The 144179-nt window shown below is 36.5% G+C and overlaps 4 protein-coding genes and 1 long non-coding RNA gene across 10 annotated transcripts in view; 3 read left to right on the top strand and 2 right to left on the bottom strand.

Annotated features, from left to right (window-relative positions):
* The window catches only part of tnni3k.L (TNNI3 interacting kinase L homeolog), a 134634-nt gene extending 109727 nt beyond the window's left edge, over positions 1–24907 (top strand). The window contains exons 22-25 of the mRNA XM_041590350.1: positions 5675–5734; positions 8105–8274; positions 17681–17754; positions 24352–24907. Coding sequence (XP_041446284.1) covers positions 5675–5734; positions 8105–8274; positions 17681–17754; positions 24352–24428 — 381 coding nt within the window. The 3' untranslated portion in view covers positions 24429–24907. The remainder of the gene's footprint in view (positions 1–5674; positions 5735–8104; positions 8275–17680; positions 17755–24351) is intronic.
* A 13936-nt stretch (positions 24908–38843) lies between these two features.
* On the bottom strand, positions 38844–97667 carry erich3.L (glutamate rich 3 L homeolog). 4 transcript variants are annotated; one of them, XM_041590347.1, is made up of 15 exons: positions 97510–97667; positions 84332–84425; positions 83634–83759; positions 77505–77576; positions 73799–73927; positions 70304–70465; positions 68396–68608; positions 67573–67753; positions 66706–66892; positions 63652–63983; positions 62482–62718; positions 57073–57555; positions 44253–44378; positions 40779–44037; positions 38844–38937 (listed from the first exon to the last, which is right to left on the bottom strand). In XM_041590347.1, exons 1-14 carry the CDS (start codon positions 97527–97529, stop codon positions 40805–40807), a joined length of 5595 nt encoding a protein of 1864 aa, XP_041446281.1. In that variant the 5' UTR covers positions 97530–97667; the 3' UTR covers positions 38844–38937; positions 40779–40804. The 4 variants fall into 4 exon arrangements, with proteins under 4 accessions (XP_041446281.1, XP_018113680.2, XP_041446282.1 ...); XM_018258191.2 differs by having other exon boundaries at positions 40783–44037; XM_041590348.1 differs by having other exon boundaries at positions 40783–44034.
* A 117-nt stretch (positions 97668–97784) lies between these two features.
* On the top strand, positions 97785–98442 carry LOC121403040. Its single transcript, XR_005966999.1, has 2 exons — positions 97785–98001; positions 98256–98442. It is a non-coding gene; the product is annotated as an uncharacterized LOC121403040 (long non-coding RNA).
* A 4708-nt stretch (positions 98443–103150) lies between these two features.
* On the bottom strand, positions 103151–112491 carry cryz.L (crystallin zeta L homeolog). 3 transcript variants are annotated; one of them, NM_001092961.1, is given in 9 exon segments: positions 103151–103920; positions 105420–105515; positions 105596–105697; positions 105974–106123; positions 106948–106999; positions 108440–108603; positions 109937–110089; positions 110838–110954; positions 112392–112491. In NM_001092961.1, coding segments are annotated over 8 exon segments (990 nt in total). In that variant the 5' UTR covers positions 110949–110954; positions 112392–112491; the 3' UTR covers positions 103151–103758.
* A 115-nt stretch (positions 112492–112606) lies between these two features.
* Positions 112607–122456, top strand: tyw3.L (tRNA-yW synthesizing protein 3 homolog L homeolog). Its single transcript, NM_001094384.2, has 6 exons — positions 112607–112873; positions 113094–113174; positions 113855–113953; positions 116481–116552; positions 120296–120429; positions 122141–122456. The coding sequence occupies exons 1-6, from the start codon at positions 112700–112702 to the stop codon at positions 122334–122336; spliced, it is 756 nt and encodes a 251-aa protein (NP_001087853.2). The 5' UTR covers positions 112607–112699; the 3' UTR covers positions 122337–122456.
* The last annotated feature ends 21723 nt before the right edge of the window (positions 122457–144179 follow it).

The raw sequence follows: 144179 nt of genomic DNA, 5'->3' as shown, positions 1-144179 counted from the left end.
ACCTGGATGAATGAAAAAATTCATAGTCTTGTTGTTTAAAGTTGATCAAAACATATTTAGCCAGTCAAGTTTACCTCCTGGGGTTTTCTTTTTAGTATTCACGGAAAAACAGTTCAAGACTCTATAGTCTTATGACTTCTGTCTGCTCATTATTGGCAGTTGCTTCAGAAATGAGTAGTATTGGCTTTGACCTAGACATTTGTCCACTTTATAAGATGCTTGTATTTGTGAGTATTATTTACCAATACTTTCATCAATATTATCATTTAATTTGATGTCTAATGACTTCTGCATTTAATTATTTATCCTATCTTTTTAATTATCTCAGTGTAGCTCCCCAATTTCTATTAAAATTAGAAAAAAAGATCCATACTTTTAGGAACCTGAAACATTCCCCTATTCACAGAGGGGAAACAAAACATATTGTGAATAAACTGCAAAAATCCATAAAATGAACAGTGTTTTGATTTAGAATTCTGGGAGATTATTAAAATAGTTGATGATACTACTGTATATAATGTTAAATATATGTGCTTATATTTCTGATCATTTCAATACAATATAAATATACCTGTATATGAACCAGTCTAAAATGTGAATGTATACCATTGTTTAGGAAGACACCCAGGTCTATGCAAAATAGACTACAATGTTTGGACCAAATTACTAAAAGTACCTGCCATGCCATACATTTATTTGTTTGTAATGTACACTTCTCAATTAAATGTTAATGGGCAGTTTGAGAAATGTACATTTTACATATCAGAACGCATTATATGATCATCACATGCCTTAAATGTCTCAGAGAAATATGATGCCACCTTGATTATAAAAATCTATTTTAATTCTGAATTGCAATGTTTACATAAAGTCTATTGATATCTATGTAACAAAAGAATGAAAAACTACAGTTGCTTTTGATTTCTTCATAGTACTAGAGAGATTGAAGACCTAATATTTGGATTCCTTTGAGCTATGTGAGTAAATACTGCGCATTTTCAGCTGGTAGCATGGGTCAAACTGAGTGCAACGGCAGATATAAAATTAAGGCTTCATCATCAGCTTTGTAAATACACCCCAGAGATATAACACAGCACAATTACACATAAACTGAATTACCTGCAAGGCATAAGACAGCTATTAAGACAAAATCCCTTAGGGAAAATGTTTTGCCTTTGTCCTTTAATATAAGTGTGATATTGTGGGGAGCAGATAAACAGTTTCTTTCTGTTAGTTGCAGCACTGTATGAACAGCTGGGTTACTTGAATAACTGCAGTGCAGGTTATTTTCATTTTCCAGAATTCGTGTTGCAGAAGATGTATAGTTTTGTAAAAAATCAGACAGTTGTTCAAGTTCACAAGTGCAGTTCCACTGATTATGGCTGAGATTAAGAAGGATAAGATGGGAGAGCAAAGAGAATGTGTCTGGAACAGTTGTTAATCTGTTCTTGGAAAGATCCAGTTCCCTCAGCTGATGAAGTGCTTGGAATGCATATTCCTCAATAACGCTTATAAAATTGATAGATAAATCCAAATGCCTAAGGCAACCCAGTGACTTGGTTCCGAAACTATTATTTGTTAGTTTTGTAATATGATTCCCATTTAATTCTAATCTAAGAAGTTTATTGGTGCTCTTAAACCAAGATCCATAAATATTGCTGAGCACATTATTGTTTAACTTTAAGATTTCAAGATTTTGAAGAGGAAATAATGTTTTCTCTGTAATGGAGGCAACAGATATATCATTGTTGTCCAGTATTAAAGTCTTCAGTTTAGCTAGATTATTAAAAGCTTCTTCGTGGATTCTTGCAATGTTGCTGTTAATTAGGGTAAGATGAGTTAGATCTGCCAAATTTGAAAAGTTGGAGATGCTGATTAGGGATATATTTCCATCTGTGATAATTAAGGATTTGGTTTTTTTAGGAACAGCTGCAAAAGAAAAAGAATAAGCATTGAAAGGGGTGCAAACTTCTAAGAATAAACAGCTCATCTGTGTAAAGTGAATGGCTCCACCTTATTAATTACTGCTGTTATTTGACGCATAACTCAAAAAGTTCTTAAGTTCTAAAGCCAAAATATTTTTTTTTTAAAAAAAAACACATTTTTGTGCCTGCAGGTTATAGTTGTCCCATGGAAGTTAATCCCATCTCAACTGTGGATCTCTCCAGCTACTTTGTCGTTACCATATTGCTTATAGGCCTTTTTTAAGCAGAGTTGCACTTGGGCCATATCCTTTTTATTTTGTAATAAGGGATTTCAGAATTTGGGCAGTATTTTCATAACCCAACGAGGAGAGATACTTCTCCTGAACTTTTCCCTAACGTTGGTTTTATAGCTCCTCGATTTATATGATGTTGTTTGTTTAGATATATTCTTTAACAACCTCTGGGGCCTCTCATTAATAGGTGTACAGTATTTATTTTGTAATTTTATTTATGTAACACTTAGGGGGTAATTGACTAAAATCCAAATTTATTTTATATTTATTAAAAACACCACAACCAAATGCTCAGTTTCACCTTATTTATTAATAAAATAATCCTAATTAATCGGATCATGGAAAAAATAAAAAAATCTAGCGAAAACCTGAATTGCTCAAATTTTTATAGTTTTTTGCCCAAAAACCCTGAAAAAGTCAGATTTTTGGGCTAAACACAGCAGAGACCATGAAAACTTAAAATTGATCGGTGCCTCTCCCATTGACTTATACAGGACTTCAACAGGTCTGAGATGGCGGATTTTTAGATTTGGGCTTTTTGCAGCATCAGGGTATAATACATCTTGAAAAATTCAAGTTTTTTTTTTCCTAGAAAAAGGTTTTGCCCCAAAAAGCCAGACCAGATAAATTTGAGGTTTAGTAAATTTTCCATTCAACTAAGTATGTGAGTACATGAAGGCATTTGGCTACAATGGAGCATATTTAAGAGGTTTACTCTTGCACATTTTTGCACTTTGCAACCTGCCTTCTACCTTTGGTGAACTGTGCTGTCCCAAGAATGCAGAGCTAACTGCATTCAGTAGCACATTACATAGCATTTGACCACTTTTACCTAAATATAGCCCATTGACTTTAAAGGCTTATACCATGTCATTAGGTATGTAAAATAAAGGTGTCACTCTCCAAAAGTGAAAAAAAATCTTTATTAGTTTCCATAGCTCAAGTTCAAATATAGCAGATTTACAAGAAAATGTTCTACAGTTTTCTCATGAAAATTATATGGTATGAATATATTTGCTAAGCAAACTGCAGATATAGATTAGTATCTTTCTTTCTAGAGTGGTAAAGAGTTTCTAATCAGCAAATCAAATGAAGTCACAAACAACAAATGTAGTATACGTACATCTCCATTGTGGTGCTTCTGTCTAATGACAAACATTTTCACTTTCAGAAAGACAAAACCATATCAACCTAAAATGATTTCCCCATCTGCTTTTTACAGTATCATCAGTACTTTATAATCAACAATGGAACATGTGGCAATTAAGTTTCACACAGTATTACAATAATATTGTTGCAGGAACTACTAAGAATCTGATTTTTTTCTTGAATTCTTGATAATATAGAATAACTCCAGAAATTAAATTAAGAACAACATACAGAAGAGGTTCTGTTCCTCTCTCCTTGTCCACCCCCCTCCTGTAAAGTAACATTGTGATTCAGTGCTATTCCCATCATTAGCTCAGCCCTTTTATTTCAGTTTTGGAAAGGATACATTTCTGGACTGAGTTAATGTTTAAGCCTGTCCAGACAGATCCTAACCTGATCTTGTCAAGGTTCTCACAATTAATCTTAAAAGTAAAATTACCCTTTTAAAAGAATCCTAAAATATGTACTGGATCTACATAGACCAACAATATTGTTTGCTTTCACCAAAACTATGGGTTAAAACAACTTTAAAGGAACAGTTCAGTGTAAAAATAAAAATTGGTTAAGTTGATAGTATGGGCAAAAAAAAAATGTTTCTGGAGTGACTGGATGTCTAATGTAACAGAACAGAACACTTCTTCTTGCTTTTCAACTCTCTAACTCTGAGTTAGTCAGCAACTTTAAGGGGGGCCAAATGGGACATAACTGTTCAATTAATTTGCAATAGATCCTCAGCATGCAGGTCAGATTCAAAAGCAACAGTTATGACCCAGGTGGCCCCCCATCAAGTCACTGATTGGTTACTGTCTGGTAACCAATCAGTGGTAACCAAGAGAGCTGCAAATCAGGAAGTAGTGTTCTGGCTATTATGTTAGACATCCAGTCACTCCAGCTTTTACACATTATATTTTTGGCTAACTAACTATATTAGAAACATTTTTTATTTTGTACATATCTATTCAACCAGTTTTTATTTTTACACTGAACAATTCCTTTAATAACTGTACAACTGTATGAACGTATATTTATGTACTTTGGAAATCTACTTTCTGTTCTTTTTCTTGCTGAAAAAAAAGTACAGTATGATTTATTGAATCTAATATATTTGTGTGAATAAATGACCCAACAATTCATCAATGCATTTCTGCTTAACAAAAGTAACTTTTTTAATTCTTACCTGTTATATGTGCCAGTCCTTGACATACTGTTTCATCTTCTGAACACACTATACAAGAGGAAGGACAGCCTGTTACCGAGTTCAGTGATGTACTAAGCAAGATGATGATACCTAAAATAAATTAAAATCAATTTAAATTTGCTGCAAAACCAAATGATGTTATATAATTTATTTAATTTCTGATATTTACAGAAAGCAAGTGGTTTTTCAAACACAATTATTGGCTTGAAAATCTGCAGGTCAATAGCGAACAGAGAGAATCTGTGAATTATTCAACTGGAATATGTGAGAGAACCGGATGCTTGACTATGGGAAACAGACAAAAGAAACTGAGTAATGTGTTTCGTGTTGGGGTGGTCTCAGAAATGCTGTTTATCTGTTGTCTCTGGCATATTCGACTCTTACCCTATATACTACCAAGCCCCACACACCATGAAGAAGTGCAAGAGATATTATGAGATGAGTCCAGATCAGATAATCATCAATAAATGTCCTGAATGCCACTTCTTTATAGTTTCCATATGCATGCCATGGATGTAGGAGTTGCTGGAGAAAGCTTTTTGTGGTGATACTCTTTGGGATATCTGACCTATTTCCTCGATGGTTGAATGGACAGATACAACATGAGTGGCCATACATAGTATGGGCACCTTTTTACTGTCAACAGACTGATTGATGGAACAGCAGGAAGTAAAAAGGAGTTGGGGGTCATCTTAATTTCATAAACTGATATAATCTCATATTCCTGAGCCTAACTTGAGTCTCTATACTGGTGGGTGACACAGCAGGGTACTAACCCTCATTGTTGGAGCCTCTGGTTGCTCTACTAACTACACTGATCTCACTCCTGAAGGGAGCAATTAAAGGTCTTTCCTTACACAGTTTTCTCCTACTGATCACTAGATCAGTAGAAATACTATGTACTAGTGCAAAAATTCAAATATAATTTCAATGATTTATAAAGACCGATTTTTACAGCAACAATTTACCCCAATGTGAATTCTAACCTTTATATTTTTATGGAATTTACCATTTATACTCATATATATTTTAATAATCATTATGAGAAACATTATTATACACATTATAGTTCATTCATATAGTTTCAGACATGTTATTTTTGTCTGCAGGGACGCCCAGAATTTTCCGAGGTTGTGTCAAAGCTAGAAGAGTGTCTCAGCAACATAGAGGTAACTTGCTTTAAATTTTCTTTAGATATGAGTTATCTATTGGAACTGCTGCCATATTGCTTTAAAATATCCTCAATAAATATCACCCAGCTAAGTGAAGCCAAAAATTAATATTTAACTTCATTGAAATGAACAATACACATTCATTTCCATAACAGTGACAAACAAGTCTGTTTTTTTTCACAGTGGTTTACTAACTGGTATTGAAATAGGAGTTTTAAGAGCACAAGTGGTTGTAAGTGATTTTAAAGGAAGCCTATGGGGGCTGGTTCATGTCACATGGACTCATTTGATAATACCATTCCTAACAATTCTCTTTATTGTGCGGAATTGTTAGTTTTCTGGACTGTGGACAGTGATAGATGGAATCTCTGTCATCAGTAGTAGATACAGCAATTATAGTGTAGTATTTTTGCACCTACTGTATCACTTCATGTATGGGCTCTAGCGTGTAACTAGGTATATGTACGCTCAGAGCTGTCAACAGGCTTCAGCAGACAAACGTTTTTATATAACACTGCTATCTCTAATGTTCTGTGTGCTGATATAAGCAAATATGATTTTTTTCTTTGAGTGTTTGGATTCATTGTTCCTTCTCGCCTTTCATAGGCTTTTTATCTTAATCTCATTACAAGAAGCTAAACAGGGCATAGCCTATCACTCAGAGCCCAGGTATAGTCACTAGGGGTGTGGTCTGAACTGGACATTAAGGGGGTAATTTATCAAAGGTTGAGTTGTTTTCCACTAAAAAATTTGAGTTTTCAAAGGTATTTTTCAGTCACAAGTTTTTGGGGTTAAAACAACTCAAGAAATCTACTTTAAAAAAAACTAAAATTTTTGGAGATTTATTATACCCTGTTGATGGAAATAGCTTGAATCCCATCTAAAACCTGTCAAGGTCATGTAGAAGTCTATGGCAGAGGTCCCTTGAAGCTTTTTAATAGCCTTCACGATGCACGATTTTTTTTCAGTGGGTTTCAATTGAAAACTCTATCGATTTGGACGATTCAATGTTTTTTTCGCCAAAACATCGATCAGTTCTACTTCTTAAATTAGAAAACATTGAAATTGTGATTTCATTCAAGGTCTAAAAAAAGCTCACAAAGCTCTAAAATTTGACCTTTGATAAATAACCGCCTAAATATACATTATATTTACCAAAGCAGGGGCAGCTCACCAAGAGAAGCTATACATCTATGACACTATAAAATGGTGATTGTAATAAGCACAGTATAAGGGCAGAGTAATCCTTCAAATATCAGTATTTTTGTTTGTTTCATTCTGTGCTTTGTATTTTCATTCGAAAAAGTATAATTTTGATAAATGCAAAGTATAGTGCCAGCCGAAAAAAGTTCTGTAATAGTTTAAACTGCAGATTTAAGAAGAATATGTTTAAATCTTACATGAAAAAATACATTATTCATAAACACAGTCCTTGCAGCAGAACTGTATGCGCTAGAATCGAAAAGAAAAAAATGCCTGTCAGAAAAATTTAGGTGATAGACAGATACATCAAGATACATTATTGCAAGAAGGTATAATTTATAACACTCGCGGCACAATGTCCCTGAGTTTGAACAGGTGAATGATGCTTGGCCATAAAATGAATAGTCCTTTCGATCATGAAGTTTGGCAACAATGAGGCCAATGATGTTAAATTAAGGAGCGTTGTAAGAGCTCCCGGGCATATTAGGCGGTATGGAATTATCTGTAACTTTTTGTAACCATATTTATTTCTTAGAGTATTTTCTATATAACTTTCAGTTCTTTAGTTCTCTCCTTTTCCCATTTATTATCAGTGTTGGAAAAGCCTTCCATAAAGATTATTTGCCTTTCTGAAATAACATTATTGATTCATTTCTACTTGAAATTGGCAGTCAATGAATATTTGTTGAAATAGGGCACTAGAAAAAATTTCTAAGCAATTCGATTTATTAAGTGCCTTTCTTGACATGTATTGTAAAGGGCTAAATGTGTGAATAACTGTGCTATATTAAACTGTAGTACGTTCATCTCCAGCAGGCTTCCCGGTTTCTTTAAAGCAGACCTAACAAGTGTTCAATTTCAACATTTTTGTGGTAGAACTACCAGACCATTGCTCCATGTGGGGGCCCTTCAGGAGGCAGTGTTAATGGACCTTTTGTTAGTTTACAAACATAGTTCCTTTTTTTCCAAATGAATTGTGAAAGGCACAAAAAAGTGACTGGAAGAGTTCTTACAAATAATCACTCTTCTATTTCAAGTACATAAAAACATATGAGCCTATAAAGAGAGGGTTGGTAGTATTAAATGTATGTTAAAGTTACCAACACCTGTAATGTGCACTCAATACTAAAACACTTATGAGAACCAATTTCTTTCTAATTGCAGCTGATGTCTCCAGCATCTAGTAACAGCAGTGGTTCACTCTCCCCATCTGCCTCTTCAGACTGTCTATTAGGTCGCAGCAGTCCTGGTCGAAGCCACGTTGCTGCACTTCGTACTCGCTTTGAGTTAGAGTATGCTTTAAATTCAAGATCATACTCATTCTGGTCTCAGAGGTGAGTCAGCTGTTTCTTTGGATAATATTTATTAATAAATTCTACATGCTGCCACTAGGCGTAGCATTCAGTTAACGCCATCTTCTCCCACGTGCGTCTTCTTTCTGCTCTGACCGGCGTCTTCTGGCGCATGCGCAGTAGGAACAGTTACCGGTACAGCTCTACTGCGCATGCGCCGAATGTCACGTGACATTTCGTGACATTCGGCGCATGCACAGTAGAGCCGTACCGGTAACTGTTCCTACTGCGCATGCGCCAGTAGACGCCAGTCAGAGCAGGAAGAAGACGCGCGTGGGAGAAGATGGCGACTGTGAACTCCGTGGACAGGACCTGTGCAGAGGGGTGAGTAACAAGTTAGCGGCATTTGCCCAGGGGGACAGGTAGGCCAGGGGAGGAGGGAGGGGGGCAACACAGGGGAGGGCTTTTGCGCCCAGGGGGTTTCCTTCTCCTTTAATAATTGAAAAACCATAAAAAAAAATTAAGACCCATTGCAAATTGTCTCAGAATATCACCATCTACATCATCCTAAAAAATCATTTAAAAGTGAACTACCCCTTTACGGTCAATATCTGACCTAATGGAATCCAGGGCAGAAGAAAGCAGAGGAGAAGCCTAGCTGTCGAGTTTGTAGACATTTGGGCTACAGTAAGGATGCACTGGCAAGCTTATACCCTCTCCTCCAAAAAAAAAGTATAGTTATTTGTTATATATGTATATACTTTTTTCATAAAATATAGCTAATGCTTACAATATTTAAATAAAAAAAGTGTCCTCTTAAAAAAAAAAAACTCACCCATGATTATAGGTATGCTTACAGGCCCTTTTTAGAACGGCTTCTATGAAATCTATGCATATCTGCTGTCATTACACATGAATTACCTTATAGCTGAACCTGAATTACCTATTATATATTACTTTGGTTGTTTTTTTTAAACAGGAGTACCAAATAGTCAGTCTTAATGCAATGAATCTTTATTAATGTATGGTAAATATGTTTTCTAGTGAAGCAATAGTGAATACAGAACGTGTAATGGAATTGCGAGAAAAGTTAATATTTTACTTAAACTGGTTGATCTTTTATTTGAGCATTAAATCATGATAATAGTGTAGAGAGTTGTTCAAATTGAGAGATATTTAAATACTGCGAAATGCAGAACATAAAAATCAGAACTGGGCTTTTTTTGTGGCATTGATAGTCTATGTATCCTCTCAACAATACTCTTATTCAAGCTTGAAAATTCAGTGCATAGATATTTGCATAGTAATAACAGAGATCTTTAAAAGCCTATGGGAATTATAAAGTGTCTTTCTTCCATATCTGACATTATAAAAACCCATCTTGAATTTACTGAACTGCTCAGTATTGTTTTGTTGAAAAGAAAATATTTGGTATATGAAGATCTAAATCCTACAGTTTTGCTTTGTGGATATTACTTCTTGTTTTCTGGTGAAAGCCCTTCTGTCAGCATAACTTAATGAATACTGTGTGTCTAGGAGTAGGATAAACTACAGTAAGTATAGTTAGTGGGAAGCTACTGAACTTTTTTTATATTTTACAGTGATTTGCAGTACAAACGTTTAGCAGGCCATAGCTAGTTATAGGGCAGATTTATCAAAGGTCGAATTTTGAATTTATGTGAATTTTTTTTACTCTAATAAATTTGAATTCACTCAAAACCTAAGGGGCAGATTCACTAAGGGTCGAATTTCGAAGTTAAAAATACTTCGAAATTCGACCCTCGAATTGAAATCCTTCGACTTCGAATATCGAAGTCGAAGGATTTAGCGCTAAACGTTCGTTCGTTCGATCGAAGGATTTTTCGTTCGAACGATTCGAAGGATTTTAATCCAACGATCGAAGGAAAATCCTTCGATCAAAAAAAGTTTAGCAAGCCTATGGGGACCTTCCCCATAGGCTAACATTGACTTCGGTAGGTTTTATCTGCCGAAGTAGGGGGTCGAAGTTTTTTTTAAAGGGAAAGTACTTCGACTATCGAATGGTCGAATAGTCGAACGATTTTTACTTCGATTCGTTCGATTTCGTTCGTATTCGAACGAATTTAACCAATTCGATGGTCGAAGTACCCAAAAAATACTTCGAAATTCGAATTTTTTTCATTCGAATCCTTCACTCGAGCTTAGTGAATCGGCCCCTTAATGTTATGTTATTGAATAAAAAACTTCCAATGAATGTTACTGACCAGAAAACTCAAAAACTCAAGTTGAATTTGAATGAAACTCGATTCGAAAAACTCAAATGTCAGGAAGTCTATTAACATATTCAAATGGGTCAACTGACCTCTACCAATGACTTGTAAATTAATTTGTCAGGTTTTAGGTGGCGAATATTCAAATTAGAACTGTTTCCATGGTCCAATTTACATTCAAGTTGGTGCTTTGAAATTTGAATTTGTGAGTTTTGCCACACAAAAAATTGGAATTTACCATTCGAACCTTAATAAATCTGCCCCTTACTGTTATGTTATGGCTTGCTAATATTGCTAATATTTTGCAATCAAAGTGAATCACAGCAAGTTACTTCCCGTTTACATTGATTATCACCTGAAAAAAACTGATCAGAATGCCGAATGTGCCAGTTGGGACCACTACGTATGGTTTCACTCATAGATTATGCATAGTTATATACCTTATATACCTGGGAAAATTTGGGATTTTTTGTGTATTTCACTCCATCATTTTTGATCTGCTTCCCTTTGTTTTGAGAACAGCAGATGTGTACATCCCCTTTTCTGCAAGTCAGATAGGTGTCCTATGTATGTACGATATGGGTAGATATCAGAGACACTTATACGAGTTAAGTTGACAATTATGCTCTACAAAATGCATCTACTACAGGTTTAGAAATTGACAAAAGGAATTTTCTAGAGACATTAATAGTCTACCTACAAACTGATGTCTACATACTGTATGTTAACTGCACTATTACCTATACCAGTAACTAGTAATGAGTGAAAAATGTTGCCATGTATAGATTTGCCACAAACGTCTGTGTTTCGCTGGCGGCAAAGATTTTTGCAAAACTTCCCTAAAAAATTTGCCAAGCAGCTCATTTCGCTTTATGCAACAAAAAGGACATGCAACAAAAAAAAGTTGTGAGCAACAACCGTATCTGTAATTTTATCCTTCTCCTTCCACATCAACCAAAGGGATCTGAGCAGTCCCACTGTCTATATAAGGACATACACATAAATATATGTTTTATTCATTTTATTGTGGGATACAAAGCACCCAGATATTATCTGTTGGTGGACAAATTATTATTAGTTGTGCCTGTGCTTGTAAGCTAGTAGTAATATATAAACTATAGGAGGTACTTTTTGCTTAAACGGCAACATAGTGAAGTAACTGGAGGGGGGCGGGCCCTGGTGCGGGACGTGAAGCTGGGCCCCCCTCCGTACAAGATTATCTGGGTGGAAATCGGCCACCGCGGGTGGGAATCGCCAGTGCACGAGCTGCCGGGGAGCCCTGAGGGGGTGCGGGTCCTGGCCCAATCGCATCCCCTGCTCCCCTGGTAGTTCCGCCACTGGTTTTAAGAAATTGACAACATGGGAGCAGTTTTTCCATTGAAAAAGCAGTTGTAGCCTAATGAATAGTAGGTTCTCTAACAATGTAGGGCATGTGTGTAGTAGTATACTCAGTGAAAAATGTATGTGATATTTGCCTTCCCAGTTTTTATTGGTAGCCCCAAAGCAGAAACAAAGTGCCACGAAAAAATGCTCATAGATAGGGATCGGCGAATTTTTTCGCCTTGTTTTTGGTGAAACAAAACCGCTCAGATTCGCCCATCTCTACTCATTGACACGTTGCTGCAAAAATGATACGCAACAAAATATTGTGTTTTGTGAATTTTTCACCATTTTGAAAAATTTTCATTGAAGCGAAACAGGACAGATTCGTTCATCATTACCAGTAACTAAGACTTAAAATAGCATTCCCCAACAAAGCCTACAAACTTCTTAAATTACTGCACTCAGATTACACTATTCTATCCAGCTCTGCCAATAAACAAGTAATAATTAAAACCCTTGGCACTTTCTGTGCTGGCTTTTTTTGCTGTACTTTCCTAATGTTTCACACTTTGATACATCTCTAATCAATGTTTCAGTTGATGTTCAGCTGAGCTCTAAAGAAGGGAAACAACTGAAATTATCTGTAAGTACAAATGAAATCTATTAATGTCTAGACAGTCACATGATTGTTATACAGGCATGGGACCTGTTATCCAGAATGCTCAGGACCTGAGGTTTTTCAGATAATAGATATTTCTGTAAATTGGATCTACTACACCCTCCTTGTATGTAGCATGCTTAGAGCACAATCATTAAAGCAAGTGTTGTAATTTGAAAAACACATTATGGAAATATATTTCAGCTTCCTAAGGTGGTCAATATAAAAATGATTTAGTATGCATTGTGTTGATGTAATGCATGGTCAGTTAGTCGATTGTATATTTAAATGTCTTTTGTCTCTGGGCGTTAAATTGTGGCACATTTTTTCTGCTTTGGGGCTACCAGTAACCAGTTTTTTTCTTACTTTCAAGTCTTGTTGACTGTGTTGAGCAAATCCATGTTTTGCTTTGTGTCAATATTCCCAAAGTGGTATCAAAGTTCACTGTATTGCATTGCAGTCAATGAGAATACAAAATCACATGCATTTTTCACTCAGTATACTGTGACACACATGCACAATATTGTAAAAGACCTCCTATCCACTATGCTGCAACTGATTTTTCAATTGAAAAAAAGCTTCCATGTTGTCAACTTTTTAAAAACATCTGTGATTTTTTACAATACCTCTGGTTATTTCACAATGGTATCTACTACTTCACCTAGAGGTCGAGTTGCGTTTTTCCTGAGAAATTCAAGTTTTTGAGGGTAGTTTCAAATGTTTCGAGATTTATTATGCCCCTAAACTGCAAAAAGCTTGAATCCAAAAATAATTCAGCTAAAACCTGTCGAGGTCAAGTAGAAGTCAATGGCAGCGGTCCCTTAAAACATTTGATGTTTTTAACCTTCGTGATTTCCGGGGGGGGGGGTTTCGGTGGTTTGCCCTCGAAAACCACTGAAACCACATTCAAGTTTTTTCATAAATAAGCAAATATTCCAGTTGTGAGTTTATTTGAGGTTGAAAAAACCTCACAAACGTCACAAATGCGACCTTTGATAAATAAAATAAAGTAACTATGCTGCTGTGTAACCATGTATAGTGTATATATTACTATTTTATAATCTCAGGCACAATTAATAAATCCAACCACCGACAGATAACATCTGGGTGCTAAGATCTCATTTGATCAAATCCCAGTGGTTAATATGGAAGGAGTGGGGAAGATAGCCTTTTTTTGTCTACCCAGCGAAACATTTCACCGGTGAATTTTTAGCACTGTTTCATAAAACTTTTTGCCGTTGGCGAAACTCATAAATTCACAGCAAATTCATACGTGGCAAAAAAAATTCACTCATCGCTAATAATAGACAAGGAACACCATTTGTGCTTTATAAAGAAATCTTACGGCAGGGGATGAGAAATATATTTTTGTGGTTTCCCTTTTATACATAGGATTAAGATCATTTTTATCTGCTATGCGTAACTACACCTGCAGTACTTTTTTTTTAGATGAGAAAGAAGAAAATTGTCTGTGTTTCCTAAACATCCATGGCTACAATATGCACAATAAAAGCATCCCCAGGAAATCTTCCACCTTGATAAGCAAAAGAGCAGTATAGCACTGCATTCCCAGATAAATGTACAATTTCATGTTAAATTAAAAACAATTAACTATAACCATTTCTGCACCAAATGTATTAACACCATTAAAAGGAATCACTTCAAAAAGTATTGAAGCAGTATGGACTGGGAACAAACATTATTTTTCTATGTTTATTTTACAGCAAAATGTGTTCTTCTAAACCTGCTTTAAATAGCAATTTATCCATTCAGCCAGTTGAGCATGACGTTCTTTGTATTCCTTTATTATAACAACAAACAATTTGCTGAATGCCAGATGTGAGCTCTCTGATTTTGGCAATACTGCTACATGTAGCCAGATTGTGGCCCAGTTTCCAGTAATGACTCCTCTTGATAAAACATACGGCTTTTGCCCAGGAGTAGGGCACTGTTCCTATGGCATGGATACTTTCATAAATCAACTTTTATGAGCTGGTTAGTTAAAATAAATGTTAATTATAATAGTTTATGCCGGGTCTCATTCTCTTTATATTGGCGTTTACTTTTTTTTCCAATTGGAACTGAACAGTAAATTATTGTACGCTTATCTCAGATTTCAAAGATATTAGGGTTGAACTTAAAAAAATTCTTGAAAGCTTTGCCCAGACATCAGCTCAATTATGAGCATTAACCAATGTAAGCAATGTGTAAGTTGTATGTCAAAATTCATACCAGGTCTAGTAACCTGTAACAACCAAATGTTTGCATTCAGATAGGTGACTAGTAAATAGTATTTTTCTCACCCTGGACTCAGCATTAAATATACAAAAATGTACACGTGAGGCTCACTGAACAGAATCGGGCACATCCCCATATCTCATAACCTAAAGATGAATCCAGGGAATATTTACTCTTAAAATATAGAAATTATTAGTCCTAATATTTTGGAGCTACACAGTGCTCCTTGCTCAGAGCTTGAGTGCCTTGAAGTCTTTATAGTCAGCATCTGAAACCACTGAATATAAGTTGCTTCTAGTCATGCCTATTTGCCAACATGCAGATTCAAAAATGGAATATTAAATCCTCATACTTTAACATTTAATTGTAGGATTTGTTATTTAGTAAAATAAGAGAACTGGCCAAGAGTCGAAATATTCCAGAAGAATTCAAATGTATAGAGGTGCTTGGTCTATCTGGTATGCTGCAGTACAGATATTATGTGCAATACTGCATTGTTATGTATTGTGCTGTAGAGCTCCTTATTGTGGTGTTTGTAGCTGTGCAGGCTGCAATGTCATGTGGTAAGAAGCAGCTGCAGTATTGTGGCTATGAAATTACTCTTTCTGGGGCTGCTTATATTTTTAACCGTTCTGTTTATTAGACTAGCTTTTTATTAAAATTAGAAATGAATATAAGGGCAGTAAGCCCATGCCTAATGATATTTCATTCAAAAGCGCCACAAGGTTAATGTAAGCAATATTGGGAAAGGCAAACATGTAAAGGAGCTTCACAAGCACAATAGTCACATCAGCTTTATGGAGCATTTAAAGTCAATAGCCCTTGGTATCTATCCCAACACAAAGCATTGTCAATGGTCTGATGAATGTGTCCTAAGAATATATTTCTTTTGCCACTGAGAATTTGGTTTTATAAAATCAACTTCATATGTATAGTAGGTTTCTTCTTGCATTTGACATTGCAAAACACTGAGGCAGGGACAAGGGCAATGGCTTTAAAGCTGGATTTTTCTTCTCCTCTACATTTGGTTTCGCTTAGCAAAACTCTATTTTATCCATGTTGAAAAGAACAGCCAAATAAATATTTCTGAAAAACATTTTCATCCCTGCATTTTAACCTCTGTTCCTATCAGGTGGCTTCTACTAAATTATAGCATTCAATATAATATTTAAGTAGAAATGTGCAAAAGCTGCAACAGTTTTATCATGGCTTGTTTCCAAGCTAACACTTTATACTCTAGCTTTATTCATATGATGTACAGAGGTGTGATGTGCTTTGAAGCCTTTTTGTACAGCCTTATAATTGTCCTTTAAAATGTGCAAGGAGGTCTGTGGCCAATTAAAGGCGCAAGCCCTGTAGTTATAGACCTAAGACTGGAACTTCTAATTTAATGAAAGAAAAGCAAAAGCTGCAATTGCAATGGGTTACTACTTTTAAAGTAAACAATATCAAGTAATTTGTAATCTGTCTACCATGTTTAGTTTAGTTTAAAGGCCAGTAAGAATACAAATAAATAAGAATAAAAATTCATAGAATAAAAATAATTTGCTAGGGTGTTAAAATATACAGGTGTGGGAACCATTATCCGGGAAACCTGTTATCCAGAAAGCTCTGTATTATGGGAAGGCAATATCCCACAGACTCTATTTTAATCAAATAATACACATTTTTAAAAATGATTTCCTTTTCTCTGTAAAAATAAAAAAGTGCCTTAAACTTGATCCCAGCAATATAATTAATCCTTAATGGAGGTGAAACAACCATATTGGGTTTATTTAATGTTTACATGATTTTAAGCAGACTTGAGGTCTGGTGTTCCAAATTACAGAAAGATTATCTGGAAAACCCCAGTTCCTGAGCATTCTGGATAACAGGTTCCAAACCAGTACATTATGTGTTGTACAGAAATGTCTGAAAATATTCCGCAATACAGAAATTGAAAAATAAGCCAGCATGGACATGAGTTTTTAAAGTTATACTATATTCCTACCTATTATTCAAAATGTAAACTTTTGAGGTTAGAAATATCATAATTATGTTAAACATAATGATAGAGCAAAGCAAGCCTGATTTCCGAAACACACACTTTACTTACCTGCCATGTGCACTCAGACGTTATCTGGGCCTGACAGCTTCTATGCACCCCATGCAAGTTAGCATCCTTCTTTATCTGGTAGTGTATGTTTAAAGGAACTTCTCCCACACCCCACCTAATTTCCATACTGTTTTGTAGAGGTTAAATGCTAGGAAAGGATACAGTTCTTATATGAAATGCATAGAATACAATTTGTTATCTGAGAAGGCCTTTCAGAATCAAGCTTTGGGGTGTCCTTACCTGAAAACTGCTGATAAGCCTAATAAGGCAGAGAAAGAGCTGTGTGGCAAGCCAGGTTGCAAGTGGGAACTGTCACAGCATCTCTATCTTGAGAACATGATAGTGTACATGGTGATAAAATATTTATAGGCAAAGGACAATGGATAGGAGAATAGATCTGCTCTTACATTTTTAAACAGCGCTCCAGACAGTTGAAGAATAAATAAAAACAATTCATTTGCTACAGATGCTTCGTTAAATAAATAGTTTAAAGTGTATTGGGCTGCAAATGTTTCCATATCTGAGCAGGACTTTTTTTATTTTTTCGAGCACTAAATTGGATATCACAGTACGTGAAAGCTCACCTCTGCTTGTTTACTTCTTTTATCCCTGACTGAAGAGAACATTGATGGCTGAATGAAGTGACTTAGCGCTGTGATGCCATAATCAAAATGTTCCAGCTCTGCCCCCTTATTGATATTAGTTTGGTAGGGTTCGTTTTACCATTTGTACCATTTGCTCATAAATACTGAAAAATATAATGGTGCTGAATGTGAATGTGTGTGAATGCTTTTTTTCCAGTCTTTACTGTAACTTTTAAATAAAGTGTAGATGTAATGTAAATAGATGTTTTGCTTATGCTGCCTTTTCTATGGTTTTTCCCAGCTCTGATTCAGCACGTGGCTTGCCCTTTGAAGAAATAAGAAAAAGTTTCCAGTACCCACCAATAGACAAAAATGGTGAGTATGAGTATAGATGATGATGATGAAATTGCCCCTGTGTTTCTAATGAGGTACACACACAGCCAATCATGGCACCAAAACTGTGCTGAAAGAGATTTTAATATGATGAAGTTTTAGTACTGTTTTTTTTTCTTTTTAGAAAACATAGAAAATCGCTGAAAACACAATTGCACCTAAAAATAAAATTTTTGCCCCAATTTTCCTGAATTGTGGCAAAACATGATGCTGAAAATAAATAAATTAGTCCTTAAAATATTTTTGTTATTTTTGCCTCTTGCTTGTTCTTGCTCTTCCTCGTAATTAGGGATGTAGCGAACGTCGGAAAAAAAGTTCGCGAACATATTCGCGAACTTGCGCAAAAACGCGAGCGGTTCGCGAACGGTTCGCGAACCCCATAGACTTCAATGGGAAGGCGAACTTTAACATCTAGAAAAGACATTTCTGGCCAGAAAAATGATTTTAAAGTTGTTTAAAGGGTGCAACGACCTGGACAGTGGCATGCCAGAGGGGGATCAAGGGCAAAAATGTATCTGAAAAATCTGCCTGTGTGTGCTTGGAAGAGATAGTGTAGGGGGAGAGCTGTTAGTGATTTCAGGGACAGATGATAGTAAGTTTGCTGGCTAGTAATCTGCTTGATACTGCTCTGTATTGGAGGGACAGAAGTCTGCAGGGATTTGAGGGACATTTTAGCTTAGGTAGCTTTGCTGGCTAGTAATCTACTGTTCTCTTTAAACAACTGCCATACGTTGACCTTGTAGGCATTGTTTGCCCAGTTTTTTTGGACGCAGCCACTGAAGCACAGTTGCCATAAAAAATATGCCATATAAATGCTGAAAATAGTCATTTTTCGCCATACGTTGACCTTGTAGACATTGTTTGCCCAGTTTTTTTGGTTGCAGCCACTGAAGCACAGTTGCCAGAAAAAATATGCCATATAAATGCTGAAAATAGTCATTTTTTGCCATACGTTGACCTTGTAGGCATTGTTTGCCCAGTTTTTTTGGTCGCAGCCACTGAAGCACAGTTGCCAGAAAAAATATGCCATATAAATGCTGAAAATAGTCATTTTTTGCCATATACGTTGAGTCAACGTATGGCAAAAAATTACTATTTTCAGCATTTATATGGCATATTTTTTCTGGCCTCTGTGCTTCAGTGGCTGCGGCCAAAAAAACTGGGCAAACAATGCCTACAAGGTCAACGTATACACTACTACAGCGGTGGATACGGATTACGTAAAATATATTATGGCTGCTTGAAAAAAGTCACTCCGGTGTTTTTTCTGGAGACGGTAATATTATGGATATTTAGACAGAATGTGAACAAGGTCACACAGCTAGATGGCGGGTTGAAGAAAACAGTGTGCAAATAATGCCTACAAGGTCAACGTATACACTACTACAGCGGTGGATACGGATTACGTAAAATATATGAATGCTGCTTGAAAAAAAGTAACTCAAGTGGTTTTTCTAGAGACGATAATATTATCAATATTTAGACAAAATGTGAACAAGCTCACACAGCTAGATGGCGGGTTGAAGAAAACACTGTGCAAATAATGCCTACAAGGTCAACGTATACACTACTACAGCGGTGGATACGGATTACGTAAAATATATTATGGCTGCTTGAAAAAAGTCACTCCGGTGTTTTTTCTGGAGACGGTAATATTATGGATATTTAGACAGAATGTGAACAAGGTCACACAGCTAGATGGCGGGTTGAAGAAAACAGTGTGCAAATAATGCCTACAGGGCAAATAATGCCTAAAAGGTCAACTTATACACTACTACAGCGGTAGTAAAATAAAAAAAAGTAAAATAAAAAAAAAATGAATATTAAAAAAAAAAAATTAAAGTTGGTGCTGCTGAACTACTAGGAGCAGCAGATTAGCACACCAGTCCCACTCCCCAACACTGCTAGACTAATAGCACTGGGCTCTTATAGTAGTAGTAGTAGTAGTAGTAAAACAACAAAAAAATAAATAAAAGCAGTCCTTACAAGGACTACTGTTATTGCAGCAGTCAGCAGATGAGATCAGAAGCAGGACAGCTGCCCACTGCAGCTACATACAGAGCACTGCAGTAGAAGGTAGATTACTAGCCAGCAAAGCTACCTAAGCTTAAATGTCCCTCAAACCCCTGCAGACTTCTGTCCCTCCAATAACAGAGCAGTATCAAAATGATTACTAGCCAGCAAACTTTCAACTGTCCCTGAAATCACTAACAGGCAGCAGCTCTCTCCCTACACTATCTCTTCAGCACACACAGGCAGAGTGAAAAAACGCTGCAGGGCTTCGGTTTTTATAGGGAAGGGGAGTGGTCCAGGGGAGAGCTTCCTGATTGGCTGCCATGTACCTGCTGGTCTGGGGTGAGAGGGCAAAAAAAAGCGCCAACAATGGCGAACCCAAAATGGCGAACGTCGCGCGACGTTCGCGAACTTCCGGCGAGCGCGAACACCCGATGTTCGCGCGAACAAGTTCGCCGGCGAACAGTTCGCGACATCTCTACTCGTAATTACTAATATTGTAAAGGTAAAAAGAACTCTACTTAGCACCAATCCCCCCCCCCAACTATTATGACTCTAACTTTGTCATGCATGTAGAATGCATAGCACTTGAATGAAGCACTGCCCTGGCTATACATACATCTACACAGCACTCTAACCTGTATCTGAGGGAAGATATGTTACCATTATGAATTAGGCAAAGAGGGGGGAAGGCAAAGAGCAGAAATTTAACAAAACTATTCCCTTCATCTGCTCATAAAAAATGAAAACCATTTGTAAATTGTCTTAAAATATCACTCTCTACATCATACAAAATTTTAACTCAAAAGTGCACAACCCTGTTTAAATTTCATTTACTTAATTTGCCTTAGGGCACAGTTTCTTGTGGTGCATTCTGCTCCAGGCTCTCCAGCAACATATACCCTATAAATCGTCTCAAGCTCAAAGATGAGGCACCATGTGCTCCCTCCCAATATATTAAACTATAGACAGGGACAGGCCATAATATCCCTGGGCCAGTTGGGGAACTATTCTCCCAGATGCATAGGCTACAGCAGCAGAAACTTCCTAAACCATTAGGGGATTTCATGCAGCTGCTCTATATTCATATAAAACATCTGCCTGCAAGTGGGCCTGATCCATCATCCTTATGTGTCCATGATAGTTACATAGTTAAATCGGGTTGAAAAAAGACAAAGTCCATCAAGTTCAACCCCTCCAAATGAAAATCCAGCATCCATACACACACCCCTTCATACCTTTACATAAATTCTATATACCCATATCTATACTAACTACAGAGTTTAGTATCACAATAGCATTTGATATTATGTCTGTCCAAGAAATCATCCAAGCCACTCTTAAAAGCATTACCAGAATCAGCCATCACAACATCACCCGGCAGTGCATTCCCCAACCTCACTGTCCTGACTGTGAAGAACCCCCTACGCTGCTTCAAATGAAAGTTCTTTTCTTCTATTCTGAAGGGGTGGCCTCTGGTACGGTGATCATGTTTATGGGTAAAAAGGTCCCCTGCTTTTTGTCTATAATGTCCTCTAATGTACTTGTAAAGTATAATAATGTCCCCTCGCAAGTGACTTGTTTTCCAGAGAAAACAACCAGAACTTTGACAGTCTTCCATCCCTCTAACCAGTTTAGTTGCACGCCTCTGCAATCTCTCCAGCTCATTTATATCCCTCTTAAGGACTGGAGTCCAAAACTGCTCATACTCAAGGTGAGGCCTTACCAGGGACCTATAAAGAGGCATAATTATGTTTTCATCCCTTGAGTTAATGCTCTTTTTTATGCAAGACAGAACTTCATTTGCTTTATTAGCCACAGAATGACACTGCACAGAATTAGACAACGTGTTATCTACAAGGACCAGTAACATCAAATAATTTAATTGTTTTAAAGTAATAAAAATATAATGCAGTGTTGCCCTGCACTAGTAAAACTGCTGTGTTTGCTTCAGAAACACTACTATTGTTTATATAAATAAGATGCTGTGTAGCCATGGGGGCAGCTATTCAAAGGAGAAAAGGCTCAAGTTACACAGCAGATAACAGATAAGCTCTGTAGAACATAATGCTATCTGTTATCCATTATTTATCCTGTGCCATATAGCCGTTTTTCAATTTCCGCCATTGCTACTCAGCAGCTTGTTTATATAGTAGTGTTTCTAAAATAAACAGATCAGTTTTACCAGTGCACGGCAACACTACATGATATTTTCATTACTTTAAAACACCTTCAGTTTTTGGTGTTACTGTTCCTTTAAGAAAGTTCTATATCCAGGTACAAATACTATTCCTTAATTTAACCAGTAACCTTCTGTGTGAAACTGTATCAAATGGTTTAGCAAAGTCTAAGTAAATCACATCCACTACCATCCCAGAATCAAGGTCCCTGCTCACCTTCTCATAAAAAGAAATTAAGTTGGTCTGGCAAGATCTATTACGCATAAAACTATGCTGGCACAAACTCATAGTATTATGATTTGCTGTGAAGTCCAGTATCTTATCCTTTATTAACCCTTCAAAAGCTTTCTTACCACAACGTCAGACTAACTATAGTTTTGAGGCTGAGAATGGGATCCCTTTTTTAATACCGGCACCACATTAGCAATTTGCCAGTCTCTCGGCACCATGGCAGACATCAATGAATCCTGAAAAGTAAAGAGGTTTGGCAATCACAGAGCTAAGCTCGCTAAGTACCCTGGGATAAATACCATCTGGCCCCGGACCTTTGTTTATCTTAACATGTTCTAGCCTCTTTTGAATTTCCTCATGTGCGAACCATGCATCATAAGTTGTATTACTAGAATTGGGACTATTAAGAAGGAAACCTTCATTAACTGGCTCCTCATTTGTGTAGACAGATGAAAAATGTGAGTTCAGAATCTCAGCTTTTTTTGTTCTCATCAACCAGCTGACCCCCCTCTCATTAAGGGTCCCATACCTTCCTGCTTTATTTTTTTACTATTAACATATTTAAAAAATATTTTGGATTCTTCTTACTGCTTGCTGCAATATCGTTTTTCCATATCAATTTTAGCTTACCTGTCAAAGTTTGCACATATGGAATTGTGTTTTAGTTACTCCCTTAAAGAATTGTCTCTGCAACATAATCTCAAAGGAGACCATGTAATGATCACTATTCCCTTAATGCTCATCCACACAAATGCTAGAGATGAATTCAGTATTATTAGTTAATACAAGCTCCAAAAGAGAGTTATTCCTAGTAGGTTCTTGAATGAGCTGGAATAAAAAGTTGTTATTCAGCATATTTACAAACCTACTAACTTTTTCTGTCTTGGCAACCCCATTACCCCAGTCAATGTCTGAATAACTGAAGTCACCCTTAGTAATAACCTGACCTAGTTGTGAAGCAACTTCTATTTGTAAGAGTAGCTGGGCTTCATACTCGTTACTTATTCGAGGTGGTTTATAGCATACACCAATGATAATTTTCTTTGCAACCTTTTGCCCAGTCCAAATCTCTACCAAGAGGGATTCCACACTCTCACCAGTGCCAGCTATTGTTATTTCTTTAGTGCATGGTTTTAATTCAGGCTTTACATACAAACACACTCCTCCACCCTTTTAATCCCTCTGTCCCTCCTAAAAAGGGTGTAACCATTAAATTCACAATCTAGTCACATGTTTCATCCCACCAGGTCTCAATGATACCAATTATTTCATATTTTTTAGCGCATGCAATTAATTCTAGGTCTCTCATTTTACCTGACACTTTTGAAATTTGCATTACTTAGTGATGTCTATGTAGCATGAGATTTTTGCATGTCATATGCCAGTTTAAGATTCTATGACAAATATTTGATTTCTCTGGTGTTTCTCACTAATTATGGCAAGTAGCAACAGTTTGGTAACTGCACAACAGAGACATTTAGGGTAGTTACAGTATGCAAGGAAATTAAACCCTATATGACTATAATGGGTCTTTGTTCCATGGAACAGTATGGGAGCTGAACTTTTCAACCCAATGCTTAATATGTACAGTATAATGGTAAAAACATATCAGTAATGTAAGAATGTTGTTAATATACAATACATAAATAATGGCTCAATATATATATATATATATATATATATATATATATATATATATATATATATATTTATATATATATATATATATATATATATATATATATATGCACTAGGAATCACTTTGAAACAGCACCGGTCATGAAAAATTTTACATTTTAAATTCCCTTACAGCATAGAGTGCTTATTTATTCATATAGGTGCTAAATTGCAACCATTCAATAATTCATTTGGATCAGGCTAGTGCAGTTCTAGGTAGATAACAAAAGCAAATACAGAACTGGTTGCTATACCTTACAACATTGCTGAAATGTAACACTTACGTAAGTAAATGAGCTTTTTGGGGTTGACATTTCACAGTGAGCAAATATAATAAAGAGGGAATATAAATGCCTAAAAGTGACTTGAATATGTAATTCAGTAGCCAAGTGGCTTGCATAATTACCTACTTGTTTACATGCTTATTGTTATAGCACAAAAAAAACTATTTTATTCAGCAAGTTGTTTTTTTTTACAGGATACGTGTCCGATCCCATGAGTACAATGCGTTTCAATTCCTGCTGTCGGAACAGCAGCTTTGAAGATAGTAACTGACAGATGGAGCATCATTGGCACAAATGATATGGATGTTAAAGGGCAAATCAATGCACACCCAAGTTCCCCCAAGAGTCACGGGGGTTATAGGAAGCTGGATTTCTGCCTGATAATGCTTCCTTTTTTCTTTAAGCAAAACATTTGCTGCAGAGTTTTGTCAATAATCCCCCTTCCCCCACATACCACCTTAAGAAGATCATGGAGATACAATAACAAACTTTCCCTCATCCAGTATTTTTATCTGGAAATTCCATGCAGCAGCATATTTCTGCCACCAGTATGTCAAAATAGTTTATGCAGAGTTCAGAATGGGCAGCCATGAATTTACTAGGTGTTTTCAAAGTATATGCCTACCTGAAATCCAGAAGTTTTTATTTTTGGTATGGGACCTGTTATCCAAGAATGCTTAGAATCTTTTTTGTCATTTGAATTTCCATAACTTATACAGTATCTACTAATAAAGTTATGTAAACATTAAATAAACCAAACAGGATTTTTTTGCCTCAAATAAGGATTAATTATATCTTAGTTTGGATCAAGTACAAAGTACTGATTTATTATTACAGAGAAAAATGAAATAATTTGAAAAAAATTAAATTATTTGTTAAACTGACTCTATGGGGCAGATTTACTAATGGGCGAAGTGACTAACGTTGGCAATGATTCGCCAGCGTGATGTCATTTTATTACTTCTGCAGTTTACTCATGGGTGCAGGCGTCACTTCGCTAGCAAAGGAGATAAACGATAGCATTGCTTCGCACTCGCTGGCAAACTTTCACTTCAGACCAGGCAAAGTGCAATGGAATGCATAGGACCAGGGCCAGATTTACATAGTGAGCACCCCTAGGCCCACTGCTGTTCATCTACCCTGTCCCCTCCCCTTCATTTGGGAACATGCACAAATTTTCATCATCAGATCGGGAGCACTGGTGATTGTTGCATGGGAAATTTAAAAAACTATTGATCAACCCCAGATCTTCTGAACTAATGTGGGTGTGATTGGGCTTCATGCCGTCCCCTAAAATTCTGCTGCCCTAGGCCGGGTCTTGGTGGCCTTTCCACAAATCCAGGCCCGCATAGGACAAAATTTTTTCGAAATCCCAAAAAACGCTGGTGTGTTTTCATTTTTTCAGAGTGATAGACTGCAAAAGTCCGTATATTTTTTTTATGGGTAACCGGGTTTCTCCCTACATTTTCAAACATATGGAACATAAACTATACACTGGGCTCATGTGTAGGGCATTATAACAACGCTATTTTATTTATTAAAGGGATACTGTCATGGGAAAACATGTTTTTTTCAAAACACATCAGTTAATAGTGCTGCTGCAGCAGCATTCTGCACTGAAATCCATTTTCCATTTTTCAAAAGAGCAACCAGTTTTTGTTATCTTCAATTTTGAAATCTGACTTCACTCATTCTTAACTACTGTACTGCAAGTTGGAGTGATATCACTCCTCCCTCTCCCCCCCCCAGCAGCCTAACAATGGAACAATGGGAAGGTAACCAGATAGCAGCTCCCTAACACAAGATAACAGCTCCCTGGAAGATCTAAGAACAGCACTTAATAGTAAAAGCCAAGTCCCACTGAGTCTGATTCAATTACATTAAGTAGGAGAAATAACAGTCTGCCAGAAAGTAATTCCACCCTAAATTGCAGGCACAAGTCACATGACTGGGGCAGCTGGGAAACTGACAAAATTTCTAGCCCCATGTCAGATTTCAAAATTGAATATAAAAAAATCTGTTTGCTCTTTTGAGAAATGGATTTCAGTGCAGAATTCTGCTGGAGCTGCACTGTTACCTGATGTGTTTTGGAAAAATATTTTCCACGACAATATCCCTTTAAGGTTCCCTGGACTTGTGTAATGTAATGTATTTGCTGCAACATATACATACATGTAACTTTATCATTTCCCATCGTATGCAAATTAGGCAACGTTAGCCATCTTTGCTTTGATTGCCGAAGTAACGCTAGCGAAAATGCGCCATCGTTTGGCGCCCGGGACGGAACTTATCATTTTAGTAAAGCAGTGTTGTCTGAGCGAATTTTTGTCTGGCGAAGTGTAGCGATGGGTGCGAAGTCGTCGCTGGCGAATTTTCGCTGCTTAGTAAATTTACACATATGTGAGATGGCCTTCCCATAATTTTGAGCTTTCTGGAAAACGTATTTCCGGAAAATGGATCCCATATCTGTACAGTACAACATTATGGAGATGAAGCTCTGAAATTCCTTATCCATCTGGAGACATGGCAACTGCACCTACAGTATGTTTGTAAATCATCTTCTGTCACTTTCATAGTGATAATCATCACTTCATAAAATGATTCAATTATAAAACACTTGTCCTGCAAAGTAAATCCTAAGAAATGGTTCTTGTCAATGCTGTTAGTTCTAAATGTTGCTCTAATGTCACTTCTGTATCATGACCACTTAAACTTGTGCATTAAGAGACATAATATACCTCCTACTTAAAATATAAAGATATAAAATTGCCTTAAAGGGGTGGTTCACCTTCAAGTTAACCTTAAGTATGTTATAGAAAGGCCTATTCTAAGCAACTTTTCAATTGGTCTGCATTATTTATTTTTTATTGTTTTTTAATTATTTGCCTCCTTCTTCTGACTTTTTTCAGCTTTTAAATGGGGGTCACTGACCCCATCTAAAAACAAATGCTCAGTAAGGCTACAAATGTAATGTTATTGCTTCATCAGGCTTCTCCTATTCATATTCCAGTCTCTTATTCAAATCAAGGCAAGTTTGTTAGGGTAATTTTGGCACTAGCAACCAGATTGCTGAGACTGCAAACTGGAGAGCTGCTGAATTATAAGATAAATAACTAACAAACTACAAATAATGAAAGCCAATTGCAAATAGTCTCAGAATATCACTCTCTACAGCATATCAAAAGTTAACCCAAAGAGGAACAAACCCTTTAACCTGTGTAAAAGTATTCAGCTTAGACTTAGTGCCTTTTTATGGTCATCAATCTACATGTTACTTCTTTTATCTTTATATTTTACAATACAGTGCAGTAGGGGTACATTATTCCATACTCCACACTGGAATATTTGAAAACATGACTAAATAGTTATCTCTTTGAGTTTGGGACAGTTCGAACCTAACTCAGAAAGCCAAACTTGGATCATGTACAATAATATCCAATGAAACAAGAGTTGCAACATCATTGTGTGTGTGTGTGTGTGTGTGTGTGTTCCTAACATGGTCTGACTGTGAGATCAGAAATACACAACTGTCAGTGACTGAGTGTTATCTTGTTCTCTTATTAATTTCTTGTTTATATTCAGTTATTAATACAACAATTTATTTTATTGCAAGTTATGGCTACTATTGAGCTTGCTTAATGATATAATCCTTACTACAATTTTACTTAAGATGAAAATGATATGATGTGGACTGATTATAGGGCAAGATGCAAAAACAGAATAATATCATCAATGTTTTGCCCACAATGCACATTGCCATACCCAGGTTGTGCCTGCCACACACAGACAAAGCTCTTCCTACTTTCTGAATTGATCTCAATTGATTAATCATCTTTTCAATTGGCCTTTGTTTTTTATTTTTTTATAGTTTTTTAATTATTTGCCTTTTTCTTCTGACTCTTTCCAGCTTTCAAATTGGCGTCACTGATCCCATGTCCATAAGGTTACAAATGCTTTGTAATTGCTACTTTTTATCACTCATCTTTCTATTCAAACCGTCTCTTATTCATATTCCAGTATCTTATTCAAATCAATGCATGGTTGCTGGGGTATTTTGGACTGCTGAAATTGCAAACTGGAGAGCTGCTGAATAAAAAGCCAAATAACTACAAATAATAAAAAAAAATGAAAACCAATTGCAAATTGTGTCAGAATATCTCTCTACATCATACAAAAAGTTAATTTGAAGATGAACAACCCCTGGGTATGTAAATTCAGAGATTTCTTGGACTGTGCTCTGTGCCTTGATGACTAATGTGTTTTTAATGTTGCAACAAGCACACATCTAAATACATTGAGGCAGGTTAATCCTGACAAAGTTGATGATAATATATGCAATTGGGGCAGGAACTGGTGTGAATGATATATGTTCTATAATCCCTGTAAAGTGCTGAGCAATTTATTGGTGCTATACATATACAAACACTATAGTAGTAATGGCAAAGAGCAGGGGTCCTCAACCCCTTTTTTCCCATGAGCCACATTCAATTGTAAAAAGTGTTGGGGAGCAACACAAGCATGAAAAACAGTTCCTAGCTTGCCAAATAAGGGCTTTGATTGTCTATGTTGTAGCCCCTATGTGCACCCTACAGGAGGCAGTGCATCTGGATTTTATGCAACCAAAACTTGCCTCCAAGCCAACAATTCAAAAATAAGCGCCTGCTTTGAGGTGACAGGGAGCATTGTGCTTATGGGCAACATTTTGCTAACATTAGTGTTCCTAGTGCTAGTGCCTGGGGTTATTAAAAGCCCTCAGCTGACTAATTATTAGCAATATGGACAGACTAGGACTACCCAACAAATTTAACTTTTTAAAATATAACAAAACTTGTTAAAAAATATTTATAATTTATAATAAATATGCTCTCAAGCAATCATAACAATCATATACTCTCAATCATAATATAACATCACTCTTCTCCCATTTGTCTGATCCACCTCAACCTTAGGCTGTGAAACTCTTCAATCCTGCAGTCCTTGACCTGTTCAATTTTGCTCACAAACTGACAATGAAGGACTCTTCAGCATTTTACAGATATGTTGGTGATGGCTGCAAGGTACATATTACATAATTTCTTCCAACACTTTACTAAAGGCTTCACATCATGTGTTAACCTTTGTGAAAAATATATTTGAATATATTTAATAAATATGATTCTCATGAGTTGGGGCAGAATAGTAATGCAATTAAAAAATGCAACTCACTGACCATAATAGCTTTCATAAGACTTTCAGCCACATATATTCTACCTGAATGACCTTCATGGACATAAGTGACATTTTGCTTGCATTGTTTATCTTTTTGTTACATCCCTCTTGAGTCTACGTTAAGCGGAGCTTTACATAGATAATGTTTCCTTGATATTTTCTATCTAACTCTCAAAGGGACATTGTAATGTGTTAACAAGGTCTCTTAAGCTAAGGGTGGTGGCACACAGGGTTGCCTCACGAGGAAACTTTGGGAAACTTCGGAATTCCTGAAGCGATACGTATGCCATCCCACCGAAGATTCGCAATCTTGCCGGTGGGAATGTGAGTCACCTGTTACTCACGACAAAAGGGTTTTCAGCCTAAAATGCACATTTCTAGTTTACTAGTGAAATATTCTACAAAAATGGTGGCATTTGCACTGCTAGGCTACCTATCCCAAACTAACCGCTTCTCCTAGATCAGGGGTCCCCAACCTTTTTTTACCCGTGAGCCACATTCAAATGTAAAAAGAGATGGAGAGCAACACAAGCATAAAATAGTCCCATGGGGTGCCAAATAAGGGCTGTGATTGGCTATTTGGTAGCCCCTATGTGGACTGGAAGCCTACAAGAGGCTCTACTTGGTACTATACTTAGTTTTTATGCAATTAAAACTTGCTTCCAAGCCTGGAATTCAAAAATAAGCATCTGCTCTGAGGACACAGAGAGCAACATTCAAGGGGTTGGAGAGCAACATGTTGCTCGCGAGCTACTGGTTGGGGATCACTGTCCTAGATCAACAGCCCTGGATAAGATAAGGGCTGGTGTCAACCCATGACTGTATATGGAATGCACATCCACAAGATCTAGGCAAGTCCCTTTCTAATATAGTCTATTAGGGAAATTAAAAAGGAAGAAGACCAAAATGTCCGCTTTGACAAACGATGGAAGCGCCTGAAATCACAGAAAGTCATTTGGATTCTGATAATTGGGAATATGGCAAGATAGGTAATATTGTAAAGCTCTCATTCACCAGCTTTGGTTGATCATATCATTAACATTGTTTCATGGTTGATTCCCCTGCAGCTTAAAATGTGTCTCATATTTACTACAATTATAAAAAAAATGGATACTGGCCAAAGAATGTCTATTAAATCACATACACTATGTAATACAAAATCAGTAGCAGATGCACAGTGTTTCTAATCATGCATTCCATCCATAGACTTTGGCCTTTTTGTAGATAATAATAAGCAAAAACATATATTAAAATAGTAAGTTAGTTCATTGGTTTTCAATATTTTGATTAATTTGTGTATATATATTAGAAAATATAGCAGTACTTTAAATCCCCAGACCAATAATATCAAAGACATATACAGTAGCAAACCTAGTGGCTTAATTATATGCTGTCTGGAGGAATATACAATTTCCAATGTTAAATGAACAAAGTAACAGTTGTTTCCTCAACAGGTTACTAATTTTATTGCAATGAATAAAAAGACTTGTTCTAGGACTGAATAACTGAGCAGGTCAACGTTTTCTATTTTTGTGAACTGGATTACCATATCAAGTACAAAACTGCCCAATCCAAGCTTAATGCAGGTGTCATTTTAAAATAATGTTTGCCATAAATTGTATCCCAGGTACTCGTAAAAAATCATTACCTTGTTTGCAAGATAAATCTTGGTAGGGAGAATTTCGCTCACAGTTCATAACACACATTCCTCAATTCACAAGTGCCATTTTAAGTTAGGCTAAAGTCACCTTGCAGAAAAAATGCAAATATAGAAAATATTTACAGCTTTCATACTCTTCAAGCAACCTCGTTATCATGTTTGTAAGTAAATGGTCCATTACCAAGAGTATCCTGTATCTCACCCTAGCATTGAAGGAAGCTGGTGTTTATATACATCTGATGGGCACACTACTGAACATTTAAAGGGGGTGTCCAAGGGGAATTTTCAGTGTACATTAATTAATAAAATTTGTAAATGTATTTAAAATTGAAAGTAGGTTCTGCGTCTCTCTTACATATTTCCTTCTTTCCTTTCCCCAACTTTTCCTACCATTGGAACATTGTATTTATATTCAGCTCTCCTCCAACCAACCAGTTACCACAATATTTTGTACATTCTGTCATTGAAAGACTGGAGGAGAAGGAGAATAACAGAGGTGTTATTGTGGGAAGTGGGATCTTATAAGGAGAGTTACATAGTAAATACAGTACATAGTTACTTAGGTTGAAAAAAAAACACACATCCATCAGGTTAAACCTTTTATGTCTAAATGAAACCTGCTTTAATGAAAGTTGATCTAGAGAAAGGCATCCCCCCCCCCAAGCCTCTCCAATTTCCCTTGGGGGGAAATCCTTCCTGACTCCAAAATGGCAACCAGAGAGTCCCTGGATCAACTTTGTTGCATAATAGCCAGCTCGGAATAGATCATCTATTGCTTATTATGTCATCTGTAACAAGTACTAAAGACAATGCAGTTTTAATTATTTATATATATATATATATATATATATATATATATATATATATATATATATATATATATATATATATATATATATATATTTATATAGTTTTTTTTATTCAGGTAGCAATTGAATGACTTGTTAGTTAACTTTATGTTTAAATAGCTATATTTTATTGTATAGTCTTCAGTTGCAAGCAACTGCAAGATTATACATTTGTCACCAACAGATGTGATTTCTTGATATTAATACTGAATGTTACAATATGTTCACCCACTCATCCACCTACTCCCATATGCCATACTATACTGAGTAAAGGTAATTAATCATCTACCTCCAAATTTATGGTGTACATTGTGCTATAAAATCCCACAAAATTAAAAGATTACATATCAAAATGATAACAAAATGTATATTTGACATTTAAATAATCAAGTGCAGATAAACAGCTTAGTTCTGCTGTATAACAATATTATTATAATGAAAGGGTGACATCTAATGTTAACAGTTGTAAAAATATAAATTGTATTATAAGGAACAAGTAACTTCTTTTATCATAGTATAACTATGTTCTATTCAGTGTTTTGTAATTCATGATATTACCCTACATTTTTTTTCAGCATATTCTCCATTTTACCTTCTTATATGTTGGGGCTCTAAAATACTCTGCACCTATTGTCAACCAAGTTGGTTTTATCTACATAACTGAAGCTATGTATACGACATAATTATTAAAAAAAACTATTAATATTGGGTATGTTTAACAGTTTTTAATTTTAAAAAAAGGCTTCCACTACCAGAAAAAACCATAACAAATATAATTTTCTCGCCTGCCCAAAAACACAGAAGCGCAGTAGAAAAGAGGTCATTGCAGGAGAAGAGAAATGGATTGGAGGGATGTGCCTTATGCAAATGCATGTCTGTATGTATTGTATATGTTCTCTTGACTATATAAATGTGCTACAATATGAAAATTGTTGTCTTTATAATAAGTTATTTATATACAGTTCTTTTTACTCCGATACATTCATCCAAACATTTAAAACTGCTGTGTTTCATATTTGGCTTTTTACACCCACGTATTACAAAAAGCACTTTATGGGGCAGATTTATCAAAGACCAAATTGTGTTTTCCCTGAAGAATTCAAGTTTTTGTAGGGTAATTTTCAGTAAAAAAAAAAATCTCAGATGAGATTGATCCATCATTGTCCAGGCTTTTAGAAAGATAAAGTATGAAGTTTTAATCCAACAATTTGGTGCTCCAAGATACACATACTTCTATTGGATACTGGTCATTCTGAGAGGCCCTCATGTTGCAGCATGTGAGAGCTCCCATACAGTAGGCTACAATTAATTTTGTTACAACATTTCTTGCATACTTTATTCCTTATTTTTTAACTACAGTATTAGAACTACAGAGGAAGACACTGATTAAAAAAAAGCATCTCAGTTAGTAATCCTTTAAAATCCATGGGTTGATGCTATCCCATCACATCAGTCTTGTTTAGTTGTATCTGTTCCTTCACTGTTTTGTCATTTGTGCTAAACCCATGTTAAGTATTCATGTTGGTGTCTGTTTTGAAGACACTGTCAGCTAGAGTTTTTAAGTGTCAAGGTTTTCCTTTTCCACATTAATTGTGCTTCCAAGATGAGCGCTTGTTATGATTGCCTTACACTTATTATCAATTAGTCCTTGGTTTTCTCTTTAGCAAATCATCTTTTCCAGCATTGTTGCACTTCTTGCAATTACATAACGTCACTTTTTCAATCATTAATGATATGTGCTCTCCTCAGGCTGATTACAATCAGCCTCACAATCTTGATTTTCACAGATACAGTATCGTTTTCAGTGGCTGTTGCACATACATTTGTACTTGTGATATTTGTTCAGCTGTAACTTATTTCTAGCTGGGTCCAAATTACCCTAGCAACCATGTATTGGTTTGAATAAGAGACTGGAATATGAATCGGAGAGGGCCTAAACACAAAGATGAGTAATAAAAAGAGGCAACAACAATACATTTGTAGCCTTACAGAATATTAGTTGTTTAGATGGGGTCAGCGAGAAGAAGAAGGCAACTACCTGTACTTCAAAAACTATAAAGAAAGAAAAAATGAAGGGCAGTTAAAAAGTTGCTTCGATTTTACCATTCTATAACATACTAGAATTTAATTTGATCTTAAAGGGGGCCTATCACCTAGACATAAAAAGCTGTATAACAAAAGTCCTTTTTAAAGGAAAACTATACCCCCAAAATGAACACTTAAGCAACAGATAGTTCATATCATATTAAGTGGCATATTAAAGAATCTTACCAAACTGGAATATATATTTAAGTAAATATTGCCCTTTTACATCTCTTGGCTTGAGCCACCATTTCGTGATGGTCTGTGTGCTGCCTCAGAGATCACCTGACCAGAAATACTACAACTCTAACTGTAACAGGAAGAAGTGTGGAAGCAAAAGACACAACTCTGTCTGTTAATTGGCTCATGTGACCTAACATGTATGGTTTGTTGGTATGTTTGTGAGTACAGTGAATCCTACGATCCCAGGGGGCGACCCTTATTTTTTAAAATGGCAATTTTCTATTTATGATTACCCAATGGCACATACTACTAGAAAAGTATATTATTATGAAACTGGTTTATTTACATGAGCTGTTTTATGCAATATCTTTTTACAGAGACCTACATTGTTTGGGGGGTATAGTTTTCCTTTAAATGAAACATGAAATCCAAATTCTTTGTTTTAGTAAAGCATTCATAGCTGTTGTAAACTCATTTAAAAAACTCAGCTCTCAATCAAAAAAGTCCTGCTCCTCCTCTATGCCTTAGGCATAGGGGCGGAGCAGACAATTACTTTCACTTTCCATTCAGCCCTTACTAAATGTCACTGCACTCCCTAGATCCCCCCCTTTCTTCACCATTTAATTGTGTAACCAGTGCAGGGGATGGACATCAGGTCCCCCATTCTGGTGCACAAACAAGATTTTGAGATGATGCAAGCCTTGCCTTAATAACAAAATGGTGCCTCCCTGCTTGCTATAATTCTGAATTCACAGACCAAAGTAAAGATTCAAATAATTTATAAAGTGTAATTAGAGTTTATTTTGCTTGACTAACATGATAACATAGGATTTGGCATTATTTTTTAGGGTAACAGGTCCCCTTTAAGATCATTTCAGTTCCATGATAGTTTCAGGTGCAGATGGTTTGAGTGAAGCCCATTAGAATATATGAATGATTTGATAATTGACCATCTAGAACAATTTGAAGTGAGCTTATTGCTTAACCCTGGCAAATATTTGTAATATATATCCATATGCTTATGAATAGATAAGGACAGTTCCTTAAAAAAAATGCCTGCTACATTGTGTGCTACATAGACATTTACAATTTACAAACATATATACAGGTATGGAACAATAAAGCTCCAAATTACGGGAAGGACATCTCCCATAGACTCCATTTAATCAAATAATTCAATTTTTTTAAATTATCTCCTATTTTCTGTAGTAATAAAATAGTACATTATATTTGATCCCAACCAAGATATAATTAATCTGTATTGGAAGCACAACAATCCTATTGGCTTTAATTAATATTTGAATGATTTTTAAGTAGACTAAGTATAAAGCTGAGTTAAATACAAATCCTAAAATCCACCTAAAATGATTAGATTTTTTCAGCCAGGTGCAAGGAAAACAATGAAAGCAAACATCTGATGGTTGCCATGGGCAACTGCCCAGGTGCAAATTTGCCCAGTGTTTATTAATGAGCCCCAATGGCAGAAATCCCTTTTACAATTTGAAGTTATTGTGATCTGAGCTGAGTTTCATCTGATAATCCAAAAAATTCTGAGTTTTTGGGCGATAACCTGGAAAAATTTAGAGATTTAGGCATTGAATCATTTTATTGATAAATAAGATAAAATTGTGGATGGGAGTTTGGTCGAGAATGGTTTAATAAAAATATGAGATAAATTTGAGTTATAGTAATTAACCCCGTCAACGTTTAAAATAAGTCACCTCAGTGTATGTGTTATCTTAACATGGAAAGTCACAGGTAGTTGAGTTCCATGAATATTTACACTTTCATGTGATGAAATTATTTGTTATTTTCAGATTAGCTAATCATTAATCTTACTAATTATGCTCAATTAGCAAGTTCATTGAGATGTGCTATCCATCCATATGGTAAATCTATACTAATAAAAAAACTGGCAAGAAGCTGTTTGTGTTACTTGGAGTCAAATGCATTTTTATATGTTTTGTAAAATATTTGCTTGAACCTCGTACGATGTAGTTTAGATTCTTAGAGAAAATTGAAAAAATGCAGAAAAAGGACAAAGATATTATTCATAGTTTCATAGTACAAGTATAGGATCTGTTATTTGGAATGCTTGGGACCTGGGGGTTTTTTTGTGATTTTTGATAACCATACCTTAAATCTGATAAAAATAACTTATACACTAAATAAGACTAATAGGATTGTTTTTCTACCAATAGGAATTATGTGGCATATTAAGAATCAAGTACAGGTATGGGACCTGTTATCCAGAATGCTTGGAACCTGGGTCACCATACTTTAAGTCTATTAAAAATCAACATTAATTAAACCAGACAGGAAGTTTTTGTCTCCAATAAGGATTAATTATATCTTTGTTGGGATCATCTACATAGTACTGTTTTATTGTTACAGAGAATGGACTGTTGGGAGATGGCCATCACGTAATTTGGAGCTTTCTGGATAACGATCCCATACCCTGTATAGGTTACTGTACTATCCTTACAGAAAAAAAGGAAATACTTTCCTTAGACATAATTAGAAATGTTTGCTTATAATGGATGATATGGGAAATGACACACCATAATTCAGGCCTTTCTGGATAATGTGATTCCCTATAAGGCATCCCATACATGCAACTTTTTCTTAGGTTGAAAAAGAACAAATGGACCCTCTTTCTCTCTCTGCTGTCTGTCTTTGGTAAAATGAAACATTGTTTTCACCACTTCGGTGTGCTGCTGTATTGGAGCTTTCATTCTGCATCTGTTTTAGGCACTTACACCATGCCCCATAATAATAATAATAATAATAATAAATGAGTCATTGTATCTACTATAACGCAACTTCTTGTCCTTCATAAATTCATGTTACTTATAATGCAATTCTTCAGGGCTTAATCATGACTTCCCCACTTCAAATGTCAACCTGGTCTGTGACTACAAGTGCTCTGTTGAAACCATAAACTTTTTTTTCTAAATATTGAAATTGCATCAGTTTATATTTCTATACTTAAGGTAATACATTGAGAACACAGTCAAACATTACTAAACTGCATGCTGCTGGACAACATGTGATCCCCTCAAAAAACTTTTGAGGGGATTGTGGATATATAAATTGTTAAACTATCACGAGCACTTTTATCCTTGATGAAGTCCCCAATGCCGGCCGAAACGTTGGATGCACAATGATGCTTGAATAAAACACTATTGTTTGACTAAATTGGAGTGCTGGTCAATCTTCAACTGTTGTATAATACCCATTTGACCAAGCACCCACAAGGACATTGGAGTGGATAGAGTGCAGGTACCCTTGGACATGTACAGTATATACAATAGTATATGACAGTATACATGTCACAATATAAGGGCTGATTAGTAATTCATACAGATAATTACTACATGGCAGCACAGAAACCAGTGAAACTTGCATCAGAATTTAATAATCAGCCTTCTAGCATCAGCTTGTATTACAGGTCAACCTCATTTTCTGCTTGATAATTTGGGTAGACCCTAAGCTGCTCAGAGCCCCCTGAGCATGTGAGCGACACTTTCCAAGATAGTGACCCCCTGTGACAAGTTTGAAGTTCTGAATCATTGCGGCTGTTGAGAAGCTTAAACTAAGCTGGTTCAATATGTGCAGTATATAAAATATAGCATTCTAGCCATATTCATTTTTCATATTCATATTTAGAAACTTTCTAAATACAATCAGTTAAAAATTCTGTACCATTTCTGAAATAATCAAGTTTATCTTCACTATCTCTCTCTCTCTCTCAGCATCTGTTTCTCTTCATTCTGTCTTCATGCAGCAGTTGGGTGTCAGATACTTATTGACAGTTAGATTCAATATATCTTATAGGGTAGGGCTTCCTTTCATAGCAGATGAATTAGAGCTCACTCTGATTCCTCTCTGATAACTGATTCCAGTACAAACAAAATACACAAACAAAATAACTGCATTTTGCACAAATTCTGCATGTAGAGACAGGATTTCTGGTGATTTTAAGAGTGAGCTCTAATACATCTTCTAGGCAAAAGGTGCAGAAATTTTAATTGATTGTATCTAGAAAGTTTCTTATTTCAGTATGATGACGCCTATATTAAATTTTCAATTTTGAGATAATTTCCTTTGAATAAAAATCTTTGAGTCAATTTTCTCATGTACATAGATGCTTTTGGCCCATGTATTAAAGGAATATTATATAATCATAATCCTAAATATATAAAAATACAACAAACATTTATACTGGCTAAAAGGCAACTGTAAAAATATTCAGTAAAAAATGAAATACATTTTCATTGAATAATGAACCTGAATAAGTACCTCCAGGAAATGAAAGTGCCCTAAAACCATTTACATATAGCATTCACTTCTAAAAATATCTGCACCAGTGATGTTTTTTACTTGAATTATTTTGATTCTGGTAGAGCATTTGAGGACAGTTACTAAATATTTAATATGGCTTAACTCACTAGAGCCAACAAGCTTATAGCACTACAATGAAAAAATACTACACATATAGGATAGAAAAAAATTGAGTCAACTTATTATATAGTTTTATTTACATTTTTACTCATTTCTTGTTTTCACAAATTTTAAATGAAAAACTTTTTTTCTGTCATTATGGCCTTTATTCACTAGAATCTGTTCCAAATGACCGAATGACTAATGCAAGGCTTGCACACAGGATTCTGTCTAAATATGGATAGTAATATAGATATATATATCTGCTTCTTTACCAAAGTCATATAAATATAAACTATATCTTCTTTTCATTTTTCTGAAATCTTGAAAGAATTTTGAAAGAAATCTTGATGAAACTGTAAATAAAAAAAAAGTTAGTGTACATCTCTCAAATACAATAGTGAAAGATCATATTATGAATTGGTAATGAATAAGAATATTTATTATGCATATAGTAATAAAATATTATTAAGCACATTTCTTTCTTTTTTTCTTTTGTATGCACACAAAAGGATAGAATAACTTCTGCTTTATGTTAATTCCATAACAGATATGAGTAATATAATGTAGTATACTGATCAAAAGTTAACGGTTTTTATTTTACTTTTTATTTTATTACTTTCATTTTGCTTGTGGAAAACCCCCTGAGATCAGAAATTGTGTAGTGGAAGATGATTGGTGCATGCAAAGATTATTCACAACACTACATGAATCTCTGTACCAGCCCGTACTATGCCAGCAAAAACTTGATAGTATTTTAAAATGCTCATTGTTTGAACAAGGGACTTTTTATTGTCGGTCATGCTTCTAATTGACCTGACTTAGTTATAAAGCTTTGTTAACTGCTTTTGCTAACATTTATATTAGACATTCTCTTCAATTTCTTTACTGTAGCACTTGGATACGCAATGCATTCTTAATAAAATTAGGTTATCAGAATTTTTGATTTTTAGTTAATATGGTACTGTTTTTCTAACTGCTAATAAATATCTCATAATGTTATAATTGGCAGCTTTTTTGCAAATGCCTTCTTTCTAAATGTATTAGTGTTAAACTTTGCATACTCAGTGCCAAAACAAGCTAGTGAGACTGTTCCATGGATGGTGATATCTTGTACTGTGGGAGCAAGGTTATATTTTTTACTGAATTCTTATGCATGTTTTAAAGAATATTTTTTTTTTGGTAGTAAGGCTTTGATCTTCAAATCATTTAAGCAGGACAGTGACCTCCATTCTTGACTCCCAGTGGATATGTAAATATACACAATTATTATTTTATAAATTTATATATGGCAAGCTATAGGCTTAAAGGTTACAGAGTAGTACTTCCCTATACAACACTCTATTTGATCTCTCTGTAGAAAAGGTCTTTGTTAATTAAAATGTGCAAGTATCACTAATCATGGATCACTACACAGTCTAGTAGAAAAATATTTTAATGTTAAAAAAAATTCAATAGAATTGATTTGCCACCAATATTGATTTATACAGCACAGTTTCATTATTACAGAGAAATAGGAAAAAAAATTTTGAATCATTATTACTGAAACTTGGTAGTATTTTAAAATGCTCACTGTTTGATGATGTATTATTTTCTTTAAAAGTACTCTATGGGAGATAACCATCCCATAATTTGGAGCATTTTGAGTATCAGGTTTTTGGATAAGAAATCACATACTTGTACTTTATTATCATAATGGAGACCAGTAGTGATGAGCATTTTTTTTCAGCACCCATGGATTCGCAGTGATTCCGCATTTCCCCATTTGTAAATTTTTGGTGAAACTGCGTCAAAAATTTGCCGCAACAAAAAAGTCACCAAGACAAAAATGTTGCATAGACAAAAAAAGTTGCCATAAGAAAAAAACACCCAAAATTTTTTAACTCCCATTGACTCCAATGCGTTTCGCTAATTTTTTTCGGCAAAGCAGAATGGACAGATTCGCTCATCACTACAGACCATTGTTAATGTTTTCTATAATTGTTTTTAAGTTCAAAAACTGGTGTCAAATCACTAATATAAATCAATAGCACAGTATCTTCCAATCTCTTTTATAGTTATTATTCAAATACAGACTTGCTAATAATAGATTCAATTGTTAAATTATATAAGTTAAATTGTTTGATCAGTTTTAGGAATGCCTCATTAATTTCATATTTGTAGGATGCAGTATGGAACATCTTGAAAATATAATTACCTACCATCTTCATCTGATGCTCTTTATTATATTGGATCTTTATTTTCTGCTTGAGAAACTTCATTGTCTGCTGTACTATTTACAGTTCCGAATTCTTCTTCACCAGCTGCTGACACATTCAGGACTTCTGCAATTTGGTCATGTGGAGGTGTATTTTCTGACTCATTAAGCCTCATGTCTTGGTCAGTTTCATTTACTTCTCCTTCTTTTTCCCTCATTGTTTTATTAAGTGACTCTTCAATATTTTCTGAACTTTCTGAAAATTCAGTGGCTGGTGTAACTTGCTGTACATATTCTTCTTGTTCAGTGTCAGTTTTTTCATTGTCTGCTATTTTACTCTGAGATATTTCAGACTTGAGTGGTCCAATATTATTGATTTCCTCTTCATCTACAATTTGACTTACATTGTCTTCTTTGGAGTCTGCCTTTTCATCTTGCTCTCTATTTTCTTTATTTGTATTTGAAGATTGGTCATCTGTCTCATGAAGGCTATTAATAGATACATTTTCTGTTGTGTTTTCTGCTTCCATCTCTTCTTTTTGTTTTTCAGAAACATCATTAGGATCAGTACTATCTGCATAAACTGTTTCAGTCTCCTCATTAACACTATTTGATTTCCCCTTTGTTTCTGTTGACTGTTCTACACTATTTTCCTTATCTTGATCTGAAGAAGCAATGTTATTAACTGTATCCTGTTTATTTGAACACATTTCAGCAAGTGTATCTTTATTTTCAAAAGTACTTTCATTTACTATACCATGATGGGTATGCTCATTTTCAGGCATGTTGTTGTCTAGACCCTCATTTAAAATATCTGAAGTGAAGTTTTCCTCTTGACCTATCTGATCTGCATTATCATTACTATCTGTGCCTTCCTCCTCATCCAGCATGTTATGCTCAACTTTGAAACTATCTACATTATCAGATTCATTTTCTGTTTTAGAGCTCATATCCACAGATGCATCATTAACATCTGAAGATTCACCTTGAGTTTCAAGACTGGGAACCTCAGGTGCAGATACCATCTCTTTACTTAAATCATCTGATGAATGTTCTTCAGTGATTGGAGCACTATGTTCTACAACATTATTATTACATGTATTATCACATTCAATTGTCGTTTCATCAGGAAAGGATTCCATTACATTTGCCATATCATCTTCCACAGCCACATCTTGTGATTGCAATTGCCTCTCCTTGCTCACAGATTCTACTTCTTTTTCATATATCACATCTGATACATCCTGATTACAATCATCATGATCACTATGAAGACCAATGTTTTCACTAATTTCTTCAGTAGTGTGTTCTTCCTTAGAATTAGCATCATCTCTGCTAATATCAGATACATCCTGATTACCATCATCCTGATCAGTAGGAACAATATTGTTTTCACTGATTTTTTCAGTAGTTTGTTCCTCATTAGTATCCTCTATTGCCTTGCACTCTTCATTTTTTTCAGGGCTTACAGCTCTAGAAGCAGTCTCTGCACTTATGTCTTCAGAATTGATTTCATTTCCTGTATTCACTGTATCTGAATTATCTACCAGTTCTAATGCATCCCCTTCTTCTAACATGACAGAACTAGTTACATTTTCCATTTCAGTACATGAATCCACTTTGTTACCTGCATCACTTATTTCTGCATGCCACTCTACCTCACTGTCTACAGGTTCTATACACTCCTTGGTCTGATATTCAGAAAGATATTTGCTTTCACTGCTTTCTTCAATAGTTTGTTCTTCTTTAGAATTATCATCCTCTATTGCTATGCACTCTGTGGAATCATGTGGTTTGGGAACATCCTGATTCTGATCACTAGGAACAACATTGTTTTTACTGCTTTCTTCAGGAGTTTGTTCCTCCTTAGTATCTTCTATTGCTATGCACTCTTCATTTGTTTCAGGACTTACAGCTATAGAAGCATTCTCTTCACCTATATCCTCAGAATTAACGTTATTTTCTGCTTTCACAATATCTGAAGTTTCTATCAATTCTCCTTTTTCAATGACAGAACTTGTTACATTTTCCATACCAGTGTATGAATCTACTTCATTGCCTGCATTGTAACTGGTGTCTGTACCCTCAGTATTATTTTCATTTTGTTCCTGTTCAGTAATATTTTCATTTGCATCAGGAAGCTCAGTTTCAGTTCCAGCTATTCCCTGAATACCATCTTCTGTTTGTTTCTTGTCTACATTTTCTTCTGATAATTCATCATGTGTAGCACTATCTGGAGCAATTTCATTTTCAGAAGCATTTTGTTCTGTTTCTTGGACTACTTTATTTTCTGTCTCTTCTACCTCATCAAATGAATCAGATATAACTGCAATGTTTTCTTGCTCAGTTGTTAAAATACCCCGTTTTTCATGTTCCTCAATATGATCTTCACCCTCTTCCCCTTTGGTATCATTACTAAACAGTGTGCCATCATTTTCCATGTTTAATGTAGCAGATGACTGAACTGATACATCATGGTCTTTAAGATCTGAATTATCTTCATTTAGGGTTATGCCATCTTCAAGAGGAATTTCCTCTTCTTTTTTTTCAATTGATTCTTGGACTTCATCTTCCATTGTATCTCCAGATTCTAAAGATGAAAGCAGTGACTTTTCTGTTACAAGAATATTTTGTTCTTCCACATCTTCATCATCAGGTTTTTGTTCTTCAGTGATTGTGGATTCGTCCAAAAATTCAGTATCTGCATTTATGTTTGATGTTTCAAGTGCATCCTCCTCCATTTCTGCTGCATCAGGGGCCCTATTTGTATCACAATTATCACTATTATTTTGTGTTTCCTTATCTCTCTCTATTTCTGGTGTTTCTAACGGAGCCTCTATCTCTTCAATATCTTTTCCATTTTTTGTTAATTCTTTGTGTAATGATTCAAGTTCTGTTTTCTCACAATCTGTTGATACATCAACAGAGATTGTATCATTAATGTTTTCTCCATTATCTATCAACTCATCTGGTTGTTTTGACTCTTCCACTGCATCTTCTAGCTGTTTTAATTTTTCACCTGCTGTTGCATCCTCGTCTTGCATATGTTCGTCAATATTCTGTGATCCAGTCTCTAAATCATTAAATGGTGATTTCAATTCTTCATCTATTGATCTGTCTGGCAAATTAAAAAATTCTGATGCAGTTTCTAGTTTCATGGAATCTGCTCTACTTGTGCTTCTTTCTGCATTATTTTGATCTTTCATGCAATGCTCAATAATTTCATCTGTTTCATTTAGTGAAGTCTGTCCAGATGCTGCTGTGTCAGGTGACGCATAACCATCCAAAACAAAAGAGAAGAAAAAAAGTAGTTATAATAATTATTATTTATAATAAAAAATGTCACTGAAAGATTTTTGTCATTACAAAATCCAGAATTGTTGTGAGTTGTCTATTAAAAACTATATAAATTAATACCACTGGATAAATACTATAAAGCACTCATTCATAAAGACAATATCATAGGTATCTTACATTTGCTTCCATGAAATGCATTCTTAAAGTTGTCCTCCTCATCTGTACTTGAATCACTGGGCTCTGGTTCTGAATTGAAGCATTCATCAATTGCATCTGCTATTTTCTCTTGAACTGATCGACCATCTTTAAAAAATACCATCGCATTATCCAGAAATCAAATTACTCTGCAAGCTTAATATAACTTCTTCACTCCATCCATTCTTAAGCAGAAGCAAATTAGCAGTGCATTGTGGAAGAGTACAATAACTTCAATGCTGATTACAAGGTTGATCTACAAGGAAAATGCATGCAAAAGAAGCACAAGCCAAAACATGCACAAAACATGCAGAGAGAAGCCACCTTTAGATGACCTAGTCTTGTACAGAGTTTTATTTTATTTTATTACTTTAGTCTGGTCAAGTATTAAAAATAGAATTTATATGTATAGCATATGTAATGGTTTGTTAGTTCTGGATGTTAATTGTGACAATTACAAAAAAGTCTTTTCAACAATGTATACTGTACATGCATTTGTGGGTGTTTCTGAGTTAATTAAATTAAATGCCTTTAATTTGGGGACATAGCAATCCATCTCAATTTGGAATTCAAATTAGATGGTTGTTGTGGTACCCCTGCCACTGAAGACCCACTAAAGAAATGCAAAAAAATTGCCCTTATGCCTTAACCATTTCTTTTGCCAATGAATTATAGCATTGCGAAGAAACAGATAAATTGTTTATTAATTTACTTTGGAACTCCCATATTAAGAACATAATAATTCAAACACTCTTGCCTTCACCTGAATTCAGTTCTAAGTGCCTTGACTAATTAAAAAAAATTACATAACCATAGAAAATAATACCATGAAAAGGCAGAAATAATTGGTTGATTTAATTGAAAAGGTTGGTTGGATGGGATTTTATAATCCTTAATGACCATAATCCTACAAAAGGTGGAAAGAGGCTCTATGCAAGTGTTGTATGCAGAAACAGGGTTTTACTCTTATACTCATATCTCCTCTCCACATGAAGAGCATTCAAATAACATGATGCTGAAGTATAAAATGCAGTATTTGATAGCTATTTTAAAATCAATATACAGTAAAAATAGATTTGCAGTAAAATCATTTATTCTACTTCTCCACCCCTCAAATTTGGTACCAGTCTTGGTTTCTGTGTGGTTGGTTCCTGACCCATGCTCTCCTGGGGCTTGTGTGTGACTGTGATAAGCAGGAAGCATTGTTTTAGGTATGAGGTCACCCAATCAGAACAACAATACACCATAAAAACCCATTTTTGAATCAAGAACCGACTGACTCTATAGCTCAAATGCAGTGCCAGTCACCAGAGGTAAGCCCAGAATGTGGTAGAAATAGGTGCAGAAAAAAATCATATATAGAAATATTTAAATATAATTAAATACTGACACATGAGTGGATTGCACCCAAGTCATCAATTCTTAAGCAGTTAATATTGGGTCACGATGTGCATTCAGCTTGGATCATTGTAATTTAAGGAGACACGCTACACAAGATATTGGGTCCTGTTTATTACATATTCCTCTAAAACATATTGTCATATTTATAAATGTTATGTGAGCAAAGGGTTGATAGATGGGTATATTTCATTGTATGTAACTATTTTACACATGCTATATGAACATCTGGGAATCTATAACTTATTAAAAAGATTAAGACAAAAGTATCTAGAATGGTAACTTTATAGTAATATTATATAATGGTTGAATCCCCCAGTAAGAAAGGATCCTGCATTACATACTTTGTAAGTGACGGTATCAAACACCATGATCCAATGTTTCTACCTTTCAGCTAGGACTGCAATAAAATAACCTATAGTTTAGATTACGATGACATGAAAAATGTTACTGTTGTCAGCAAGAAATGAAATACAGCTATCCCATAATCCAAACTGTAGCAATTCCAGTGCTTTTTTATAGATATTAGCTTTGTAAATGGTTTCATGCGCAAATGTATAGGTCTAGCCAAAGAATCACTCATTCAGATAATCCATCAACTGAATCAAATTCATGGCACTAGGAGTGATAATGCTGGGGAGAATTATGTATAATTAGCTATTTATATTAACATTTCATTGTAGCTGTATCATAATTAACATTCAAAATGACAAGTTGTGCTATGCATTTTAACAACGTTTTGGAACATTTTAATTTTCTCATATATAACAATGCAATGGTATGTGAATTTACAATAAAAAAGGATGAAACAACATTTTTCCTCGGCACACAAACTACAAGGAAATGGCACAATGGAAAATAGTTTATTATGTACATGCCTTACTATCTAATACATGCTGAAAGGAAAAACAAGACAAAAGGAGCAAAGAAAGGCAACTAAAACCAATGAAATAACATTATAACGTTCTTACAACACAGCGAGAGACCCATAAAAACCGACTGATTGCAATGCATTAGCATGCCATTTAAAGATTCTGAAAGGACCTCTAAACCTGATTTCAAATACTATGTTTCAATGAATATACAATTTTAAAACCATACTGGACATCGGGTTATTCTTATTCATTCTTTCAGGATGCAATATTAAAAAAGAAAAGAAAGAAAGAAATAGTATTCCTGTCAAAAAATCCTTGAAATGCTGTGATAAATATCATAAGTATGCCTAGTCTTGCAAAGAATACACTGAATTTGCATTAAGAATATTATGTTGTTCTGGGGGAAATTATAATTTCAGACTGAAAGTCATGGATGAATGCAAATTATGTGCGTCTATAAGTAGAATAGCTAAATACAGGCAATGCCGTAAAATTCCACATCACATCATTTAGCACAGATATTGCAGCCTTGGGATTTGGGCCATTGGATTGCCTTAACCCAGTAACGTCCAGTCTGCAGCCCCCCAGCTGTTGTTGCACAACAAACCCAAGTAGACATAGATTGCCAAAGTGAACACAAAGTTTAACAACCGCATATCGTATGAATTATCATTTGTAATTAACGAGATTCTCCTCAGGTCAAATAATAAACATAGCTTATGTATGATTTAATATGGTTCACTGTTTCACTACACAGGGTGAAATTTATAATTGTACATCATCATAATATACATTTAATCTTATGTTTTTAAGATATGGACTTATTACTAAAACAATAAGCAATGCTACAAAAAAAAATTCAAAAAGAATAATATTCTGTGAAAGCATCTGAGCTCATATCTTAGCTAAAAAGAAACTAACACCATGACAACCTGTGTCTCTTAAGATTGCATGTCACAGATATTCTGTACAAATCCAGATCTACAGCCATATGACAATTAAGATACTATAAGATGTTAGATCCCCTAAAGCTACTGTATATTGATAGCTACAATAAAGCTTTAAAACAGAGTAGGGACCTATGATGAAGTTTCTAATAGCATCAGAGTTTAAAACAGACAGAAGGTGGGAAGGTTGGGAGTTAGGGAGGCCAGTAAATAGTGAGCTGATGTTGTCTAGATGGGATAAGATGAGTGACAGCTGTTGCTGTCACAAGAAAGGAACATTTTTTGGTATATTGGAAATAATGACAGATTTTGACCATGGCATTGACTTGGTCAGAGAAGGAGAGAGAAGAGTCAACAAGACTCTAGAGTTAACAAGGTTAGTGAGCATGTCAGTAGTAGTAGTACCTGTATAAGAAAGGTAAGGGTCAGATTAGATGGATTGATGATCAGTCCAGTTTTTGTTAATCAATCTGAGATGACATTAAATCATCCAAGTTGAGACAGCCAGGAGGCAGAGTCTAAAAGGCTCAATTATGAATGCAATCACAAGTGTGGTGCTTTAAAACAGATGCATTGGTATTGGAGTATCTGGAGCAATGGCGTATGCAGCCACAATGATGCTGGAATTCTGAGTGGAAAATGAGCCAGTACACCAAGTACAGGACCTTGGGTCACCCCCCCCCCCCATTAAAGGGAATCTAAACAAAAAATAATGATTGTAATTTACTTCCACATAAACTTCCAAGTAATTTACAACAATCTTCTATTTTTAAAGGTTTTTCTAGCCATTTTAGACTGCTACTTCCAGGCCATATATCCAATGTTCTAATATTGAAAATTATTTTTGCATTTTTATAGATCTGCTCAAAAGGTTACACTCGTTTTTTGGGGGTTTAGATGCCTTTTGCTAGGAACTTGTTGTGAGATTTTGTTAGAATTTTATGATGCTAAAATCTACTATTAGTATAGATATTAGTGTAAATTATAGACAGGTCTTTTTCCAACACAACTTAACTGTGTAACTATGTAACAAAAAAAAGAGAAAATTATATCATACTTACCGTAATTTTCTTTTCCTGGTTAATAGATGGCATCATTTACAAGAGGGTAATCTCCACCCCCTATACCTGACTGGACAGAGCACATTCTTTAGCAATCAAGACTTTTGTCTCTGCCTATATTATCCAGCTCCCTCCTCCTTGCTCTTGTCTGATAATTAAGCTGTTAGGGAGGGTCTTGTAAATGATGCCATCTATTAACCAGGAAAAGAAAATTACGGTAAGTATGATATAATTTTCTCTTTTCCCTGGTCAATATGGCATCATTAACAAGAGGGATATGATAAGCAATTGAGGGAGGGTTTCTATTAATGGTATGAGAAGAAAAAACAACACTCTGTTCTAGCATATAATGAGTCATCTTTATTTTTCCAATGTTTGCACTGCTGACAGAACACTCTGTCCAAACTTTGCTTCTGACGTTGACCTCACGTCTAACTGGTAGTGCCTTAGAAATGTTGAGAAAGAACTCCATGTCGCCGCTTTACATATCTCTTCAGGAGGTATGTGTGCTTCAACAGCCCATGAAGTACTCACTGCTCTGGTGGAGTGTGCCTTGACCCCTTCTGGTATTTGTTTTCCCTTTGCTCGATAAGCTGCCTGGATGGCTGCAATTATCCATCTGCTTATGGTGGAAGTAGCTGCTGCCTGTCCCCTCTTTATTCCTGCCGGAATGACAAACAATTGTTGTGACTTTCTCCAATTAGCGGTTCTCTCCAAATAAATGGATAGACATCTGACCAAATCTAATGTATTCCATCTCTTTTCTTGATCAGAACTTGGTTCTGGAAAATAAGAAGGAAGTACTATCTCTGTGTCCAAATGGAATGACGTTAGAACCTTTGGTAGGAATCTTGGGTTCATCCTTAAAATAACCTTGTCTGAGTGAATGATTGTGAATGGTTCCTGAGCCGATAGTGCTCTCAATTCACTCACTCTTCTTGCTGATGTAACTGCAATAAGAAGAACTGTCTTGTATGTGAGCAGTGTTTCAGATATCTCCCTTAAGGGTTCAAAAGGTTTTTCCATCAAGGCATTTAGAACTAATGGTAAATCCCATGCAGGAGATATATTCTTTCTTGGAGGCTTTAATCTAAAGATGGCTGCCATAAATTGCCTCATAGCTGGCTCCTGTGCCCACGCTTTTCCTGAAAAAGCTGATATGGCTGATACTTGCGCCTTTAAGGTCCGCATACTAAGCCCCTTATCCAAGCCTCTCTGTAGAAAATCCAGAATTTCTGTAATTGTTGCTTTCTCTACTGAAATCTCTTTTTCCTCTAAATATTCCATGAATACCTTCCAGGCTCTTTGATAACTCTTATTTGTAGAATGTCTTCTAGAATTCATCATGGTTTCCACCACTGCTATTGGTAACCCAGAGTCTGCTAATCTTTCCCTCTCAAATGCCATGCCCTGAGGGCTAATGAATGACTCTGTGGGTGTTCCACTGGACCCTGTCTCAGTAGCCATGGAATTAATGGTAATATCATTGGGCTGTCTACTGCCATCTTTCTGAGAAGTGGATACCAAGGTCTCCTGGGCCATTCTGGTACAATTATTATCACTTCCGCTCGATCTTGTCTGATCTTCCTCAAAACTCTCGTAATGAGGGGAATTGGCGGGAAGACGTATAGGAGACCCATACTCCAATTCTGTAGTAGTGCGTCTGTTGCTACCGCCTCTGGTTCGTAAAACCTTGAATAGAACCTCATTACCTTCTTGTTGTTTTGTGTTGCCATGAGATCCAAGCTTGGTTGACCCCATCTGTTCACAATCTGTTTGAACACCCTCTGATTTATCTCCCATTCGTGCCTGTTCACTAGACTTCGACTCAAAAAGTCTGCTATTGTGTTGTCTCTTCCTGGCACATACACTGCTGTCAAATCTCTTAAATTTTGTTGTGCCCATAACATTATTGGTTCCAATTCCTGCATTAACTGTATGCTCTTTGTCCCCCCTTGTTTCTTTAGGTAAGACATTGCTGTTGTGTTGTCTGTCCTTATTAACAGATAACTGTCTATTAAGAAGTGCCCAAACTGTTGCAGGGCCAATCTTACCGCTCTTAATTCCCTGACATTTGCTGGGAGTAGAGATTCTTCTCTTGACCATCTTCCTTGTGTCATCTTCGTTTTCCAAAATGCGCCCCAACCTGTTGCGCTGGCGTCTGTTGTTAGTATTTCCCAAGAAACGTCTCCTAGGTGTCTTCCCTTCGCTAAGTTTTTTCTCTCTAACCACCATTTCAACGTCATCTTTACCTCCTGAGAAATATGTAGGTTCTGATTCCAATCCTGATCCTTTACAAGCCATTGATTGAGAAAATCCCTCTGGATGATTCTGGTATTCCATCTGGCCCATTGCACCATTGGTATTACTGAGGTTAAGAGTCCCAACACGCTCATGTACTGTCTTGCTGTGCATGTTGATCTGGTCCTCATCCATGAAACCTTCTCCGCAATCTTGTGTTTCTTTCCTTCCGGTATTGTGACAATGGCTGTTCTTGTACAAAATCTGGCCCCCAAATATATTAGATCCTGTGAAGGAATCAGTTGACTCTTTTCTGAATTTATTATCCAGCCATGCTGCTGCAGGTATGTGATTACCTGATCTCTGTGATGTTGCAGGGTGTCTGGTTTTCTTGCTAATAGCAGAATGTCGTCCAGATAGTGATAAATACAAATTCCCATGCTCCTCAATTTTGCTATCAATGTAACAAGGATCTTTGAAAAAACTCTTGGTGCCGTCGATAGGCCAAATGGTAGGCAAGTGAACTGGAAGTGCATTTCCGGGCCCACTGTGAAACGAAGAAACCTTTGGTGTGTGGCTGCTATTGGCACATGCAAATAAGCATCCTTCAGATCTATGGAAAGCATCCAGTCTCCTGGCCTGATTTCTGGAATGATCGTGAATAGGGATTCCATCTTGAATGGTTTTTCTATCATGTATTTGTTTAATTTCCTCAGATCCAACACTGGTCTGAAATCGCCCGTCTTTTTCCTGAGCATGAATATTGGCGAATAAAACCCTCTTGTTTTTTGTAGTCTTGGAACTTTCATTATAGCTCCCTGTTTTTGTAAGTTCTCTACGTAATCGTATAATATTGCCTTCTTTTCCTTGTTTTGTGGAATTGAAGATATCACAAAGTGATCTCTCTGCGGTTTTGTTTGAAATTCTAACAAATATCCCCTTCTTATGGAGTCTAAAACCCATTGGTCTGTGATTGACTCTGCCCAGACCCCTAGAAACCTTGATAATCTTCTGGGGATATTTTGGATCTGGGCTGCCATTATTTCAGAAATATTTCCTTGAATTTCTTGTGAAAGAACCCTTTCCTCTTCCAGGTCTCGATGTAGCCGACTGGCCTCTTTTCCAATTCTGAGACTGTGAATATTCTTTCCCCGGTCTGTATGATCTCTGATCTCTAAAGGTCGGTCTGTCACGAAATGACTGCCTTTGCCTTTCCTGGAAATTTTCTGTAGAAAAATTCTGCCTTCGTTCCTGAGGTAAAAAAACGCTTTTACCTCCTGTAACCTTTTTAATGAGATCTTCCAATCTTGAACCAAACAGCATCTCCCCTTCAAAAGGTATTCCACATAAGTTTGATTTGGATGCCTTATCTGCATTCCACGTTCTGAGCCACAATGCTCTTCGTGCTGAAACTGAGAGTGCTAGAGCTCTTGAGGATGTTTTTACCAAGTCTATGGATGCGTCTGCAACAAAATCCGTAGCCAGCTTCAAATCAGATAATGATCTTATGATGCTTTCTCTATCTATTCCCTGCTTAAGGGATTTTTCCACATTATGCAACCATGATTGCATTGCCCGTGAAACTGACGTTAGGGCTATTGCCGGCCTGCATGACGCCGCTGTTGCCAAGTAGTTCTTCTTTAAGATACTCTCCATCTTACGATCCATAGGATTGGTGAATGAGGCAATGTCATCAACTGGTAACACTGTTCTCTTGGATAGTCTGGCCACCGCCGCATCCACCCTTGGTGGTTTCTCCCATACCTTTTCCTGATCTGATGAGAAAGGATATAACCTTTGAATTTTATTCTGGGTTGTGAACCTTGCATCCATCTTCCCCCACTCAGCTGTAATGATCTCCTTGATTACATCATGGAGTGGAAAAGTAGATCTTTCCCTCTTAAGAATTTTAAAAGGGTTACTAGTAGAGGGTTGTGGTTCCTGTATTTCAGCCAGCTTCAACTCCTCTCTTATTGCCTTTATTAATGGCTCCACACATGCAAAGTCAAATGTTGCAAAATGTTCCGACATATCTTCCTCATCCTCCTCAGATAATTCTCCGGCTGAGGATTCTCTCAAGGGAGATTCTTCTCTAATAAAACACTCTCTCTCTGGAATTCTCTTACGTGTCTGATTTGTAACAGACTGTGCTGTCGCCTCCTTTATTCCCTGTGCAACAGCCTCTCTAATCCAGGCCATAACATCCACTGACTGTTCTATTCCTGTGTCACCAGACAGTTTTTTAGAACAGGATGCACAGAATTTTGAATGTCTGATAGGTGGATTGTCACATGCTGCACATCTTAATCTCTCTCTTGCTCTTCCTGGGGAAGACACACTAGTGATAGAGAGAAGAGAGAGAGAGAGAGAGAGAGAGAAACACAAAAAAAAAAAAAAAAATTTTTAAGGCATTTCTCCTTTAATTACACCCTTCATTATTTCAAAAATGAATAATGGCCCACCTCCTATCCTCTCTGCATGCTGCCTCTGGGCTGTGTGAACGTCTTGATTCCATGACCTGTATTTAAATGGAATACTATAGCTTAACCGTTACATGTTGCCTGATAAGCATATATCTTGTGTACTTGCCACTGTTGGAAGCTCCTTGTCTGCACAGAATTCGCCACTCCAAACGGATAGAACGCTTCCCTGTAGGCAAAAGCGTCTCTCTGTTGTTTCCTTAAGGCGCTGCGCGCGTCTGGCTCCGCCCACCTGGTGACGTCAGCGCGCACGTCTCTGTAGCGCCGCGCGCCTCTTACACAGCGTTCCTCTATCACCAGTCACCGGAACTGTGAAATGTTTTGTGAATGCGCATCCCATACCAACAGGTAGGGTGTAGCCGCATTGTGTATATATATATATATATATATCGAAGCTTATTAGCAGGCCACCAGGCAGAACTATAAAGCTCTTCAGTAGGGGTAAAAAGAAGGGTGTAAGAAAAATCCCTTACTGGTATAGTTTGGGTATCCACCAGAATCCCGTGGGCCCTATATTGCTCCGCCAGTCTGTATAGACAGATAGAAAAAAGACAAGAGCAAGGAGGAGGGAGCTGGATAATATAGGCAGAGACAAAAGTCTTGATTGCTAAAGAATGTGCTCTGTCCAGTCAGGTATAGGGGGTGGAGATTACCCTCTTGTTAATGATGCCATATTGACCAGGGAAAGTATAGTTTACAATAGTAAAAATACAACCACAAATGCATGCCATAGTTCATTCCAGCTTCCAAAAGATGCTGGATAGGCAACCTACCATTTCCAAAGGGTTCTATTCCTTCATTTCCTCTCTCCTGCAATTTCCTGATCCTATGCATTATTAATGTACTAATATTCTCATCTGTTGTCAGAGCACTCAACCAGATAGAAATAACTACATTGTGTTAAATTCTTCAACTCTAATAGAATAGAATCCTTCCTTAGAGTCTGCTGCTTTTTTGTGAGCCATAATCTTTGTCCTGGTGTTTTTCTCTACTTTGTGAAAACGTTCCTTCAGTCTCATACTTACCTTCACTATGCATTATCTTTTTTCTGTCCTGGTGAGCAGAAAGCTCCCAGGTAAGTATGATTAGTTCCTTGCAGCCCTTTGTAAAGTTGTACCATGCAAAGACCTGTATTATATGTAACAATCATTTAAACTAACAGCTCTTACAATTAAGACTTGCATGAATGCTTCCATTCATGGAAGCAAACACCTACTTTTACACTCACAGTTTCATCAGTTTGAGTTTTTGATCTCCCTTTTCTAACCACCATATACTGTATATTCTACTCTCTACATATTTCTGCTACTCAGTTACCCCTATTAACATTGAGGTACTCCAGGAAGGGGCATAAAAGAAGGGTGGAAGGCGGTGAGATTGCAAAGCACAGAGCTGTGGGACCAAATCCCCACTTCAACTTGTGCTTGTTGCCATGGCCTGGCTTGCATGTCTGAATAAAATTCAAGATAGGCGGCATCCAAAGGGATGTCCACGTGCCACTACCAGCCCACCATGGTGCTGATATGGAGCACAGGGGGCAAAGTGCAAAACATGTTGGTTTGCAACAAGAAAAAGTGTGAGAATAATTATAATGGCGCATAAGCTAATCATGTGTATGAATTTTCCCATTTTCTCTTAGAAAAATTGTCTCCTGACCAGAGCATTGGTTGCAACACCTCCACACCCATATTTTAATGGTGGTCTTATGCCTTTAAAAAATGGGTGTTGGGCTGGGGGATCTCTCCTTTAAAAGCCTCTAGATTGGGTGAATTAAACCTGTGTTCTTTGCAGTCTCTCTTCTATAAAAGGTAAATGTGGGGGGAATCAAGCCTGTAACTGAGACCAGTCCCTTGGTCTGGTCAGGCAACACTTATTCCAAGAAATGCTACCATGCAGGAAAAATGATATAACCAGAGGTAAACAGGATCACCATATGGGGTTTTACTTTAATGTGGTATGGGGGCTTGATAATTTTATGATCATAACATTGTAACAAAACCCCCTCTTTTTGAAAATACATGCATTTGCATAGATACTAAATTTCTAGTCAAACAGGAGACCAGGGAATGCGCATTGATCAATACCCTCTCGTTTGTATCCTTGTAGCTAATTTGCCCAGATCAGTTGCACTTACACTCTTACACTTGGGGGCAGATGTAAGAAGGGTCGAATATCGAGGGTTAATTAACCCTGGATATTCGACTAGGAACTAAAATCGTTCGACTTCGAATATCGAAGTCGAACGATTTAGCGCAAATCCTGCGATCGAACGATCGAAGGATTATTCGTTCGATCGATTAAATCCTTCGAATCGAACGATTCGAAGGATTTTAATACAATGATTGAAGGAATATCCTTCGATCAAAAAATCACAGGCAAGCCTATGGGGACCTTCCCCATAGGCTAACATTGACTTCGGTAGCTTTTAGCTGCCGAAGTAGGGGGTCGAAGTTTTTCTTAAAGAGACAGTACTTCGACTATCGAATGGTCGAATAGTCGAACGATTTTTAGTTCGAATCGTTCGATTCGAAGTCGAAGTAGTAGTCGAAGGTCGAAGTAGCCCATTCGATGGTCGAAGTAGCCCAAAAAACACTTCGAAATTCGAAGTTTTTTTAATTCGAATCCTTCACTCGAGCTTTGTAAATGTGCCCCCTAGATATACACTTAGCCACGGAGTGCTCCCTCAGCCCTTCTTATTGTGTATTTCTAGGTTTTACTCTAGTAATTCTGGATATTGCTTTATAACATCCATTTATTGAACACTACATGCAATACATATACAGATATCTACCAACAATAGATGCTAATATTCTTCATGTAGTAAACTAATATAGTAAAAAAAAATGGTTCAACAATAAAAGTTTGCATTTGCACTGGATTTACAATTTTTAAAGTTTAAAAGAATGAATTCACAGTATTGAATGAACAGTATGTTCAGGCTTTCATTCGTACCAGCAGTTACAATTACATTTATTTGTTTCCCTTTCACAGTAGTCTTTTAGGTGCACTGTACAAAAAGAGAGGAATTAGTCTGAAACCAGAACACCATCATTTATTGTCTGTGTATATTTGCAAATATGCATATAAGTAGGAGCTGCCATATTGTCTAGGATATGGCAGTCTCCCTAGACCTATACAGATAAGCAGCATTATGTGTACAGCAGATGTTGGCTCTGGATAATTTTCAGTTTGGCAAAGTGTAGATAAAGAGAATATAACAACATTTTGGGTCACAAAATTAAACTCAATAAACTGTTTTTTTCTATGTTTACATTTACACTGTGATCTTTAAATTAATTGAATCTAATTTTATAGTTAAGCGCCTCTAATTCTGTACATTGCAGTGGATATTATGCTGGCAGGCTATAGAAGTGCCATGATAGCTATGTGGTTGTTACCTTTCCCCATTTTACTTTGTATTGCAGGCATACATCTCATGATTGGCACTTACTGTATATTTATCCATTCAGATGAATACACTTCAGAGAATACATGCAATGGGAGAAATACAATATCCTGAGTGATTTCCTTTTTTCATGTTTCTTGTAAATTAGCAGACACTTAAGTTGTATTCGGCATCATTATCCAGTTGCAGGTATTGATATTTAAATTGCCAGAAACCAATTACAATGTATTCTTTGTCATAAGTGGTAAAATTCATTATGCACTGAATATTGTCCATGCAAGATACACAAATAGCACTCAGCATGCGTTTTACAATGCACATTTATTCAAAAGGGGGAGGGAGCACACAGCAAGTTCATGCGCTGAACACGGTTCTTCTTAACGTCTATACTCACCACCTTCCTCTTCAGTCTCAGAATGTTTATTATCATCAATTAAATTATCTTGGGACATACTAGCACGCTTATCCATGTGTACTGTGGCTTTATACTCAGCCTCTTGCTCAAAAACATTTTCTGAAGGACTCACACCGTGTTCAATGTCATCTTCATCAGAAAGTGATTGTGGTTCTTCTACATTATCTTCAGTTAGGGTAATTTCTTCCTTTCTGAAGGTTTCTGTCTCATCGGTTTCACCTGTCTCTTCTAATTTAGGTTCTTCATTTGCCAGTCCTTCTGAATGGGTTTCGTCCCCCAGATGTGCCACTGAATCTTGGATATTTTCTGAATTCTCTAGTGTTTGTTTTTTATGTTCCTTTGGATGTTCTGTGCTAGATGTCTTAGCTTCTCCTTCATTTTCTTCATCGCTTGACCCTGCTTCACTGGAGCTAGTAAGTATTGTACTGTGGGATGACACAGATCCAGTGCTGTGTTTCCTCTCTATAAATAGGAGAAATGAATGACATTGCACCATAAGTACTTCACAAAAGTTCTTGAAATCAAAAATAGGATAAATGACATAAGGTAAAAGAAAGTATTTTGCCCTGTGACAGGTGTTACTACTACTGGAAGACCTCAGTTTATCAACCAAAATCAGCTCTGCAAAATGTGTACCCTATAGTTTTCTGGTATTGGCATATTAATGGTTCATGCTCAGTTCAGTAGATTCATCTGAATCCAAATCCTGCCAATTATGCACCATGCACACCTCTTTTATATCTTTTTATATATTTTTCTCTGAAGTTGGAAGACAGATAAAGCAATCTCTAAAGGGTTATGATATTGAGGAAACAGAGTAGCAGACCATATTACTACTTAGGTAACTTCATTTATTCAGGAACTAATGGATTTAGCTGATCAAAATCAAAGAAAAGATTTATAAAGAAAGTTTAGAATAACATTTTGTCAGTGTTTCTCTTTACTGTAGCCTCTCTTGCCCCAAAACCAGAACATCTGCTGTGTCATCTATGGAGGTTATCGGAAACATTTTTTAACAAAGGGGGCCACTGCTATTTAGGAAGACATACATTGAAATCACATAATACCCAACCATTTGCCCTGCTGGCCTATTGGTCAGACAGCTGTATGGTGTGTTCCTGAAGTCAGTCTGACAATTTAAGCAAATATTCCATTCACTTTTTGAGAGCTGAATTCCTAAAAAGTTTTGGAAAAACATATACCAATTCTTGATTAGAGGTACTGAACTCTGTTGTACTCTAATGCTATGTAGGATAATATGCTGGAGAATTTTTTTAAAAAAAATCTTCTATAAACCTATTTGTTGCTGTTTGATTTAAAACCTCGTATGGTTAACAGTATTAACAAAAATATTTAAATATAAAGAAAATGACTACTTACCATAAGTATCATGCGATACCAATGTTTATGTACCTGTTACATGCTAATAAGCTTCATGTCACATGCAAAAATATGTCAGTGTGAACATACAACACAAAATTTTATGATATCATATAGGAAGTAGTGTTCTGGCTACTGTATTAGACAACCAGTCACTCCAGCCTTTATACATTACATTTTTGGCTAAGGAATTGTTCAGTGTATAAATAAAAACTGGGTAAATAGATAGGCTGTGCAAAATAAAAAATGTTTATAATATAGTTATATTATAAACATTTTTTATTTTGCACAGCCTATCTATTTACCCAGTTTTTATTTATACACTGAACAATTCCTTTAAATAACATGATATAGGTATGGCTTCCAAGATACATATTATTGGGATAGTTATGTTTTTTCTCTCTTGCTTTCTAGAGTGTCACTATACAGCACACTACAACAGGACTGTGAGAATTGTTTACAAAGCTTCCAATACCTGGATACCAGTGTAAAACATAGGCACCATGCATTCCAAAACAATGAGGCCCCCTTTGACCTTGATATCATATTGAAAATTCACATAGGGTGCTAAGGGGCAGCATGAGAAGGTGCTTTTTTGTTATTTGAATCAACCTGTACCTTATTTATAACTAAAGAGCACAATAGGAACCCTATGCAGTGTCCCTGTGGGGAACAGTAAAGTTCAACTGAAAATTGCGGGACTAAAGTCAAGTAAGCGACTTGCTGAATAGAATTAATAGAGTAAGTGATCTAAGTTATCCAGCTAAGACACAGTAGGGTTAATCTTTAAAAAATAAATTACAGCATCTGTGTGAACAGAATATTCTCTCTACTTATTTATATTTAGAAATGTAGGTGGAAGCTGCAGCGTTATTTTAATCTGTTGTGGCATTCTGCATTGGATCCAAGATCAAAAGAAACTATATTGCTGTACTCACAAGCAAGTATTTAGGCGGTTCCAACCCACAAGTATTAATGCATGTAAAAATACAGAAAAGGCACACAAGAAGCCTTGCAATTAACTGTATAGTGGAAAGTGAATGGACTTCTCCTAGTTATAAATACAGATTCCCATTTTAATAAAGGCTTACATTTTTATTTATGGACTGCCAAGTATTTTCTGTTTTTGTTTTTCCTCATGTTTGAAAAAAAAAATCAATGTCATATTTCAACTACAATGATTGTGAGTTGAGCTATAAATACTAGGATATAGCAAACACTGTATATGCAGTAGGACAGAGGGGATCGATGATCTGCTCACTCTGGGAGATGCTCTGATTACATCTTGTGAAGGAAGCAGAAGAGTGTTTTCTTTGCCCTGCTGCACAGAAAGCACACTTGACCTTTGGAAAATACTTTACTGCTTTACTTGCAAAACAACCTGGAGGAGAAGCGTGTATTTTCAGTACAAGCAATGTGTGAGCATACAGATGTCAGTGTATCTGAGCATGTGTCGACGTGAGGCTGGGAATACTGAGGAGGAAGACTATGTCAGTATTACACTGTGGTATAATTTGTCATACGCTTATTTCAATCATGATTAAGCAATCACTTAACTGGGTAATTAAAACTGCACTTTAAATCACGCAGAACTGTTGATTGCAGAGCATGCAGATGCAGCAAGCTTGGAATTTCAATTAAAACAAAAAATGCACTGATTGACCGTATTAAAGAAAGAATGCAACTCATGCGGCTAGCACAATCAAAGGCCAAAGCAGTTTCAGAATTATTTGGGTTGCCGTTTCTTTTTGCTCCTCAAACCTGTTTTCTTTTTCTGAATGTTCTGCTGGCGAGTTCTATGTTCTCTATAAAATAACTGGATTTTCCTTGCAGCAATGTTCATTTCCATGTCAGTTATGCTATGTTTTCCTATTCAATATGGAAAATACAAAATCAAAGCAACATTACTAAGTTCAAAGGAAAGAGAACGTATGTGAAGAAAGTAATGAAAGTAAACTGTTCCTGGCCCTGGAACTTTATCATTTTATGTGTCACTTCTAAGCTTTGTGAATTTAAATGAATAGCGAAAAAGCCATGGATATGACAGGCTGTGTGTCATTTTATTTCTGAGCTGAAAATGCTCTTTGAATAAATGTTGACATTACTGATCAGTAGCAGGGAAATTTGAAACAGCTTGTGACTATTTCTCGGCTGGTGGTCTAGAAAAAGTCATGGAGCAAATTGCCTGTTATCCATAGAGACATGCCAGCAAGCAGACATGGTGAGCCAGACTTTCCTCTGTGAACACCAAACATGATGACGCTTGCATTCTTAGGAGTGGTTATAAAGCAACACAAGTAAAACTTGTTAACTAGCATGGTGCAAAGTTGCCTTAGTTCAATAACCTATTGGCACTACATATACTGTATCTTCAGAAGGCTGATTATAACTACTTGATGATAAATTGGTATGGGTTCCTGAACCAATACAAATTTGTCCAGTGTGATTAAATAAACCGGGCAGTAATTGTGATTGTTATTCATCAAAGAAATTTGGTTAACTCGTATGTTGCAATGGTTCAACTGGCTGCAAGATATGCAGTTCCAATGCAACAACCTTATGTCAGCTCTGGCACTTGCTTATATAAACCAGTATAGAATTCTTTAACACAGCAGGTGCAATACTATTTGCTTAGCAAAGAAGGTTCCACTTCATACCCCCCAACTTAACTAGAAAGTAGGAACTCTGAGACTTAAAAAAGGAAGGTACAAATTGGGTCTTCAGTGTTCTGGCAAAGGGTTAATGGCATACATAATCAGTGTCATAGTCTACATGTCTCCCTGGTTATTAGATCAATAGTGATTATTTTTGGAAACGTTACTCCCTTGATATGTGTTAAAGGCAAATTCAACCCTAAAGTTAAAAAACCCTTGCCCCCCTACCCTACAAAAAAACCCTCCCCCCAGACTAAGTGTAACCCCGGGCAAATGCACACCCATTAATGATTAATACATATCTTAAAGGAGAATTCAACCCTTAACTTAAAAAAACTCTACAACCCCTACCTAACACAGACCCCCTACTCCCCCCAGCCTAAGTGTTACTCCATGCAAATGCCCCTAACGCTTTACTTACCACTCGGTGTAGATTCAGGCATCAGAGTTCACGGGCACCATCTTGAGCCACTTCGGTAATCTTCGGAATGACCGGCATGTTGGCGCATGAGCAGTTGGAGCAATTATCTGTTTCGTGACAACTGCGCATGCGCTGAAACTCACAAGGATTGCCGAAGTGCCATTCTCATTCCGTAGATTACTGAAGGGGCTCAAGGGAGGGGGGTAGGGTTTTTTAAGTTTAGGGTTGAATTGTCCTCTAAGATATGTATTAATGGGTGTGCTCTCAAACAGATCCCATAGTTATCTGATACTGACACAGTGTCAAATGACATGATTTTTGTCTGCTAATGCAGAAGTGTTAATAAAGTTATGTATTCTTGAAGAGAAGCATGGTGTCTGTGTGCAATTTCTCCTCTTTCTAAAGAAAGCTGCAAGCTCACGTGAGCCCCACCCATCTCTTAAGCAAAATATGTTTAGAAATATGTAGTAAATGGTTCCATGCCTATTTTGGCTTGGAGTCATTTGCCTTCAGGTATAGATTAACCAAGAAGTAATTTCACTGAGAAGACTTTGTCACATGAAACTGAGAGCAGATTTAACCACTTCTGTATATGACTTTTCTAAGTAAACATCACAGTTTATCAAACATGCTAAAAATATATGTTAACATTTGGAGAACTTTTATTGCGGTTAACAATATTCTGCTGACCCCAATAATATTTTCTATACTACTTCTATAGATGATGTCCTTGTCTTAAAATGACAATGCATACATTAATATGAATCTGATTCCCTCTTGCCTTTACTCATAATCTCTCCAAAAAAAAAATAGAGACCCACTGATTTCTCCAATGACACAAACTTTTTTACGTGTTGCTACATGTTTTATAGATATTTATATATCCTGCATACATTCTTGCACAGAGACATTTAAATACTAATACTGACTAACCTTGTTTATCCTCCTCATATTCACTGTCAGAATGCCCATCTCTTTCATCTTTCTCACTATCTGAAGTTTCCGTTGCCTCCTTTGATGGCTTGTTACTTTCCCCTTCATGGTCTAAATCATCTTTTTCATCATCTGAGGGTGACTTTGACTTTCCATTCACTTGATCATCAACCTGTCCTTCTTCATTAGTTTTCTCATCTGGCTTCTCTTCTTCCACTTCAAAATCCTCATCGTACTCTGGGAAAAAACAAAGCTGCACAATTATGTATTTCCTATCACCTTAAAATCATATCAGTATAGATGATCAAATTGCACTTGACAAGTAAATATGTAAAGCTGCAATTAGAAATGGTTTTATATTATTATATCATTATATTCTAATTTTGCAGTATTTAAATATGCCAATATAATTTTAGACATAATTGTATTTTAACTTGTAGATTTTAAATGATAACATAGTTAAAATTGTGTTATGTGAAATGTTGCCTGCATGTGATTTCACAAAATATGGGAAGTAGAGCCTTTTGCATTGAATTGAATAATACATTTTCACAAAATGTATTAGCAAATATAGTAGCATAAATAAATATTCTGCGCAATTATATGGTAATTTAGTAGGACCCCAGATAGAAGTGCAAAAGCTCTAAGGGGTGCAAGAGCATATAGTACATGACTCCCTCTCTCCAGCCCTTATGAGCACTGTATTCACGGGGTAGATGCTGTTCTTAAGGACAGAGTACTGTGACAATTAATTCAGGGTAGGAGGCAAAAAATTATAGATTGTACATGTTTTTGTACTTTGCACCATGGCTTACATGTTGTAAATCAGTCCTATAGTGATCACTTCATCGGCATACAGTTATGTAGGTAGGTTTTTAATAACATTGTAACACTAACACGATGGATAGAACATAGGATGGTGTATCAACCTAACAATGTGCCAAACAGTTTTGGAATGGGAGATAAACATGGGTAAGATGTATAAAACATGACTGACATGCTTCAACAAATGTCATAAACCATTTAAACTATATTTCAAGTTCACCATAGAGAGTTAAGCCTTATAACTCGTCTATTGTACTGTATAGTACAATTATATTATTTTCATTGATGTTACTTTAGTTTCATTATATTACATCAGTATGTCTCAGTATCTAGGCCTGAATTTACCATCTTTAGCTTCATCATCTGCTTCATACTCATCATTCTTATCCTCCTTTTTCCCACCCTCATATTCTTCATCTTCTTCCTCTTCATCCTCTTCATATTCCATGTCTGTTTTATCATAAGCAGAGGATGTTTCTTCTATCACTTTTTTTATTGTAACATCGCCTTCCTCATGTTCCTCATCTCTTTCAGTATCATTGATGGCTTCTTTATCCATCAAACTCTCATGTTTAAAATCTTCACTGTCCTTCTCTTCATTGCTATCATACTCCTCATCCTTTGCCTTCTTTGGTGGAGGAGAAGGCTTCTTATCAAGGCCCATTGCAATAATACACCTAATGTGATAAATTGTTAAATGTTAGATACAATAAGCATTTTAAGTTTTATTGTTAAAGTATAACAAAAAGGTAGTTACATTTTTTAAAATTGTTGGACCCACAGAATTCAGGTGATAAATGAAGAAACAGATTAAGGTGACCATTTATGGTCTAATAATGAAAGAAACCAGGAAAGTGTTAAAAGGAAAGTTGATATATGATCAATCATGAGTATTTGTTTCACCTTTAGCTCTGTAAACTTCACTTTTCGTTGGCTACAGCCATACTTTCTGGCAGTGTATTTAAATAAACTAATACCTGGATTACACATTAGTGATGGGCGAAAATATTTGCATCAATTTTTTTCGTGAAAACTTTTGAATTGCTAGATTTTCTTGTGAAAATGTTCGAATGGCTAGATTTTCTTGTGAAAATGTTCGAATTGCTCGATTTTTTCATGAAAACATTTGACTTTTTTTTAGGGAAAACATTCTAATTTCACAATTTTTTCGTGAACTTTCTGATTTCATGATTTTTCCCTAATTTTCCACCGTTTCACTAATTTTGCGGGAAATTCACGAATTTTTCGGCAAAGCGAAACGGGAGAGATTCACCCATCACTAGTACACATATTTTGTAGCACTGTATGCATTGTGATATTTTACAGATGGAACAACTCATTCATAAGTTAATGCTCAGACCTTGCAGCCAATTTTCCCCTATACTCTAATCATCTCTCACTAGCTCTGCCCAGTCATTTCAGGTGATCCAACTTGGTTGTAAATTATGCAGTGACTTTGAACAAATAAAAAGATTGACCAATGTTAGGAAGTCAGTTTGGCTACAATTATGGGCCTCAGGCTATTCGTGATGCTTCCATTATAGTAGGAAGTAACAGGAAGCAAAGTATAGCCACTGCCTTTAATTACAAAAGCAGCAAATCTTTGAAATGTCGTAGGCATTACTGCTGTTTCTTAGCGAATCCAGTATAATATATATATATATATATATATATATATATAATAAGCCTGTCCACAAAAAGGATCACTGTAAAACAAAAGTTTTTACTACTACTATACAACTGTATAGTGTTTCATGATTTAGGTCTGGGGCAAATAAAACTAAAAATAGGTGCATCATTTGTGCTAGGAACAGTAACAACAACCAATAAGATGTTTGTAGTCAAGACCAGAATATGATACCTGCTAACTGGTGGATGTAGACTACTTTATATGTAGGTCATTGAAAACTAGTTGCATATGAAATCATACTAGTGTAGGTAAGTAAAGGTTTTGCTCACCTTTATTCAGGCATTCCAGACATCGGCTGGGCCTGTTTCACAGTTGAAAGGGAGAGGGTTTTCCCTTGCCAGGTTAAAGAATTCCCTGTAAATTCTGTAGTTGGCCATCATGTGCTTGCTCTCTTTGGACCCCATTTGCTATACAGGGGGATTGGTACTGGAGAGCCTAAGGTGGATGTAGGCCTCAGTAGAGAAAGTCAGTGGAGCTCATTTACCAACACTGGGCACATTTTCACCTGGCCGGTAACCCTTTGGAACAAGTCAGATTGCTGCTTTCTGTGGATTTCTTGTAGCTAGCAGAATACAAACTAATCATCGATTGGTTGCTATGGCTTACTGCCCAGGTGCAAATGTGTTCTGTGTGCAAATGTTGCTCCACATTGTGAAGGAAGATCAGTAATAGCTAACGCTAAGGAGCCTATTTATTAAATCTCGATTTTTTTGCATTTTTAGAGATTTATTAGACCCCAAATCTGCTAAAAATCAGAATACAATATTACTCCAGCTAAAACCTGTCATGGTCATGTAGAAGTCAATGGCAGATGTCCCCTTTACAATTTGAAGAGGTCATGATCTGTGCTGGGTTTTGTATGATAATCTGTATATATTCAGGGTTTTCAGACGACAACTCAAAAAAATTGAGCGATTCGAGCGTCAAATCCAAAAAAGTTGTACAATTTGAACTTTCATTTGATTTTGTCGAGAACTTTTTTGAGTTGGTTATTTGATAAATGAGTTAAATTCATGGATGGGAGTCAGGGAGTTTGTATTTATAAAAAAAAATTAAACAAATTTAAGTTTTAGTAAATACCTGCCTAAGGGTGAGATTTAGGATTAGGACAGTTAGTTGAGAAGCCAAAGGCTTCAACAAGGTGACCAAGAGGGTTTGTACCCCCATGGTGTCATCTGCCAACCTAAGGACTCAAGCAGTTGGGCTCAGAAATAGGAGATTTCTGGAGTAATTCACCACTGTGAGCATTCTCCTAGCACTGGAGACTAATTCACCTATAAGTAGGTAATACTCAGTAAGTTGTACTATCTGTGCAGTGTCACCAAATAAATTGTTTAACATCCAATAAATATAGTATTAACTATTCATTGCAAAAACTCTGGTGCCCTAGTTATTGAGAGATCTGGAAAGAATGCTCTTCTAGACAGTCCTAGAGGCCAAACTTGTAGCTTAATTTGGATTAAATAGGAGGTTCAAATCATCAGTTATCCTATATATTTTAAGAAAATAGTGTTTTATATATATGCAATCTTGCTATTAGAGTGAGGTTGAAAAAAATTGGACTTGCCTATTAGTATGAACAAGAATAAGATCAAAAACCACAGCTCTGAAGGTTTTAGTGAGTGCAGCTGGATCATATAAGTGAAAGACTCTCTAATGTATCCCACACATCTGCATAATATAATAACATGCAACATGAAAAAAATTACCTGTAGCAGGGTGAAGCTCCTTCAATATTAACAAAGCCAAAATAGCCATTTTTTCCTCCCAGCCTTGCACCTTTGCGATGTTTATATTCACAGCAGGAGCTCAATCTATCTACCTGTATACAATTAATATAAAAGGTGAGGCTGAATGGGAAGCCACGATGCCGTCGAGATATTAAGTTAAAAGTTTCTGGAATGAAGAAGATAACATTAGTAAGTCTTCAATTCAGGCAATGCTTTCCAAAACCTTGTGTTATCTATAGTAATTAATTTATCCCTTTGAGATATATATATATATATATATATATATATATATATATATATATATATATATATATATATATAGATATAGATATAGATATATATATATATATATATATATATATATATCCATGAAAAGTAAATTTTTCTCAAAATGAGACTGTCACACTTGTATTTATTTATTTGTTTACCAATGAACGGGAAACTATCATGGCATAACTTACTGTATGCATGGGACAAATCTGCTCTGTATTTTCAACACATACTGGCATACTGCTGATCTTGGTCAAGGCATTTAAAATTGTGATAGAAATCTTGCTTATAAACAGTACAGTAGTTTATTTAGAAATAGTGATAAACATATGCAATACTGGATCAGAAACTGGCTCTTTATTAGCAATCATTTTTGGAAAAGGAATTTTCCCTTTTTTTCCTCTTCCACTCGGTTTTGTTACATAGATTCATTTCATCCCCATGCTGGTCAGACTTGCGACTAGATATAAAAGCTTGATTCTGCTTGTTTGCTAATAATTTGTCAACCGATATCCAGGTTTGGATGAAACCTGTGACAGATATCACAATAAAATACAGTTGGTAATAATCCAGTACCTCCTTCCTGAAGTCTGCCTTTGAAAACACATAGGTTTTCGCCTCCACAGTGTTGCTGAAATACTTTTATTTCATCTCTGAAGTCATTATCATCATGTGACAAGTGAACATTTTTTCCGAGGTAAACCATGGTGACTGCTACATTGCTGTGCAAAACTGTTTTATGGAACTTCCCAGAATCCTAGGAGAAAACACATATACCAAAGTACCAGTAAATAAAAAAGGCACAATTTCTATGTTAAAACATTTACTAGACCATATCAAGGAATGGGTTTTTTTGTTTGTTTTTTTTTAACATCAGTGGGGGGTTAGTTATCACTCCAAATTTATCGGTGAAAAAGCTAAAAAAAATCACACTTTTTTTATGTTTTTTTCAGGGGTTTTCCCAGAACTGATCAATGTGAGCTTTTTAAATAATAAATATGGTGTTGGGTATGGGAGTTTGGTGGTGTTTTTTTAAATAAAATAATTCGATAAATTCGGTGAATAATCCAAAAAATTTGTAGATACAATGTAAGACCCTCCTGCTTGAAGGAAATACTGCAGACTAAAACAAACTCTCAAGCAGGGACATCATCATCAGTGCAGTGATGCTCTTCAAGTGAAGGAACATGCATCCAATAGACACCTATTTATCTGAATGGAACAGGCAGACTGCAGCATAGTTAAGAGTTACCAGAAATACCATGCTTTACAGTATACTTGGACATGGGTACCCAATGAGTTCCTTGGTATGCTGGGCAAGGCCGTTCTGGTCACAAACATAACTGCTGCTTTATGATACTTTTAAAAGTATATAATACAATAATATAATGTCTGGTACCTTAGAGGTCAGTTCGAGCTCAATGGGTGCCGTGGTGGGGCGAAAGCGCCTTCCTCTGGATGATGTGCTCATAGTATGTTTGAGCTGTTTGGGATATTTTCTTTGAGGAGGGGGAGCAGGCATCACAAAGTTGTTAATAATGGGAAGTCGATAGGGTGACACTCCTACAGAATGGTCCATTGCGTTCATTAGTTTCATTAGATCCCTGTCAACCTGAAATAAAACAGCCCATTAAACTGTTAAGATTTTACAACATAGCTTCTTATATTTACCATACAGAGTGTGAGATTAATGATGTATTTCAGTCACATAAAACTTTGGCTATCCTTGACATAAGCTAAGCTGCAGCCAGTAAAAGGGTTGTCTATATGGCAATTTCTTGGCCAAAGTGATGTATCCTCAGAAGCTGGCATGTGCAGCCAACTGGCAAGACACACGGAGCTGTGAAAAGCCAGTATTTTGTGCTAGTGCTATTGAAGGCAAAGTGTAAAATGTAAAATCACTTGCAGCCATTATATTGGTTCTAAGAAGCAGGCTGTGAAGGAGTAAAAGGGTTAGCAGTGGGTGTGCGAACACTGATCCCATAGTTGATAATGTCACCTTGAAATAAAGACTTCTCTAAAAATTAAGACATTTACAGAATTCTACTTACAGTTTCTATAAATGGTCAGCCACCTTAACACATGGTTGTTATTCAAAATGTGCCATTCATGAAATAATTTCACCTTGGTGGGATGGTGGGGGGGGGGGAGTCACAATGCTCAAAGATCCGACAAGCTTTAGTGGCTAGCTTTAGGGAGGGAGATACATTCTAAACCTATTTAAAACTGTCCTTTATTATGTACAGGGCTTCTACAGCAATACTGTATAATGTTTACTTATTTTCTATGTGAATGCATATTTTTGTTTGAAAACTTTCTGTAATTTTCTGGCAGGCTTTTGGCAACAGTTCATGACTGTGTATTATCTAAAGTTTTACTGAAAGCAAAAGTGGAGCTTTGTTATAACAAAATAAAGATGGCTGAGTTCAGCAAAGCTGATAGCAAATATTGAGCATACACTTAATACAAACTTCTAAGAAAACTTTTTTAGAGGATAGAAATAAATTATTTTCACTTATGGTTTTACTGCTTTGGGGGGGTAGGGGCATCATTCAACATCTGGAATACAGAAAACATTATGGGGAATAATAGAGGGGAGAGAAAAATCTGTTATAGTATAATATAGTAGGGTTTAAGATAACACTAATGAAACAGAATAGCCTTTGACCAGTGCAAGTTCCAACACATACTGTACTATAGAGGGGGATGCATTCATTCTCTTTAAGTAGTGTGTTATTCACCTTTTGGCCAAGCATAGGAAATTTGTTCAAGACCTTATACCCTTATGTATAAGTGAGCTTAATAAATTACACTGATGTAACTATATGGGGAAGCAGATTGTGGGGTCTGCTTCCTCTATAGTTACGCCAGTATAAAAATTCTCCCTCCCCAGCTGCTCTACTACCTGAAAGTGAGCTGGAGGTGGGAGTGGGGAAATCGAATTTGTGCCTTTAATCTTAAAATATACTTGCAACTGAATGTGCAATCATCCACAATGCAAACTGTCTGTCATAATAGCTACATTCTTTCCTATATCACTTTCCTATATTATATGCCTGAACTTCGCTTTACTTTTATGCTGTGCAAGGCCTAGAGTCACAGATGGTGCTGGTCTTGCAATCCTTTCATAGCAGACAAGGAGGTTATTAATACACAAATACATTTAACAATACATTGTATTCAATGGAATGGTATTTCTCCAACCCAGACAGAGCAGTAAATAGAAATGTTTGCACATGTGCTATAAATAAGTTACTGCACTATTTCCCAAAGTATTTATCTTAAATTAGATCTGTAAGACTCTGACCCCTCTAGGGAACTGTTGTTCTTGCTCATCAGCTGACTCTTTTTGTCTTGATCCTGATGATGTCTTTGGTGCATTCCTAGATGGACAATATGCCTGAATAGGTTGCAGTCGAACTGGACGTTGCATATTTCCTGGTGCTGTATTTGGCCTGGGAGATGAAACCTTGGGATTTAGAAACAAAATATTGTTTATAATAGTATATCCCTTATCCGTTCTACAGCATTAATTTTCAAACATTTGCATAGGCATCGCATTTTGCCAAATGAAATACATTCAGTTACAGATATTTCATTTTTGTCGTTGTTGTACATGTATTCAAAGCTCATATTCTTCAGAAGGAAACAAAACCTAAATGATCACATATATATATATATATATATATATATATATATATATATATATATATATGTTGATTCACAACTAGTACTAGAGGTGATGTACAAAGCCTTTGAAGAGTTACTGCTGCAGTACCTTTTTTCCTGTTAGCCTATGCTGACTCCTAGTGGCCGACAGAACTATCACATTTTGGTTTAGTCCTGATACTATATTCAGCATAGTGCACACTTTATATTAATTGGCAAAAAATACAAAGGTGAAAGGCAAAAATAGAAGTGAAAATAGGGAAATGTAACAAGGCGCAAAACTTGATAACAACCACTAATTAGCTGTTTGCTTATTGGATGCTATAGGTGACTAGACAGACTAAACATTCTTTTGTTTTATAACCAAAGGAATAGCTAACATCTATGTCCCAGAGGAAATATATATCAAAATAAGGGACATATCTATCACCCAGTATGCCAATATGTATGTTACTATTCTTGTCCACCATAATTGGAAATAATAAGTGCTAGTTTCTGCTGTATTATAAGCATATCAATTTCTGGCAATGGATTTGAAACAATTATATATACAAATAGTAGCTGCACTCAAAACTAGATTATGATAGTACCACTGTATTTTAACTATAAGAAAGAAAAAAAACCTCTGCAAATATAGTATATATTTGAGTTAAAACTAATAAGCTTTTTTAATATTTATAAATGACCATGACTTTTACATTAATAGCCAGACACTGTCAGCTGACAGCTAACAAGGCATAACTGTATACAGCAAATGCGCAGCCTAGAAAAGTGTCAATATCCAATTATTATGATTCATGTATTTACTGTTTCAATGGGCTGCTCATAATGTAATAAAAAATACTTTATTACTAAATAGTAAAATGCTTGAAGAGCTGGTCCAGCCTGGATATAATGCTCTTGATGACATCCTAACTACAACCAAAGTCACTCTTTGACTTGACAGTATTAAAGGGGATGTATGGTCAACAATTGTAACCATGTTTTGGCTTTGGGGAGTGAATATAAGGATTTTTCAAATTGCAAATAATTTTTTATTAGCTGTTTCTTTAGTTGCTTGCAGCGCAATCATATCCCTCACATACTTGCTCATGCTTCAGCAGCGCGCAAAACCTTGACGGACCATGGCCATCTCTTCTTCTTGGCCCGTCTGCCTCTTCTGCTAGTCCCGTCCACCTATTAATCAAAAACGAGTAGGCAGTCAAGCAACGGTGGGAGTGACGGTGAGGCACATCAAGCAGGCATCTGCAAACAAGACTGCCTACTCGTTTTTCATTGGTAGGCGGGCAGGACTAGCAGAGGAGGCAGGCGGGCCAAGAAGAAGACACGGCCATGGGCCGTCAAGGTTTTGCGCGCTGCTGAAGCTTGAGCAGGTATGTTTGGGATATGATTACTCTGTAAGGAACTAAAAAACGGCTAATAAAAAATAATTGTTTGCAATTTGTAAAATCCTTATATTCACTCCCCAAAGCCAAAGGTGGATTAAATTTTTGACCATACATCCCCTTTAATTACTAGAGTTGTAACTGGCATATTGGTTATATTTTCTCTGCTTGGTACTAGCATGGTGCTGATATACAAGTTGCTACAAGCTTCTCAAATCTGGTAACCCATTCCCTAAAGTGCAAACAACAAGCACTTGCATAAAAAGTCATCAACAGTGTGAATGTCATTCATTTAATATCCTCAGAAGTATAATTTATTTCTGCAGCATCCTCATCAACCATATTACAGAATGTAAACTAGTTAACATGCTTGCCTGCAGCATTCCTTAAAAATGAAGCTGCATAAATTGATCTAAATGTTAAAAGTAATCTCCCTAAAATGTTGTATAATTTGTTCATAATTTCCAGGAACCATGACTATGTTATAAATTATATCCTAAATGGTGCTTGGTGATGTAATTTATGTCACATGTCTTAGTGTGTTATAATATAACAGGGGTGTATTATTTCATATATAAACTAGAAAAAAATATTTATACTGAAATTCAACATTGTTTTACCTTAATGGAGAAGGAAAGGTGAAATCAATAGGGTGTGCCAAAAGTTTGGCACCCCCCAGTAATTGTATTTACTTACCTGATACCCCCAGCTGGTGCTCCTGTTTGTAAAAAACTGCACTGTCCCAGGGGTTCTTCTCAGCAAACACCATGGAGTGATCTTCCACTTTGTTTTTCTTTGCTTCACTTGGCTGAGGCATGCGCAGTAAAGTGAAAAACCTGGCTTTTTAGTTAAAGTTCATCTTTTCACTCTACTGCAAATGCGAAACTGGGCGAATAAAGAAGATGCTGGAAGAGGACAGTTTTCTGCTGATAGTAACATCAGCCCAAGTTATCAGGTAAGTGAATATAATCAGTGGGGGATGCCTAACTTTTGGCACCCAGTGATTTCACCTTTCCTTTTCATTTATATTATAATGTCCTTTTCCTATTTAAAAAATGTTCATCTTTTGTTACCCTATCACCTGAAAGAACATCCATTAAAAAAGCAAATTTTCTCTCTGGCGAACGGACGTAACTCTGCAAATTCAAGTTACCTCTTGCGCCAGACTTGCCTTTGCCACCTCAGACCAGGCGAAGTGCAATGGAGTGGATAGGACTTCCTCAATTTTTTGTTGGAAAATTTTCTAAGTCCCAAAAAACGCTGGCGTCTTTTCCTTTTTTCTGAGTGAAAAGACCGTTTTTTTTTTTTGGGTAACCAGGTTCCCCCCTACATTTCCTAACATATGGCACATAAACTATACACTGGGCTCATGTGTAGGGCATTATAACAACTCTATTTTATTTTATTAAGGTTCCCTGGACTTGTGTAATGTAATGTATTTGCTGCAACGTTCGTTCAACTTTTACTTCCCGAAGTATGCAAATTAGCCAACGCTAGTGCAACTTCTAGCGCAAATTTGCCAGCATTAAGTGCCCTGGACGCAACTTCCCATCTTAGGGAATTAGCGTTGTTCTGGCAAATTTACACCTGGCGAACCATTCGCTGTTTAGGGAATTCGCCCTTTAGTGCTCTGTGCTCCAGAACCAACAAAGGGCCTACTCAGAACAAGGTTCACTGGGAGAATTCCCAGTACCCTGGCAGCCTAGTCTGACACTGGTACTAACCTTTAGAAAAAACGTTATACTTACTGATTCTGATGAGTCAGAGAGTTCCCTTTGTATTATCATCGGGCGAGTGACCCCGCTTTTAGGTCCTGTTGGTGGTCGAGGGGAAAATAAAGCAAATGTTTCTTCTTCAACAGTCTTTGATTGGTCAGCCTGAAATATAAACTCATTTTGTATTGACTAGTAAGTGGTTTCATGGAACTATCTCTGCTGAAAGCATTATAAGATGTAAACCAGGCTGTGCCCGAAAGAGCTTACATTCAAATCCTATGTGTGTTGTATATGTAAGGTTTAAACATTATGGGCAGATTCATCAAGGGTCGAATTTAGAAGTAATGGGAGTTTTATTCGAAATTCGAATAAAAATAGACCAACCGAAATTTATTAAAAAATTCTACGTTTTTTTCAGCGGGTGAATAGCCGTATTCGTTCGAATTCGAATAGTTTGAATCAAAGTAACATCGTATTCAATTGAATTTGATTCAAGGTTTTTTAAATTTGAATTGACTCCAAATAGATTCTGGGAGGTCCCCCATAGGCTAAACAGCAATTTTGCAGGTTTTAGAAGGCAAATGGTCGAAGACGAATTTTTAAAGAGACAATACATGATAACATTTTTTTTTTTTTTTAAATTCGAATTGAATTTGGACTATTCTCTAGTCGAAGTAGACAAAAATAGCCCGAAATTTTTTTTTACTTCAAATTTTCACTTAGACCCTTGATAAATCTGCCCCTTAAAGTAAGACAGCCTTACCCCATGATACACACGATATTTTGATCACCACTGTTGTGGAAATCAAAATTTCACTACCAGTTCCGTATCCCTTACCATTTATTTGAATGTAAGCGCTTTTGAGCAGTGCCTGCTTTACATCTACTATCACATATTGGTTGTTTTGTATAAACAATTGTATGATCAATACTTGCACCCATTTATTGTATAGCGCTGCAAAATATATTGACGCTTTGTAAATACAGGACTATAATTTGACAGGGTAGTTCTGGGTAAGCCACCATTTATAAATTGAAAACATGCCAGCACTAAACACAGATACCAATGATAATGATGCTACATCTTTCTATTCGGGCATTTCCTATTCATATTCCAGTCTCTTATTCAAATCAAGGCATGGTTGCTAAGGTAATTTGGACCCTAGCAACCAGAAGGGGCTGCAGATTGTCTTTTGACTTGGGTGCCAAGGCATCTTGGCCAACACTGCTGTAATGTAAAATTCAATCATTCGATCAATATTCATTTGATCATATAAAGGCAGTTTTTGGTTTTCCTGCTTTTGCATTCTACAGTCAATGCATTTCAATGAGAAATAAACATTTCTGCAATTTTATTTTGGAGGATGAAGATGCAGCATGAAGCATTCCCTTCCGAGAGGCGTGTTGTGTTGAACGTCAAAAGTCTCAAGTAGTTTACAGATCAGATTTTAACATCCGTTATTATTATTTCTAGACATGAGCAACTACATAGGACTTGTATCATGTGATTTGTCAACAAATTCCCTTGTAGTTAAGCCCATGCTCTGCTTAAAATGATGGTTATAACAGACACGTGATTGGAAGAGTCACAACTCCATAATATACCTTTATAATTTACAGTAAAAAAAGGTGTCTCGTTGAAAATAAAAGGTGCAATTTTAAATACAGAAAAAAAAAGTGCACTGGTCACATCAACATCTTTAACAGATATGTAGTCATATATTCCTTTTATACAATGATCACACACTAATAAGGGCCTAGTATCTTAACATTTGTATCCAAAAGTATTTGTATTTTGCATTAATTCCACCTTTCTGTAAATGTTCTATAATCTGTCTGTGCTACACATCCCTGTTTTGTCCCTCTGCTTCCTTCAACCCTTGTTACTGAGGAGAGTCACCCACCATAACAGCTTCTGTCCTCTTGGTGTCTGGATGTGACATGGGATGTTTAGGGCGGGGCTAACTCATGATTGGTTGAGCTCAGATGCAAAGCGTCCCACAGACTCAACTTCAGAGGTCAGACACTGGGGCAGTCATTGTGTTGGGGAATAATTTCAGTCAGATCACCAGATCATGTGCAAAAACGCCGGTGGGAGGGGTCATTCTACAAAATTCACTAAGGAGGGCCACATGGATTGTATTTAATTCAAATGCAATAAGTGCAGGCTAAAAACTTTTTAGAACTGTCCCTGATTCTTCCTATGATCTTATAGCCTTTCTCCATGTATTAGCCCCATGCAAAGATAGGCTGGGGCTTTGATGTAAAGGTCCATAATATTCATTTATGTCTATGAATCAAATTCAGTAACATTATTGTTGTTTATATTAAGGTTTTCTAATAATTCTTACATGCAAGAGTATGCCTGAACAATTGGAAAGGCAGCAAGTAAAGAGGAATGGCAGCTCTGGTGTTAATAAATCTCAGTCTGCACTGTTGGTCTCTACCAGGGGTTGTAGACATCAACACCAAATGCTGTTAAATGAGAACTAAAGCTTAACTAAAGAAATAGCTAGAATTGTTGTACATTATGTTTTGGACTTCTGTACCAGCCCAAGGCAACCACAGCCCTTTAGTAGCGAAGATCTGTGTAACCAAAGATGTCCCAGTAGCTCCCCATCTTCTTTTCTGCTGATTCACTGCACATGCTCTGTGCTGCTGTCACTTACTGAGCTTAGGGACAGACTGACAATATACAGTACACATAGACTATATATGTCACATAATAGGGCCGATTAATAATCAGTACAGATAATTACTACATGGCAGCATAGAAACCAGTGCAACTAGCATCAGAATTTAATAATCAGCCTTGTAGTATCAGCTTAAATTACATATAAACCTCATTTTCTGCTTGATAATTTTCAACTACCCCTAAGCTTAGCTTCTCAACAGCTGCTCAGAGCCCACTGAGCATGCTGGTGCAAAAAATTCTGTGTAGAAAATATGGCATTTTTAGGCATATTCCTTTTTAAGGTTTAGTTATCCTTTAAAACAGGCTACAGAAACATGTCGGGGCTGCTGCATTAGGCAGCAAAGATATATATATATATATATATATATATATATATATATATATATATATATATATATATATATATATATATATATATATATATATATATATACTTATATATTCATTCGAAAATGCTGACGCACACCAGGATTTTTCTTCAAAAATGCTTATTTTATTGATCGACGTTTCGATCCCCAGAGGGATCTTTATCAAGATAACAACACACTGAACTGTGAAACAGTTCAGTGTGTTGTTATCTTGATAAAGATCCCTCTGGGGATCGAAACGTCGATCAATAAAATAAGCATTTTTGAAGAAAAATCCTGGTGTGCGTCAGCATTTTCGAATGAATATACAACTATCCTGTTCAGCACCCAGGTAATTGGCACTATAGTGTGTGCCCAAGTCTATGCATATATATATATATATACTGTATATATATATATATATATATATATATATATATATATATATATATATTGTTTTTTAATGTTCTTAAACACTGAACTGAAACAAATATTTATTTTAACTAGGGATGGGCGAATTTGACCCATTTCGTTTTGCCAAAAATTCGCCACCGGCGTCTTTTTTTTTCACGCAAGACGCCATACAAGTCAATGGGTGTCATTTTTGCGGCGAAACAAGGCAAAAAATGTGCCCATCCCTAATTATCAACAGAGTAGCATCATTAGTTATAAAAAACACACATGAATCGTATTTTACCTTGATTCTTTGGATTCGTTCTCTTCTTGCAAACGTTTCCAATTTTCTTTTTATTTCAATTTGGTGGTGGCGCTAAAATAAATAATTAATGCAGAATATGAAAGATCTATTAGACCCTTCTATAGAATCTTAGGATTTCCTGCTTTTGTGATAAGTATAGGAAGAAATCTTTATAATTATATTATAATCTTAACAATTATATTACAGTATAATCTTATATTATAATCTTTATGATAAAAAAGTTATTTCTCATTTACACCAAAAACACAGATACATAAATTTAAAACGTTTATAGACAAATCTAGAAAGTTGATTCCTGAAGGAATACAAATAATGTCTGCAATCTAATGATTCAGTAATTGTTATTCTGAGCACAGAACTCCTTCAACAACCTGATCCAACTCTACGTAGTGCCAGCCCCGGATTTACAAACTTGCCGCCCCAAGGCCGGCTCTACTCATCACCCCCCTGCTCCCCTGCCAGTGCTGTCCCCTTTGCTTCCCCTGTCCAGCACTGTTACCTCCACTTCCGGTTTCCCCCTGTCCAGCGATGTCCTCTTGCCTTCCAGGGCCTTCCGCTTTCTGTGTGTGCGTATGCGCATAGCTTAATACTCGGGAACAGAACTGTGCCGTCCCCTTTGCTTCCCCCTGTCCAGCACTGTCGCCTCCACTTCTGCTTCCCCCTGTCCAGCGATGTCCCTCCCCTTCCAGGTGCCGTCCTCTTCCCCCCAGTATGTGCGCACGCATGCGCACATCTTAACACTTGGGAACAGCACTGGAGACTGACGTGAGACTCCAGTGCTAGTTACTGATGCGGCTAGGCCGCCCCTGAAATTGCGCTGCCCTAGGCCCGGGCCTATGTGGCCTTGCCACAAATCCGGGCCTGCGTAGTGCACCCATTCCAGTAGGTTACAATAAATTCTCATGTAAAATGCAGTGAAAGCAACACTGATTTTTTGTGTGTGATATTTTACCCTTTAACACCTCAAGTCAGATTTTACACTTGGTTGTACACACAAAAACTACACAGAACTACAGCATTACAGAATTACAATATCATGGCATTCAAATTGCAATATATATGTAGGGAAGTAATAAATTGTTTACCCATTTATTGTGCAATCCCCTAAAGTCTGCCCACTAAAGGGCCCCTTAGTTTTTACAGGAACTAGACTCACCTACTGGGTCAATGTATAACCCCTGGAGTTCTATATCTTAACGACTAGATGGCAATATGTAATGATATATAAGCTGAGCACACATTCTCAGGGACCTTTTTGCTATATAGCCTAGAAAGGATAGGCTACTCACTTTAATAGATCATTCTGGGAGTGATATTCAGAGCTATTTGTCCAAGCAACACAGGCTCCACTGAGATGTATGAGTGGGATTAGATTCTTGGGTGTATTATAACCCAGAAGTAGGGACTATCCCCTGTATGTAATATAAAGTTTACCCAAGAGCATTAACCCATAGCAACCAATAAGATGTTTTCAATTAAATCAGTAATTTCTACCTGCTGATTGGCTACTATGGGAATAGCCTTCCATATATATTACATTTTTACACAGCTTTCAAATATGTTCCATAGTATCCTGCAGTCATTTTGTTAACTGGTGACATAATCACATTACCAAAGATATAAAAAAGATAATGTCAGTTTTGCTTATTACAAGTAAAAATCTACCATGCATATTAAATACATGAAAACTGTGTTGGTGTCACTTGTTTCAGAAATGTAAGGCTTTGACAGACATTCTAAATGCTGGATAAATGCTCATGCATATGTGTTAAAGGGATAATCATTTTCACCCCACACACATCATAGGAGAGCTAAGTGACTTTCTTTGATGAAAGAAGAGTCATTATTAAACTCTACAAAGAGAATAAACAATCAGTCTGACAAATGAGATAAAAAATGGTTCTTAGAAAATGAAAGTTCAACTCCACCATGAAGGCACCCAATAGATAACTGCCACCTCCACATAGTTAGTAAAAGCAAATTATGTGATTAAAAATTCAGCCTGGAAACTGGACTTTACACAGTGCTTTACAGAGATTATACATCATTCCCTGCCCCAATGAAGCTCGCAGAGTAAGGTGCCTATAGAATTCACATAGTAGTGTCACTGCTTATCCAGGTGTAAGAAGGAACAACCTTACTAAATAGAGCATCTAAAGTTATTTCCAAAAACCTTTTCGGTAGTATTTTAAGTACTTTCCAGGGAGAGAATGAAAGCCACTCACACTCAAAATGTATTGCAGATGAGGGTTGAGGGTCTTCCTCAGGGTGGGACTGGGCCGGTGGGACACCGGGTAAAAACCAGATGGGCCCCGCAACCCATCTCAACCTCCTCCGGCCCCAATTGCAGCCGTAATAATTGGACAGATATGGATGGGGCCCTCGGGGGGAGGGTTGCGCCTGAGATGGGGGATCTGTAGGGGGGTTACAGCAGAGGCAGGGGGGCTTGAAGGGGGGTAGAGACCGCTGTGGCGGAAGTCCCGGTGGGCCTCCGACCCTTCAGTCCGACTCCCTGGTTTACCCTCTCCCATCTTGGAGTGTCCTAGTTCAATGCTTTTGCCAATTTAAATATGCTGCCTTAGTACTGATAATTATTCATGTTAATGAGACAATCCCTGATGATGTGAATACTATAGTGATACTGCTGATCTAGATGAGACTTTGTATATTAATTGCAAAAGAAAGGTGGCCCAGCTGCAAAAGTGAACCCTATTCTTAACATGGATTTTGTCGTTACAATGCCTAAAGCAATATGTGCAGGTGTATTGAATGCTAATGTTTCTTGGCATTTTGTTGAGGCATGGTGACAAATCCCCATGTACAACATATACCTCATTTTATTATTAAAGCTGACAAAAAAATAAATTATTTCTATTCCTAGAGTGTCGGCGCATGAAGAACTTGATTATTTCTGTAAACGGTTAAAAATAAGCTTTGTGCAGAAGGATGATCATCAGGTTACTATGACAGCAATTGCCTTAGCAACACATTGTGCAGTATGACAAATTAAATAGTGTTTAAATCAACGAGACAAAACTACTTGGCAGTGACCTATCTAGGTACACATTTATGAAACAAGCATTAAGGTGCATTACATGAAAAGAAGAAGGTAGACAGAAAAATATGAAATTAGAGTAAGAATGTTTAACCTTGCAGGTTACCAGAGACCAGTTGGCATATTAACATTTGCAAATAATGCACAATTAAAATTTTAATTTCAGGTACCAACTGTGATTTTAGTATTGACCTTGCATCTGACAATTCTTTGATACAGGAATGCTGGATTGTCTAGTTTATTCCTATCAACATACTATCATACTGGGACTTGAGAACTTTGCATTAAGAAAACATCTGCTTCAAAGTAAATATTTTACATGTAAACAGCAGATGTAATTCATATGTCAAATTGATCATTTCCCCTCTGAGGCAAATTAGAGTGAGGCATCAGATGGTTTTTTTTGCAGTTTGGTAGGGTTTACATGGACGTAAAAGGTTGAACTTGATGGGCGTGTGTCTTATTTCAACCTGTTATTATGTTGCTATGTTTTCAAATTATTCCCTAGAAACCGAGTTTTTTCATTGCTTTTAGGGATGCACCGAATCCAGGATTCGGTTCGGGATTCGGCCAGGATTTCGGCCTTTTTCAGCAGGCTTCAGATTTGGCCGAATCCTTCTGCCTGGGCAAACCGAATCCGAATCCTAATTTGCATATTCAAATTAGGGACGGGGAGTGAAATCGCGTGATTTTTTGTCACAAAACAAGGAAGTAAAAAATGTTTCCCCCTTCCCACCCCTAATTTGCATATGCAAATTAGGATTCGGTTCGGTATTCAGCCAAATCTTTCAAAAAGGATTCGGGGGTTCGGCCGAATCCAAAATAGTGTATTCGATGCATCCCTATTTGCTTTATATTTTTGTTTTAAGGAAACCTTTGTTCATGTATGATGTATTAGTTGATACATTTCTTCATTTCAGCCATACTGAGCATGCTCCTGAGATTTATTAAAGTCAGTTATTACAAGTCAAATTCCTCTGATTCAAATTTTAACATCTTAAGGCCCCCATACACGAGCCGATAAAAGCTGCAGACAGACCGAGTCGGCAGCTTATTGGCCCGTGTGTGGGGCCCTCCAATGGGCTTCCCCGATTGATATCTGGCCAAAAGTCAGCCAGAGTCGATCGGGCAGGGTAAAAGATCCCGTCGGATCGCAGCCGCATCTGTTCGTTGATGCGCTCCCGCAATCCGACCACCTGTATGGCCTCCATTCTGATCGGATCAGTCTGATATTGCCCACCTCAAAACGAGAGATCCGCTCGTTTGGCGATATCTTGCTGTATATGCCCACCTTAAGAGGGGTTGCACCTGGCATGGTGAGCAGCTAGTTATACACATTTTATTTTAAATGCTTTCACTCTCCTGTTCCTCATGAATATAGCATTAGCAAACACAGGAGCCATTATTTTCATCAGAGCTGGGATGCTGGGTTTGATTCCAGCCAGGGCACTATCTGTGACGTTTGTATGTTTTTTTTTTGCATGTGTGAGTTTCTTTCCACATTTAAAAACATACATGCAGGTGAAGTGGCTCCTGATAAATATGGTCCAAGTGAATGTGATAGAGATCTTAGCTGTAAGCTCCAATAGGGTAGTGAATGATGTATAATCTCTATAAAGTGCTGTGCAATATGTTGGCACTATATCAATAATAGTTAAAACTTGTTTTGCAAGGTAAATTGTCCTTGTACTAGATATGAGCCAGTTGACATATACAGTCTAGGACAAAAAAAGAGGGCAAGCTTTGTGAGTGCTTAATTTTTAATCCTCCATTTCTTGTCACTGCACATGCATTAATAAAAGTCACAAAGGGATTTATATAATCCAAATACATATCTTTATCAATAAACAAATTGATAATGATCTGCCATTAGCTCTTCTTTGGGCACTGTGTGTAATAATAGATAATGTTACATTCCCACGCAAAACGAAGACTCAAACACTGCAATGCAGCAGTAACATCATCCATTAAAGGAAAAGTCAAGCCGCTTTTTTATTTTAGTATCCCTGTGTAGCCTACCTTAGCCCCATGTGAACCGCATTAGTTGCGCTTTGAAAAGCGATCCAGTTTCCCTGCACCGTCGCATTCTTTGAACCATTGCGCACTGACTAACCCGGCGGCCATTTTTTCCTGTATGCGCTCTTCCTGATCAATGCGCATGTGCCAATAGCCCCATCCTCCTGACCTTTTTTAAAAATAGCTTACTTAGATTTTGGCAGTGCAATAGTTAATCTCTCTGCTCCCTTGCTCTCCTCGCTGCAGTCAGATGAAATATGGGCTAGCAGCAGCGGAGCAGAGAGTTAAAACGGCACAATACAGCGCCCATAGCAACAACAAAAGACTATTTTATCTATTGGCTGAACTAAGCCACAGGCGTGTCTTCAGAGGTCACTCTTAATGCAGCTTGATTATTTTGCCGACGCTAAACACAGTCATCTGCGCATGTGCTAGATTTTTTTTGTGAACTGCGCATGTTCGTATCGCCAAATTACAGCGCACATTCCTAAGGGAGGGGGGAGAGAGGCTGACAGTGCTGGAAACCAGCCGGAAGAGAAAAACAACAGTGCTTCTTAACGGATTACTTGTCAAGGACTGCAGTGGTCGGTATGTAAATCATGCTAAAAGGCTTTTTTAGATAAAATTTGTGTTAGGGGAGTTGACATGTCCTTTAAGGATTCTTTACATTTAATGAATTCGTTATGGCCACCGGACAAACAATACTATTAAAACATAATCTTTATTGTTATCAAATTAAAACAAGTCATTACATATTAGTTATCTATTACTTGCCTATTAGTGCAGATTCTCCATACCATGCTATTACAGGTATGGGGCCTGTTATCCAGAATGCTCAGGACCTGGGGTTTTCAGGATAAGGGATGTTTCTGTAATCTGGATCTCCATAACTTAAGTCTACTAAAAAAATCATTTAAACATTAAGTAAACCCAATAGGATTGCATCCAATTTGGATTTATTATATCTTAATTGAGATCAAGTACATTTAAAAAATTATAATCTGCAGTAAATACTGAGGAAAACATTTGCATCCTACCTCCATATCAATGACCTTCTGGAATATGGCTTGGGCAAGGCATTGTCTGATATATTTCTGATGGTCACGTCTCATAGAATTTATTTTGTATTCTTTTTCAGTTAATATTCTTCCACTTCTTGTTATCTGTAAATTGAAGTACGAATGTTATATTATGTGAAACATTAACAACCCCTACAAACACGTTTCATTTATAAACATAAAATATTACATTATAACTTGAATTACCAGGTTATTAGGAGAATTATCATGGATTCTGCTCAATAAGATACAACTCCGGAATTACAGCCTGAAATTTGGGTTGATATTTAACTTTTATTAACTTTATCTTAAGGTATTTTCATGAAATTTTGGGATGTGACTAGCACATTAAATTGCACCAGAAATTCAACAATTTAGAAAAAGGGTTGATTTCTAATTGAAATCAATATGGGCTGCTATATTAAAGGGAATTCGGAGATAATAAGAACTGCTTTATCACTTCTCAAATAAAAGTAAAAACTGGAATAAGAATGGCTAGATAGAGCATAAGGAGTCAAGGTATATTGTAAAAAAAAAATAAGAAGTTAAACTTGTTTGTTAATTTATCTCATACGTTAATTATTTTTAATGAATATCTCCCAATTAAACACATTTATAACAGGGCTTCATCTTCTGTAGAATACATGCACATTATTGAATTAGAAGCAGAATCATACCAGCCCAGCTCTTTGAAGGTGTCTTCTTATTCTAGTATTGTTGAAATACCCTGTCAAGTGTTTGTCAGTGAGACTGTTGTATGCGGACAAAGGTCTGTAAGAGAAAGAAAGAAGGAACATTTTTTATGATACAATCTATACAAAATTATAATGATGGTCAAATACAGGCTGCTCCTATAAAACTGCCTTACAATGAACTGTCATTTATCAATTATGCATATAACACTTGGGGGGGGCACTAGTACATTGTAGGACTTATTTATTAAGTGCAAATGCAGTTATAGTCCCACAATTGTTGGTACAGTCATCGCACAAATCTGCAGCTTTCATTAAAGGTACTTGCCTCTAAAGCCACATCTTTTGGTGTGAAGAACAAATGTGCCCCACCAGTCTTTTTGGATAATTGACACACAGTGCACCTTGATAAGGGGAAGCCTGAAGCTACTGCCCCTTTCATTCCCACGGTTGCTTGAAGCAATAGATTCTGCATTGGGGTTCATACATTTGGGCGTTTTTACCCTCCGCTCCCCTGTGGTCAGTTTTCCTGCTTTCAACCAAAAAGGAGTACAGAACGAAACAGCAGCAAAAATACAAGTGGGTCAGTACCCACTTAATGTCAGTTAGCAACCTACCTAAATCTCTGACAGTAGAGTACTGGGTTAGCACCCTAGTTATGGAAAGCTAAATGGTTGGCAGGCTAGTGAAGGTTCCTCAGTAGTGATGGGCGAATTTATTCGCCAGGCGCGAATTCGCGGCGAATTTGCGCGTCAAAATTTGTTTCCGAAAAAACGGTCGCAAATTTTGCGCCGTTTCACGAATTTCGCACGAAATTCGTGAATTTTTCGGCGAAGCGAAACGGCGCAAATTCGCCCATCACTATTCCTCAGTGATGAGCAAAGATTTTTTGGAAAAAGCTTAATAGCTACAAATAACATTATAATAAATAGACCACCCAAGAATTCTTTGAGTCTACTACTTTTGAGCTCTTATGGGCCACAATACAATTAAGTGATTCTTTTGAGTGTGAGTTCTAGGTGTGGCCTGTTCTGCATATCAACTTCTGAAGTGTGTATGTTTCCCATGGTGTTGTCTAGATACTGTAGTGCTAAATATAATGTATGTCGGATCTCTGTGGATAATACATTTCATGCAAATTAATTAAAGTAGGAAAACAACTGAGTCTTTAACCTATAGACAAACTTCCCATTTACTACGATGGAAAGAATCATGAGTCCTAAGAGCCTGTAATCAACACAAAACACATTGAAGCATTTTTAGGGGTCCAAACATGGTATTTGCTTTTGAAATGTTGTTACTGTTGTAGGGGACTGATAAATGTATTCCCCTTTTAAATTGCATTCCCCTAAAGTGTGGCCACAGAAGGGCCCCTTAGTTATACAGGAGCTAGGCTCCTCTTCCTGGGTCAAAGCAAGACCCCTAGTTTTCCCAGGTTTAGCCACTAGATACCACTATGTTACAATATATAGGCTGAGCACACCTGTGTTCATGGTCCATTTCGCCAGTCCCCTTACCTGAGCAGGCAGGAATTTGTACTTGGAACCTAGACAGGTCAGGTCTAGTAAGTGATAGGCTACTCACTTTCATAGATCACTCTAGGGGTCTATGACTAACGAAAATTCGCCAGCGTGACATCATTTTGGGACTTCGCTGATTTACTAAGGGGCTCTGGCGTAACTTCGCTAGTGAAGGAGATTCACTAGTGTGGAGACTCTAGCGCTACTTCGCACTCTAATGGCAGGTAAATTTTTGTTTTGGTGAATAGACGTAACTGCGCATATTCACTAAGATGCAGATTTTAATGAACATAACCTCTTGCGCCAAACATGCCTTCGCCACCTCAGACCAGGCTAAGTGCAATCGAGTAGATAGGAGTTCCCCAAAAAAAATGGCGACTTTTCAGTTTTTCAGGGTGATAGACTGCAAAATATTGGGGGGGGGGTTTAGGGTACCCAGCTTCCCCCTATATTTCCTAACATATGGCACATTATTATCACAACTCTATTTTCTTTTATTAAGGTTTCTTGGGCTTGTGAAGTGTAATGTAGTTGCTGCAACATATACGTCCATTGAAATGTAACTTCCCGCCATATGCAAATTAGCCAACACTAGCGCAACTTCGATTTGCTTGCCAAATTAACTCTAGCAAAACTTCGCCAACGTTCGGCGCCCTGGATGCAACTTCGCATTTTAGTGAATTAGTGTTGTCCTACTGAATTTTCGCCTGGCGAAGTGTGGCGATGTGAGCGAAGCCGTCGCTGGCGAATTTCCGGAGGTTAGTGAATTTGCCCCTAGGAGTGTTAGGATAATTAGCTGAGCAGCACAAACTCCACAGAGAAGTGTTGAGTGGGACTAGGATCTGGGTACTAATTACGCAGAGCAGGGATTCAGGGGCCCATTCACTAAGTTCGAGTGAAGGAATAGAGGAAAAATAGTTCGATTTTCTAATGGTTTTTTTGGCTACTTCGACCATCGAATTGGCTACTTCGACCTTCGACTACGACCTTCGACTTCAAATCGAACGATTCGAACTAAAAATCGTTCGACTATTCGACAATTCGTTAATCAAAGTACTGTCTCTTTAAAAATTTCTTCAACCCCCTAGTTCGCCACCTAAAACCTACTGAGGCCAATGTTAGCCTATGGGGAAGGTCCCCATAGGCTTTCCAAGTTTTATCTGATCGAAGGATAATCCTTCGATCGATGGATTAAAATCCTTTGAAACGTTTGATTCAAAGGATTTAATTGTTCGATCGAACAATTATTCCTTCGATCATTCGATCGAAGGAATTTCACAAAATCCTTCAACTTCAATATTCAAAGTCGAAGGATTTTAATTCGGCAGTCGAATATCGAGGGTTAATTAACCCTCGATATTCGACCCTTGATACATCTGCCCCTAAGTGTCAGTTAGCCCCATTTAAGGAAAAGGCTGAAAACAGTGAGTACTGTGTATTTTCTCTCTTACCCTGTGTGGAATTATACTGACCATTGGTGCTGTGAATATATGCCTAGACCACTGCTGTTCTATGTTCCTGCTAATCTCTAATTGAACTCCTACGTGAATTATGTTCTTTAATAAATAAGTTATATGGAAGAACCACTGGCACCCATTACTCATTAATATTGCTGATTACAGTATATTACCCCCTGCCTGCAAATATTGGGCAAAAGCTACAAGTTAGAGTAACGGTGATACTCATTTTACTATAGCCTTACACTATGACGATACAATTGTGATAAATGACACTGCTTCAAATAGCAGCCCATCAAAATTGTGCACTAAGGGGCACAAAATCACAGCACAATTTTAGCAAAATCATGGTCGTGATTGTGCAAGATTGTGGAAAGTCTTAATTTACTAATTTAACAGAAGTTAACAGGAGGGCAACTGTAATTAACCTATTAGTAACACCTTTTACACTTAGTGAGTTATTTCTCTAAATTCACATTTGTTTAGTTTTAGAGGTTTTCTTTAAACCTCGACTAAACTCACATTTTAAAAAAGCATGTTTCTTTATTATTTAAAATCTGAATATAAAAAGAGCAAAGTGTGGAACAGGAGAACGAAAACCTCAAAATCCTCGTTTTTGGAAGAATTTACAATTACCAGAGGACAGCTCCCATTGACTTCTACATGACCTTAACAGCTTTTAGATGGTGAATTTAGCTTAGATGGTGAAGTTTAACATTAGTTTATCGCTATGGTGTTTCTTTCCCTTCCAATACACAATTTTTATTTGATTTGTGGAAAGGAAAAAAGGAAAAATGTTGATAAATCAGCCCCCACATGCCAGTTTGTGCATCACATTTTTAAATAAAAGGACTCTGATCAAGTCAGTAGCAGCAGCAGTAGCAAATATAATATAACATACAGTACCTGAAGAGTTTTTCCAAGTTACATCTATTTAACCATGTAAATTTCAGAAAATGTATCAAGGCATTTTAAAATCATATAAACATATGCCATGTTAATCAGAGAACCAGATGAGATAAAAAAACATTTGTGTCCCGGAGTAAAGTTTACTCCGCGATTAAATGGTGCTATAGCAACAGTGTGCTGTTTCCTTAGCACTTGTTTGCAAGCTGTGAATAATTGCTCAAGATATTTAAATTGCATGGATTCAATAAGGAAAGAAAAGCTATAAACGAAGTATGATTAATATGTTCTTTGTGAAAGTGTTATCTTTGTTCAATATTACATCCAAAGCACCACCTAAAACACACATAACACAAGATTACTGTTTCCTGGAAAGAATTACTGTAGTCATTGTTCAGAGCTAATGGCACCAGCCTAAGGTCTGTTTGTTTTGTTCTTGCATTTTGTTTTGACATGTTTAAGACAGGAGGGGCATTTTCAATGACCATTCCATTGCTTCAGTATCAGTCTGACATATTGTAATGGGGAGAGGGGGTTCAAGAGGGTATTTCTGAGTATTTAGACTGTAAGCTCTGCAGAACAGGCACCTTCTTACTTGGGTCTCTTTACACATGCCTATCTTACTAACCTCATGGTATATATTACACTATATTGTAGACATATGGGTCCCAAACAACTCAATTTTAACTAGCTCTCACAAAAAGGAATACTATCGCTTGTGGAGATGAAATACTGCAGCCAATCTACTATATGATTTGCCTATTTGTTCACTTATAAGTATGAACAACATATCTATATGAATATGATCTATTATCTGGAATGCTTTGGGCCTGGAATTTTCATGTTTCTTTCTGTGATGTGAAGCATTAAGTTTCCGAACTTCTGGCACCACTGGAGAAATCAGAAAGTTGGCTGAGGTGATGCCTAAAGATCAGTTAGCGTGAGTTTAGGTAAAATGCCTATTTACTCTCCTAGATACTCTTAGAAGTCTAGCTTGAAGGTCAGTTTGAGTCAGAATTGAGTGAGAAATGGCTAACACTAATGTTTACTGTAACATAGTTATAATATATGGGGGCCATGGCAAAATATGGATCCTCAAAGTTTCTAAAATAAGAGGCTTGTTTTTCTTCAAGCTTATGCTAGTTTAGCTGACGTATACAATGTCTTATCACAGAATTACTTGCTGTTTCTTTCTCTCCATTTTTATTATCACTATTATTACCACACACTATGCATGACTGTATGACCGCAATAGACTTTGCCTACATTTGTACTCTCTAAAAAAATAAACATAACAATATACTAAAGAAATGTTTGAATTCAGTACACAGTAATGGCTGGCTTCTGCTCTCTACACTATGTGAGTTGGAGTTGGTTTCCTTTCCAGCTTTTCCAATGAGGTTTTGGACTATCTGTGAACAATGCTCTTTACTTCTCTCTGACTTTGCTCATGATACCCTCCTTCCTTCAGTTACTCTGTTGTCAGGCTTTGACTCTGGCATCGTGGTGGTGTAAAATAATACCAATAGTATGATTTAACTCTGATGCATAAACCCTACATTAGGTATTGGAATCAAGTGACAGAAACTTGCATATTTCAGTGTCTTTCTTTGTATTGTATTTCTCACGCTTCCGTCTATGTATGTATTTGTCCAGCGTCTAGGTAAACACAAAAGGGCAAATTTACTTACCTACGAATTTTCACTTCAGGGAAACTTTGACATACTTCACGCAACTAGATATTATTTTGTGGCAAATACACAAACAGTATTTATCAAAATGCCAAGTCCTGCCAAGAGAATGCTGGTATACATTCACCAGCGATAATTCATCAGCGCAAATTCTTAGCGAATTTTCTTTAGTGTTACTTTCTTCCTAGTGAAACTTTGTAAACATACTAACGCTTACTTCAAATTAAATATGGTGGGTATATAAAGGAGAAATGTATGTATTTATTAGTGGTGTTGGTGAAATTGCTGGAAGTGGCCACTTATTATTAAAAATGTCCAAAGAAGCAAAATAAAGACAAAAAAGATCTTCTATTGTCCTAGACATGAGCCCATCCTAAACCTGTGGCATGAGCTTAAAATGGTTAAAAAAAAGTGTTAATAACATATATTTTTCTGAATGTACAACTTGTAAACATAATCCCACATTATAATAATTCTCCAGGTAAATCCTATAGAAAAGTTCACACTTTGATAAACTTGCAGATTAACGATTGTTCCCCTGGCAAAACAACGCAAAACTTCTCTAGCGCTGAGCTTTTTTGCCAGCGAATGGTCTTGCTCGCCTTTTAGTAAATTGCCGATGTCTCTGCGAATTGTCAATTTGGCAAATTCTCGCAATAAAAAGTGCTTTGCTCTTAAGTAAATTTGCCCCATTAAAAATGTGAAGTGGGGGATTTCCTTGGACGTAGCATTGTTAAGGAATCCTTACTTTAGATAGGGTGAGATATGCATAACATAGCAGATGCCCAAATAGATTATCATTATGTTTCATCTAGTATATATGAATTATTGCTCATTCTGCCTCATGTCACTGTTGCAAGTAATATCTGCCATGAGAATTGCTGCACCAGGATGACTTATACAATATGTATTGGGCATAGTAGGCCTTAGCACCAAGTAGGTAACTGGGAAATGGCAATTTTCACTGTGGAATAATAAAGCCCTTAAGGATTCCTAATTAGCTTCCCTGGAAAAAGTCATCACCTTTCTAACAACCAGTTCTTGCATATTCATCCTCTGATGCATATTGATTTATAGTTTTCCTTGAGGTAATATTGCTCCAACACCTTTTCTGCACTGCTTGGATACGTTTGTATTAGACAAAATGGTCAACGGAAAGGAAGGATATCTACTTGAAAAGGGTTTACACACATTTAGTATAGAAGCCTGATTTTAGTAATTCCTATAAAATTAATTTAGTCACTACTGGTCTATACAAGCCACAATGCATACATTTAGTATAGAAGCCTGATTTTAGTAATTCCTGTACAATTAATTTAGTCACTACTGGTCTATACAAGCCACAGTGCAAAATGACTGCTTACCAGCCATCCAGGGACAATGTTACTTTGAGCACTGCCCCCTACTTTAAATTGCCTTTTTTTATTCTTCAAGTATATTTATCAAGGCCTGTTCTTCTCATCATTATTATTAAACCTGATTGCCACGCAAATCATCTCTTCATCACGCATCTCACCCATGGGAACATTAAAGGCTAAATCTCAATTTGCTTACAGAGATGGAATTACCTGATGCATCTCAGCCAAGCTCTCATGTTCAGCACTCCATCATTAGCAATTATGCATTTTACTAATGGAGAGAGAGAACAGAGCGTGTATCTAGCATAACAATGAGTCCAACATGCACAGCTGGGAAGATGGAGAGGGGAATCATTTTACCAGCAAATTAAGTTTAAAAAAAAAGTTGTTCTACATGAACCTTTTAAATATGATCTACATTAAAATGTAAAATTAAAGTTTCTCAGAGTGCTCTTCCAGAACGTCTACAATTTAATTTTCTATTTTTTAGCTGTTTCAAAAATATTAGCAGGTATGATTTCAGCACTCTCATAGCTGTTGTACTAGGGTTAACTGAAAAGGCATGCTATGTCTCCAGTAAGATGCTACTCTTCAGATTGCACACTGGGCTTTTACAGCAGTTCTCACAACCATAGAGAAAGAGCTGTTTCTCTCTAGTCCAACAGTTTTTAAAAAAAAAAAAAAAAACACCCCACTTCCCAATATTGGAATCAGCAATCAGACATTAACATGATTTTTTTTACTCAGTTACCTCTATAACAATCTTGATTTATATTAATACATAATCAAATAGGTAGCACAGCATATTGTTGTGATCAGAGTACAACCCATAGGCGGGGAGTGTAAAGTGTAAGCACAATACACAGTTGCAATATGTACCAGCAATATAAAGTACGCTATGTCTGTTGTTTGTGGTTCGCAATATGCAGTACTTGGGACACGGATCTTAGGGGTTATTTATGAAATCCTGTATCAAGTGCTAGAGAATTAAGGGGAGCATCCATTAAGTGCTCAGTTACAGAACACTACTAGTAGGGGATTTCAATGCAACCTGCGTTTTGCACCCACCTACTGTATGTGCCTTTCCTGAATGCAGATTTTTGCAGTACATAATGAAGCCCTGTCCCATGGCAGTTTGCACCTGCTTTTTTGCTACCCCATGCTAAGCAAATAAGCCCTCTTATGTGTTCCTGATGTTGCATTCTTTCATTCAGCTTTCTGTGCACAGATGTAATGAGTGCAGATTAGCTAAGAATAAAAGGTTGTTAGAACTACCGTAGCTGTCTTGTGTTGAATTCCTTTTCAAAAGTATTTAAAAGTTCTCTTCCAAATATATTAGACTCTTCTACCATCTTAGAAAAATGTTCCATGTGACCTGGGTTTTTATGTGCACACAGAAATCAAATTTAAAACATGTTGGACAGGCCATTTGTTGTAAGTGGCAGATTGTATATTTTGGTCTTGTGAATGCATAAATGAGTGGAGATCAATTTTAGTGGAGAACTAAACCCTAAATATGACTGTGGCTAAAATGCCATATTTTGTATAATGAACTTATTGCACAGCCTAAAGTTTCAGCTTCTCAATAGCAGCAATGATCCAGGACTTCAAACTTGTCACAGGGGGTCACCATCTTGGAAAGTGTCTGTGACATTCACATGCTCCGTGGGCTCTGAGCAGCTGTTGAGAAGCCAAGCTTAGGGGTTGTCACAGATTATCCAGCAGAAAATGAGGTTGGTCTGTAATATAAGATGATGCTACAGGGCTGATTATTAAATTCTGATGCTTATTGCACTGGTTTCTGTGCTGCCATGTAGTAATCATATGAATTCATTACTAATGAGCCTTATATTGTGACATATTCTATGTGTACTGTATATTGTGAGGATCAGTAAGTGACAGCAGCACAGAGCATGTGCAGTAAATCAGCAGAAAAGAAGATGGGGAGCTACTGGCACATTTTTGGAGACACAGATCTTTACTGCCTTAAGAGCTGTGGTTGCCTTGGGCTGATACAGAAGTCCAAAACATAATGTACAACCTTTCTAGCTACCTCTTTAGTAAGGCTTTAGTTCTCATTTAAAGAGCATCATAAAATATATCTGAATCATTTTTACGTGGGGACAATTTTTTTACTGTATTATCTGGAGCTATTATTGCTTGGAACAGGCTCAAGCAATAAATGACGCACATTTTGCAACCAGTGGTGTATAGATATATGGGTTCTGGTAGATCTCATGCAGTATTGAGGGTTAACATAACCCTAACTTGCCTACATTGTACTACTTTGAACACCCTAACCACGACAATACTGAAGCTGAGGAACCTCTGGATAACAGCGTTCACATATATTGCTATAACAATGTTAGCTATTAGTACAAAATAACCTGAGCCAGTGGCACAGCACATCTAAGGAGGTAGAGGTCCCTACAGTAAAGAAAGATTCAAGAGTTGGGTAAGAACCTCTGGTGGGATAGTATTCAAAGCAAACCTTCATATAAATGTAAATAAACATTTATTAGTGGTGAAAATTTGATTTAATTTACAGAAACTTCAGCTTAGCACAGACACAATATTTGTACACATTCCTGCTAATTGCCGCATAACTTCCTATACTAGATAAATAAATATCTATGTATTGTTCAAATTGGTTGCTCTTTAGATCGCGCAGGTTTTTAAAATTCCATCCACCAATACACAATGTCAGGCAGTGCATCTGGGTGATTAATGTTCAATAGAAGAACGTATGCAGCAAACACACCGATTGCATACAAATACAGACCCACACAGGAGATAAAGTGTGCCCTATTAATTAGAGCCTAGATTTTACAACATAAGCGGAATGGCATACAAGGCAATTTCAGGTGTTTTTGCCTGAATGTTTTGTAGCCATGGGAGGGGGACAACTATTCTCAAAATTGCTCAGCGTTCAGTATGAATAGAAATCACTGCCAAGCAACAGGTGCAAATTGCTTTAACATACATCATTGTGCAGCACTACAAGCCTGTCACAGAGCCTGAGCAGCAAAACACTCAAAATCTCCTCTGTCTCTCATCACCATAATGCTCCTACCATCTATCAATCTATCCATACCCACATTAGGTTCAGTTTCATCAAACAATGAAAATGCCTGTTTGTGAGTGTGTGAAAAAAAGAATCTTTGCAAGAAACCTACACAGACACAGGGAAGAATGTTTGAATTTATATCCCCCCCCCCTTTAGCTTAAAGGGGAAATATTGTGAAATTGAAAATTGAATATAAGCTTCCTCATACTGAAGTAAGAAACTTTCTAAATACAATCAATTAAAAAGTCTGCATTGTTTCTGAAACAATCAAGTTTATATTCACTATTCCTCTCTCAGCATCTGTTTCAGATTAATGATCCAATATATCTTATAGTGGGACTCCCTTTCCTAGCAGTTGTATTAGAGCTCACTCAATAAACTGATTCCAGGACAAATTATAACAAAATAACTGCCTTTTGCACAAATTCTGCATGTAGAGAGACATGGCGTCTGGTGATTTTAATAGAGTGAGCTCTAATACATCTTCTAGGCAAAAGGAGCCCCCCTATAAGATATATTGGATCATTCATCTGACACCCAACTCCTGAATGAAGACAGAATGAGGAGAAACAGATGCTGAGAGGAATAGTGAAGATAAACTTGATTATTTCAGAAACGATTGATTGTGTTTAGAAAGTTTCTTATTTCAGCATGCTGAGGCTAATATTACATTTTCATTTTCGCGATAGTTCCCCTTTAACAAAGATCATTCTCCAAAAAGCTCACTATCTGGCCTGCAAGCTTGTTGGTGAATAATAAGGCATAACTAAGTATGTTACTGCAGGTACAGCAAAATATTAATGGCATTTTCAGTTCCTGATTTACTAGTGCTTAATTTCCCATTTACAATGCAATGAAAATGTGCTTTTCATAGTAGTCCAATATATTTCTCCTTCATGGACTGATATAAGGGATCATTCACTGTCAGACAGCGTGGCAGGGTGCAACTTAAGGTGACAAATACTGTAATAGATATGGGGAGCACTACTTACACTCTTCAGGTGTTGTTACATATGGTAGTGCTATTCCTTAGACATATGGCAACGTCCACATTGAGCAAAATTTCACAGGAAAGGCAAGCATTTCACCACTTCTTGCTGTGCAAATAAACCTTTATTTTAGCCAGTTTTACCACTCCAAGTACAGAACAACGTTTTGGGGGGGTTTCACCTGACGAAGGGAGGTGCAAACCCCCCCGAAATGTTGTTCTGTACTTGAGTGGTAAAACTGGCTAAAATAAATGGTTATTTGCACAGCAAGAAGTGGTGAAGTACTTGCCTTTCCTGTAAAATTTTGCAACTTAAGGTGGTCATACACATAGAGATCCTCGTGTTTAGCAATTTCGCCAAATGAGCGGATCTCTGCCCACCTTGAGGTGGGTCAATAACGAGCTGATCCGATCTTGAGCCCTAGGGCACAACAATCAGATCATAATGTATAACATATGGGTGGTCAGATTGCAGGGCCGCATTAACGAACAGATGTGGTCCTGCAATCCTGGAATTTTAACCCTGACTGATCAACATCTGCCTCGACTTTCCGCCAGATATTGATCGAGGAAGCTCGCTGGAGGGCCTCACACATGGGCCAATAAGCTGTCAACTCGGTCTGTTGGCAGCTTTTATCGTCCTGTGTATGGCCACCTTTACTCCATAAATACAGCACTTTCTTTGTTCAGCACTGTATTCATGAGAGGGGGGCAGTGAGAGGCACATTGGAGTCCCCTCTCCCATCCCTTAGTTATCGCCAAGCTTGAGAATCATTTAGGCATCAATGCATATTAAGGAGTGCTGATAGGTATAGAATGAGAAGAACCATGTAATTATTGCCTGCCCTATAGCAGGAGGAAAGGCAGCAATGCCTGGTGCTTGCTATGGTGGTTGCACACAGCAAGACCCCAAATGCTAATGCTCTGAATGAGCACTAAGGGCTGTGATTTTGCACCACTTAGTGCTCTAGCACTCGTGCCCAGGCTCTTCTTAAATTATCCCTGTTGTTTGAATGTTAAGGACTCTGTCTGCCTTTAAACATGATGAATCAACAGAAAGTTACACCAGTGTACTTCTATAACATGGTTACTTTAGTTTAGATCAGATGCTATATTCCTTGGGCAGGCTATGACACTCAGGCTATGAGAGGGTCAGGGAGTCCTTTACCATTTATAATTAAACACTGCATTTCTGATTCATGGACAATATAAATTTCAGTGATGCACGATTGTCTACTAAATCTCAAAACAACATCTTAGCAATTAGTCTTCATTTAAGACCCTTTTTTTGCCATCTGTAGCTACTGTATTGATTATAAAAGCCCAACTCAAAAATAAGCAGTGCAACAAAAATGGGTGTCTGCTTCCTAATAATAACCTTGACAAACTAAAACAAATGACTATCTTGGAGTAGGTGCCCACAGACTCAGATTAAGGGCATATTAACCAAAGGATAAAAGTAGAGTTTACTGCAGTTCACTAGAGGGAATTTTTACAGCTCTCTGTTCACTTATATTGGAGTTTTAAGGGAATAGACCAGTGCAGCGTTTGTAGGGGCATTGGTTATCAAAGTGTGAAAACATAGCAAGTTGTGTGTTTTAATAAATATGACTCATAAAGTCAGTATTTCTTATATTTATATTATTTATTTCTAGAAATTTTAAGAAGCAAATTATTTCAAAATATGAAGTGCTTAGTCAGTATGCTTATGCTATAAATTTATTATGCAAGGAAGTGAAAAATATGCCCTATAGCAATCCAGATGTTCAAACTACAACTCCCACATCCCTCCAGCATATTCGGAGAGTTATAGTTCTGTAATGCTGTGAGAAAAAAAAGATTTCTCCCTTAACCAAGTACTGCGTTACAAGTGGTTCAGTATAGAGTAGGTAGCCATTTGCAAAGCAGGTGTTGCAAAACTACAACTCCCAGAATACTTATACCACCTGATTCATTGAAAGGGATGCTGGGAACCTTATCACTGGAAGTTGCAATCCCTGTAGTTAAGTAATTCTAGAAAATTTGTTTATCTCTAGTGTATTTCTTTTACCTGTATCGGAGAGTTATCAGAATATAACGTTTGGCAAATCAATGGCTACAGGTAGCAGGGCATAGTCACATAAGCATTTCATATGAGGAATGGAGGAACGTGGCAGCCTGGGCATTAGTCACTTACCCGACATATGGGTGGCTCATCTTTGCAGGTTGGCTCTTCAGACCTGCAGTGTCTAGCTTGCCTCTCCTCCTGCTATATATAGTTCAATATTGATAATCATCAGGCAAATGTGTTATTGCCAGGATCCAAGCCTTTATATCTCAGCCTAGTGCAGTAATGATGACAGCCCCGTTGCTAGGGTCAGCCACATAAAGATGCATGCTGAAGGGCGGGCTATGGGACTTAACAGCCAATAGTATTGAAAAGAAACCTTTATTCTACTCTTCATTGTGATCTGTCCAATGAACAGGAGGAATCCCAGCACCGTGCTAAGCACTGTCATTGATATGCTTGTGTTTCCTTGGAGCTGCAGTAGCCACAGGCAACAATGTAACCTTTACAGTGCTGTATAGACGTTCAAGCAATAGCATCCAGTCAGAAGCCTCTGCAGCTTTCTAGAGCTTGAGAAATTGACTGTCGTATTCGCTCACCCTGCTATTGCCTTATTTACAGGTAGGGTAATTGAAACAAGTAGAGAAAACGGTTTACTATAATTTCAACAGGCATACTTTATACTCTTTAAGAGTTTATATATATATATTTGTTCTGAAACCTACTAAATACAAAAAAAATATTCCCAAAGGAATCATTGTTTTTAATGACATTTGAGTAAATTTACATTTAGTTATTGTCTTGTTTTGTTTTCCCTGGCGAGTCGCTTCACAAATCCTTTCTTATTTTTTTCTATGTATTTTTTGTAATGCCAGATCACATAACAGGACTCAACACTAGGCTTGCCAACTGTGCGATTTTCACTAGGACAGGTGAAAATTTCCTGCATAGATTTCCCAATCCAGACAAGACTGTAACAAAAAAAGATACCGAAAACAGCCAATCACTGATCACTGTTTCATAAGCCCCTAACGTCACCGACCTGCCCACAGAACAACACTGCTTCGTCTCTGATGTCACCAACTCCAGTCCCGGCATTGCCCACCACTCCCCCAGCTGGGACTGAAGCAATTGAAAAGGTGGCAACCCTACTCAAGACCCTTTGATGGTCCTTACAATCTGCACCTATCACCAATATAGTGGTTTGGCCTGCTGATGCATTGCATGCAGGATGCGAAGTACAGGGAGCATAGATGAGGGAGCCCTGGAGGAAGTGGTACTTCCAGTGTTCCCTTAGTGCTTTGTGTTTACGTACACAGCTAATTAAATTCAGTGAAAATCACGCTAATGGGATGTTTCATGTATTGTTTTTCTGGAGGTCACACGGTCACACAATTTTGCAGTCTAATTGTCTAAGATCATAACCAACACATGAATCAACCACATGCCACTTGCACTGGTAAACTGCATGCTGGATGCGGCAAACAGTATTTTGTAAATACCCACTATTAGGCTAGTTCCACACAGGGACGAAATCAGCCTGCTGAAAATGCAAGCTGATTTCAGCTTCTACATGGGCAGAGGCCTCCTCTCCTTTCAGATCCAGAACCATTTTGTCAGCTCACACAAACACACCTAGCTGCAGTGGTGTAACTAAGCAGACCCGCAGGTGAATGAGGCCCAGGGAGCAGGGAGGCCTGGACTGCGTGGTCTGCTTCCTCTATAGCTAACAATAAAAAAGACCCTACACAGCATGGCTTTAGGAAATGAAACCTAAGGGCCCGGACACACATGCGGTTTTTAAAACAGCAGACAGATGCGTAAATATGCTAAGCGGTTTCAAGCCTAGGCAATCGCACACTAGCAGGGTTATTTACTAAACTCCGAATGCAAAAATCACAAAAAATCATGATTTTTTTTTTTTTATAAAATCTGACTTTTAAATAATCACAATTTTTTTTGGAATTTATTAAACCTCGAGGATGGAAAAGTCAGAATCTGAAAATGTGGCATCTCAGACCTGTCTATGAGAGACGTCCCAATGATTTTTGATGTGCGCTGGGTTTCGTGCAAAACCCCGAAGTTTTCAGGAAAAAATCAGAGTTTTCGGGTGAAAAATCGCGAAAATCGGATGGAAAATTCGAAAAAAATTTGAACATCTTTTTTTTTTCCCTGCAAAGCAAATATTCAGCAAAATGTAATAATAAATAAGCAAAAAAAACCCAAGCAGATTTGATCTGAGTTTGCAGCAAAAATGATAAAAAAGATAAATTCGGACTTTGATAAATAACCCCTAGGTTAGCATATTTACGTGGGATTGGCTTTTTTAAAAACTGCACTGCGTTTCCGCACTACATATCACAGCTGTGAGCAACCCAGATATGCTCTGACAGATTCCATTCTGTATCTACTGTAATCTTACTGTAATGCTACCTGTACTGATGTTTTTAAAAGTGTCTTCTTGGACATATATCCAGGGCTATCTTAAAGGGGTTGTTCACATTTGAGCTAAGTTTTGGTATGATGTAGAGAGTGATCTTCTAAGACAATTTGCAATTGGTTTTCTTTTTTATTATTTGTGGTTTGCAATTCGAGCTATCTGGTGCTAAGGTCCAAATTACTCTAGCGACCACACTTTAATTTGAATAAGAGGCTGGAATATAAATAGGAGAGGGCCTGAATAGAAAGATGAGTCATAAAAAGTAGTAATAACCATACAATTGCAGCTTTTCAAAACATTTGTTTTTAGATTGGGTCAGTGACCCCAGTTTGAAAGCTGGAAAAAGTCAGAAGAAAAATTAAAAACTATAAAAAAAAAAAAAAATAAAGAATGAAGACCAATGGCACAGTTGCTTAGAATTGGTCATTCTATAACATAATAAAGTTAACTTAAAGGTGAACGACCCCTTTAAGATCTCAGTTACTTTAGTATACATAAGTGTTCATATATTTTTATTTATGACAGTGTATTGGTAAAGGCATACATTAACTATATGCCCACAGATGCAGTCATATAGTTTGTTTTCCTTATTATTGCTACCCCTGCTTTGTTCACCAATGACATGGTAAAATCTTTTGGGCCCAGATGGGCAGTCAGACTGTTTAGCCATTGTATAGGATCTTTTAGGTTCCATCATTCCATTTCTGCATTGCCAATAAAACCAAGGTCAGAAAGTTGTAGTACAACTATCATTATGACACTTTTGTTCCTACTGATAGCGCAACAGCTCTTTGAGACTGCATCGGATGGCTAATTAAGCAGTTGGTTTAATGCTCAATTGCTGCAGTAGTCTTTATGTCTTTTGCATTCACTTTGCACTATACAAAACCACACCCCCTTTGCTCTTTTGCACACTTGATGCCTTACCAAGCGATTGTTTTGGTAGTTTGGAGTTGTACATCTAGGTACTTGCTTGTTAGCCTCAACTCTCCTTTGTTTTTAATTTCACTTTTGTGCTCTTCTGTATATCCGTCTAATAGTTTGTTTATTTACTATTTCCATCCAACACCAAATCAACATGTAAATCAGCTCTTAGCTATTTGTATTTTTGTTTTTAAACTTTGAGTACATTTGTAACTTCTGTGAATCCTCCAATCTTAACAGCTATAGTACTTTATTCTTATTATGTTTCACTGTTCCTCTAGTATACACAGTGGTTTCTGTGGTTACTGAGATCACTTTTTGGAGCCATTTCCTGGTGGAAGGAAGGTATTTATGTACTTGTACTATTCAGCTTGCAGCACCTTCAGACAAGGGTGTCCCACCGGGGCTGCTGCCTCAGGGTCCCAATCAAAGCTCCAGATCCAGCCTTTCAAATATGACCTCCCCCCGCCGCACATTGTGTTACTTTCTTCCTTCTTGCAGACACAATTGCATGGAGGGGATTCTCTAGAGTCAAGTTCCCAGCTCGGGGAGCAGACCTGGGTCAGCAGGGGCCTGAGGGCCAGGGCTCTGCCGGCCCAGTCCAACCCTAGTTTGTAATTTGTTTTCCCTGAAGAAGATCACAATGGTGTGATCGAAACATTGGATTTTCTCTAATAAATCTTTTTGTAGACAATGCTGAAGATATATATAATATATATATATATATATATATATATATATATATATATATATATATATATATATATATATATATATATATATATATATATATATATATATATATATATACACACACACAGGTTAGGTCCAAGCATTTTTGGACAGAGACAACTTTTGGTTCTGTACATTACCACAATGAATTTTAAATGAAACAACTCAGATTTCATCTTTAATTCAGTGGGTTGACTGCATAAAATGTGAGGAACTAAAGCCTTTTTTGACACAATCACTTCATTTTAGAGGCTCAAAAGTAATTGGACAAATTTAAAAACTGAAAATAAAATGTTAATTTCTAATACCTGGTTGAAAACCCTTTGCTGGCAATGACAGCCTAAAGTCTTGAACTCATGGACATCACCAGATTCTAGGTTTCCTCCATTTTAAAGCTCTGCCAGGCCTTTACTACAGCTGCCTCAGTTGCTGTTTGTTTGTCAGCCTCTCTGTCTGAAGTTTAGTCTCCAACAAGTGAAATGCATGCTCAATAGGGTTCAGATTAGGTGACTGGCTTGGCCATTCAAGAGTATTCCACTTCTTTGCATTAATAAACTCCTGGATTGCTTTGGCTGTATGTTTTGGGTCATTGTCCATCTCTAAAATGAAATGCCTCGCAATCAATTTGACTGCATTTAGCTGGATTTGAGCAGACTGTATGTCTCTGAACACCTCAGAATTCATACAGCTGCTTCTATCCTGTGTCACATCATGGATAAACACTAGTGTCCCAGTGCCACTGGCAGCCATGAACGCCCAAGCCATCACACTGCCTCCACCATGTTTTATAGAGATGTGGTATGCTTTGGATCATGAGCTGTTCCATGCCTTCTCCATACTTTTTTCGTGCCATCATTCTGGTAGAGGTTGATCTTGGTTTCATCTGACCAAAGAATGTTTTTCCAGAACTGTGCTGGCTTTTTTTAACAGTCTAGCCTTTCTATTCTTGAGGCTTATGAGTAGCTTGCACTTTGCTGTGCACTCTCTGTATTTACTTTCATGCAGTCTCCTTAGTTCACCAGTGCTTTCTTTCTTTTTTCTCAGGATGTACCAAAGTATAGATTTTGCCACTCCTAATATTGTAGCAATTTCTCGGATGGGTTTTTTCTGTTTTTGCAGCTTAAGGATGACTTGTTTGACCTGCATGGAGAGCTCCTTTGACCGCATGTTGTCTGTTCACAGCAAAATCTTCCACATACAAGCACCCCCCCCCCCTCGAATCAACTCCAGGGCTTTTATGGATAATGACATAACGAAGGAATTGCCCACACCTGCCCATGAAATAGCCTTTGAGACAATTGTCCAATTCATTTTGAGCCTCTGAAATGAAGAGATTGTGTTAAAAAAAAGGCTTTAGTTCCTCACACTTTTATGCAATCTTTTTGTTCAACCCACTGTATTAAAGCTGAAAATCTGCAGTTCAACTGTTGCTTCATTTGTGGTAATGTACAGAACCAAAATTAGAAAAAAACGTCTGCCCAAAGATTTATGGCCCTATCTGTAGTTAATGCATTCCTCAGTATAAGCCACTTGAGATTTGCTGGCTAAATTCCTTACCAGCAGACAAATTAGCTCTCAGACATCCAATGAAAACAATGTAGTAACATGGCTACTCAAAAAAACCCAGTTCAATGTAATTGCTAACTGTGGAACAAATATACACTTATATGAGTAAAATCTTTAAAATTTAATCACCAAATCGAAAACCAATGCACTCACAAACATCATAAAATATGCATATTTCTTAGAGTCTATCCACATTGGGGGTTACCACCTTTTTGATTCACCATCTGCAACATTTGCATTCCAGTTCTTAGCAGGTTCCTTGTAGAGGCTCTCACTGGACATCCTTACACCACTGATTACGCCTTTCACTGACTTCCAATTGCATATTGCTTTAGTTATTGACACTGGGGGGGCATAACATAACACTTTGCCTCTCGAGCCTCTGTAATAAATGAGCTCATAAGCATAAACTTTAATTGGGCAGTATCAGTTTCTAATATTGGGCCCTGAAATCTATGGTCACTGAACCTGATCAAGGCAATAAACATGACAAGAGTGAATCAGCCCAGGGGCTAGAAACTAGAAAGGAATTCAGAGGAATGCTTGATTTTTTCCATTCATGAATTATTATTATGTATATTGTGTACCTTCAGGGCAATGAGAAAGGATTGTTTTTATATTTTGTTTATTTTTATGCAGAGAAATATGTAAATCTCACTTTCTTTCCATTCTTCATTCATGATTATCCTCAAAATTTTGTGATCAGGAAAAGATATTCAGATCACAAAAACCATCTTGCCAGTGGCTCCACTATTTTGTATAATGTCTTCATGAGCCTGTGATGCTTTTTCTAGAGGATATTCAGGCCCAATAAGTGGTTTTAACCAACCAGCCTCCATCCCACCAAAGAGTGCTGCAGCTGTCTCCATTCTGTCTTCCTACAATCCAAGAAAATCGTGTACCTCATTACTATAATTGCTTGGTATATTGCTTAAAAAAAATAATCAAACCATTTAGTATTTTTTTTAATGCCAGACTAATTACAACCATTAACCATTAGTGTACGTCACTTTATACTTAACCCATCAAAGTCAATGTGGCAAACTACTTTTCACACCAGAATTTCTTGCTGCCTGAATTTATCCAATATACTAATATGGGTTAAGTCATTTCTGAGGTGGTATCAAATAATGAAGTTTTTGGTGTTAGGTGTCAGTAAAATAAATACACATCTTAATAAATAGTACCATGAGCTGCTTATTTTCTACAGTAACATCAGCTGTTTATATTACAATCTATTTACTGAATTAACATGAACATGAACTTTTCCAGGGCCGGATTTCCGCTGCCCGCACCACTCTAGCAGGTGCTTGCGCGCCGGAGCACTGGAGAGCTGTGTGTCCCACAAAGGCCCAGGCCTAGGGCAGCATGTGTCCCCAGTGCTCCTCAGCACTGGGGACACATGCTGCCCTAGGCCTGGGCCTTTGTGGCTTGGCCACAAATCCAGGCCTGAACTTTTTTTTGACTAGTAATTGGGTCCTAAAGCAAGATTACTAGGCCCTAAACTTTGGGAACAATCATTTTATATATTGCAAGTTTGGGAGTTGGGAATTCTAATTTATTATAGGTTGTGCACCGGGGATGTATATATAAGTTTCAGAATACTGCAGTAACAAACTTTCTAAATACAAAAAATTAAAAATTCTGTACCGTTTCTGAAATAATCAAGTTCAACTTCAGTATATCTCTCTCAGTGCCTGTTTCTCTTCATTCTCTCCTCGAGCAGATAATCATCAGTTGGATCCAATATATCTAATATATCTTATAGGGGTCTTCCTTTTGTACTGGAATCAGTTATTTGAGTGAGCTCTAATTCATCTGCTAGGAAACGAAGCCCCCTATCAGATATATTGGCTTTAACTGTCAATGAATATCTGACACCCAACTGCTGCAAGAAGACAGAATGAAGAAAAACAGATGCTGAGAGAGGGATAGTGAACATTAACTTGATTATTTCAGAAACAATGCACAATATTTAATTGATTTTATTTACAAAATTTCTTATTTCAGTATGTTTATATTAAACGTTCATTTTTGCGATAGTTCCCCTTATATGAAAGGATATAATTAATGTATAATATCAATAAATGTAACCTCATGTTCTGCCCTGTATATTGTACGACTCAGTACCTATGCTCAGCTGACAGGAGTCCAGAGCATACTATTCATAGCAAAAGATTGGATGATATTGGGGCATTTGGAAGTATGGATCTTGACTGCTGTATAGCAGGGGTGCCTGGCACCGTTACTATAAACCAAGATAAAAAATACAGCATTTCTTGCATAATTTTTTGTTGGAATGAATTTCTTTTTTAAGATCTAGGGAAAATAGCTTGTAAATTACTTGCAAGATTCTAAGCATTTTTATATGTATTACCTTAGTTGCGCTGAAGAGTGATACTCCTATTATACTTGTTTCTTTAGCCATAGTATCCCTTGGGTTTATTTCAATTGGCCCTCTGCAGCCTATAATCTGGAAAGAATTATGATCATTTCAAGAATTCAAGTGTACTACATTGGCGATATTTAATAAAATAAATAAAATATACTTACAATAACCCTGCCACCAGCTGACAGAAGTTTTAGATCATAGCTGAGATTAACATTGGATAACATCTCTAAAATAATGTTAACGCCTCTTCCACCAGTAGCATCCTACAGAGAAAAAACATTTGCCATTAATGATTTTATAAAACGGAAACAAAATATAAAAAGTCAGGAGGTGGCACCAAGCCTGCCTTTATTAGACGTTTACAAATAAATATAAAATTTTGCACATTTACACTTAATTTATGTTGCAAAATTGTTTAGAATTATGTTTGCTTTAATTGTGCAAAAAGTTATACCTTGGGATCACAGGGATCACAACTCACTTAAAAATGATAATGGTAAGTTAGGAATGAATAAAAGGAATCGGGAGATGACAGTTACCTGAATTTTATCTATATAATCTTTCTCTTTGTGATTGAATACTTTGTGTGCACCATTTTTAAGAGCCAAGTTTAAACCTTCAGGGGTACCTGCTGTACCAAAAACTTGGAATCCATATGCTCTAGCTATCTGGCAAGCTGCTATCCCCACCTAAAAGAAAAGAAAAAATAAAATATAGGTAGTGTACCTTTAATTCTTAGATTGTATGTTCAACAGGGCAGGCACCTTTAAGTGACTAAATCATTTTCTGCTTTTGGCAAATTGTATAGCAATTTTAATATATAGTGCTATCAGGAATGTTTCTCACTGTGACAATGCTGAGACAGGTGCATAAACACTGTATGAACTTCCAGACATAAATATAAATGTATTTTTACATAGACATACCTGACTTCACAGATTGAAAGGAAGCCTGTCATTAAATAAACATTACATAAACCCAAAAGGATTGTTTGCCATTACTAGAGAACATGAAAATAATTTAAAAAAAAGAAAGTTACTAACAATGACATACAACAGTATAGCACAAAGACTAACCCCATCCTCTGGCTACTAGATAATAAGAAAATAAAAAAAAAACACTTTGAGAACATTTACCTAGAAGGGCACTGGCTGCATTTGATTTAAATGCAATCAGTATAGCCCAACAGCTTGCATTTAATAGAGTGAGTCTTCCAGTGATCTGGTAACTTTATCCAAACCATAAATGAGAATTCTCTCTAGAACATTAGTAACTTGAAAACAAACAGCATGATTTCAAATTTTCACAAGTTCCCAGGTAGGCATAACTACCACAAAATGTGCCAAAATTTACATTTATATTTTCATGAAAAAAAACCGGTACAATCGTTCTGGAAACATGGGTAAAGAGATGACATTTTTTACAGATGTCAAAAATTTATGAAATGTATGATGTAATGAACTGCAGAAATCATATGCTAAATTTGATATGGTTTTATATACATTTTACTTACTCCTCCACTTGCACCATGAACAAGGACCACTTCCCCAGGTCTCCCATTTGCCCTAGAAAACATGTTTCCCAAAAATTATACAAAACACAGACACTGTACAATATAAGAAGGAAATACCAGATTTTGAGCATTTTAACTGCCAATGCAATCGAAGTTACACATCATCAGTCATGAAAGAATATTGTAACTATTTAGTTAATTTAAGCTTTGGAGTCACAGCCCCTCTAAACTGTAAGGGGTGGCTGTGAACCTTTTAATCACTGGAGATATTCAATAATACAATACAATAACGATTTTTTGTTTCAAGATGATTTTTTTGTCCAGATCAAGGTACAACAATGGGGTCCAATGTGGCTCCCGTCCTATGCAAACATATTTATGAATAATTTTGAGGTGAAATATATATATTCAAATGAGCTGTTTGTACGGCACTGTAAATTATGGTTACGTTATATCGATGATGTGTTTGCGATATGTACATTTGCATATGCAAATTAGGATTCGGTTCGCCCAGGCAGAAGGATTCGGCCGAATCCTGAACTGAATCCTGGATTCGGTGCATCTCTAGTAATATATGTCATAAAATGCCCCTGTGGTGATCTGTATGTGGGACAAACTACACGAATGATAAGGGACAGAATACGAGAGCATAAATATGCTATTAGATTAAAAAAAGTGGACCAGGCGGTGGCATATCATTTCACTGAAAAGGGCCATGGGGTTCAACAATTGAAATTCCAGGTTATCGATAATGTGCCAATATTTCGTAGAGGAGGCGATAGAAATAAGGAATTATTAAAGAAAGAAGCTTGGTGGATACGTTATCTAGAAACAACGGAACCCCATGGCCTGATCCGGGAATATGATTTGCACTCAATATTCCCATAAATATGTTTTTAACCTGGTTTTTATTTATGTTTTGATTTTACAGATATTGGGACAAGGAGCCTTCTTTATAACTAGTGGACTGAATTGTTCCACCAACTACATGTGAATATTTGAAAAATTATCTGTATTTTTTTCAGTATTTTGCCACAAGATGGTGCTATGATAAATAGTATAAAAATGTCTGAACATGTGTGTAACATTAGCTTGATAAAGGGCCATTGTTTGGCTTGAAACTTTGTAATTGTCCAGATCATAAAGCCAAAAAGTAGCAAAATAAAGACTTTTTAACAGAAATCCTTGAGGGTGCTGTCTGCTACAGTTTGTTTGGATATTTGAAGTCAGTTGGAGTGGACACCGAATGACGTGCAACTGATTACAAAAAGAAATTATAGTTCCTGGTGAGTGCTGGCTTTATTGCTTTTACATTGCAAACGGCCCAACCCAGCACAAGGAAATCCTCTGAGCAGTGAAAACAAGGTGGCACAGCTCTCTTTGGGAAATTACCCCAGGTCAGTTAATGTCTTAAAAAACAGATAAACAGCTGGTGCCTAACAAATTGGCACCCCACCCCCTGGAATTAATTTGATATAATCTGAAGACATACTTGGAAAAAAGGGCCCTGTAAGCAGTAAAATATGGCACAGCTATGGCTGCTCCCTGCTTGAAGCTCAGTACATCAGGCAACGGATAAACTGTATCTGCAGAAGCAATGGTGTATTCAGCATAGCCTCCTGTGATGGTACTGGTAGCAAACACACGGTCACCTCTCTAGTAAAATGGAATAAAGTGAAATGCATTAAACTGGGAATTTAAAGAATGATATAGGTACATTAATTAAATAACACAATTTAAAAGATATTTGTATATTTGATATAGTAATTTGATACTATTTATTGTACAGCACTGCAGAACATGTTGGTGCTTTATACTGTACATACATAAAGTTACTAGGCACTGCAATACACTTAGTAATTGCATCAAATACAAAGAGCACCAGTGTTCATTTGTGGCATGCTCACTGACAGGGAAAAATGTAATAGAACCTCAAAAGCAAGAAAATGAACAGCACTACTACCAATAGTCAAGTACAGAAAAGTGCAGTCATTGCAGATGTAATGTGAACTTAAAGCAGTGTCCAAACATTCCAGTAGTAACCTTTATGCCTTCTGACATTTAATAATAAAAAGGCAATTGAATTGTACCCTGCTAGTTACTATTTCATCTGTACCTTTCTGTACCTGACTTGCTTTACCGTTTACATGTTTTCCCTCTTGGTTCAAGGGTGCCTGTCATTTTCTTCAGAGCATCAATGTAGCAAAGAAATTTGCACTGGAATCATATCTATGTTGGGAACAATTTATCTACTGCATTTTTCTGTTTGCTGCTTCAACTAAAACAGTCAGCAGCTTTACCAAGTTCACTATCTAGATAAGAGGATAAAAGAGATATTAAAAAAGATGAAGGCAATGCATGCACATTCATCCAAGGGGTTGTTCACCTTTCAACACTTTTTTCAGTTCAGTCGCTTTCAGTTCACCAGGAATAAAGACTTTTTTTCAATTACTTTTTATTATCAATTTTTATAATATTGAAGTTTAACGTTTCATTTTTCAACTTCTTATGTCTTACTGAATAGTTATTTCAAGTTTAATATTATTTAGAAGCAATATAAAAAAAGGGTGAAAAGTCTGAGCACAAGTGAACAATTAACTACCTCTCAAGCAAACCTACAGGACATCACCAGAGCAGTTCCGAGTTCGAGTTGCGAAACCCTAAAACTCAAATTAATCGAGTTTTCTTACGAAAAAAGACTCGAATCACTCAAATAGATAGAGTTCCTACATGATCTCAATGAAACAGAAGTACCGGCACACGAGGCTTAAGTTTGCAGGCTAAATCTTGCTTTATTTCTAGTGCGGAAGGTCCTACATGTTCTCGACAGGTTGAGCTATTTCCAGGCTCGGGGTAGAATAAATTTTTTTTAACCCAAAAAAAACATGAAAACTCGTATTTTCGTGGAAAACACAACTCGAACCTTAATAAAACTGGCCCTTAATGTTTTCAGAAGTAATCTAACCATAAGCTGTACCATGCACAGTACCTTGAATGAAGTCACATCATTCCCAACACTCTCAATAACACCAGCCACATCCGTTCCTGGGGTGTATGGTAGGGTTGGTTTTCTGGCATAGGTTCCAGCTCGAATATAGGTCTCAACTGGATTTATTCCACAAGCATGGACTCGGATTAATACCTTTAATAAAGAAAAACACACATAAACACAGTTTGCTTACAGGTATTCTGCATAAAAGTCCCCCTATATAAAAGGGATGCATACTTGGAGATTTTCATGAAAAACATGAATACTGCAATAGAAAAATCATTTTCCTTTTTTTTCCACATGAAATATTACCAGATGGTCTCTCTTGGGAGCAGGGTAGAGTCAGTGATATGCTTTTGTAAACCCATTTAAAATGGTTGTTCACCTTTGAGTATGATGTAGATGGTGATATTCTGAGACAATCTGCAATTTTTTTTTTTTTTTGTTATTTAGCTTTTAATTCAGCGGCTATAGTTTCCATTTTAAGAAATCTGGTTGCTATGATCCAAATAACCCTAGCAACTATGCCTTGATTTGATTTGAAGAGACTGGAATATGAATAGGAGAGGGCTTGAATAGAAAGGTGAATATAAAAGTAGCAACAACAATAAATAAGTAGCGTTACAGAGCATTTGTTTTTAGATGAGGTCAATGACCCCCGTTAGAAAGCAGGAAAAAGTCAGAAGCACAAGGTAAATAATTAAAAAAATTATATTAAAAAAATAAACAATGAAAACCAATTGCAAAGTTGCTTAGAACTGGCCATTCTATAACATAAAATGCAAAAAATGCAGAGTTAAAGTAGACAAAAACATATAACCAGCATGGCAAACAGTGCAGATGCAATCAATAACTGTTAAATATTATCTTTTTCTTTCAGAAGCTCTAAGTGATGATTTACCTGATTTTCTACCGGTGAAGGCAGTGGCAAATCTGTACAGAGTTTAAGGACATCGGCCTTTCCAAATTCAAACACTCGTATTGCACGCATTACTCTGCTAATGGATGCCATTCAAGCCTAAGGAACAGAGAGAACATAATGCTCACATATCTATCGACACTTTACCCCTCAAAAAACTGAATTATAACGCTGTGCATATCAAAGGCTTCATGGCTTCATGAAAACATACAATGTTATCATTCAATGAGGAACCAAATAATCTTTTCAGCCAGATTCACGACAGCAATTTGCAGGATTAATTAAAGTGTGCCAGTCTTACGCTCTACTGTACATTCCAGCTTTCCTCACCTTTCCTATTTCTGTCGTTGCCCACACTCAGACTGCCTTGTTTTTGTGGTAGTTATTTAGTAATATATCACGCCCACAAAAGTAGGAAGTGCCAAAGATGTAACCCAGAGTACCTGGGTTAATGTTTATAGGCATCGCCCTGCGTTACTCTTATTTTTGCTGCACTTACTTAATACCAGTAATATATTTAACATAAGCACAGATTGGTGTGAGCACAGAGCCTTAGGTATATATATATATATATATATATATATATATATATATATATATATATATTCCCTTTTGTTCTATAATATGTATTGGTAGCTGCTATACTGTTTACTTTAATGAGGTAATGGTGCATACATTTGGAGATGCCTTATTTTACTAGACAGGAAACTATAAGTTTGTTTCAAAAATTACAATTGGGCCATGTAATATTACTTAATCTAAGGAGGTCTGACAGATTTTGGTGGTGCCCTGTTTGACCTCTGTTCTAGTGCTTCTCTCCCCTCACTCTATTTTTTTCATGTACTTGTGTCATTGTTTTGTCTGCTTGACAATAATTACACAGGCTATAGAAATATTAGTGTTAAATAAAATGCTAACAACGTTTTTACTTTTTTGTTAATATCCACGTTTTGTATCAGCAATTGTTGAATTTAAAAATAAAATGAATTGACTAGTATATAACATTTGTTCAAAGTGCAGTAGGTTTGTACAGCACATGTGTCCAGTCCACCTGATCAATATGCACTTGGGCTAATTTGAGTAATGGTAAGTGCATTTGTTTTTAGATCCATTCAAGCCATGGTATGATTATATAGGAACCCATTGCACCATAATTATACAAAATGCAGGGCCTAGCTGATATAATAGGGGGACATCCTATTGTTGCAGATTGCAGCACATTAGTAAATGTAATATTTCAAATATCACATATACAATAGTAGAAATAATACAAATTATTATAAACTATGTGGGTGCAGGTCATAAAAATGTGGCTTTACAAGCAAGTTTGACAAACACATGATTTACAATGTTAATATATACACAATTAATGTCACTGTTCTGCAATTATGACAATGTTGAAAAAATAGCATAGTGCATTAACGTATTTCAGCTAATTTCAGACCTCTTATATCTATTGCAACTTCGCCTAAAATCATGTATTTTGAGCGCCAGAAGCTAGGAAGCTCTAGTACCGCTGTCAGTCACACTGATTACCTGTCACTGCGCAGAAATTCTACTTGGGAGCAGTGAGACACGTAACTTCCGCCCGAATCTAGGAAACCATCTTTACTGTTGGCAACTGACTCAGCTTTGCCATCCGCTGAATTGCCAACAGTAAAGATGGTTTCCTAGATTCGGGCGGAAGTTACGACTGCCTTACGTTGTTCATAACAGTAAAAACGCGCACTTCTGTAGAGAGGAAATTTGTCCTCTCTAGGATGTCGTAGGAAGACGCTAGCATGAGAAGTGTGAACTAACCGGGCGGTGAATGTTTGTCCCGAGTGGGAAAGTTGAACAGGATAATGGAGAAACAGGAGGCATTTTCCCATTGGAAGCAGCAGTCCGCGCGGAAGACAGATGTCAGTAAGAAAGGCAGCGTGGATGAGGATATCGAAGAGACCGTGCGGCTGATTAACCAGCAGGAGCGCTATTTCACCACCAGCTCGTGTTCGGGACGTGTGATCATCATCAACGAGGCGAGTGGAAGCTTTGCCTGTTCATCACTTTAACCCTCTCACTGTCGACACTTACGTTTACTGAATTTTTAGAGGGGTATCAACTTTTAATTGACTTGGTATTTAAAAAAAGAACTTTTCATCCATGTGCAAAACATAGTGGCAGAATGTATGTGTTTTGCTGATTATAAAGGACTGTGCTCTTTCATCTTCCTTATTGCTTTTTGTTTCTCCCTTGCAGACTTTGGATAACTCTACAATACAGAAGCAGAATTGTTCCTGGCTCTTTGTAACACACAAACTCTGTAAACCTGATGATGTGGTAAGTATATACTATAAATATGTACAATAGAACCCCAATTTTACATCCCCTGATTTTAAGTTTCCCCTCATTTTACATTGTTGTTTTGTGGTCCCACCTATATATTATGCATAATACATTTCCCTGATTTTATATTTTCCAGGATTTTACACCATTTTTTTCTGGTACCTTGAAAAATGTAAAATGGGGGTTCTACTGTATTATCTTTTTTTTGCCAGTAAAGGGCATGCAATGTTTTATTGTTTTTATGTTATTTATTTATTCAGTTTACTTCAATGCTTACCAGGTCAAGAAAAACTATATAACTAATGCTACTGTCCTATTCTCTCCAGCCTTGTGATGTGCTGGTTGACTCAAAACCCATGATAACCCATTGGTTGGTTGAGCAGGTTCAGGTTGAAATTTGGCCAATCATTGCTGGTTAGGGTTGGGTGTGGGAACCAGATTTGAGCACAAAAGTAGTTTACAGAGGAGATGTGGGTATGGGTTGGCCGTGGATTATACAGTGGCCATATTTTATGGGTTATGATCGGGTGCGGGTTAAATTGCACGTTAAGTTTTTCCTGACCCACACATCACTATTCTACAACCTGTTGTTGTTTTGTTACTGCTCTGTTGTTGGTTTTTGCTATTGCTTTAGAACTCTTTTAAAGTGTTGGCTTATTTGTACTTTTATTTAGTTTGCAGCTCTTCAGAACGCTACTGGGGATGTCGTGCTGAAGTTTGAACCATTTGTTCTTCATGTCCAGTGTCGCGCACTTGAGGACGCACAGCTTTTAGTGAGTCAGCTTTGGTGCTGTTTAAGGTCCAGTAACACTATAAAGCCTTGCTGTATGTATCTGTCCATCCTGTACTTCCGAATAAGCTATTCTGTAGCTCTTTATGCAGGCATGAATAGCATTTCACCCCTGTATATGTTCTTGTGTGATTGCTAAGGCCATTGAATTTTGCACAACAAAATGTATTTACTTTGTAGACATGGACCCCATAGCCCAACTTTAACTTGAATGATTGCCCACGTGTCTTACAGCTGCTTTTTCTATAAATTGTATGTATTTTGTGACCCTATAAAGGTGCTTGCACTTTCAATCATTTTGAGTATCCATTTACTGTTCTACTACTAGATATTACCCACCTGTAGCACAGAATCTTTTTTATGCAGTGCTTTCCATGGGATTTGTTTTTGCATATTTAGACCTTCTGATTGATTTATGGTTTTTTAAAAACCATAAACATAGCTCACCAAATAAACATAAGAACTACTAAAATGTTGGCACACCTCCACTCAGTATCCCAAAAGTAGCTGTGTTATACTGCAGAGCTTAAAGGGGTGGTTCACCTTTAAGTTAACTGTTATTCTAAGTAACTTTTCAATTTTTCTTCATTATTTATTTTTTATGGTTTTTTAATTATTTGCCTTCATCTTCTGACTCTTTCCAGCTCTCAAATGGGGTCACTGACCCCATGTAAAAAAACAAATGCTTTCTAAGGCTACAAATGTATTGTTATTGCTACTTTTTATTGCTCATCTTTATATTCATACCTCTCCTATTAATATTCCAGCCTCTTATTCAAATCATTGCATGGTTGCTAGGGTAATTTGGACCCTAGCAACCAGATAACTGAAATTGCAAACTGGAGAGATGCTGTATAAAAAGCTAACAATTTGTCTCAGAATATCACTCTCTATATCATACAGTTTATTTAAAGTCGAACAACCCCTTTAAGGCATTTACTAGTGAGGCAATTAAATAACTTTAAAGGGAAAGTCAAGCATTTGATTGGCCTGTGTTTGTTATATATGTAAAACGTATGCTTAATGCTTTCTATACATTTTGATCTTTTGGGTGCTGCAAGTCTGGTTCACCACCTTCCTCTTTTCTGACCCAGAGCTCCTTAAGGTTCACATTATGCATATGTTTGATAGAACACCTGATGAAAAAGCTTCAGTGCGGTTTATTTCTTAAAGGAGACATCAACCTGTGGGGAAAATACCCCCACCCCAGGTAGCCTTCCCTCCCTCCTCTCCCAGGCTAACTACCCCCCGGGGAGATGCCCCATACTTATCCCTCGGCGAAGATTCTTCTAGCGAAGTTCCACGCGTCCATCTTCCGGCTCCTCTGTAAGCTGACTGAGAGATCTGTATTTCTGCGCATGTGCAGTTGGAGCTGTTTGCGACAACTATGCATGCGCGGAATTACACGGAAATTGCAGATTTCTCAGTCAGCTTACCGAGGAGCCGGAAGATGAACGCGTGGAACTTCGCTGGAAGAATCTGTGCCACGGTGTAAGTATGGAGTATGGGGCATCTCCCCAGGGAGGTAGTTAGCCTGGGGGGGGAGGAGGGAGGGAGGGCTACCTGGAGTGGGGGGTAGGGTTTTTTTTCCCCACAGGTTGATTTCTCCTTTAAGCTACCTTGTACTTCCTAAGAACAGAATGCCTGCTATAGCACTATGAAATGTTCTTGGTTATATAAACACCAAAAGATTGTCGTCTTTTAGTTGTGATTGCATTTTAGAGCAACAGTTGCCTGAACTGTAAGTTCTCTTGTGACTACAGGAGATGTCAGCCAATAACTATGCGTTTATTGTCATCCACACATTTTGATAATTTCTACAACAACATAGTCAGAAACACTACTTGTGCCATTGTCCTAACACTGTGTATCAAAAGAGACAAGTGGAAATCCAAGTACTGTATAGGTAATGTTAATCATTCAAGTCCCCAGTAAACTGTAAGTTTCCAAACTGTGGGTTGCCTTCTCTTTGTGTGATAGTGGATGGTTAAAGCAGTGAATGGGGAGCCCAGGCTGAAGACCAGTAAGGGTAGTATTTGTAGTAAATCTTTATTTGCTATTCTTGTTATTCCTGGAAGCACAGCCTGAAAGTTCATAAGAATGAGTTTTTGTGTGAACATATATTTACTTCATAGACTTGGATCTGTAATAGGGTGATTGATCAAATAGTGTTTTCATGTATGTGTAAATTTAATATTTGTTTAAAAGGAGCTCGGAACAAATCTAAAGCTGAATAAGGACCTTGAACCTGAGAAACTGTTTAAAATCACTGCTGTAAACCCTTCTAACTTACCAGCTATTCCAGACAAACCCTTCAGTGTAGGAAGTTGTGTGCAGCCTACTGGATCCTTCCTAACTAGGGCAGTGCCATTGGCAATTATAGTCAACTGCAATTGTTGGTGTATGTGACATGATCATTGCCCAGTAACATTACAATCGACCTTTGCAGTGCACTAGCCTGCTCTACATTCTATCATTTAATGTAATCCTTTTTTTCTTTTACCTTTCAGCATAGTGTTGCAATAAATGCTGGCTTCAGGAATTCTGGAATCACCGTGGGAAAGAAAGGAAAAATTATAATGGTAGGTTTGTTATATACCCATTGCTAGGCATGCAAAGGGAAGACCTTCATTTTGTGATACCATGGTAAAAGCATACTGTTGTCAAAATAAAAACTGTTTTACATTTACAGAAATCAAAGTATAATGTTATACAGTATATAGACTAACTGTAGTTGTACTTAAAGGGATACTGTCATGGGAAAAAAAAAAATTTCAAAACACATCAGTTAATAGTGCTACTCCAGCAGAATTCTGCATTGAAATCCATTTCTCAAAAGAGCAAACAGATTTTTTTATATTCAAAAATCTGACATGGGTCTAGACATTTTGTCAATTTCCCAGCTGCCCCTGGTCATGGGACTTGTGCCTGCACTTTACTGCACTTTAGTAGAGAAATGCTTTCTGGCAGGCTGCTGTTTTTCCTTCTCAATGTAACTGAATGTGTCACAGTGGGACATGGGTTTTTACTATTGAGTGTTGTTCTTAGATCTACCAGGCAGCTGTTATCTTGTGTTAGGGAGCTGTTATCTGGTTACCTTCCCATTGTTCTTTTGTTTGGCTGCTGGGGGGGAAGGGAGGGGGTGATATCACTCCAACTTGCAGTACAGCAGTAAAGAGTGATTGAAGTTTATCAGAGCACAAGTCACATGACTTGGGGCAGCTGGGAAATTGACAAAATGTCTAGTCCCATGTCAGATTTCAAAATTGAATATAAAAAAATCTGTTTGCTCTTTTGAGAAATGGATTTCAGTGCAGAACTCTGCTGGAGCAGCACTATTAACTGATTCATTTTGAAAAATATTTTTTTTCCCATGACAGTATCCCTTTAATGCATTCTCATAAAGAATTTTAGTTAACTTTTATCTTGCTTTGCTGAAGCAGTCAGGTGCAATTTAGCAATGTCTTTTACTACTTTTAGCAGAAACACAGACTATCTTTCCACTTTATTTTTTGTTTTTAATTAATTTAAAGGATTAATGGGGGAATGTAATAAAAGTCGGTAACAGAAAAAATATTTCGCAATGCGAAAAGTTATGCCTCTGTGCGAACAAATTTGCCTCTGTGCAAATTTAATATAGCTTTTGCGAACCCAGAAACTGTTTAGCGACCACTTCTGACAGTGGAAGAAGGTTTGCCAATTTTATAGTTAGCGCCAGTGCACAGTGAATGTAATTCATAACTGAAAAAGTTATGTTTGCTCCAAAAGATTGCAAAGTGATGCCTTCTGGAATCAGAAGATATTTACTTGTCTCATGCCATACACGCAGCACTGCCTAGATACCAAAAATGAGAGTTATAATTCTCCCATAAGGAATCATGGGCAGAGACATGCAAATCACTCCTTTATGTCCCTACTATGCATCCAGGACCGCTGGTTTATAGCACAGATACAGCCTAATGGTTCAGAGCCATATATCCAAACTTGCAGACAGCCTGTTTCGATCTTTTTAGATCTCAACGGTGCAAGATATTGGAACATGGCTTCTGAGAGGGTAGGACTTGGACAGTAGCGAAATGGGGAGCCTAACCAGATTTGGCTCCCCATTCTCCAAAAGATTACTACACCTTCAAGCACTTCTTAAAAGTGGGCAATGCGCAATTAAAATGCGCAGTGTAATAACTGTTTAAGGAAAAGTATTACATTGCGAAATTAGACTTTTCATTCTTATTTGTGAAAATTGTTTTGTTCTTTGCGACTTTTATTACATTCCCCCATAAGATATCCTAATATAGAATTAAGTTCACCTGAAAGTAGGCTCACTTTATAGGCGTGAAAGGGAGCACTGATGTCTGGTCAAGTTTTAACATGAGGGGATTAAGTAACACAAATTAAGTAATTTGTGTAATTTACTTATGAATTTAGGTAACTTTTGTAAAACCTTATATGACATATATAAAAAGTTACACATATACTTATGTATCAAGCAATTACATTGCAGAGCACAGACCTCTAATGCATTGACTGACTTCTTAGCACATAAATTGAGTGATTTATTAAAAACATAAATTGTTTATATTGGGATCTATTTGCTTTATAGTATGAACTGTTACCTATATGACATCAGTGGAACTTCTCGGCACTGGTATAAGTTGTTATTGGGCTCCACGGCAAGATAATTTGAACTATATAGTTACACCCCTGCTTTGCAGTAAAATGATTGGTGTGTGTTTGTATCATAGTCGCTGTGGTTGAGGGGAAAAAAAGCTCATCCATCATGTTCAACCATTTGAAAATCTACCCAATTGCTAGTAGTATGTATGTAGTGCATACAAGGTGCACTACACACAGCTTGTGTTACTACATGCTTGTGTTCATGAGGGGGCTTTGGATGATTAACTTGAATGGAGCCCTCAAGATTTCTGATGTTAGCCCTGTCTGTAAGGGCACATTGAAATTAACTTTTTGGTCTTACCGACCTGGTACAGTATCCATACATCCCCAAGAAGTCACTTATCCAGAAAGTGATGATCAACTGGCAGAGGTTGCATTACAACAGAGGGAGATTACGTTGACTGTTTTGACCATAAAGAAACTTGAGAATTTGAATTTAAAAATTCAAATTTTCACTTCGAACCTTGATAAATCTACCCCTAATATAAGCATTTTTGAGAAGACATTTGCTAGGGGTTTATGTGCCAACAGATTGTGTAAAGTATCCAACAGCAGAGGGTGTCTTTAAATAAGTGCTATTTCCTTTCCAACAGGCTCTGTTTTAATATTACAATCTTTATGTGCAGAAGGATGATATTTTATCAGTGACTCCTCACCATCTATTATCCATAGTCATTACTAGTTGGTTTAATTGCAGCTTGCATTAGGGAAATAGATCTTGTTTACAATTAAGCCAATGAGAGTGAGGATATGTTTCCCAAACCCTGAACTATAAATCTGCTAAGCACAGTGGACAGTACTGCCGAGCTCCATGATGTTAATGTTAATTTGTAATAAGGAGCCCAAGAAAAGATTCAGAATTACTTGTAGTGATAGCAAATAACCACATGATGCCCTCACTTCACAGAAGAATCAGACAGAGCAAATGAACTGTATATCGATGAAATCTTGCGTGCTTTGTCCTAGTAATTATCTATTTTACAAATAGAATTATACAGATGGGGTTGGAATTTATTTAATAGAAGTCTGTGTACAGGTATGGGACCTGTTATCCAGAATGCTTGGTGGTCTTCATATTGTATATCTACCAGAGGATCATATAACATAACTACCCAAATAGGCTGCTTTGCATCCTATAAGGATTAATTATATCAAAACTGATAAGTGATGGATTGTTCCTTATTGTTAATGTCACTGAATTTTATGGGTGCACCAAATCCTTTTTTTTTTCTTTTTTTTTTTTTTTGTATTATTGCATGAATCCCAAATCTTTCATGTAGGAATCTTATATTTATTTATTTTTTTTATTTTTTTATTTTTTTATTATTATGCATATGCAAGTTAATGATAGGATTGATTTTGTGATTTTTTTTTTTTTATTATTTTTTTTGCGTTTGGATTAAGTTCAGATAAGAACCATATTCTGAACCACATCCTGGATTAGGTGCATCAGTATTGCATTTGCATTTTGGTTATTTTTTTCTATTAAATTTACATCTATTAACTGGAATTATTTTAACAATCTCTTTCTAATATCTTCCCTGGCTGGAGGGCTTGGGGAAATCCATTTGCAGTAGATCTGTAAAAAGACTTGGAGTTATTATGAAATATATAATGATGATTAAAGCAATGTGTGCTGTTCTTTTGGAAGGCAGTACGGAGTACCCATGGCTTGGAAGTCCCTCTCACTCAAAACGGGAAATGTTTGGTAAACCATGAGTATATAGAATTTCTGGTCCACACAGCAAATAAGAAAATGGAAGAGAATAAAAGACGAATAACCAGGTTGGTGATCTCTTAGCCAAACCATTATGAGATGAAAAATGTCTTTATTGGAACCTGAATAAAACAAATCTTACTTCTCTGGGGATGCAAACTTTTTAATTAAAGTACAGGCATGGGACCAGTTATCCAGAATACTCGGGACCTGGGGGTTTTCAGATAAGGGGTCTTTCCGTTATTTGGATCTTCCTAGCTTAAGTCTATTGAAGAATAAATGAAACATTAATTGAATCCAGTAGGAATGTTTTTACCTTCAATAAAGATTAATTATATCCTATTTGGGATCCCGTACAAGGTATTGTTTTCTCATCACAAAGAAAAATTAGATCATTTTTAAAAATATTTGATTAAAATTGAGTCTGTTGGGCAAATTTACTTACCTCTGAAGTTGCGCCAGTGTTGGCTTCGCCGCACTTCGCCAGGTGTAGATTCGCCAGGGCTGCGCAAATTCACGAAGATCCGAAGTTGCGCACAAGTTACCGATCGTTTGCAAAGTTGCGCTAGCGATATTACGATCAGCGGTTCGAAGTTACGCTATCGATGGCAAATTTGCCATCAAATTTGTACAATGGCCGTATATGCAGCAGAAAACACATTTCACTACACAAGGCCAGGGAACCTTAATAAATCCATTCTAATGCCCTACACATGTACCCACAGTATAGTTTAGGTGCCATATGTTATCAAATGTAGGGGGGGAAGGAGGGTACCCTAAAAAATTTTTTCGATCTTTCTGGGGTTTTTTTTGGATCGTAGAAAAAAATTCAACTTATTTTTGCACCAATCCCCCTATCTACTCTGTGCAATACTTCGCCTGGTCTGAGGTGGCGAAGTAAGGTCTGGCGATAGAGGAAACGTTCACGAAAATCCGCAACTTAGTGAATTAGCGTAGTTACATCCCTTAGCCAGAGCGCAACTTCGCCTGGCGTAAGGGTGCGAAGTAGCGCTAGAGTATGTCTACTTCGCTAGCGAATTTACGCCACCACCCGTTAGTAAATCAGCGAAGTGGCAAAATGACGTTGCGCTGGCAAATTTTCGCTAGCCTTAGACACTTCGCCCTTTAGTAAATTTGCCCCTATGGGGGATGGCCATTCAGTAATTCTGAGCTTTTTGGATAACTGGTTTCTAGATAACGGATCCTATACCTCTATCCTTTTCTCTTACAATCTATTTTCCTAATTTGCTTATTTATTTTTACATGTTTATGCAATAATAGTCTAAATATTTATATTAAAATTGGAAAAGTAAAGTTCTAGTATTACTAGCACAGTATAGGGTATAATTAAATAAAATACTGTGTAGCCCAGTGTCAGCATCTGTCACGTGCAAACTAATTTTTTCTGAATCTGCATCCTTTAAATCCCATCCAAATCTTTCCAGTTTATACACCTTGCCTCAAGAGGGAAGTAATCTCATTGAACATTTATTTCAGACATATGCAGTGCAGTGCACATGGTTTTAGTGGTAGCACATCTGCTCTATATAATGTATACTGCTGTTTTCTGAACAAAAGTAACAAAAAAGTGCTTGCTTCAAGATTATAATGTATCTGAAACGACAGAATTTTAACCCTATAATTAATTTCAACAATGCAAAGCAATACATGATCTCTTTACTATCTGATAGAAATAAGTTCTGCATTGTTAAGAAAGCATAGCTTATCAATTTTTTTTAAATTTTGTTATGGTAAAAGACATAATTACTTTCTCCCTAGGTTTCACAGCTGCCTTCACAAAGCTTTACAAAAAGAAGACTGCGTCCATGATAAAACATCTAAGGAACAGGCATCAAGTTGTGTGTATGTGCGCAGAAGGAAAAGAAAAGACAGAAGTAGGAAATCAAACTGCTCTTCCAGTGAAGAGGAACATACTGATTCAGAGCCTGAACTGACACTTTTTAATGACCCATGACAATTGCTGTTTTCAGTTTTAATTCTGGAAACTTTGTTTTTATTTTTCTGTATTTATTTTTGATGAGGGAAAAATGCTTTTTTGTGATAGCTGACTGCAAATAAATTCATATAGATGAGAGAGAGTTTGTCTTCTTTGTCTCAGAAAGGAAAACCGCTAGTGGGGATTATAGTTATAACACTTAACTGGCGCTATATATGGCACAGCCCACACTAGAACAAGGTCAAGTGTGAGGGTCGAGATAAAAGTGACAACGTATATGGGAATGTTGACCTACAAACAATAAATTAAAGCTGGACCCAGAGGAGATCAAAATCGGTTAAAATATTGATGTATTTCAAAAGCAGCAGTATCAATAGCAAGTAAACCTATGGGGGAGATGGGGAGATGGGCAGAGGTGGTGTCCATTATCATTAGAGTATCCCTTTCTCGGTCTCGTTTTCACAACCATACTTAAACCTTATATTAAAGAAAAGAAATATTGCCACTTTAATTTAGCCATATATATCCTTCCATGCAGTATGTGTATCTAGCTACTGTCATTTTAGCAAAAAACATGCATTAAGAAGCACCCTGCACTTGTTTTGCATGGAACTGAGCTTTTTATTCTTTTTAAATTCCAAGATATTAAAGGATACATGTGCTGTTAACACACGTGTGCAGTGCCACCTGCTGGTCATTCTCCCAGTCTGAACAACCAAGTAATCAAGGAAGTTGTCGGTAGAAAGAAAGAGGCTGCTCTGATGTACTTCTGCTTAGGAAAGATTTGAGAAAGGTTTCTTATTTTTTTCCCTAAGCAGTAAAACTTTAGAGCAGCCTCTTTCTTTCTCCTGACAACTTCCTTGACGACTTGGTGGTCAGACTGGTCGGAAAATGACCAACAGGTGGCGTTGTTGTAACAAAATTCATTCATGTTAACAGTACATGCATCCTTTAATATCCTGGAATTAAAAACGAATAAATAATGAATGTACATTGCAAAAGTGCTTAGAATAGCACCCTCGTTCATTTTACATTCACTTATTTTTAAGGTTTACTTATCCTTTAAAACTGGGGGACAGGTGGACAGCCTGAAATCTGCATTTTCTTCATAAACCATTATAGAGAAAAGGCTGTAATTGGGGAGCTGAATCCACGAAGGTGATATATTCTTTGTCATCCAATACTACTCTGATATTTAGCCATTCAAATGCGTGGGTGTTAATGCCATTTTAAACTTAAACACGATGATGCCAATAAACTTCAAATCATCGTATGGAGCACATACAGTATGTATAACTGGAAATATCCCAGTGTCCCAATATCCCAGAGATGTAATTTAGAGCTTTTTAATTGTAAAGAGAGACAAATGACACCCGTTCACCACATCATCTTTTGCAGGTGCCTTGACTTTACATTTATTTATGTTACATGGGAAAACCATTGGGAGGCCTTTTTTTTTTTTTTTAGTGCTTCTTTACTGAAAACACAATCTACAGTAGTAGGTTTTCAGCATTTTTTTAATGCTCTCAAAGATAAAGCTTATTTCTCTCAGTTCCTGATATATATGAAACATTCATCAAATAATTTTAAAAGGTTTTTAAGTTCTAGAGTGATTAATCCATTTATCACTTGAGCATCGTTACTCCCCAGCCATAACGATTGTTGGAACAATGGGGTATCTTATTTGTGAGCTTGTATCCAGTCTGGAATAATTTTTACTATTTTTTTATTTGTTTGCCTTATCTTGGAAAACTTGCTGGTATTATTCATAAAATGCATGTGAACTATCATTTTGTGAACTGCTTTATTTTTGTGTGCTTTGTATTTACCCTGTACATAACACATAGGGGCAGATTCACTAAAGGGCGAAGTGGCTAACGCTAGCGACTTTTCGACAGCGTTACCATCCTCAGCGACATCTCCAATTCTCTAGCATTTGTTCGCACTCTATTAGATGGGGGTTGTTATTCAGCAAATTCAGTAAAGTGTGGATTTTACTGAACGTTCCCTCTTTCACCAGAGTTGTCTTCACACCTCAGACCAGGTGAAGTGCTAAAAAGAAGCTTAATCTTCTGTCACTTACATCATATCCTGTGTGCCGAAAATGCATTAAAGTTCCAAAAACGCTGGTGACTTTTCCTTTTTTGAAGCAGTAACCGTTTTTCTCCAGACATTTCATAACATATGGAACATTCCTTTTACAGTGGGCTCATGTGTAGGGCATTATATTAACTCTCTTGTCTTTATAAAGGTTCCCTGGACATTTGTAATAAAAAGTGGTAACTTCAAGCTTTCACCAACATTTATAATAAAGACCTCCGTACAACTTTAAATTACCCGCCGTATGCAAATTGACCTAAGCGCAAGATCACTAGCGAATTTTTGCTAGGCACAAACGAACGTTAGCGCATCTTTGATTTGAAATGCTCACACTGCTGAAGTAGCGCTAGCGAAAAGTCACCATTGTTCGTCGCCCGGGGCGCAACTTCACATATTCGTGAATTAGGGTAATGGTAGCAAATTTGCGCCTGGCGAAGTGGTGCGCGATGTGTGTGAACCGGTCGCTGGTGAGAATTCTCCCTTTAGTGAATCTGCCCCATAGTTCTGAACTCTGCACAGTCCGCCAGAGTGAAATTTTGTCACATAATATTTACTATTTTTTTAGGGGCATATTTATCAAAAGCTAAACTCTCATTTCATTCTTTGATAAATAAATAGAAAATTTCAATCTGATCGACTGTGCAGAGCTCTATTTTTATAAATCCGCCCCTATATGTTCCTTTAACCGTTATCAACCAAAAATGTGAAATCTTCTAAAATACCACAAGGTGGCACTGGTTCTATACATTTATAACTTTGCAGAATAGTTCCCCCAATTCTTTTCATGTGCAGACAAAAAAAAAATTAATGGCACTCTTGTTTGCATTATGACATTTACTGATGAAATTAAGATTTGGAATGTATATACAAGAGGCTGGTTTAGTATTACAAGTGAATGTGTTTGAGCCAGACACAATATGTATGTTCTGGAAATCAGAATGAAAGTTTTAGAATTCCCATATGCACATATGTTTATGGGTACAATAGTACTGGCTAATGCTTTTGTCATGCACTTATAAAGAATAGATACATTTACACACTTATGGATATAGGCTATACCTTAGCCAACAGTTCTAATGATCAGATTATGAAAAAAAAAATAATAGTATTTAGATTCATTAATATTGGAAATTTGCTGCTGTGGAAACACATGAGGGTATGTGGTCATAATAAGTTGCATGTGTGTTTATTCCATTTTGTTTCTCTAAAGAAATCTCTTTTAAACAATTCTGTACTTTCATATGTATAACCACTATAAGAGGACAGAAATAGAAATATATATATATATGTATTTGTATGCATGCATGTTTTATTTTTTCCCCTTTAATAGCCATTTTGCATGTTGAAAGATGAGAAAGCTAACATTTATCTAGTGTTTGGAGATTAGCGTATAGGCTGCTCAAGATGTTTATTTTTCATTTATTTAGCTTTCCTTCAGGACTCAATTGCTAAGATGTGCATTTCATACAGGGATGTAATGGGCAGTCCTGCTCAAATGTACTGCCAGGAAAGCTTTGCTAGGGACCATTAAGAAAAAATAATACATAAAAAGCTAACGAAGCAAGAAATGCATTGGACAAGATGTAAATAAAAGGTGTCCACATTTGTTTTTGTTAATTTTCAGGAGGAAACTACTGCTGACAACATTGTCTGAATAGGGATTTGTCAAAATGCTCTGCTGCAACTAAACATCCTTCAGTTGTTCTATTACTAAGCTTAGATTCTGAGCATTTACAGACTTGATACAGTTTTTTTGGAGGGTTATGAGTTGATAAGCAATTGTTAGAATTATTTTGCAGTAAATGTACTTAAAGGGTGGTTCACCTTTAAGTTAACTGTTATAGAATGACCAATTCTAGGCAACTTTTTAATTGGTCTTAATTTTTTCTTTTTTATCGTTTTTGAATTATTTCCCTCCTTCTTATTCTTTCCAGCTTTCAAATCTAAAAAAGCAAATGCTCTGTAAGGCTACAAATGAATTGTTATTGCTACGTTTTATTACTCCTCTTTCTATTCAGGCCCTCTCCTATTCTTATTCCGGTCTGTTATTCAAATGAATGCATGATTGCTAGGGTAATTTGGACGCTAGCAACCAGATTGCTGAAATTGCAAACTGGAGAGCTGCTGAATAAAAGAGCTAAATCACTCAAAAGCCACAAATAATAAAAAAAATGAAAACCAATTGCAAATTGTCTTAGAACATCACTCTCTACATGATACTAAAAGGTAATTTCAAGGTGAACAACTACAGAGATCTGCATTATGAAGATGTTAAAGGTTTGTCCTAAACCTTATTGGGAGGGGGGGTTACTGTTCCCTTTATGTAGAACTTACCCATCAAATATGTGTCTCCAACATGTTATGTAATAAAAATCCAAACCTTTGCCCAAATGTATTAGCTGGTAGTAGCCAATTAGATGTTTGATTTTTAAACAGATGACCAGCGCAAGTGCAACCTGCTAATTGGTTGCTATGGGTTACTAGACTAGTAGCAGCTGTGCACCTTTTATAAGGTTTGTCCCATAAAGTACATGTTAATGCACTAGCATAAGATCTGCTGCTATTGGTTACAATGCTATTTTAACTGATGCACATTTCTGTACAATTGCTATGTTTTATACTACATCCTAGAAAATCCATAAAGAGTAAGAAATAGAAATATAAGGTATTCAAAAGAAAATAAGGTGTTTTATTTACCAGTTTAACTCCTACTTGCTTGTGCATGCAATATTATCTATACCAGAGGACTGTGCCTCACTACTCTCATATACTCTTTATATTCTTCCTAGACCACTTTGTCACCAAAATTGTTTTTTATTGGTATTTAGAGCACCAGGCTAATTTAAGTTTTTTTTTCCCAGATATCTCACCTTAGTCTAATGGTTGATTTTACCATGCTGTACTAAACAGAGGTTGCCTTACTCCTGATACAGGATGAATGGACCACTCCAATCATTCCGATGTGCTGAAAATAAAATATATAGACAAGCAGAGGCCACAAAGGTTAATATTGAAATTATTATCACAATGTTTATTTGGTTATAACCCTCGCTTCATATCAGCACTTTCCTTTACTGACCAGTTACAAAGCTGTTTTCGTTTTCTCCAATCAGATATTACATTCATGTGATAAAATACATTTTTGAATCTTTGGTACATGTCGAAATGATGTGACAACTACTCAGCTGTGTCTGAAACAGTACAAGCTGAATGGTTATCAGCATCGCTTCCTAATCCAAGCAAAAGAACTACAGTTGCCCATTTAACTCTTTCAGTACAGGCAATGGGTGGTTTCACCATGTATGATCGAAAAGGTATTGCATTTTTTCATATATACCTTTATTTTGTTATACTCCTTTCTAGAACATTATCCCTGGCCTTCACGCTTGAATTATTTCCTGAAATTCTCCTACAGAGACTTTGTATTTATTTTGCAATCATATGACCCACTGTTATTGCACAGACAGAGGGTATGAAGTTAACTGTATGACTTAAGGTAATTGTATGCTCCAAAGCTATGTTTTCTTTAATACGTATTCAAGTGAAAGAAAATCTTCATTTTTATCCGGACATTTATGTTTCAGATTTTTTTTCTGCTCTCTTTCACTCCAATCTAGCTCTAGATTAAAAATTAACAAATCTGCTTAAACTGGTCATGATCGCAAACTCTGAATCAGCTGCATGCAAAAAAATAAGGTAATGGGTTGAATACATTTGTCAGTCAAAAGATATTTCATTTTCTTATAGCCAAAACGGTTTTAAAAAGGCTCGTATAATTAAGAGCAATTGAGCTCTCATGTTTAAAAGCAAGCTGAGGTTGCTTATTAGGACATGGATCTAATTCAAACATGTTATTTGCCAATGTATTTATTTAAAATACTGTATATTTGTGAATCTGTATATATGTGTGTTTATACATATATAATTTTATATAATGTAATGTGTGTGCAATATATATAAATGTGCTTCAGCTCCTATAAATGGTTCCATTGCTTAACTAAGAAGTATTTTACATAATGAGCAATAGATCTGAAAAATGAAATCACGTTATATCAGAGTTGATATCCAGCTGAGCTGAACAATTTTAGGCAAGCCCTTCACAATCTTAAGACTAGAAGTGTCTCCTATTCAGAGTTTAGAATGTCTATATATTTCGCTGAGCTTTCTGCGGTGGCAAAGTTTCCATTCCACTTTCTAGAGAATCCTCCAGGGTTGTCATTGCTTATAGCATTTAACCACTGTAAGTTTGCTTACCAAACCGATCTTATGGTTGATGGGATTCCCTTTTTAGCTGCAACTGGAACATTTTTCACATTTTCTTGTGTTATGGATTCTGCTTTCTGCTTGACCCTAACGATTTATTATTACACCCACATATGGAATACGGTAAGTTATATTTGTTTAAAATATATAAAGAAAAACATGGATTATTACCAACCAGCATCATGAAAAAATGTAGAAGCCAGTGGGCCTATTTTCTTATATCATGTTGATACTTTGTATTATAACCTTTTCTAATGGTAGCAGTATCATTTGTTTAGCATTGCATTCAAGAAGCAACATGACTCATACATCAAATACTCTTCAATTCCGAGTGTTTTATTTAACATACACTATATTTCTGGTCTGTTTTACTGTACAGTCTTCTGAAATTGCATCTATACTATACTAAGTTAAAAACCTAACTGCAGTATCAAACCTGGAAAGTGAGCCATTTCACAGTTGTGTTTATTTGAAAAGCAAATTAGCAGAGTTTAAGTACATGAAATATCACACGGGTTTATTCCAGCACTTCAAGTCCATTTCGGAGAACTGTTTGAAGCAATCAAAGTAGCGGCTGAAATATTATTGTAGAACCCCTGTGTTAATTCATTGTGGTACATATTTTGACAACTGAAATGTGAAATAAAATCAAGCACCTTTCTATCATTTTCAGTATATAACATGCACTTAATGAAATTGCTAAAGTCTGTGTGTGTTCTTATCAAGTCCCACCTTATTGCTAGTACATTTACTTATTAGGGATAATTTGAAGCATTTAGACTAAATACTCTGAATCCAAGCATTTCTGTAAAACACAATGTAGTCTAAGGAATTTTTGTGGAAGTGACATTTAAGGGGGTATTTACCAAAACTCGAATTTATCCAGTTTTTTTATTAAAACAAAGTCGACCTAACTCCCATCCACAAATTTAACTCATTTATCAAATAATCAGCTTGAAAAAGTCAGAGCGGGAAAAGTCTCAACAAAAATTCGAATCGTACAACTTTTTCTAATATGATGCCCCCATTGCTCTGTTTTTTCAAGTTGTTACCTGAAAACCCTGATATTTTCGGATTATCGTATAAAAACTAGTGCAGATCACGATGTCATGAAACGTCTTCAAATTGTAAAAGGGGGCATCTGCCATTGACTCCTGCATGACCTTGACAGGTTTTAGCTGGAGTATTTTCAGATTTGGATTTTTAACAGCCTTCGGTTATAAAAATCTCTAAAAATGTGAGGGTTTTTTCCCCTAAAAAAAAATTGAGGCTTCATAAATAGGCCCCTTAAAATAGGCCATTTAACCTGACCTATAACCAATTTATTCTGTATTTGTTGTTGGGGTTTGCATTTTTCACTTACTGTTAAGTTATTTAAAAGGCAGCATGATCCAGTATTTTATCCTTGACGATATGGCACAAAGATTAAATATTTGATCTAAACCAACACCTTTCCCTCTTAGCAGCAGCTATTACAGTTCTAGCAGGGTTAATATATAACACTGTACACAGTGTATTTTACATTGGATATGATAAACATCACATCTATTGTATGAATTGCTAGCTAACGGTAATTAATACTTTCTCTGCTGTTCCCTGACATACAAAACCTAATTTTGTGATTGCGTTATTGTCTGAAGAAAATGGCAAGATTTAGAGCCCTTGGGGTATTATGGCATCCAGCCAAAATCTATAATTTACTATACATATATGTTATATTTTGCTTAGGAAAAAAAGTACATAAAATGTATCTTGTTTTATTGACTACTGTACACTGGTGCATCGTTTATACATGTGTACATTACATGTCCATCTGCTTGGGGCCTCTCTCTTTCAAAACATATATACCTGTATATTATAGATAGATAAGTATACATGTTTCATACGTATTATTGATTTGCAATAACAAAAACGCTCTGTTGTAGCTGTAACACAATTCAGAGTCCTAGACTATAACAATTTGTATATTTAAAGGTTTGCAGGCATATAAGTAACTTGCATAGACTTGTCTGTTTATTCATGCATCCTCATGCACATATACGCACCATTTTTGCTTTAGATGAAAAAAACGGACACATAAGGACAAATAAAAACTACTGGAAAATAAGTACAGAGAAACAGAGTCATTGTATGATTTTTGTCAATAGTGGAGAAGTTTGAAAATGCATATAGTTTCTTTCTTCATATTTGAGAAATTATTTTGCAACAGAGAGAAGTTTTTAAATGGTACCACATTGATGTTGGGCATGTATATGGGTGAACAATTAGGTACATCCTTATGCCTCAGTACTCCAGCTACTCAGACTCTTTGGGGAGGTCCAGCTCAATAGCAGTGGCTGGGGTGCCCAGACGAAAAAAAACTAAGTGTGAAATTTGGGAAGAATTTGCCCATCTAGATACTCCTGGATGCCCAACTTTATGGTCATTGAGGGAATGAGCACTTATTTGCTGCTGCCAATATTCTCTAAACTATTTATGAAAATCAGATATGTCACTGTTACATGAGTTAATGACCTTGTAATGAGCTATGTTGGTTCCTGACCAGATATTTGACCTTGAAGGGGGACAAAACAAAATGTCTTCCTTGATATTCCCTTGTCTTTATGGACCCCTGAGTTCAGTGCATCCAAATGATGATTTATCAAAATGTGAGATTAGAGCTCACCACAGGAAAACGCACCCACTTTCTTTTCATTCCTATGGGTTTTTTAGAAGCCATATTAATCAAATGGGGAACTCTAATCTCACATTTTCGATAAATCGGCCCCCGAGTGGGTATTTTTTTTCTTTAAATATAAAGATGAAGAATTGATGATTGATGTGTTTTGATGAATGTTTCCACTCAAAGGAATTGCAGTTTTATAATGTGATGAGTAGGTTGACATAAAGCAAGTGCTCAAAATAGAATGTTTTTGTAAGAACTTTACTCTGTTTTACTATTTATGCTTATTTATGCAGTTTTAAGCAAAGTCATGTGATGAAAAGTAAGGGAAAGCAATAATTGTTTAATTTTTAATTCTTCCCTTTTTTACCCTCCAATAACATAGATATTAGTGTACTTTTTCTCTTTTTAATTTACTGGTATGGGATCCCTAATGATTTCCTTTCCCTCTGTAATAATAAAACAGTATATTGTACTTGATGGTAGCTAAGCTGCATGAAATCATATTGGTGGCAAAACAATGCCGTTGGGTTTATGTAGTGTTTACATTTTTTTTAGGAGACAAGGTTTGGTGATCCAAATTATAGCATGATCCGTTATCCAGACAACCTTCAGGTCCTAAGCATTCTGAATAATAGATCCTATACCCATGCTAACAAAGAAAATGGATTTCATAATTGATTTGACAGGATCGTAATGCAGTAGGGAGTATATTTAACTTTTTTTTTGTTTGTTTTTTTAATGTGTTTTGTATATATCTTCAGTATGTTTATTCAGGATTTTCAAATCCTGAATAAAGATATATAAGTAATACAAACATATTTCATTGAATTTTTTGTTATATATTTAGAAAAAATGACATTTTTGTTTTGGAGATGTAATTATAAGTTTATTAAAATTCAAACAAGATGACAAATGTCTTGCTGCCATTATAACACACACATTGAAAAAATAGCGAGACATAAAAAGATGAATGATGAGCGAAACTCCACATTTCGAAATTTTGATGTGAAATGTATTGCTACCTAAATGGAATGTCTCCACTGAATTATCTGTTCAAAAATTAATTATATGTATTTACAAAATATCTATGGGTATAGGATCTCTTATGAGAATAACCATTATTTAAGGCCATTTCCCAAAGAGTCCATTCTAAGCAAATAATTCTATTTTTTAAAAATAATAATAAAACGTGTATGTGATCCCAATTAGACTGCATAAATTCATATTGGTGACAAAAAATCCTTAGGATTTGTTTTTTAATTTTTTTTTAGTAGACATAATAAATGGTGATTCAAATTGAGGAAAAAAACCCTTATCCCATAGATCCCATACCTGTAATATAAAGGTATACTTTTGTTCGCAAATCAGTAGAACTCTGTGCTGCAATTAATATTGGTGTGATTTGCGTTTTGTATTTATCCAAAATAAATCCAAAATGTAATTGAAACCATTTGTAATTGTATGAAAACATGTAGGTAATCTATCCTGGATTTTGGAATGATACTTTTTTTTTAAGCCATGCATGTATGCAGTGATGGCTTTCCCAGTGACCCATAACACATTCAAAGGCTGACAGAGGGGGCCTGACTTAGTGAAGGAGATATGGACTAACTGCTGTCTCTTGTTTAAACCACTTTAAAGCCAAAGAGCCTTATTCAGTTTGGTTGTCTGAAAAATGTTGTGCCAGTGCAGATATTTCATTTGAATTATTATAGTATTTTAATTAACAGTATTGAGCAATACAAGACAATATTCTCATTAAATTTTAATTTATAATAGATGTTTTTTTATTATCCTGACATAATGTGATTTTGAATATTATACATGGCAATATGAATTTCTTTACATCAAACTGTTTTTATAGAAATGAAAAATATTAAAAATATGGTGAAAAAAATTAAAAAGTCACCGTAAAAAGCAGATCCTGCTTCACTTTGCCCCATAAGTAATAACCATTTGCTAAATTGTTGGGAAGTTGTTATAATTCCTTCCAAATTATTACTCGCCCCTTCAGATTAGAAATGAGGCCAGGGTTAGCAATCAGGCTTAAATGGTAGGATTTTTAAAGTAAGAATCACTTGTCTGATTGTGAAGTGGTGGCCATTATGGTCTTGATTGAATCTTTTTTTAGCTGGGTTGATTTGCAGTCGAGAGAGCATATTCACTACTGTACTATGAGCAATCAGAGACTTCCCCACTTTTTCTTCTGTTTAACGATTTAAGGTCCACTACTTGTGAACAGCTGCCACCTTTTAACTTCCATCGTTAAAGACCTTTTTTTAAAGTGTCCTTTGTTTTCTTCTTTTTCTGTATATAAAAAAATGTACTGAAATGTGGTATTGCAAATCAAATGTAAATATCAATGGAATAATTGCACTGATAGAGCTGTGCAGTATTTGTGAAATAATTGCACTCTTGATGCTATGCGAGTGCTTTTGTGTTTGTTTCTTTCCTTTCGCTATAGTCAACTAGTACTTATTTGTGGATATTTTATATTCACACTCTCTATCACACGGGTAATTACACTGAGGTGGTTTGAGCTGTACGGTGATAATGCGAATGCTAGAGATTAACGTACAGACTTGTAATGCATTTTTTAATACTTAGTGCTAAAATCTGAAAGATGCCAAAGTTATATTTGCAGGTTGTTTAATAAAGAGTTTAGTAATTAGCATACATTTCTGCTTTACTATATTGCGTTTAGTCCAAATGGCTGTATCGTACTACTGAATGTATAAGCAAGTATCTCAGACGATATGCATTTGGATTTTTGTCATAAAATAGGCTTTTTGTGACATTTCGGTGACCTTCCAGAAGTACATTTTTTATCAGTATCAGTTATGTCTGTGTTAAATAAGTCTCAAAGGAAAGCACTGTCAAAGATATCATTGGTCTATGTAACATAAAATAATCGAATTCTTACAAATGGCCTTGCCCTTTAATCCTGCAGGATAACAATATTTTGCCGTGTGGCATCAAGGATGCAAAGGTAATTGTGGATCATGTAAATTATATTCATGTGTATAGTATTAATATGTTTCTTCAATCTTATGTAATGAAATCTGAGAATTGTTCTTAAGAACCCACATGTCCATTACCATCTTGCTTCATCCGTCTTTTAGTGCAAGGAATATTTATTTTATAGTGGAACAAAGATAAAACATTCCAAAACCACTGGTCTCCAAGCTGTATGCTGGGAACTGCCTAGGGGACTGCCATTGGTTCTACAGAGCAACTGGGTTACTTTACAGCAGAAATACAAAACAATGGACAAAGTAATAAAGGTGTTACTTAACATTCTCTCCTTAAAGGAACAGTAACACCAAAAAATAAAAGTGTTTTAAAGTAATGAAAATATCATGTACTGTTGCCCTGCACTGGTAAAACTGATCTGTTTGCTTCAGAAACACTACTATAGTTCATATAAACAAGCTGCTGTGTAGCAATGGCGGAAATTGAAAAACGGCTATATGGTACAGGTTAACGAATGGATAACAGATAACACCATTAGACAGACAGAGCTTATTTGCTATCTGATGTGTAACCTGAGCCTTTTCTCCTTTGAATGGCTGCCCCCATTGCTACACAGCAGCTTATTTATAGAAACAAAAGTAGTGTTTCTAAAGCAAACACAGCAGGGCAACATTGGTCTATATTTTCATTACTTTAAAACACTTTTATTTTTTGACATTACTGATCCTTTAAATCACTTGAGATACATACAAAATCTGTGTATTTTTCCAAAGGAACCACTAAACCAGGCCTAAAACCCACCTTAAGAGTGTCTGCTTTCCCTGGCCTTATTGTATTGGAGTAATGTAAGTGATCTCTACCTTTTACCCACAAACACCACTCTCTGCAAGAGTGTGATGAGTAGTTAATGACTGGAAGGGGGTCAAATTAAGTAACTATGCAACTCATGTTTATGTGCCCATATTCCCCACCATTTGCCATTAGTAATATGCACAAAAGTGACCTTTATTTTCTTTATTATGTGCTTTGGGCATTTTAATTTTAGTACCCCTTTTCAGAAAAAATAAAAAGATTAAGGACTTTGAATTTACATTGTGTCCATAGCAGGTAAAGAATGTAATCCTGTTATTATTTAAACACTAGCAACCAACATTTGATTTTCGTTTTGTACAAAAAATAATCATTCAAACAACAATAAATAACAGGCATTAATTGCTAAATTGCTTAGATTAAATAGTTTATATTCTTCTATGTGATACTATAAGACCCCATTTAGGTGAACTTGCCCTTTAAATATGGTATATTGTAGTATATTCACTACAATTCACTACACTACTGTCAAAAATGTCAGACTACCTGGTTTTTTTTATCAAGCTGAACTTTAAGGGTTGAATTTTTACATAAAAGAATATGATTATAAATATTTGGCTCTAGGTATTAAATTATTCACCAAACAACAACTGAAAACAATCATTAATCTTACTAATAAGATTAACAAAGGTCTTTGTTACTATTCTGTGCTGTAAATATCTGTTATCATCAATGAAACTGCCATTTGATATTTCTGCGCTAGATTCCAAACCACTGCATCTCTCATCTGAATGTTGTGATATGTCAGGAATCTCTTAAATCAGATGTAAGAGGCAAGTGCTGCTACTTCAAACATGTCTGTGCAACTAGATGATCTTGGGGATGCTATATATTCCCTATGTAGACACCCAGTGGCCAACCCCCTGGTACATATATAGTGAATAAAGTACCCCCTCTTGTAAAATATAAGGATATTATAAGATACCGAGGAGTTTCATGACCATATAAAAACACGAGGCCGAAGGCCGAGTGTTTTTATACAGGTCATGGAACTCCGAGGTAACTTCTAATATCCTCATATTTTGCAACTGGGGGTACTTTATTTATTATAATACACAAATTTCAATGAGTCATGTGACAGAAATGACATCAGAACTCACCGTTTATAACTGATGACATCAGAACTCACCGTTTATAAGGATATAATTTACAGGATATTCATGGCTTTTGTGTATTATATAGTAAATATTTCTCTGAATCTGTCCCCTCTCTCATTGGCTTATAATGGTCAAACTATATCATTCCTGAAATGTTCACAGACTGCAAGCCTTCGGGTGAAACATAATACAATAACCAAGTATTAAAGGAGAATTAAAGCTTAACAAAGAAGTGAGCTTGAAATGCTGCACATTATGCTTTGGGGTTTTGTACAAGTCCAAGGCAACCACACATCTCTGTCTTCTGAGCTTAGGGACCGACTCACATTATACTGTCTATGGTTTAGCCACCTTGCCGCTATTTTCTTAGTGTGGCCTGATTAAATGATACATGATGTTATGAACAGGGAAGATATATAAAAGCTATATAAAACACCCTATAAACCCACCCAGTGCAGATCTAACAAAAGACCATACTGGTTTATCTGAGCAAATCCTTACAGGTGATGGTGAACATAGAGACTGGGCTCTGCCGCTGGAGACAGAAATATCCCTTGACTGTAACAAAGTAACTATTTGTAATGCTGTACTTTATTTTAATATCAACTTGTAACTCTATTACAGGTATAGGATCTGTTATCCAAAAACCCGTTATCCAGTAAGTTAAAAAATTACGGAAAGGTTGTCTCCCATAGACTCCATTTTAGCCAAGTAATACAAATTTTTAAAAAAGATTTATTTTTTCTCTTTAATAATAAAACAGTTCCTTGTACTTGATCCCAACTAAGATATAATGAATCCTTACTGGAAGCAAAACCAGCCTATTGGGTTTATTTAATGTTTACATGATTTTCTAGTAGACTTAAGGCATGAAGATTCAAATGACAGAAAGATCTGTTATCAGGAAAACCCCAGGTCCTGAGCATTCTTGATAACAGGTCCCATACCTGTAGCAAATGATTTAATTTTCTATTTACATATTCAAATCTTATATTTTGCCATAGTTACATCTAAATATTTATTGCTGTCGCTGGTAATATTTTTTTAAAAGTTGACACAATGAAAACAATTATTTTCTCCGTGTTGAACCCTTTAACTGCCAGTGTTATATTATGTTGCTGGTGTAAAAGCTGCAAAGTAGCAGTAACATAGATTCTACATTTCTAAGTTCATTCCAAAATAATAGAAACTAGGGAGTTAAAGGGGCCTAAACAACACCAGTATTGAGATGGAAGCATTTGCAGGAAGGGCACAGTTTACATTGTAATTTACCTTGTAGGACTCCCTTTGAAACCACTATGTTTGGTACAGTATGTCAGGAGATCAGGGGTTACTCCTTTTGAAAGGAAAGTTCAACCATGTACTGACTTTTAGGGGTTTATTTATCAAAGGTCGACTGTTATACTTCGAATTAACTCACAACTCGAATGGAAAAAAACTTGTTTCATTGAGTTCAAGTTGCGAAACACGAAAACTTTAAATAATTCATTTTTGGCAGGACAAATCTTGAATTGCTCAAATTGATCGAGTTTTCAGGCAAAACCCTCTGAAAAAAAACTTGAACATCATACAGATCATGTATTTTTATATTCATGCTATTTCCAGGGTCGGGGTATACTAAATCTTGAAAACTTCAAGTTTTTATCAATAAACTCGAAAAAAATTCAAGTTTTTAAACCCGAAAATTGATGTTTTGAGCAAAAAAATCAACTCAGATTTTCATGGAAAACACAATTCGAACCTTAATAACCCCCTTCGTATTTGACTATATCTACACAGTGGGTCAACTGCTATATATTTATATTTTGCCTATACAGTATTTTGTATACTTATTCCTTCTCTTTGTATGTCTTTGTATTCAGGCCATTCTAGAACTAATGGTTAATGAGATAGTGTACAAAGTAATGAATTAGAGCTTACACATTGAGTTTTCAGCCTCAACAGAGGATAAACACTTCTGTCTGATCACCCCATTGCCTGTTATGTGAGAGAATATTCAGAGGGTCAAAGCAAACCTAATTTATCTTAGTATTTTGCATTATTGCATGAAATATTATAATTGAAAATTATAATATTATTTATTAATTTTATTTAAAACAGGGGTTGCCGTAACACACATCTCTTTTGTAGACTTATTTATTTCCATTTCACAAACTGAAGTAGGTATAATGTATTCCCATATGCACCCCCACACACACAAACACTTTCTGTTTAAATTCTCAAATTCTCGTTTTCATTAACCTTTGAATTCTATTATCACTTGCTGATTCTAATTCATCACATAGCAGTTCTAATTTTCAGCACAAATAGCATATCGACTGCAAATGTTACTAGAATACCAACACTAGTTCTCTCATATAAAAACTAGAAGAAGCCTAGGATGATACAGTAAATATGGAATAAATTACAACAGGGCAGCATTCGTACAAGAGGTGGTAGACTCTGCAATGTTACTAAACACTGTTGTGTTCCCCTACAATGCACTAAAATAAACTTAAACCTGTTAAAGATATAACAATTCTAAGCAAATTTTCTTTTTTTCTTATGCCATGCTGGTGGGTGTCAAAGTCACTGCAAGAGGCTCACGTAATCTGATGCACTCCAGCTGTGGTTAAACTGGAGTTGATCAAACGTTTCGGGACCGCATGGCCCTTCCTCATCACTGAGGAAGGGCCATGCGGTCCCGAAACGTTTGATCAATTGTAAAGTGTCTGGAAGCACCTTGAATAAATGTGGGAGCACCCCGTTGAAAGCAAGCACAGGTATTGGCAATTCTTTTCTTGGATTTACTACTGGCGAGTGGCTAGGCCAGGGCCATATACACCTGTATCCCCTGCATCGTTGTTTCATAAACTGGAGTTGACCCTTTGCAATGCTGAGAATACAAGTTTTACAACTGCATTTCACTGACAGCTGAAGGCAGCAAATTTGCTTGGATGGAGAGATTTCTTGCCTGGCATCCTGACTTACCTTGCACTTCTCACCATGGCTGATTTACTAACATAGGCACAAAATAACATCATTGCAGTTACACAAAACAAGTGAACAGTAATCCGATTTTATCAATTTTCTGTGACTACAAAGTGCAAATATTTTGTACTTATGTCAAGATTATTAATTTATACACACAGTTGACAAACACCCGCTAAGCTTCTAGTTGTGCCCAGTGCTTTGTTTATAGGATCCATACTGTCAGTGCTATTGTACCATTCAATATGGTAGTGACCAGGGGTGGTGGGGAGACCCATATACAGTAGTTGTTCTCCAATGGTGTGTAATAAAAGGTGCAAACTTGCCTACAGGTCTAGTCATTAATAGGGACTTATCAGCAGGTAGCATTTACTGTTTGTAACTGTCTGTATAGGGCAATCCACCTGGACCCATTGTTTTATTGACTTATAAAATTCAAGTTCATCTGCTTAATGTTAGTATTGCCACCAATTACTTGGGCAGCTGCAGTGGTTTATTCCTGAGATTTTGCCATGGTCCCATTAGTTCCTCAAAGTGGTCCTCCACACTTTGAGTGGTCCTCCAATCACATACTTTCTATGTCCTTTTGTATCCTTATTTCAGTAGGATCTGGCCCTCCAAAGGGACATTACTGATATTCGATTTAAAAATATTGATTTTAAAACTTGAAAGGGTGAATTCATTTATGAAGTACATATGAAGTACAATCAGCTGTTTAACCTCAACTTGTGCATTTACTACCATTTCCGTAAGCTGTATCCTACAACTGTCTTATATTGGATGACAATCTGTTTGCTTTGATTTATCTGATAAATGTATGAAATGTCATCACAGAAAACAATTGTGCACTTGTCATCTTAGTAATGTCCTAACAACCAAATAAACACATTAAGAATGTACAGGCATTTCAATAGGCAGGTAGTTGTTTACCTGAAGAAACAATCATCCCTCTGTTTAGCTGCAAATGGCAAAACTCAAACTTTTCAAGTAAACATGGCCAGAAAAGGGCATTGATGAGATCAGATCACATATTGGCTGTTCTCTTAGTCACATGTCTGTTTTCTCTTACTTTGCAAAATAGCAGGATATGTTTTCTGAAAACAAGCTAGACTTGGAAAGAAAAAATTGTGTTGACTTTATTATGACAGTCCAGCTACTTGTAGGTCTGTTCACAAAAGCACTGTATACGGTAAATAAATTAAAACATGTCAGTCACTTATAAAAATCAACATCTGCTCCCATGATTTTCCTGTCTTAAGGCTGACAACAAAATGATGATCTATTTTGTAATATACTCTTTAGTGAAAGGATTACTTATTAAATTGCACTGTATGTAAGGCAATTGTGCTCAGCTTTAGGGAATTCATTTTGTTCATCTGATCCATGGGCTGCCTTAATGAGCTGAAACAACAGTATTACTTAATGCCAGGGTCACACTGGGCAACTGTCATTTGGGTGTTCCGCGCAGAGCAAAGCCATCTAACCTGTGGAAAAATGGCCCACAAGATCAAGGCATATTTTTCAGACATCACAATATGACTTTCAGCCAATGTTCTCACATTACATACAAACTGATTGAATAAAAATTAATTTACAAAGAACCATTTGCAGTGAACCTGACAAGAAGCCATCTTAGGTCTCCCTCCTTATGGGAGAAAGCAAACTGTCAGTTTTCTAAATGCCCATATGTCACAGATTAATGTCTGACTGGTAGGGGAGACGTAGCAGTGTGGCAGGCACGTCAGAATACAACTAAGTGTCCCTGAGAGAAGCTTTAAGTGTCTTACTAATGTTTAAAAAGTTTAAGGAGTTCATTTATGTGCATAGGTGCTAAAATGCAATAGCCAATAACAACTAAGCAGGCCTTTGTTTTCATTTTAACTCTTATCAAACACTGTTCAAAGATAATTGAACGTATGCAGATAAGCACCATTGTTTGTAATCAGCCCCTAAATAAATGTTAGAGTCAGGGCACAGAGGCAGATTCAGGGAGATTAGTCACCCGGCGACAAATCTCCTCTTCTTCGGGCGACTAATTTCCCGAACTGCCTCCCCTGCCTTCCCACCGGATAGAATGTAAATCGCCAGTGGGATGGCATTCGGAGCGATTCGGTTTCCGAGGTCGCCCCGGAAGTTGCCTCACAAGGAAACTACGGACGACTTCAGAAATCGAATCGATCCGAATGTTATCCCACCGCTAATTTACATTTTAGCTCGCGGGAAGACAGGGGAGGCAGTTCCAGGAGATTAGTCGTCCCAAAGAAGAGGAGATTTGTCGCCGGCAACTAATCTCCCCGAATCTGCCTGTGTGCCCTGACCCTTAGACCACAAATATCAAACTTCTGACCTTTCTCATATACAGTATGTAGTGTGGTGTCATAAATGGATTTTATGTTTTATCAATAATATATCTAAAGTAAGATGTATGTGTTGTAAAAATATACAGCACTCTATATCCAATATAGAATTATTGTAACTGGTGCTGCTGCCAAATATTTCAAGAAAGATTTTTATAATTTGTGTGTGTGTCTAAACATATATATGCGTACGCACAACATACATGCAGGGATTTATCCTTTCCTTACTGTTGTTTAAGTATAGCCCTATATGTGAGCTAGGTCTCAAGTGTTCTTTTTTCTTGTGTAGGCAAGATGGTCTCTACCCTTCTCCCCACTAAATATCATTATATATATATTACTATAAAATGTAAACCACTTCAAGCATATGAAGTCTTTAGTAGTGAGGAGACCAACATGCCAAGGGAGCCCAACAACTGGGGATAAACAGAGGGTGGCATGTCAGTTTATTGTCCCTGCAATGTTATACGCCAAGTTACTGTGATGCATGTTGGGAGAAAAAATAGTGCACAGTGGCAAAAATACAGATGGAAGCCAAGACTCGATGTTGTTTCTGAAGATGATGGTGCATACTTGGTCATATTTACTTCTGCCAAAGAACCAGTTGTAAACTTGTAATATGTGTCTCGGAAAACGCTGCACTGTTTATGTAATGATTCTTGCTTTATTTTGCCTTATATATAACATTTTTATCAAAAGGTTAACATCTCATTTCCACCCTTTGATAAATATGCCACTAAAAACCTATATAAGTGAATAGGGAGCTGCAGAATTTAAGTGAACTTTAGTGAGCTCTGTTTCACCTTTTGATAAATATGTTTTGACATCATGAGGCACATACCATACCACAACAAGTCACACCATTTATTTCAATGGAAAAAGGTGTAAGAAAGATCTGTTTATCTGGAGTTATGGTCTGGCCAATGGTTTCTCCATCTGCAGATGTAGACCTGAGGGCTCATTTACTGCAGTTAGAGATCCAAGTGTGGGAGTGCTAAGGGGTGCAGTTTTGAGACGGGAAATGTCCCTGAAATTACATTAGAGATGGGCAAATCTGTCCAGTTTCGCTTCGCCAAAAAATTCTCGAAACGTCGAAACAATTCACGAAACAGAATAAATTGGCGAAACGCCAAATTATTATGACACGAGACAATTCTGACGTGAGCAAATTTTCTTATACATGTGACTATTTTGTTCAAATGCATTAAAGTCAATGGGCGTCCGAATAATTTTGACGTGCGACAATTTTTATGCGTGCACCAATTTTGACGTGTGACAACTTTTTTGGTTCAGGAGAATTTTTCGCCGGCGAATTATTGCCACAGTTTCGCGAAAACATTGGCGGGTGGCAAAATGCGGAAAATCAACGAGAATCCATGCCTGGCGAATACATTTGCCCATCACATATTATCATATAATGGTGGCATTGTATGTGGCCATACTGATATCTTAATTTAGCTTTACAGCACTAACAATGAAGATAACAGAACACAACAGATTATTTTGTGTTTTTCCCCAAAGTATCAAAATAACTACGTATCAGATGAATGAGTACCATAGTTGGAAATTATTATTGTTATTTAATAGCATCAGCTACATATATAAATACTGTCTAAGCACTGTTTTACTGTTAAAGAAGGGGATTATATGGATTTTATAGTAGGCCATTCACCAATTTCTTAAAATTTATAGAATGTTTTAAAAATACAGTACACGTTTTTGTTGTTGCTAATTTTTCTAAGTTCTTGATAATCTTAAAACTAGTCACAATGACATTATGTACATTGAATATACAATGTTCCTGTTATCTATGTGCTATGTTCAATGTGCTTTTCTGCAGTGTTGGACTTACATTCCAAGGGTTTATCAAGACCTCAAAACTTTTACCCTCCTTTTTTGGATATGTTATTTTTTTCCCCTCTTATCTCCTCATTACTTCAGACCAATATATCAAAGGATTAAATTATTATTATATACAGATTCAGGTCATTTTTCCCCCTGTTTTTAAATTTTATTTCAGAACCTGATGAAATACATTTAAAACAACATGCACATCATGATTTGCCTGAATGGAAATTTTGCTATCACTTCATTTACTGGAGAGTTCTTGAGTTGCTACCGGAAACATATGCATTGCGAGCAAAATTTTCTTCAGTGTTTTTACAATCAAGATAATTCAAACTACAAATCATAAGTCTCTGACAATGGCAAACGTTAAGAAATACATTGCAACATTTGTCAATCACGAGACACAGCAAGAAAATTTAGAGGACATTTTTAATTCTGATAACTTTCGCCCTCCTTCTCTTCATTCCTCTTTTGCTGTCACATTCCTTTTCTCCTTTGTCTTCTGCACTTCTTTGTCCTCTTCACATTATGCATAATGTGGTGCACTGAAAAAAATTCAGGATGCTGCCTTGCAAGATAGTCACACACATCCAGATGGAAAGATGTTCAAAATGTAGTGGTTACATAGCACAAAAGCTTATTGGTCCCATAGAAGTCACACAACTGTCATAGTTCTCATTGCACAAAAATTGCAGAAACATTCCAGAACAGGATCCAT

Source organism: Xenopus laevis, chromosome 4L (assembly GCF_017654675.1).
Source record: "Xenopus laevis strain J_2021 chromosome 4L, Xenopus_laevis_v10.1, whole genome shotgun sequence".
In the NCBI taxonomy this organism is placed as follows: Eukaryota; Metazoa; Chordata; class Amphibia; order Anura; family Pipidae; genus Xenopus; species Xenopus laevis.
Note: the sequence above shows the minus strand (reverse complement) of the source record. Positions and strands in the feature narration are given on the sequence as shown.

What these genes read in the sequence shown, in the direction of transcription:
- erich3.L (XM_041590347.1), bottom strand. Translation starts at nt 97,529, where the DNA reads ATGAGCCACCCATATGTCGG. An exon ending in AGAAGGTCATTGATATGGAG is followed by an intron (nt 77,577 to 83,633) that starts GTAGGATGCAAA and finishes TATTTATTTTAG; the next exon opens with CGCCACCACCAAATTGAAAT. An exon ending in AGATGATGAAGCTAAAGATG is followed by an intron (nt 62,719 to 63,651) that starts GTAAATTCAGGC and finishes GTTTTTTCCCAG; the next exon opens with AGTACGATGAGGATTTTGAA.
- tyw3.L (NM_001094384.2), top strand. Translation starts at nt 112,700, where the DNA reads ATGGAGAAACAGGAGGCATTTTCCCATTGGAAGCAGCAGTCCGCGCGG. An exon ending in TCTGTAAACCTGATGATGTG is followed by an intron (nt 113,175 to 113,854) that starts GTAAGTATATAC and finishes ACTTTTATTTAG; the next exon opens with TTTGCAGCTCTTCAGAACGC. An exon ending in TTGAGGACGCACAGCTTTTA is followed by an intron (nt 113,954 to 116,480) that starts GTGAGTCAGCTT and finishes TTTACCTTTCAG; the next exon opens with CATAGTGTTGCAATAAATGC.
- cryz.L (XM_018256762.2), bottom strand. Translation starts at nt 110,948, where the DNA reads ATGGCATCCATTAGCAGAGTAATGCGTGCAATACGAGTGTTTGAATTT. An exon ending in TTCATGGTGCAAGTGGAGGA is followed by an intron (nt 106,124 to 106,947) that starts GTAAGTAAAATG and finishes CTTTTCTTTTAG; the next exon opens with GTGGGGATAGCAGCTTGCCA. An exon ending in ATTATATAGATAAAATTCAG is followed by an intron (nt 105,698 to 105,973) that starts GTAACTGTCATC and finishes TTTTCTCTGTAG; the next exon opens with GATGCTACTGGTGGAAGAGG.